The sequence below is a fragment of the Salvelinus alpinus genome, chromosome 14 (genome assembly GCF_045679555.1).
Source record: "Salvelinus alpinus chromosome 14, SLU_Salpinus.1, whole genome shotgun sequence".
In the NCBI taxonomy this organism is placed as follows: Eukaryota; Metazoa; Chordata; class Actinopteri; order Salmoniformes; family Salmonidae; genus Salvelinus; species Salvelinus alpinus.
The window spans coordinates 20,326,544-20,449,522 of NC_092099.1; the positions used below are offsets into that span (position 1 = coordinate 20,326,544).

Below are 122,979 nucleotides of genomic sequence, written 5' to 3' on the forward strand. Positions count from 1 at the left end.
ACTGACATATTTTGATGGGGATTTTTTTATTATGTTACTTTTGTTGACGCACAGGTGCTTCAATAGACTCTTAAGGATTAAACTTCCATGGGCTTTGTGTCCTGCTATCAATCCCTATTTATTACCCTGCTACCCTTATTACAAACCCTGAATAATATTTCACCAATTGCTTTAGCAGTTATCTTTCCTCAAGGTAAAACATACAGTTATGACTATAACTACTGTTCCCAGAAGGAGGGAAACGAGGTACAACACAGCTATGGGAAGTTTGCGTGTTAGTGCCCTCTGAATCCCTGCCTTCCACAGGTGATAAACCAGAGGCACGGATTCATTCCTTCTTCTCAGTACCGCTCTTCACCGAGCCCAGAACTGGGCTGCCCCTGAACAGGTGTTGTACTTAGTTTCCTTCTTTCAGGGAGCTATAGTTATAGTCAACTGTAAGTTCCCTTTCAATCGGTCATCTCTGTACAACACAGCTATGGGGATAGGACATCACGACCCAAGCAGACCCCAGCGGACACCAAATGAAATGGCCCAAGGCAGACCACCCAGAGTTCCAACCCAACAGGAAAACTTGTGGTATCTGGGTATTGTGCAATCTGCACATTGCCTAACGACCCTCTCCTAATGATCCTCATCGAACCCACAATCCTGGTGCCATGCTCTACCAACTGAGCTACACGGGACATAAAACAGAATCCAGTGTGAGAGACGCTCCTTAGAAAGTTCTCTCCCACAAGCCAGATTAGCAACAACAAAAAAATTAGTTTTTCACACAAACTGAGACCCCTGGTGCATAATGCTCTTACCTGCTCTTACCAGACACAGGGCATGTAACGGTTACTCCTCAGAAGAAGACAGAGGAGGTGAAAAGGGAAAAAACTCTAATCTAGAGGCCTGTAGGACATCGTCGTGACCTTAGGGGTGAAGGCTGCATTAGTACGCAACGTCACCTTAGATTCGCCAAGGGTGAACTGCATGCCGGAGCAGTGAACGGATAACGCGCTGAGATCTCCAAAGTGTTTAGCTGAGGCCAAAGCCAAAAGCAGAGCGGTCTTGTAGGAGAGGATCTTTAGATTCACAGACTCCATCGGTTCAAAGGGGGCATCACACAGCATATCCAAAACAAAAGCCAAAGCCCAAAAGGGCGCAATAGGTTTAGAAACTGGCCTGAGATGGCGCACACCTTTTAAAAACCGCACTGCCAGGGGATGGAGCCCCTAGAGTGGCACCGTACAATTCCCACATAACAGGCTGAAATAGCTTCAGGGTGGAGAATGAATGGCCCTGCTCGAAAAGTGCCTGTAGGAACATTAAAATGTCCACCAAAGAAATCTGAAAAGGAACAGTGTCTTTATTTTTTGCAACATAGCTCAAACACTCGCCACTTATATCCATACAACCCTCTCATGGAGGGTGCCCTTGTGGACTGTATAGTAACAATAACATTCAGAGGTAAACCCTTGCCATCAGATTAGTCCTTTCAGGGGCCAATCCTGTTTCCGTGTTTTTGTCAAGCAAAACTTTTTGTGGAAGGTACAGTACTACGCAGCACACAGACCCTTTCACTCAATCATCTTTGTCGAGTTTCCTTGTAGGCCTATTTGGCAGGGAAAATGTTAATCCAGCACTATAGCCAATTGCCTCTTTCTGTTTATGAGTCTTTTATTAAAGAATGTGAAACAAAAGGTTCTAACTAGCACCAAAAAGGGATCCCATATAGCGACAAACCTGAAGAACCCTATATGGTTCTACTGTACAGAGCACCTTTATTTCTATGAGTGTAGGCTTTAGTATACCGAATTTGATGAAAATAAAACGTTTCAATCAAAAAAATATTATCTGGTACAAGGCCGACATTTGGATGTTTTAGTTCAAATAGACTTTTTGTCACATGACTAAAGAAATGGAAACATTGTGATTTTAGAGACAAATTAATAATAGCCTATGATTAAATGTTTAGGCTATACTGGGCTCTCACCACCATCATCATTATCATTATTCACATCATTCCAAATCATTCAAATCACAATAATCAGCTTTGGTAATGACATCAGTGAGAAGGCTTTCCAAGTGAGGAGAGACACATGGGTAGGCCGACCAACAGAAAACGAAAATTATTATGAAATTCGGACCACAAAAATCAAATGTTTCTATAAAATGTCTGCCTTTTCCTCTACATTTTAACAATCTAATCAGTCAATTTAATATAAAACAACATCACAAAATCTATTTGGCCTATATCGTTGCATTTAGTTTCATTATGATACAGAAAATGTAGGCTATTTCAATAGAACAGAATACATTATTTTTTATAGATTTAGCCGAGGTTCAATTTTAAGGCAAAGGCCTTCTCGCTAATTAGCAACTTTTCAACTACTTTGCAACTACTTAGCATATTACTGTACCTAACCTTAACTCTGTTAGCTAACCCTTTCCCTAACCATTAACCCTTTAACCTAACTCCTAACCGTAACCCTAACCTTAACCCGAACCCGAACCCCTGACCCTAACCAATAGCCTAGCTAACATTAGCCACCTAGCTAACATTAGCCACAACAAATTGGAATTCATAACATATCATACGTTTTGCAATTTCTTAACATATCATACGAATTGGATGATGGACATCCACAAATGAATACATATCATACAAAACGTAACATATCATACTAAATGAAGTGTCTCAAATTTACAGTACATACAGAATAATACGAAATGATGATTGTTGAAACAGGGTTGAACTTCAATGTCTAATTTCACACTTACAAGCTTATTATATTGATAGGCAAAAGACACTGCTATTAATACAAGGAAGTGTATTATGTCACACGATTTTGGACAAGTAAAATGTTATTAGAATGTATTAAAATGTTACATTCCCATGACGCCCAAAAGACGGTTCTAGTTTTAGGAGGTTTTACTTAAATATAAAATAATAATCAGAAAACAACTAAAGTATGCTGCTAACAAACAATAACTAGGCCCAATTGTTTAACTTTTAAACTATCCTCTTTGAACTGCTGGATCTGAATAAATGGGTTGGATGGATGTCTTCGATAGTGCAGCAATCGAATTGCAAGTTGTTCATATGCTAACAATCCAAAAATTCTGCTTAAAAAGATATTGCACTGCTACCCTCAGTTTTCATCATTCTTAGAGGGGGTCAGAACAAGCAATGGAATCTGTATTTATCCTCTCTGTGGGTGGAAAAAATATCCTGCCGCAAATAACGACAGACCTCAAATAAGTCCTTCTGTAAGTTCACCAAGTATGACGTTTTCGAATGCTGTGGTCGCATAATCCTCACTGATGGTAAATCTCCAAGTTATTTAGAGAATACAACCATATCCCAGATCCAAAAGATGATGAATGGCCTGAAGGGGAGAAGACTGAAGATCCAGGAAGAAACCGACCAAGTTGTGGACCGTGGTACACATTGTCTGCCTGCATGTATTTGGGGAGAAATGCCCTCTCTGAAGAACATGAAGAAGTTGGTGCAGAGGCACCGACAGAAGAACAACATGGCACCCCCTGTACCTACATCCCTCTCCAAACTCGTCATCCCTGACAGCTATAAGGCCTACAACAGAGAGCTGTTCCTCTAGCATGACAGTGGACCCAGGCCAGACAGAATTCTGATCTTCACAACCACAAGCAACTTGGAATACCTGTGTGACTTAAAGGACTGGTTTGCAGATGGACCATTCAAGACACACCCTTGTCTGTTCAGCCAGGTGTACACCACTCATGGGTTGCGGGAGGAGGGCATAGCTCCAACAGTGTTCATGTTGCTGCCCAATAAGTTAGGTATGTATCAACAATTACTATTAACTTTGCTTTATTGAAGTGTTCATAACAACAACAACAAAGAACGACAAAATGTAGGCATAAACATGCAGTTTAACAATATATATTTTATATTTTTAGGGAACATACGTTCTTGCATTTGTGGCGCTGAAGAACATGAGGCCTGACCTGAAACCAGACTGACTTTGAGCCGGCGTGTTTGAGCCGGCGGTTCCACAGCCGGTGATGCCTCTTTCACATAAAACAGGCCATTAGTGACCCGTTACAGAAAGCTGGGCGTATGTCGCATGTCACTACTTCACAGGAGAGGCATTTAAACATTAAAAAACAAACATATTTTCATCTAAATGCGTTTTTTTTGCAGAAATGCCTTCTTGAGCATGTGAACTTTGAGGTGCATTAATAACAAACTCATATGTAATCTGTAAATATAAATAGAATGTGAAATCACAAAGCTGTTAAACCATGATTGGTTGGGATAATGAGGGAGCTGGGACATTCACGAGAAAGAGAGTCCATTCTGTCACTTAAGCCTGCTCAGTCAAATGGCACATCCTGTTCAATGTTACCGCGAATATTTGAAAGATCCATTGTATTAACTAATATTTTCATCATGGACTACATGTAAAGTGTAGATACTGCTTTCAATACCAGTGTTGTCCTGGATACAGCTGCTAGTATCGACACAGCTCTGTCTTCTGTGCCTGGAGCAGTCTGGACTGGTTGAAGCCGAGTTGGACAGATTATTTTCAAAGCGTTTCAGACAAGTCTGCTGTGAATCATCATAATCAATATACTATACCGGTAAGAGTCTACAGTTAAAATGCCAAGATGGCTACATGTACATACGTTGTCTTAACTGAATCAAAAAGTTATTGTTAGCTGTTGTTAGTTATTGTTAGCTATATAGGTAGATAGCTAGCTAGACAGTTGCGTACAGGTACCGTTCCCACATGCTTCGCCCTGCAACGAGCCATTGTTTACAGATGGCTCATTGCGAGACAAAGTAATGTTAAGCCAGCTAGTTGAGCTGTCCATTTGCATTCTGCTTTTAATGTGATTGCTGATGTGTTAAGGCTTGCATGACATGATGATAAACTTTTTCGTGCTTGCAAGTTTGTCATATTTAACTAGCTAGCTGTCGAAGATAGTCGCTAGGGTGCGAATGCTAATCGGTTAGCAAGCTAATCAAACCTCATGTTATGTTACAGTAACACATGCTAAATTGGCTAGCTAGCCACAATGAAAATGAAACTAAGTAGCTAGCTAGCTATTGGATTATAGATTTCGAGGTCGGTTTTGTTGCTTGTTCAACTAGCTGGCTAGCTAGATAAATACTATTTACATTTAGCCAGCCGGTAACTTTGAAGCTCAATGTTTGCTTAATCTTGCTTATTTATTGTGTCTGCATTGCCATTGTTGGTCTTGAAGCAGGTTAAGTGTGTATAGGTCATTTCAGTACAGCTGTAGCAGTAAACAGGCAAAAATAAGCAATAGGACATTAATTAATTCATGTTTTAACTAATTTTTCTGGAATTTGTCTTTCAGCATAAACCTGCTCTCCGCCACCAGTACAAGGAGATGATCGAAGGTGTACTTTGAGCTTATTGCTTGGACTTGGGTGTCAATTAATGTATTGCTGGTATGCAAGGTTTTAATGTCTTGTCTATTTCTGCTTTTTGTCTGCTTTCCTTCTTCACAGCCTGGTGTTGTTGTAGGCAAGGAGCTTTCACTCAGATGGAACCAGATTTCAGCTGCTGTGCAATGTTGAAGTCCTTCCTCCCAGAGATGTAAAAGCATCCCCCGGACGAGACACAACCCGGCAAACATAGATTTTTGAGAAGATCAGAATATTTGCAATGAAAAGGCCATGGACATTACATGCCCTGCTCTAAAGGCTAGATTCCTTTCTTCATATCATAACATGACCTGAACCACAGTTACTCAAAGAATCTTATGATATAGGTCTAGATATTGTTTTTACCTTTATTATACAACAATAGGCAATTTCATACAGTAAATGGTTTGGTTAATGGGGTAACTTGGTTACATAATGTTCAGAGAATCCATTTAGGCAATTTGGTGAAAGTATTCATTTTCTAAATATACTGTATGTTCTCCAAGGATTAATGTAGATCAGGTGTGAAAATCACAGCAATATGTTTGAATGCCTTTTTCTCCTAAATTGGATATTAGATTTTTCAACTTTTAAAGCAGCATTAATTCCACATGTTTCCTCCAACTAAAGTGTATGATATGCCCTTTTGAAGCTCTGTACAAAACACAATTTGAAATGTTTTAACATTTAGTAATCAACAAATACAAAAAATTATGGGGCAAAAAATACGAAAAAATAAGAGAAAGCTACATGACAATGCAGTGCCATAAAAACAAGTTCACAAACTTTCCGCCATGTTGAGGCGGATCCGCACCCGTGTTGAGACTGCCGGGGAGATGCGTCACCCAGAGTGAGGGAAAGTGCTCACTGCTCCACAGCGAGCCAAGAAAAAGATGGGGTGAGACCACACCATCCCTGTCTGTTGATGTATGCCACCTTTTGGGATATAACTTGACCCATGGGGGTCCCCAGTGACAACAGCCGCGAGTCCTTCCACTGTGCTAGAGCACGTAGACAGGACGGGGACACCTGTAGTGACCGGTTTAGGTGGCACGATGTGTACAAGCGAGTGTCTATTCCCCACCGCCTTTAAAGGTCGCATCAGCAACAGCCCGAAAGGAACCACAGCTATCATAGAAGCCATCATCCCCAATATGCGCAGGCAGCTGAAATTGAGCGAAGCCGGAAACCGGTCTCCCTCTGCAAGGATAAGAACGCACAAGTTGCCGTGCTTCTACACCTGCATTACTAGCTGTTTGGGGTTTTAGGCTGGGTGTCTGTACAGCACTTCGAGATATTAGCTGATGTACGAAGGGCTATATAAAATAAATAAAATAAAATTGAATTCTCGACCGGGTCTAACTCAAGACCCAGAAACGGAATCCGTTGTAGACTCAAACATCTCTTCTATTGATTGACTATGAAACCCAGAAACTGAACATGGGAAACCAGCATGGATGTGTGTAACACCCCCTACTCACTTGGCTCTGCCACCACCAGCCAATTGTCCAGGTAGTCCAATATCCTGAGCCCCAGACACTGCATCAGTACCAAACTCAGCTCCACAACCTTTGTGAAAGTGCGAGGCGAGAGGGAAAGCCCGAAAGGGAGCCTCAGGACCTTTCTGTGAGGGGAATATATGGCCATGAATGTACGCCTCCTTCAGGTCGATGGAGGTGTACCAATTGCCCCGGCGCACTGACTAACTGTAACAACTGGCTGTTCGTGAGCATTCTGAATTTGTAGATGCAGGTGTGCTTGTTTAGGATACACAGGTCTAAAAAGGGATGCAAAGTCCAAACCAGGAAATACCGGCTATACCAGCCGTCCTGGGCCTCTGACATAGGAACCATTCGGTTTGCCTACTTCTGGAGAAGGGAAGAAATCTCCCTCAAAATGGGCATTGAGGCTTCAGGAACAGTTGACATAATGATGCCTTTAAATCCTTGAAGACGCACAATGAATTGTAGCCTGTACCCCATGTCACTGTTTGCATAATCCAGGGCAACACTGCGCATGCAAGCGATTGGTCTACACAGAGAGTCTCCCATAAAGTGCCATCTAAACGGGTTCAACGACACCTTGTGGGCTCTGAGAATTTGGTTATTTTTCCATGCCTTTTTTAATTTACACAACTCTCGACAAGAGAGTGTCTGACTGTGTGGGAAACAAACAATTTTTATTAAGCTCACATATGGAGGACACAACCCTCTTGACACCCGTGAACACCGTGGAACTTGAAATAATACTTAATGTGTTTAAGTGAAGATGTTTGCCTGAAGCCCGGTCCACTCTGGGTTCGGGGGCTTCGGCTACCAGTGACGTACCCGATATACCTTGCCACTTAGGGGTACTGTTGTCACAGCGAACATCTGAAGAGGGGACCATGCCCCCTCCCCTCTCACCAGGTGCACGGGGACTGCTGCCTACCCGCCCCAGCCCCTCCATCCTCTCCACATCCACGAAGTGGGAATACCCTTGCAACATCAGCTTGGCTGAATGTGGCTGGGCTCAGGTTGTCTTAAGCTCACTTCACAAAACTAGTTACCAATTAACACACAACGTGCAGAAGAATGAGCACGCCCTCCTTAAGTGGGACAGTTAAGTTGGAGTAAAGACGTTCCAATGTTTGTTTTTTAAAGAAAGGCATGAATTGTTCTGCTCAGCTCAAGGTGAAGAGCAGAAGAATTTAAGGAACTAATCCGTGACTTGGGTTTATCACCTGTGGAAGGTGGTGCTTGTAATGAGGCACGGTGTTCATTGGCCTTGTCAGACGTGATTCAAATGTTCTTCCGTAGAGGGCGCTGGTGCCTTGTACCGAGTTGACAGACTGAAAGTTGAACTATCATTGAGGACTATGACCCTCCGATGAGCTCCACAACTAGTCATTCATATACCCTGGTGGCTTGTTGTTTGATTTGAAATCCCCACAGCTGTTAAGGTTTTTCCTCCAGAGAAAATAAAAATATTTACCAGAGGCTCCCATAGTGCCCGGGAGCTGAGACTCGAGCACACCGTGTAGTCTGTGCCTGGCAGAGGGTTCATAATGCAGCCTGAGTTGTCTCACCGGAGCCCGCTGCTTCGCGCCTGCAAGGCTTCTGGGGCTGCTAAATGTGGGAGTTATTTCCTTCAATGATTTATTAGGTTATCTCTACACCATTGCCCTGGGATTTCAAGTGGGCTGCAGAGTGAAAAAATGAGAGGAGGCCTAAGCTTTATCATCCCAACACTCCTGTTCTGACTCGCTCACTTTGCAAGAATGCATATTCACATCACTAGCCTAAAACACACATCAAAGCATTACATTCTTTTTTGATGTGTAGGTTATTCATTTAACGAATGATTGCCTTTTGTATTTCCATAACGCTGTTAGACTGTAGCAAACAAATTACACATACCGAAGGTGTTGCTTGGTCGGTTTCAAAGTGCAATTCCCTCATTAGTCACATGTCTGTGCTGTTGTTTGGTCTAGACGGGCAGTGGATGCCATCAGAACGGCAATGAAATCATTCATGAGGAGAGACAAATGTTATCAAGAGACACAATGATGCAATCATATTCCAAAGCACTTCTTTATCATTGTGGTAAAATAGTCTCCCATGACTACATTTGCAGCCTATGCCAGGACACAGATGACTGTGTACTGATGCAAGATGTTCAGAAGCAATGGGCTACATAGAAAATGGAGTAATAACAGAGCTCTTCAATAAATTCAAGTAAACCAAAAAAGCATGTGTTCCGACCAATCCAATTCACTGATCAGCTAAAGGGGTCGGCATAAACTGAACTCATGTGGAAAATGGCCCTACTTTCTTCCACATGAATTAAGGCTAAATAGGGGAAGCATCTGAAATGCTCTTTTTGTCTGTCAAGGTAGGCTACGGTGTTTATTGTCCATTGAAAAACATAGGGCGACTATAAAAGGTATCCTTACAGAATACAGGGAGTAATGTTACTATCATGCAAAATATTAAAGACTTTGACCCATGAGCAAAACAAATCAACAGAAATGTGGGAACAAGTTGACACAGACATTGTAAATGTTCTGATTGCCTGGGTGTGGGCCATTGTTTTATTTACAGATGCCAAAATGCAAAACGTGTCACTGCTTGACACCACAGGAAGTGATGGATTTTTCATGCCACTTCACCCATGTACTTAAACTGAGTCATCAGCCAATTATATGATAGTACTGAATCATCTCTCTAAGTAGAGGACTTTGAAACACTGACCTGCAATTACTTTAATAGGTTAATATTTACTTTTGACCTGCAATTACTTGAATAGGTTAATATAATTCTCTCGTGAAATATACTATCTTTTACGGTCATTCAGATGGTTTCAGCCATATTGTGTATGGGAAATCAATACCCACAGTATCATTGGATAAGATAATAAGAACGTCCAAAGTACATCGATATGCTGCACGCTATTTTGGATTACTCTGGAGCTTTTTGACTACACAGTGTCCAGGTGCCCGACTCACTGCTGAAAAATATGTTACTATTGAAATACAACTGCTATCAACATGATCACCTTTGTTGTAATTATATAGTAGCCAAAAGGCTTAGTATCTGTTACATGTTTTTCAAGTATGCGATCTTTGCTAAACCTATGAGAGACATTTGAATGTCTTTACAGGGCTGTGAATGTGAGGAAGCTATCAGGTCTGAGTGCTCTGATTATCAGTCCTCACACTTGATAGCCCATCTCCTCTACAATGAAAGGGGAAATGGCAGTAATGGTGAGAGAAAAATGCAATTTAGATGTGAGACAAACTCTTGATAAACCACTTCCACTTGATAAACTACTTACAAAAGCCATGCAGTTTCACATTTCCACTTAGACTGAACATTGAAACATAACTGGCCCCCATCTATTGATTTTCCTCATTCTTCTCAATATCATCAGGCTGTTGATAGGATTTACACCAGAAGACAGTCAAGGAAGACAGTCAGAGAAGGCTGGAAGAGAAGCCCTCCTCCAGGATAGAGGGGGCATATGGTAGATCGCAGGTTTTCTTTCTATTTGTCCCATTAGTTAGAGCCTACCTTGGAGGGAGAACATGGAGATAGAACACAGTGGTGTATCTGCAGTAGAGCAAGTCTGTGATGCCAGTTTTGCCATGGACGAGTACCAATTAGATCAACAGAAGTGAGTTTTGTTTTTTTTAACTTTATTTTATATTAATCTACTCCAGCGTGCTGATATGACTGAAGATACTGTAGAGTACAATGATTTGGATACTGCAATACTTTGTATGTAGTGCTACACATGAAATATGCATGTGTTATTACTGTGTTATTGCGCTGTCTGCAGGTTATTTTTTAAGCACATTTCTAGTGTTAGTATTTTCACAATCTTTTTAATGTGCTAAGTTATCACAGTTAACAGGTGGATGTATTTTAGTTAAGTGTCTTCACAGCTGTAGCAATATTCAAGTAGGGTAATGCAAAACATTGTGTGTGTAAGCCAAGAGCACATGACTGTTTAGGTCTGCCTTAGAATATATTTGTTAGGTAGACAAAACAAGGACATTTGAAAAAAGCAGAGCCGCACACTCGGAGCTCAGATGCAATCATTTTAGAACCAACGTTTTGACAGCCAAGCTGTCTTCATCAGGGTACAGTGATGAACTGCGGGTCACTAGTTTATATAGTTTGAAAGGAGACACACAGGTGTCTGTAATCATGGCCGGCTGCGGCTTGATTTCATTGGTCGATTTACAGATATAAATAGAACATATAAAAAAGAGGAATGGATTACATAATATCATAGATACAATTTGGCCACATACTGCAGACCTACAAATATTATTTACAACGGATAGCAAAAACACAATAATCACAAAAACCATATGATTTCTAGCTTTGACAATTGAGCCAGTCATGCTTTAAAAAGGTTCCAGCAGCCAGTCTGTGCTAATTTCTAAGTGACACCCTGGGCTTTGACCTTACTGGCTTTCCATGGCCACATTGATTTTCCTCCCACATTACAGATAATTGCTGGGTACTGTGAATCCTATCCTCCCAGAGCTGTAACAGGGAGGTGCTGTAGTGTGTAGAGAGCTGCTATCTGATATTGGGAAGATGATAGACCTTCATCTCATTGACTGTTGGGTTTCACTGGAAAACCTCCATTCTCTGCTAGGAGTAGAGAAACAGTTATAGACACTATAGAGTGGAGTTGATGTAGTTATTATAGAGTTTGTTATGAACTTAAATTGTATTTAATTAATTATGAACCTTGTTTTCAAATAATTATGAACCTTGTTTTCAAAAAGATTACTGTATCATGAAAATGAGATACCAAGAAATGGGCTACATAAAAGTTTTAAGTTTAGATTCAGAACCAAGAGGGAGTATTTTACACACTCATAATGATGTAACCTTTCTCTGACTTCCATGGAATATAGTATTTCCATATAGCTAATATCATTCATGAGAATAATGTTCAATTTTATGAAGATTTCATTCTAATTGGTCAACATATAATAATACACTTTTCAAATTGTGAAACAAATCACACTATTGGTCCAATAAATTGAGTCAGTGGGTTTTGTGAATACATTAGTCACCTTTAGTACAGTGTTTGGTGTCTCCCGGAGCTGTAGTTAATATATTAATAATTCTGCTGTTTTGCATGGTGTAACTGTCATCGTTTTATTCAAATCACTGCATATCACTGCTCTATAAACTCGAACAAAGACACTTTCCCCCCCTCTTAATGCCACACACACAACTATTTTGATAAACTAGCTCACTGCGAGTGAATCACTTATTTGATGGTTTGTAGACATTTTCAAGTCCGTCATGTACAGAGTAGTCATTTATGTGTAGTTGGTGACTATTGTATGGTTATTTTGTGGCTATTAGTGTACCATCCTTGTTATTTGTTTTATTATGTTATATATGCCCTGACCATAGATTGCTTTGTATGTTTCTATGTTTTGTTTGGTCAGGGTATGATGTGGGTGGGCATTCTATGTTGTATGTCTAGGTTGTCTATTTCTGTGTTTGGCCTGGTGTGGTTCCCAATCAGAGGCAGCTGTCTATCGTTGTCTCTGATTGGGAGCTATACTTAGGTAGCCTGTTTTCCATTATGTGTTGTGGGTGATTGTTTTCTGTTTGTGCGTATTGCTTGCAGAACTGTTTCGTTTTCGTTCTCTCTCTTTATTATTTTTTGTCAATTCAGTGTTCAGTTTATTTTGTTTATTAAAATTAACACGTACCACGCTGCACCTTGGTCCTCCTCTCCTTCCACCAACGAGAATCGTTACACTAAGAGTATGGTTGATGAATCTGAATTTTAGAACTTGGTGTGATAACCATGCCGGTTGGTATAGTATTTTGTAAGGAGAAAGGCAGCTCACATCTAGAATTAGATGATTTAGGCTACTTCCCACACACACTGGCATTTTATCAAACCTAAAACATGCATCATCATTACTGTGGTGATGACCGTTGTGCATATTTACCAGAATCTTAACATTTAGGCTAGTGATGAATTAGATCAACAACAAAAAAAGATCAGCAGCGTTGCCTCACTTGGAGCGGCCCCCATCATTGCGCTAAATGGTGCGGTCTGGTCTGGTTTGTGTGTCATGGAAAAACAGGCCACTGATGCATTGCACTGTGGCCCAGGGGCCAGTGGCAGTCCACATGACTGGATTGGTTCATGTCAAGTATTTATGTCACAGGGGGAAATACTTTTTCGACCTCGACCTATTCCATATGGTTATCCTCAACTTTATGGTAATGAGAAAAGGGGAGGGTGTGTGTGGAAGTGCTATACAAGGTGTATCTGACGTGTAGAATTTCCCAAAAATAATTGTATTGGGGATTACTAGCCTGTACTTAATCATTCATACAGTAACTGTTCAGTTCTCATGGACCACTGTCCAAAACCTACAAGACAGCATATCTGTTATGTCATTGAATTTAATTCAGTTGCAGCAAGGCAACACACATGTGCTTCGCTTCATAACTAATGGAAGACTGCGTATGCCATTCACGCATGAGAGAATCTGCTCAGGGTAATCCAGCATGAACTATCATAATGCTGTAATGCTGCAGCTTTAAGGGAGAATTCTGCCCTAACAATCCCATCATCAGAACACGAGATAATACAACAGAAATTACTCATTAATTGAATAGCCTGGGGCTAGAATTTACTGTAAACTACAGTACATGATTAATGCATATTATTGGCAAAGCCTTGTTTTGGACAGGTGCTTGAGTGATGGCTAGTAGGCCATTTGATTTCATAGTGTGACGTTCAAAGTTGGTGCTAGTATTTATAGGCCTGAAAATGTATTTTTGTCTCATCTGCTGCTCAAATGGTTGGGGAAAGTTACATGTGTTGTACAGTAGTGTTCCACAAACAGCTCATTGCTTCGATGTCCTGCATCATTGTTGTTACCATTGTGCACCTAGGTGAAGGAGCAGGAGAAATGCTGACTTCCAATAGGTTTTCAAATTTTTTTGTGCCCATTTTCTTAGCGAAGCATCAGTAGTGCACCAGCACAGCCACTTATCGGTTCCTAGCTGTTCACGATTGATCCCTCTTTGCTTTCTGATGCAGTGGCCCGGAATGTGATGTTATTTCATTACTGAGGCAGAAGAGACGAGCTGGGTCCCAGCCCTGGGGGCATCTCTCTCTCCCTGACTTGGACAGGACCACAGTACGTGATAACAGCTGAATGGTTCAGGCAGGCTAGCTCAGTTAGTTGCCTATGGTAACTCTTGCTGGAGCGTGGAACAGACAGAGACTCTGGACTCTGGAGAAAGGAGTGAAGGAGTAAATATCCAGTAGAGCTGGTGAAAGGGTCGGTTCGGAGAGAGAGGAGGAGAGGAGAGAGAGGAGGAGAGGAGAGAGAGGAGGAGAGGAGAGAGAGGAGGAGAGGAGAGAGAGGAGGAGAGGAGAGAGAGGAGGAGAGGAGAGAGAGGAGGAGAGGAGAGAGAGGAGGAGAGGAGAGAGAGGAGGAGAGGAGAGAGAGGAGGAGAGGAGAGAGAGGAGGAGAGGAGAGAGAGGAGGAGAGGAGAGAGAGGAGGAGAGGAGAGAGAGGAGGAGAGGAGAGAGAGGAGGAGAGGAGAGAGAGGAGGAGAGGAGAGAGAGGAGGAGAGGAGAGAGAGGAGGAGAGGAGAGAGAGGAGGAGAGGAGAGGAAAACGAGGGCTGTTTCAAGGCCTGTCATTAGCTATGGACCCAGATGACAATGAACTTGGAGTGTTCACCGTCATTCAGTGAGTAGATAATTCAAGTCCTAGTACGCAGTTCTGTATTGTACTTTTGTAATGAACTAACTGAATATTGGTTTGATTACATAACATTTTTATAATTTGGAATTTTAAAACATCAGTGTTAGTAATCAATGAATGCTGTATAGGATTAATTTCAGGATTGGGGATTGTGGATTTAGGATTGTGGATTAACCATAAATCCACTTCTGGTTGAAGTTATTTGCATAAAACATGTCACATCAAAGTTGTATGTCTTTTTAGTCTACAAATGCCAATGTAGGATAAGATGTATATTGTATACATGTAATTTCTCTCTAAATGTGATTAGACTATATGTGGATGCTGGGTATTGGTTGGCGATGACACAGTAATTGGCCATGTGATGATTGTACTTTCCACTGATGTTATGTAAATAGCTTGTATTGACAGATGGAACCTCCAAAACCCAAACACGCTTTACCCAGCATAGGATGGAATAATATTGGTCAGTGCCTCAAAGTTTTTTGGGAATTTTGGTTTATCCCTCTTTGAATAATTCCACTGTACTGTACATAATGTAATTGCCATGCGTACTGTACTATGTGACCTTATCTTGGATTAGCAGGGTGTTAACCTCTTTAATGTGAGCTTTGAACTTCTTAAGGTGTTTTACTAAAACTGATCAACTGAATCAAAATCAATTTTGACTTATTCTGTGATCTCAGCCAGGTTTCACTCCCCTTCTAATTCCAATTAGTCACACTGGTGAATATTCATGGTACATGCCATTAAAATGTGGAGCTTCCTGCTTACACTGTTTAATTCAGTGAATAAATCACCAGTGGCATGGGGATAATGAGGATGGCACAACTAGATCACAGACACACAAACAGATTGGCTAGGTTAAAGCACTGATGTGGCACACATATATGCATGCAGACAGGCAGCCAGCCAGGAAGGCAGACGAAAGCGCACACACACACGCAGAATGAGATGGACTGGGGGGCAGGGTGGTGTTAGTGGTCCATGTCAGAGTGCAGCTTGCTGTGACGGTTGCTGACACATACATCTGGTTGAGGGCCAGGGGCCAGCTGAGCCAGGTGAGGGCGAGAGGGCAGTCCAGCACCACTGACAGATTAACCTTGTACTGTATCTCTGCTGTGGGCTCCAACAAACTAACATACTCAACAGCACTGAGAAAATGCACCATGTACAAACAACCTATACTGTATATTTTCCTTCACAGTGATGCAGTATCGGTCTGAAATGTATATTTTGATATCTTGAATGGGAGGATATAAGGATATAAGAGTATGTGCTGCTGTCCTTAAATCATCACTCCGTACACTAAACTCCCGAAAGTGATTACTCCATAGCCTTCTGCTTATAAGTCTTTTAGCTTTCTTTCCGAGCAACTTGAGTTAAAGGTACAATACAGCCGTTTTTATCTCAATATCAAGTCATTTCTGGGTAACAATTAAGTACCTTTATTGTGATTGTTTTCAATTAAAATGAAACAAAATAAACAACAATAGCTTCTTAGCAGAGAGCAATTCCTCAAGCAAGAATTGTGCTAGGACTATCTGGGAGTGGTTTGAGTTGGGAGGGGAAAACTGAAAGTTAGCTGTTATTGGCAGAGAGGTTTGGAACTCTCTTTCTTATTGGTCTATTAACTAATTTACCGCATGAATGCCAAACCTCCCTCCCACCAAAACAGGCTGAAATTTCAGGCGGTCTTTTCAAACAGCTCTTACACTAAAAGGGCATTATCATAATTTTAACAATTTCACAGTATTATTTCAACCTCATAGTGTGGAGATACATATAAAAACACAGGGAAATCACGTTTTTGACTGCACTGGGCCTTTAAACTCTGGACTTGCAGAATTTAGCTAACCAAGGTTTGAATTCAGCTGTTTTTCAAACGAGCTCGGGGATAGAGGCAGCTATGTTAGGAATCAGAGGGTGAGCTTTGATTGGTTCAAGGCCTGGGCCACAGTCTCCTTAGATGTCCCTCCTGTCTGACCTTAATATCCTCTGCCACTCCCGCTGGCCTCTAGGCAAGGCAGCAGCCCAAATAGACAAACAGCCCAGAATACGCTGAGTCTCTCTTTCTCCACAACAGCCATGGGACAAGCAGACTGTCAGATATTTTCCACTCACTGATCTGATCTGGGTGTACTAGATGCCTTGGCTGTTTGGCAGTTAGGAGCATTGGGCCACTAACTGAAAGGTTGCTGGATCGAAATCCTTAGCCGACAAGGTAAAATCTGTCGTTCTGCCCTTGAGCAAGGCAATTAACCCTAATTGCTTCATGGTCACCGTCAATAATGGCTAATCCCCTGGCTGTGACCCCACTCTCGACGATGTCTCAGGGTGAATGAAATACAGGTTACCCACTTGTACATACAGTGAAACAGGACTATATAATTACACCCTAATTAAATAATAATACAATTATTACTATACATGATCTGCACCATATATGTCTATATTTTGTAAGATGGTTATACTGTACCTCCTATATTTCAGGCTGTTGTGCCTGTGAGCCTCTTATGTGTGTGATGCTGAGCTTTACAGATTGCTAAATTCTATTGACCAACCGTATGCAGGAGACAATATTTCCCCGTTTCCTTATTGGTTACTGATGAAGTTACAAAGTTGCAGAGAGTCAGCATTCCTGAGGCTCAAGGTCTCTACATGGTCAGTGGGGCATCAGGGATGTCTGAGTCTGACTGATCAACCACGCTTCTGCCTCACTGCCTTAAAGAGAGCAGCCAAATCATGAATCTGAATAGAGAGGGAGTGACAAGTTGCTTTATTGCACGGCTCACCAACAAAGGCACTCTAAGTCACTCTCTAGACGCTAACAAGCTGTGGCATTTTAATATAGAATGGTTGCTGTGTGTCTGCAGGGAAATGGCTACAAATCATTGTTTTAAATGCCTTAGCCTGAGTATCCTAATATTATACTAAGAAATGTAAAACGCATTGTGTGTGTGATGATCACAGGAGAGAGAGAGATCTGAATAGATTGCCTTTATTACCGAGGAGAGAAGACCATTTTATCAGGATGTCGGAGACAAGATGAGGCAGTATCAAACCCCATATATCACAGACGCCTTAATGATCTAAATTGCCTCTTGGTGCTTTTTGACAGAGGGACCTGGTCTGTAGACTCTGATTAATGAGGGGCGATTCTTCCTCAATTGGATAATAGACATTTGCTAATCTATCATTTGCATGTGAGACTGTAGAGTGGGCTGGCACTGGGGTCATTTGAGTGGGTTTGCAGGTGGCATTAGTTATGAAATAGGCTACATTCCTTTATATGTTTCCTTTGCTAATATCCTCACATCCATCAATATGATTCCACAGACCATATTGAAAATGGCTTTGAAAAGCAATGCCTTTACGTGATGTAAAATATGTCTTTCAGTCTAGCAATATGAAACATAGGAAACATTCAAACTCAAAATGTGAAATAACAGCTTCCTTGCTTGAAGAATGCAGTTGACATGCGTCTGAATAATTCAATGGCTATGAATCATAGGAGCGCCTCAGCCCTCCTCCCATCCCCGATCTTATCTGATCTTAAAAAAACAAACAATTGTACATAATGTTTCTTATTACTTAAAAAAGCTTCTGGACATCAGAACAGCAATCACTAACCTCAATTTAGACGAAGACTTCTACTTTAATGAGTCTTCGAAGCAGGGCATATTGCTCACTCCCGACCAGGCTCTATTCCCTCACACTCGGAAGAGAAAAAAGCCGTAATATACTATGCTTCTCGGAGTCATGGCTGACCAAGGACATGGATAATATACAGTTAGCTGTATACAGAGCCACAGGTGACACAATCTCTATTGCACTGTGCACTGCCCTTTCCCACCTGGACAAAAGGAACATCTAAATGAGAATGCTGTTCATTGACAACAGCTCAGCGTTCAACTCCATAGTGCCCTCTAAGCTCATCACCAAGCTAAGGACCCTAGGATTGAACGCCTCCCTCTGTAACTGGATCCTGGACTTCCTGACGGGCCGCCTCCAGGTGGTGAGGGAAGGCAACAACACATCTGACAACACTGGGTACTCCTCAGGGGTGTGTGCTTAGTCCCCTCCAGTACTCCCTGTTCACCCACAACTGCGTGGCAGCACACGACTCCAACACCATCATTAAATTTGCCGACGACACAACGGTGGAACAGCTTGTAGGGAGGAGGTCAAAGATCTGGCACTGTGGTGCCAGGACAACAACCTCTCCCTCAATGTGGGCAATACAAAGGTTCTTATCGTGGACTACAGGAAACGGAGGACCGAACACGCCCCCATTCACATCGGCGGGGCTATAGTGGAGTGGGTCAAGAGCTTCAAGTTACTCAGTGTTCACATCACTAAGAACCTACAGTGGCTTGCAAAAGTATTCACCCCCCTTGGCATTTTTCCTATTTTGTTGCCTGGAATTACAACCTGGAATTAAAATAGATTTTTTTGTGGTTTGTATCACTTGTTTCAAAACATGCCTACCACTTTGAAGATGCTAAATATTTTTTATTGTGAAACAAACAAGAAATAACACCAAAAAAAAGAGGACATAAGCGTGCATAAATAGACAGCTAACTATTAATCTCCTTCAAGTTGGATGGGTTCCGCTGGTGTACAGCAATATTTAAGTCATACTACAGATTCTCAATTGGATTGAGGTCTGGGATTTGACTGCCATTCCAAGACATTTAAATGTTTCCCCTTAAACCACCCGAGTGTTGTTTTATCAGTATGCGTCGGGTCATTGTCCTGCTGGAAGGTGAACCTCCATCCCAGTCTCAAATCTCTGGAAAACAAACAGGTTTCCCTCAAGAATTTCCATGTATTTAGCGCCATCTATCATTCCTTCAATTCTGACCTGTTTCCCAGTCCCTGCCAATGAAAAACATCCCCACAGCATGATACTGCCACCACCATGCTTCACTGTGAGGATGGTGTTCTCGGGGTGTTGAGAGGTGTTTGGTTTGCGCCAGACATAGTGTTTTCCTTGATGGCCAAAAAGCTAAATTTTAGTCTCATCTGAGCAGAATACCTCCCATGTTTGGGGAGTCTACCACATGCCTTTTGGTGAACACCAAACGTTTTTGCTTATTTTTTTCTTGAAGCAATGGCTTTTTTCCCCTGGCCTCTCTTCCGTAAAGCCCAGCTCTGTGGAGTGTACGGCTTAAAGTGGTCCTATGGACAGATACTCCAATCTCCGCTGTGGAGCTTTGCAGCTCCTTCAGGGTTATCTTTGGTCTCTTTGTTGCCTCTCTGATTAATGCCTTCCTTGCCTGGTCCGTGAGTTTGTGGGCAGCCCTCTCTTGGCAGGTTTGTTGTGGTGCCATCTTCTTTCCATTTTTTAATTAATGGATTTAATGGTGCTCCGTGGGATGTTGAAATTTTCGGATATTTTTTATAACCCAACCCTGATCTGTACTTCTCCACAACTTTGTCCCTGACCTGTTTGGAGAGCTCCTTGGTCTTCATGGTGCATCTTGCTTGGTGGTGCCCCTTGCTTAGTGGTGTTGCAGACTCTGGGGCCTTTCAGATCAGGTGTATATATTGAGATCATGTGACACTTAGATTGCACACAGGTGGACTTTATTTAACTAATTATGTAACTTCTGAAGGTCATTGGTTGCACCAGATCTTATTTAGGGTCTTCATAGCAAAGGGGGTGAATACACATGTGCGTACCACTTTTCAATTTGTATTTTTAAAAAATGTAAAGAAAATTAACAGGTAAAAAAAAATTTCACTTCATCAATTTTGACTATTTTGTGTATGTCCATTACATGAAATCCAAATAAAAATACATTTAAATTACAGGTTGTATGAATATTTTTGCTAGGCATCATGGTCCGAACACCAATACAGTAAAGAAGAGGGCATGACAATGCCTCTTCCCCCTCAGGAGGCTCAAAATATTCAGCATGGGCCCTCAGATCCTCAAAAAGTTATACCACTGCACCATTGGGAGCATCTTAATTGACTGCATCACCACTTGGTAAGGCAACTGCTTGGCATCAGACTGCCAAGCACTATAATAAAGGAATAATAGTAGTGCATACGGCCCAGTACATTAATGGGGCCGAACTCCCTGCCATCCAGGACCTCTATAGCAGGTGGTGTCAGAGGAAGGCCCTAAAACTTGTCAAAGACTCCAGCCACCAAAGTCATAGACTGTTCTCTCTGCTACCGCAATGCAAGTGGTGCCGGATTGCCATGTCTGGGACCAAAAGGTTACTGAACAGCTTCTACCCCAAGCCATAATACTGGCCACACTGACTGTTTACAATGACCCCTTAATTTTAATTATTTGTATAATTTTTATTGCACTGGCTCTATTTACACTCACACATACCACACTGACACACACACACACACACACACACTATAACACTCACACACACAACACACATACACACGCACACAGAAAAACTTTATCACTCTTTACACACACTGCTGTTATTCTGTTTATTATCTATCCTGATTACCTCAACTACCTCGTACCCCTCGGTACTGGTATTCATTGTATTTAGCCTCGTTACTGTTATTTTATTGATACTATTTCAAGGTTCTTTTTAAAATATATATTGTTATATTTAAGCATTTCACAGTTAAGTCTACACCTTTTGTATTCGGCGCATGTGACCAATAAAAATTTGATTTGATTTGAATAGGTTAGCTGCCCTGCATACCGCCGTTTAACATAGCATTACAGCTCTGCGGTCTGTACACAAAAAAAACGATTTCAGTGGGATTTACAATAAAGGAATAATGTCCTAGGTGTTTTGACTGAAATAATGAAATCAATGTGTGTCCTCTCAAATGGCCATGTCAAGTTGTTTGGAGATGTGGTTATGTGAGCTGGTGTCAAGGGTGGATGGTGGAGACCTTAGCTATACAACCACTGAAGAGAATGACAGGGTCCTTTTCCCTTCTCTGCCTGCAGCTAGTCCTTCTGCTCCTCTATGGCCTTGGTGTTCATGTATTGTACAGATCATTCCCCCTCTCTCTCTCTCTCTCTCTCTCTCTCTCTCTCTCTCTCTCTCTCTCTCTCTCTCTCTCTCTCTCTCTCTCTCTCTCTCTCTCTCTCTCTCTCTCTCTCTCTCTCTCTCTCTCTCTCTCTCTCTCTCTCTCTCTCTCCCCTTCCCCCCTTCACCTCATCACCCTGCCACACCACCTCTTTCCCTGCTGAGCAACACCCACGCTGCTGCTGTGATCTCTCCTCCTTCCTCCATACTTTCATTCTCAAAACACAACACATGATGGTGGGAATTGATGAGACTGCCCTTTGCAGAGGAGAGGAGGAATTCAAGGAACAGGCTCCATCCATCAGCAGTGATTTGTGTGCCCTACAACCCCAGCGTCCCCCTACATCCTACCCTCTCTTTCTCGCTCGCTCTCTCCCTCTCTCTTGCACTCTCTCTCTCCCCCCTCTCACTCAGCCCCTCGCTCTATGCCTCTCTCTCTCTCTCTCTCTCTGTGTCTCCCATCGCTTTCCCTCTCGCTGTGTCTCTTCAAAGCTGTTTTTACTGCACGGCCCCTGCACATCATTCCACTGCGATGGAAATGAAATGAAGGTGGCTTAACGCAGCTGAATGGAGGCATGCTTTGAAGGATGTAGCCGGGTGAAGCGCCACTGCCAGATTCTTTTCCAGGGGCGGTGGATTTGTGCTGCTGAGGCGAGGACACAGCAATCACTCAGGCATGCAGAAGCCCTGACAAGAGAACTAATCTCTCCACCTGACTTGTGGAAGCTCCAGCTTTTTTCTCCCTGCATTATTTATCCCCAGTGCTAAAGACAGTGGCACAATGGAGCCAGCAACGTGAAGTAGATGGTCGATTTGTAGTCTTGGAAGGACTGACCATAGTCTGCTGCGCACATGGATGTGTTTAGCTTTGTGAAGATGCCAAAGCTGTCAGGGTGAGTCGGATGGATGCTGTTGAATTTGCTTGTCTGCTTCGATGCCACTTGTGTAATAGGTGGTGGTGCATACTTTACCCACAGGTATGATTTACAGAGAAACGTGGGATTTAACAAGCACCATTTAGAATGGAATCTGGTGTAATGATTGTAGAAACGGCACATACTGTTAAAGGATTATTGTAATGACAGTCTGAGTGCTGTCGCATGCAATTCACATGAGAGAGAGAGAGAGAGAGAGAGACAGTGAGAGAGTGAGAGATAAGGGGGAGTGTTGTGGTTGAAGTGATGTGGTCCATGTGTCTAAACTTAATGAGGTGCTTTGCTCAGAATGTGAATATATGGTCAGGTTTTAATCTTGCATTACACTGACTCTGTTGCATATGTACTGGAGTGTTTTATGGTGGGGTTTATAGCATACGCACACACCCATGAATAAGTGGGTGTCAGCGACACTGAACTGAAAATCATATTTTGGTTGATGTTTAATTGGATGAATCAGATAGTTGTCTTTTTTCAATGGAATATTAGATATTTATACAGGAGTGTTTATAAAGTTGTATTTTGTAATGGATAAAACGTAAAATAATGACAAAGATATGATGATAGTAATTAGACATGAGTGAATACTGAATAAGTGTATATTTAGCTCGAGGTTCTTGTAGATTGAACTGAGGAAACATTTGTTAATGATTGCAATTACTTTTCAGTTGTGTGCTATGAGGCAGAAATCTTGCCATGTTGTGTTATTTTAAGCCTACTATTTACATATACTGTTGTCAGCATCTAGCAGACAACAATTCAATATGATATGAAGTGTGTTCAGCCCCCAGGGTGAGTTGCCAATCTATATTGTCAATGCTGTTGCATCTGATTAGGTTGCAGCTTGATCATGTCACCACATTACTTGCACATATGTAATTTACAAAACTCAACTACAGTGCCATGCAGTTATAACTAGGCTATGCAGGATAAAATGAGAGGAAAGGTGACTGGAATCTGTATGTCTGTCTGTATATTGTAAAAATTCTGAGTAAGATGAAAGGTTTCCCAGACCCTTTGCCTCTGTTGAATCTGGTTCAATCTGCAACACTGCATGTCTATGGCTGTGACATCTGTTTATCATCTAACCTCATATCACATTAAATGTCACATTTTCCTGATAAACAAACACGTGTGATGTCAAGTGTCTCAATGAAAGACTTATAAACTCAGCAAAAAAAGAAACGTCCTCTCACTGTCAACTGCGTTTATTTTCAGCAAACTTAACATGTGTAAATATTTGTATGAACATAACAAGATTCAACAACTGAGACATAAACTGAACAAGTTCCACAGACATGTGACTAACATAAATGGAATAATGTGTCCCTGAAGAAAGGGGGGGTCAAAATCAAATTTAACAGTCAGTATCTGGTGTGGCCACCAGATGCATTAAGTACTGCAGTGCATCTCCTCCTCACGGACTGCACCAGATATGCCAGTTCTTGCTGTGAGATGTTACCCCACTCTTCCACCAAGGCACCTGCAAGTTCCTGGACATTTCTGAGGGGAATGGCCCTAGCCCTCACCCTCCGATCCAACAGGTCCCAGACGTGCTCAATGGGATTGAGATCAGGGCTCTTCGCTGGCCATGGCAAAACACTGACATTCCTGTCTTGCAGGAAATCATGCACAGAATGAGCAGTAGGGCTGGTGGCATTGTCATGCTGAAGGGACATGTCAGGATGAGCCTGCAGGAAGGGTACCACATGAGGGAGGAGGATGTATTCCCTGTAACGCACAGCGTTGAGATTGCCTGCAATGACAACAAGCTCAGCCCGATGATGCTGTGACACACCGCCCCAGACCATGACGGACCCTCCACCTCCAAATCGATCCCGCTCCAGAGTACAGGCCTCGGTGTAAAGCTCATTCCTTCAACGATAAACGTGAATCCGACCATCACCCCTGGTGAGACAAAACCGCGACTCGTCAGTGAAGAGCACTTTTTGCCAGCCCTGTCTGGTCCAGCGACGGTGGTTTTGTGCCCATAGGCGACGTTGTGGCCAGTGATGTCTGGTGAGGACCTACCTTACAACAGGCCTACAAGCCCTCAGTCCAGCCTCTCTCAGCCTATTGCGGACAGTCTGAGCACTGATGGAGGGATTGTGCGTTCCTGGTTTAACTCAGGCAGCTGTTGTTGCCATCCTGCACCTGTCCCACAGTAGAAAGGCCTCTTTAGTGTCCTAAGTTTTCATAACTGTGACCTTAATTGCCTACCATCTGTAAGCTGTTAGTGTCTTAATGACTGTTCCACAGGTGCATGTTCATTAATTGTTAATGGTTCATTGAACAAACATGGGAAACAGTGTTTAAACCCTTACCAATGAAGATCTGTGAAGTTATTTGTATTTTTACGAATATTCTTTGAAAGACAGGGTCCTGAAAAAGGGATATATTTTTTTTTTGTTGCTGAGTTTAGGATGATTCCCAGAAATATGTCCATACCTGTTGAATGACAAATGAAAAGCAAGTTATTAAATAAATGGCAATGACTTCTACAAAGGATGACTAAAGATTATCTCAAGTCATTTTTGTGCAAGTTAGTTGATTTACCAAATCACTGAATATCTAGATCTGTATCTATTTTATTCTGAATATAACCATAAACAAAACATTGCTGTGTGTTTTGGGGAACACCATGTAAATGTCTTATTTGGAACGAAGGAGGACAGGCCTGTTACTTTAAATGATGTCACTGTTTCTCCACACTGTTGTCTTTCCATGGCAGTGAATGTTTATGATGTTGCTGCTGTTGGGGCATTAACGTCAGTGCACCGCTGTCACTGTTAATAATGAAGCCTATGATTGTGTTCTTACTGTAGTGCTACACAGGCTTCCTCTACTGCCAGCCTGCATTGCAGGCTAGCTGTCCACCCTGTAGTTATCTTATGATGGCAAATGGAATGTTTTGAATGTAATAAATAGACTGTATGTGTTTCAGAGATCCAGGAGAATACAGATCTCTTTTATATTTGGCTCTGCCTCATGCCTACCGACACCCTGTCGTCTCAGCTGTCACACAGAAGAGCTTGTTCCAGCCTTGTTTTTCTCTCACCGCAGCAATGGCACCTTTCTTGTGCAAATGTCTCTAAAACACATGGCTAACATGTAATCATCTTTTGTGTGAGGGAAAGCTTTGTTTACATTTTTTTAATCATTATGTGAAGGATACTGAAACACATAGTATCCCTTTTGATCGTTTTTTTATTCGATAACTACAGATGTAGGATCTTGTTGGTGCAATAATCTTGCACCAACAGGAAATGTGGATTATAATTAATGGACATTTTTGTACGGGTTGACACCCTTTTCTTAAGTGAAAATCAAGTCTGAAAGTGGAAATGACAAAATTCAAAATACTTTTTAAATGTCAAATACATTACAGGCTTTGAATGTCCTTCATTGCAGGAAAGTTCTCCTACAACAGGGGCTAATCAAATGAATAACCTACATCTGTACATTATGGGTGTAAGTCTTGTTTTACCACAGTATGAGGGTTAAGTAGGAAGGCCAATCTGTAAGAACAGGACCAGCAATTATTACTCTTCTGGGGGGTTCACAAGCCCAGCTATGTAAACCAGGTAAGGAGGATATAAAAAGTGAGCGCTACGGTGTGTCTGTCCATTGCTGTACTATGAAGGTGGTAAAATACACTTTTTTGCAGTCAAAGTTTCACCAGGTTTCTACAGCCTCAGATATTTATCACTTACAAATAAACACTCCTCAAAGCTTAAAAACTCTGTTCAACATAAAAATATACATTTTTACAAAATGCCCCAAACAGATTTTAACTTATTGACAGGTATATGCAAAACTAGTTGGATCCAGCCAGCATGTCTTTATGGTAAAAGCTCCTTTCATTTGGTTTATGAAAAGTCATATAAAAAGAAGCACTTGGGCGGAAGTATGTAATGGCATGTTTAACGCATGATTCCCCCATGTCTGTGAGTTAAAAAAATAAAAATGAAGCGCTCTGTCTAAAATAGAAGTTGTGAGTATACTGTAATGAGATTATAATTCAGAACCAGTGGTTGTTTGGCTTAAAGCATATTTACTCTCTAGAAGCATGAAGCCAAAGCCTACTTAAAAACAAAGCTACTGTATGTTGAATATTTAGACAACTAGACATGAACGCTTACAGCACTTGAGTACTTTCTGTTGTTTTACTCAATTTTCTTCTAGGCCTTCACCATTAAAGCTTTAGATAATGACATTCATCAAATCAGTTTGCCTAGGTCAAGCCCATTTTACCTATCCAGTTTCCACATACATAACTCACTGGACTGGACAACATTTGATTACCCTGAATATTTATTAGAGTACAAGGGAGGAGGTCTGTTTTAGAAATGGGCGGCCTCTTGGGGACAAGTATGGTGGAGATGGCATGGTAGAGGATCCAGCTGGCTTGTGAAAAGAGAGAGAGAGAAAGAAAGAGAGTGAGAGAGAAAAAAGGAACGTTGAGAAAGAGAACTGGAAAAAGAGAGGTTTCAGGCAATCATTTGTTTTCTTCTCTTGCTTTAAAGCTTGTGCATGAATGCAGCACTGCAATAATGTACAGTAGAATTCAAAGGCAACCCTGTGGCCAAGGGGAATTGGGTTTGTTTAAGACTTAACATGAGCATTGGGGGGTGAAAGGGTCTGGACAGTGTTTATACTGTACAGAACGAAAGGGTCTGGGGAGAGGTTATACTGTACAGTATGAAAGGGTCTGGGGAGGGTTTATACTGTACAGAACGAACGAGTCTGGGGAGAGGTTATACTGTACAGTATGAAAGGGTCTGGGGAGGGTTTATACTGTACAGAATGAAAGGGTCTGGGGAGAGGTTATACTGTACAGTATGAAAGGGTCAGGACAGGGTTTTAACTGTACAGTATGAAAGGGTCTGGGGAGGGTTTATACTGTACAGTATGAAAGGGTCTGGACCAGGTTTACACTGTACAGTATGAAAGGGTCTGGGGAGGGTTTATACTGTACAGTATGAAAGGGTCTGGGGAGGGTTTATACTGTACAGTATGAAAGGGTCTGGGGAGGGTTTATACTGTACAGTATGAAAGGGTCTGGGGAGGGTTTATACTGTACAGTATGAAAGGGTCTTGGGAGGGTTTATACTGTCGAGTATGAAAGGGTCTGGGGAGGGTTTATACTGTACAGTATGAAAGGGTCTGGGGAGGGTTTATACTGTACAGTATGAAAGGAAGTGAACTATGGAAATATACACAGTGTCGTAATAGTATCTTTGTAGAGTATTTCAATATTTTCTTTATTATAGCATACGACTTGTGATTTGTTTATAACATGCTGTTACATACGTTGATACAGTTTATACTGTAAGTACAGCAAAGTACTGCCATGGTGGTTTGAGTGGTGTGTGTGTGCCTGGCAATAGTATAATACATTTCTGTGTGTGTGTGTATGTGCGTCTGTCTACAACTGATTTCCAATTACATTTACATTTTACATTTAAGTCATTTAGCAGACGCTCTTATCCAGAGCGACTTACAAATTGGAAAGTTCATACATATTCATCCTGGTCCCCCCGTGGGGAATGAACCCACAACCCTGGCGTTGCAAGCGCCATGCTCTACCAACTGAGCCACACGGGACCACAATTATATTCCACAGCATTTCTCAACAGGAAACATTCAGAAACTCCAAGCCTTCTGTGTAGCTTCCCACTGCCAGTTGCAATGGGATAGTGCATTTTATTAGTTGTACAGTACCGATAATATTTATAAAGAATACACATACACTGCCTTTCAAAAGTTTGGGGTCACTTAGAAATGTCTTTGTTTTAGAAAGAAAGCAAATGTTTTGTCCATTAAAATAACATCAAATTGATCAGAAAAACAGTGTAGACATTGTTAATGTTGTAAATGACTATTGTAGCTGGAAACGGCAGATTTCTTTATGGAATATCTACATAGGAGTACAGAGGTCCATTATCAGCACACATCACTCATGTGTTCCAATGGCACGTTGTGTTAGCTAATCCAAGTTCGTCATTTTGAAAGGCTAATTGATCAAGGGAGAAAATCATTTTGCAATTATGATGGCACAGCTGAAAACTGTTGTCCTGATTAAAGAAGCAAAAAAACTGGCCTTCTTTAGACTAGTTGAGTATCTGGAGCATCAGCATTTGTGGGTTCGATTACAGGCTCAAAATGGATAGCAACAAAGAACTTTCTTCTGAAACTCGTCAGTCTTTTCCTGTTCTGAGAAATGAAGACTATTACATTTGAGAAATTGCCAAGAAACTGAAGATATCGTACAATGCTGTGTACTACTCCCTTCACACAACAGCGCAAACTGGCCCTAACCAGAATAGAAAGAGGAGTGGGAGGCCCCGGTGCACAACTGAGCAAGAGGACAAGTACATTACAGTGTCTAGTTTGAGAAACAGACGCCCTACAAGTCCTCAACTGGCAGCTTCATTAAATAGTACCTGCAAAACACCAGTCTCAACGTCAACAGTGAAGAGGCGACTCCGGGATGCTGGCCTTCTAGGCAGAGTTCCTCTGTCCAGTGTCTGTGTTCTTTTGCCATCTTAATATTTTATTTTATTGGTCAGTCTGAGATATGGATTTTTCTTTGCAACTCTGCCTAGAAGGCCAGCATCCCGAAGTCTGATCAATTTGATGTTATTTTAATGGACAAAAAAATGCTTTTCTTTCAAAAACAAGGAAATTTAGAAGTGACGCCAAACTTTTGAACGGTAGTATAAGTAGAAGCAGATCAGCCTATGGTTTATATAACATAGGACACACATTCGCACTGGAACTGGTGCAGACAGACACAGTTCCTCCCAGGCTAAATGAGGAAGAACATCTCTATTTGATTATGTTCTGGCTCTCCCTGAATAACATGTAGACAGTGTTCAGACAAAGAGCCAGCAGGATTTCAACCACACTCACAACAACAATACTCAGTAAGATCTTGGCGGGTGGTTTAATTCCCAGATGTCAATTCTTCTCAACACAGAGGAGATTAGCTACGACGTAAAATACCCTATAGAGAAATGGTAGAGAGAGAGAGAGAGACTGCCTGCCATAACGTAGTAGTTTCCCATGGCAACAACATCAGCACTTACAAATAGGGGAATGTAATATTCAGCTCTTTTTAAATAATGGTAAAATATGGATAGACGGTCTTGCCCAGCAGCAGAATCCAATGCACGGCGCTAGATACCGATACTCTCCCTCCTTACTGTATGGACAACAACTGTGAAATGTTCACACCACTCTGGGGTCTGGATTTGGCTCCATTTACTGTGTTAATTATTCTCTCCTCCTGCTGATCATTTTGCACGTGTGATGTAGGTGGTTTACACCATTTTGTTACCTTTACATATGCCAAATAAACAGTGAGAGATGCTACACAACATGGACCTGTTAAATGGCTCACTATGACAGTGGTTCTACATTTCTGCTGCATGACAAGTATTCAAGTGTAGCATTCATACTTTTGGCTTGAAATGATGCAATGTTTTCATGGGTTCTCCTTCAAAATCAAATTAAATTGTATTTGTCACATACACGTGTTTAGCAGATGTTATTGCTGGTAATCAGGCCTACTACTGCTGTGTCGTCTGCAAATGTGATGATGGGTGAACAGTCATGATGAACAGGGAGTACAGGTTGGGGCTGAGCACGCATTCCTTGTGGGTCCCCACTTTTAAGGATCAGCGAAGTGGAGATGTTTAATCATACCTTCACCATCTGTGGGCAGCCCGTTAGGAAGTCCAGGATCCAGTTGCACAGGGCACGGCCAAGAGCTTAATGATGAGCTTGGAGGGTACTATGGTGTTGAATGCTGAACTGTAGTCAATGAACAGCATTCTTACATACAGTTGAAGTCGGAAGTTTACATACACTTAGGTTGGAGTCATTAAAACTCATTTTTCAACCACTCCACACATTTCTTGTTAACAAACTATAGTTTGTCATTTTTCCAACAACTGTTTACAGACAGATTATTTCACTTATTATTCACTGTATCACAATTTCAGTGGGAAATTTCAGAACATACACTAAGTTGAGTGTGCCTTTAAACAGCTTGGAAAATTCCAGAAAATGATGTCATGGCTTTAGAAGCTTCTGATAGGCTAATTGACATAATTGGAGTAAATTAGAGGTGTACCTGTGGATGTATTTCAAGGCCTACCTTCAAACTCAGCGCCTCTTTGCTTGACATCACTGGAAAATCTAAAGAAATCAGCCAAGACCTCAGAAAAAGTATTGTAGACCTCCACAAGTCTGGTTCACCCTCGGAACAAATTTCCAAATGCCTGAAGGTACCACGTTCATCTGTACAAACAATAGTACGCAAGTATAAACACCATGGGACCACGCAGCCGTCATACCTCTCAGGAAGGAGACGCGTTCTGTCTCCTAGAGATGAACGTACTTTGGTGCAAAAAGTGCAAATCAATCCGAGAACAACAGCAAAAGGACCTTGTGAAGATGCTGGAGGAAGCAGGTACAAAAGTATCTATATCCACAGTAAAACGAGTCCTATATTGACATAACATGAAAGGCAACTCAGCAAGGATGAAGCCATTGCTCCAAAACCGTCATAAAAAAAGACAGACTACGGTTTGCAACTGCACATGGGGACAAAGATCATACTTTTTGGAGAAATGTCCTCTGGTTTGATAAAACAAAATTAGAACTGTTTGGCCATAATAACCATCGTTATGTTTGGAGGAAAAAGGGGGAGGCTTGCAAGCCGAAGAACACCATCCCAACCGTGAACCACAGGGGTGGCAGCATCATGTTGTGGGGGTGCTTTGCTGCAGAAGGACTGGTGCACTTCACAAAATAGATGGCATCATGAGAAAGGAAAATTATGTGGATATATTGAAGCAACATCTCAAGACATCAGTCAGGAAGTTAAACCTTGGTCGCAAATGGGTCTTCCAAATGGACAATGACCCCAAGCATACTTCCAAAGTTGTGGCAAAATGGCTTAAGGATAACAAAGTCAAGGTATTGGAGTGGCCATCACAAAGCCCTGACCTCAATTCTATAGAAAATTTGTGGACAGAACCGAAAAAGCGTGTGCGAGCAAGGAGGCCAACAATCCTGACTCAGTTACACCAGCTCTGTCAATTCACCCAACTTATTGTGGGAAGCTTGTGGAAGGCTACCCAAAATGTTTGACCCAAGTTAAACAATTTAAAGGCAATGCTACCAAATTATAATTGAGTGTATGTATACCTCTGACCCACTGGGAATTTGATGAAAAAAATGAAAGCTGAAATAAATCATTCTCTCTGCTATTATTCTGACATTTCACATTCTTAAAATAAAGTGGTGATCCTAACTGACCTAAGACAGAGAATTTTTACAAGGATTAAATGTCAGGAATTGTGAAAAACTGAGTTTAAATGTATTTGGCTAAGGTGTATGTAAACTTCTGACTTCAACTGTAGGTATTCCTCTTGTCCAGAATGGATATGGCAGTGTGCAGTGCGACGGCGATTGCATCGTCACTCTTGTGATTCAAGATGGCGTCGCAGTTGGACGTGTGTTTTTGTCTTGTCCCTTGTAAACATCGTTTTTCCTTGTTTTTTTCCCGTATATATATTTTACTATCACTTTCTATGTACGGACGGAATATACTCTCCTGCAACCCGCCTCACCCAATGTCGTACGGATCTGCTATCTTTATACTTAAGATCTCATCAAAAGCTACCAGCTAACTGGCTACGAGTTAGCCACGGCCCATTAGCTGTCTAAAGTACATCGGACTGTTAGCTTAAGAGTCCCATCGGACAAATTCTTTGGTCACTATACCCACCATACGGAGCCCCTCTGATCCATCGTCTGAACCGTCGCCTGAACCGGAACCCCAACAGAAGCTTGCCAGCTAACTAGCTACTAGCTAGTAGTCAGCTAGCCACTGCTAGCGGTCATCAGCCACCTCTAGCATGGACAACTCTCGCCAGTCTGCACAGCGTGACTTAAACCAGAGCAAATCTGACTTATTTTTCTCCATATCTCCAGATTCCTACTGCAAGCTCTGAACCTTTTTTTTCTTCACCTGGATCATCGCAGCTAGCTAGCTGCTATTCGAGTGGCCACTCCTAGCTAGCGTCACTGTCCCGAAGCAAGAACCAATTAGCCTGGAGCTAGCCTTGCTAGACCCATCTCCCGGTTAGCCAAAGAGGTCCATCAGCCACTACTTAGGCTACAATAACTATTTTGCCCACTGGCTTGGACCCCCGCCAACTCATCACGACTGGACCACCGACGTGATTCGCCCGATGGGGTTTTTCTCAACTGGCTCAGCCGTCGCTTCGTCCCCTGAAATCCCATCCGCTAGCATGCTAGCCCCGGCCTGCAAGCTGCCTGAAGCCACTCACTGGATTGCTATGATCACTCGGCTACGCATGCCTCTCGCTAACGCCAATATGCCTTGTCCATTGCTGTTTTGGTTAGTATTTCTTGCCTTATTTTGCTGTAGAGCCTCTAGCCCTGCTCAATATGACTTATTGAACACTTTAGTTCCACCTACCACACATGCGGTGATATCACCTGGTTTAAATGATATTTCTAGGGACAATATCTCTTTCATCGAGACTCTATGCACAGGTTTACCCTCACTGTATCCACATCCTACCATACCTTTGTCTGTACATTAAGCCTTGAATCTATTCTACCGTGCCCAGAAATCTGCTCCTTTTACTCTCTGTTCTGAACGTACTAGACAACCAGTTATTTTAGACTTTAGCTGTACCCTTATCTTACTCCTCCTCTGTTCCTCTGGTGATGTGGAGGTTAATCCAGGCCCTGCAGTGCCTAGCTCCACTCCCATTCCCCAGGCGCTATCATTTGTTGACTTCTGTAACCATAAAAGCCTTGGTTTCATTCATGTTAACATTAGAAGCCTCCTCCCTAAGTTTGTTTTACTCACTGCCCTAGCACACTCTGCCAACCCGGATGTACTAGCCGTGTCTGAATCCTGGCTCAGGAAGACCACCAAAAACCCTGAAATTTCCATCCCTAACTGTAACATTTTCAGACAAGATAGAACTGCCAAAGGGGGCGGTGTTTCAATCTACTGCAGAGATAGCCTGCAGAGTTCTGTCTTACTATCCAGGTCTGTACCCAAACAATTCGAGCTTCTACTTTTAAAAATCCACCTTTCCAGAAACAAGTCTCTCACCGTTGCCGCTTGCTATAGACCACCCTCTACACCATATGTGAACTGATTGCCCCCCATATATCTTCAGAGCTCGTGCTGCTAGGTGACCTAAACTGGGACATACTTAACACCCCGGGCATCCTACAATCTAAGCTTGATGCCCTCAATCTCTCACAAATTATCAATGAACCCACCAGGTACAACCCCAAATCCGTAAACACGGGCACCCTCATAGATATCATCCTAACCAACTTGCCCTCCAAATATATCTCTGCTGTTTTCAACCAAGATCTCAGTGATCACTGCTCATTGCCTGTATCCGTAATGGGTCTGCGGTCAAACAACCACCCCTCATCACTGTCAAACGCTCCCTAAAACACTTCAGCGAGCAGACCTACCTAATTGACCTGGCCCGGGTATCCTGGAAGGATATTGACCTCATCCCGCCAGTAGAGGATGCCTGGTCATTCTTTAAAAGTGCCATCCTTTCAAAAAATGTAGAACCAGGAACAGATATAGCCCTTGGTTCTCTCCAGACCTGACTGCCCTTGACCAGCACAAAAACATCCTGTGGCGTTCTGCAATAGCATCGAATAGCCCCCGTGATATGCAACATTTCAGGGAAGTTAGGAACAAATATACACAGGCAGTTAGGAAAGCTAAGGCTAGCTTTTCAAGCAAAAATTTGCATCCTGTTGCACAAACTCAAAAAGTTCTGGGACACTGTAAAGTCCATGGAGAATAAGAGCAACTCCTCCCAGCTGCCCACTGCACTGAGGCTAGGAAACACTGTCACCACCGATAAATCCACTATAATTGAGAATTTCAATAAGCATTTTTCTACGGCTGGCCATGCTTTCCACCTGGCTACCCCTACCCCGGTCAACAGCCCTGAAATCCCCACAGAAACTCACCCAAGCCTCCCCACTTCTCCTTCACCCAAATCCAGATAGCTGATGTTCTGAAAGACCTGTAAAACCTGGACCCCTACAAATCAGCCGGGCTAGACAATCTGGACCCTCTCTTTTTAAAATTATTTGCCGAAATTGTTGCAACCCCTATTACTAGCCTGTTCAACCTCTCTTTCGTATCGTCTGAGATTCCCAAAGATTGGAAAGATGTCGCGGTCATCGCCCTGTTCAAAGGGGAGACACTCTAGACCCAAATTGCTACAGACCTATATCTATCCTACCCTGCCTTTCTAAGGTCTTCGAAAGCCAAGTTAACAAACAGATTACCGACCATTTCGAATACCACTGTACCTTCACCGCTATGCAATCTGGTTTCAGAGCTGGTCATGGGTGCACCTCAGCCACGCACAAGGTCCTAAACGATATCATAACCTCCATCGATAAGAGACATTACTGTGCAGCCGTATTTATCGACCTGGCCAAGGCTTTTGACTCTTTCAAACACCACATTCTTATCGGCGTACTCAACAGCCTTGGTTTCTCAAATGACTGCCTCGCCTGGTTCACCAACTACTTCTCTGATAGAGTTCAGTGTGTCAAATCGGAGGGCCTGTTGTCCGGACCTCTTGCAGTCTCTATGGGGGTGCCACAGGGTTCAATTCTCGGGCCGACTCTTTTCTCTGTATACATCAATGATGTCGCTCTCGCTACTGGTGATTCCCTGATCCACCTCTACGCAGATAACACCATTCTGTATACTTCTGGCCCTTCTTTGGACACTGTGTTAAATAACCTCCAGACGAGCTTCAATGCCATACAACTCTCCTTCCGTGGCCTCCAACTGCTCTTAAATGCAAGTAAAACTAAATGCATGCTCTTCAACCGATCGCTGCCCGCACCTGCCAGCCCGTCCAGCATCACTACTCTGGACGGTTCTGACTTAGAATATGTGGACAACTACAAATAGATAGGTGTCTGGCTAGACTGTAAACTCTCCTTCCAGACTCACATTAAGCATCTCCAATCCAAAATTAAATCTAGATTCGGCTTCCTATTTTGCAACAAAGCATCCTTCACTCATGCTGCCAAATATGCCCTTGTGGAACTGACCATCCTACCAATCCTCAACTTCGGCGATGTCATCTATAAAATAGGCTCTATTACTCTAATCAACAAACTGGATGCAGTCTATCACAGTGCCATCCGTTTTGTCACCAAAGCCCCATATACTACCCACCACTGCAACCTGTACGCTCTCGTTGGCTGGCCATCACTTCATACTCGTCGCCAATCCCACTGGCTCCAGGTATATCTCACTGGTCACCCCCAAAGCCAATTCCTCTTTTGGCCGCCTTTCCTTCCAGTTCTCTGCTGCCAATGACTGGAACGAACTGTAAAAATCACTGAAGTTGGAGACCCATATCTCCCTCACTAGCTTTAAGCATCAGCTGTCATAGCAGCTCACAGATCACTGCACCTGTACATAGCCTGTAAACAGCCCATCCAACTACCTCATCCCCATAATGTATTTATTTATTTATCTTGCTCCTTTGCACCCCAGTATCTCTACTTGCACATTAATCTTCTGCACATCTACCATTCCAGTGTCTAATTGCTATATTGTAATTATTTCGCACACCATGGCCTATTTCTTGCCTTACCTCACTTATCTTACCTCATTTGCACTCACTGTATATAGATTTTTCTTTTCTCTACTGTATTATTGACTGTATGTTTGTTTATTCCATGTGTAACTCTGTATTGTTGTATGTATCGAACTGCTGTGCTTTATCTTGGTCAGGTCGCAGTTGTAAATGACAACTAGCCTACCTGGTTAAATAAAGGTTAAATATATATATTTTTATTTTAAATAGTCTGTGGATCTATTGGGGAGGTAAGCAAATTGAAGTGGGTCTAGGGTGTCAGGTAAGGTAGATGATCCTTGGCTTGTCTCTCAAAGCACTTCATGATAGTTCATTTAGTTCAGTTACCTTTGCTATCTTGGGTACAGGAACAAAGGTGGATATTAAAAGCATGTGGGGACAGCAGACTGGGATATGGAGAGATTGAATATGTACGTAAACACACCAGCCAGCTGGTCTGTGCATGCTCTGAGGACGCTGCTAGGGATTCCATCTGGGAAGGTAGCCAAGCGAGGGTTAACACGCTTAAATGTTTTACTCACGTCGGCCACGGAGAAGGAGAGCCCAAAGTCCTTGGTAGCGGGCCACGTCAGTGGCACTGTTATCCTCAAAGCGGGCGAAGAAGGTGTTTAGCTTGTCTGGAAGCAAGACATTGGTGTCTGCGATGTGATTGGTTTTCCCTTTGTGGTCCGTGATTGTCTGTAGACCCTGCCACATACGTCTTGTGTCGGAGCCATTGAATTGTGACTCCACTTTGTCTCTATACTGACGTTTTGCCTGTTTGATTGACTTACGGAGGGAATAAATACACTGTTTGTATTCGGCCATATTCGAAGTCACTATTCCATGGTTAAATGCGATGGTTCGTGCTTTAGTTTTACGCTAATGCTGCCATCTATCCACGGTTTCTGGTTAGGGTAGGTTTTAATAGTCACAGTGGGTACAACATCTCCTATACACTTCCTGATAAACTCAGTCACCATGTTCGTGTATTCGTCAATATTATTCTCGGAGGCTACCCGGAACATATCCCAGTCCGAGCGATCAAAACTATCTTGAAGCATGGATTCCGATTGGTCAGACCAGCGTTGAATAGTCCTTAGCATGGATACTTCCTGTTTGAGTTTCTGCCTTTAGGAAGGAAGGTGAAAAATTAAGAACAGATTTGCCGGAGGGAGAGAAAGGGCCTTGTAGGCATCCCAGAGTTGGAGTTGGAGTAGCAGTGGTTGAGTGTTTTAGCAGCGAGAGTACTACAGTCGATGTGTTGATAGAACTTCGGTAGCGTTTTATAAGGTGCCACTCGTCTGTCCTACGGTCATTCTCACCTCTTTTCCCTGCAGAAGATCACTACGGCACCTAAAGCCTTTCTCAGCATGACTAGATCCCTGTCTTCCTACTTAACTGTTTTCAGGCGAACCGTGAGGTTAATGCTGCCGAACGTAGAACCTCAGCTTCTGTCAATAGTGTTGTGTATCGGTATTGGTATTTATTGGTATTTATTCAGATCCCCATCCTCCCAGCGGTCCCAGCTTGCGTGGCCAAAGCCATCATCCAGAAGGTCTACTTGTCTGTGGCACATTCAGTACGGGCGTTCAACATAATGTCCCTACTGTTGGCTTACCAGGCCCATTTGTTACTGGAGATAGGCAATCTCTTAGACATCGACACAGCCATCCAGAACCTATTGAAGGAGATCTGCATCATTACAGATGCAGGCCAGAACCTCTGGCCTCCAGCGGCGCCATTCAAGGCTGTGGGTGCTCCATGAGCCTTGCTGTGCTAGGGGAGAGAGCCCTGTGGCTCAACTTGTCAAGCCTCTTGGACAGGCAGATTTCCTTGACGGTCCGATTGAGCCGAAGGAACTGTTTGGGCCAGTACTGCAGCATCCCAGTCTACCCCTTGACAAGCCAAGGCTTCGCGGCAGGGAAAGGGCAACACACTGGCACCAGGGTTTTCCACACTGCAAAGCCCCCAGCGACGAAGCAGGCAGCGAACCCACAGTACGAGTCTCATAACAGAGGCTGGCAGTGGGGAAAGCCACCCTTTGCTGCAGCCGCATCTAAGTTCCGCCCAATTGATTCCCTGGGGAAAGAAGGGGCACTCGACTTAGTGGTACTTTCCGAGCGGCAGAAGGGGCAGCCAACAGTTCACATTGTGTCTTGGCCTGTCCCCACTTGGGTGGAGCACAGACTTCCCACCCAATCTAAAACCCTAACCCTTGTGCAGTGGCTCATTCAGATGTATCTGCTCAAATGGAAGACGGAGGGGGCTCACTCTACCCCCAAGTGCACAGTTTACCCCTCCGTGCTACAGCTTTCCCCTCGGCTCTCGTTCAAGTAGCCGGGGCAGGTCGCCACCAAGCACCATTGTTTTGATACTATGCCTTTAAATCATATAAGTCTCTGTCCCATTCAAGAGTCTTGTCAATGACACAGAGCAGAAATATAACAAAAGGGCAACTCGCTATAACGCCACCAGGGGGCACTCCAGGACCACTGGCGAGAAAGTGTCATCCAACATGTGGGTGACTCGCCACAAGAGCAGGGAACTGGCCCGCATTCGCAGTCCAACCCTGGGACTTGTCCACAGTTATAAAGGGGTACTGACTGCAGTTCGCTATGAAGTACAGGAGGTTGGTAGCACCTTAATTGGGGAGAGCGGGCTGGTGGTAATGACTGGAGCGGAATCAGTGGAATGGTATCAAATACATCAAACACATAGTTTCCAGGTGTTTGATGCCATTCCATTTGCTCCATTCCGGCCATTATTATGAGCTGTGATCCCTCAGCAGCCTTCGTTGCCATGAAGCCACCTGTTTTCAAAGGGATTTTAGCTTCAATAGCTAGAATCCCGTGGTGACTCAGCTTGAATACCAGAGCAGGAAATCTCCTCTCTATTGAGCAACAGAGCAATCAGAGCAATACCAGCGAAAGAGAGCCATAACGGCATCTACTCCCGGTTCTTCCTGGTTCCCAAAAAAAGGAGCGGATACGCCCCATTCTGGACCTACGGGTCCTTAACAGCTATCTGAGAAAGTTCAGGTTCCGTACTCTCTATTCCCTGGGTCGACTGGTTAACTTCAATTGACCTACAGGATGCTTATTTTCACATAAGTATTTTGCCAGCACACAGGAGATTTCTCAGTTTTGTCTTTCAGGACACAGCCTACGAATACCTCGCTGTCCCCTTGTTAGCACTACCTCCCTGGACGTTCAGCAAGGGTGTGGAGGTGGCTCTAGCATCCCTGAGAATCAGGGGGCTGAGAACCTCTGCCTACGTAGACGATTACCTGCTTTTCTCCCTGACACAGGAGCATGCAGTGTGAGATACGGCTTCCCTTGTAACCCACCTCACAACCATCTCAGTTGTACCGCTAGGTCTACTGAGAATGAGAGACTTACAATGTATGTGTACACAACGTCACCTCAATCAAAAGATAAACAATAACCTCAGAATGTCTCTCGGCTCTCTGTCACTAGACGAGCCCCTCGATCTTCGTTTCTGGTACTCCCCTAGCGGTAGTATCAATGAGGAAGGTGGTGATGACAGAGGCATCACTCACAGGGTGGGGCGCAGTCCACGAGGGAAGAGCAGTAAACGGAGCATGTCTGCGATATGGGAGTTGGCCATATCCACATTGTGAGATATTGAAACAAGTATTTGAGGGGCCTCTCGAGTGGTGCAGCAGTCTAAGGCAATGCGTCGCAGTGCTAGTGGCGTCATTACAGACCCAGGTTCGATCCCGGGCTGTATCACAACTGGCCGTGATCAGGAGTCCCATAGGGCGGCGCACAGTTGGCCCAGCGTTGTACGGGTTAGGGGAGAGTTTAGGGGAGAGAGGGGGGCTTTACTTAACTCATCGCCCTCTAGCGACTCCTTGTGGTGGGCCAGGCACCTGCAGGTTGACCTCGGTCGTCAGTTGAACAGTGTTTCCTCTGACACATTGGTTTGGCTGGCTTCTGGGTTAAGCAGGAGAAGCGCGGTTTGGCAGGTCATGTTTCAGAGGACGCATGACTCGACCTTCGCCTCTCGAGCCCGATGAGGAGTTGCACTGATGATACAAGATCAAAATTGTGGAAAAATGGAGGGTAAAATACAACAACAACAAAAATTTGAGAAACAAGTATTTGAAAGAGAACTCAAGTTTTCTTTTTTAACCCCGGTTCTGATAGTATGAGTGAAAGTAAGGGACCCTCAGTTGGTTTCTGATTCCTAATTATATGGTAGGAACTCCTTAGCTGGGTCAAACAGAGGGGAGACATTACTTTCACACTCCCCCAAAATTTCAGATGCCAAAGCAGGTGCCTCTCCACCCCAGGAGGAGGCATCTTGTCTGAGAGCTTTGGTATGTGTCTCAAATGTCACCCTACTCCCTATTTAGTGCACTACTTTCTACCAGGGAACATAGGGAACAGGTGTGTGTGTGTGTGTGGGGGGGGGGGGGGTCTCAACAGAGTGGCAGATGATAAACCAGTTACGCAACATTTTTACTACACAGCTGAAAATTACTTCCGACACACCTGAAAACACTAGCAATATTCTCCCACTTTGGGGAATTTATGCAGTGGTTATGTTGAAGAAAACTCTGTTGTACTGTACAGCAGCAGATACTGTCATGACATTATGGTGATATACAGTGGGGAGAACAAGTATTTGATACACTGCCGATTTTGCAGGTTTTCCTACTTACAAAGCATGTAGAGGTCTGTAATTTTTATCATAGGTACACTTCAACTATGAGAGACGGAATCTAAAACAAAAATCCAGAAAATCACATTGTATGATTTTTAAGTAATTAATTTGCATTTTATTGCATGACATAAGTATTTGATACATCAGAAAAGCAGAACTTAATATTTGGTACAGAAACCTTTGTTTGCAATTACAGAGATCATACGTTTCCTGTAGTTCTTGACTAGGTTTGCACACACTGCAGCAGGGATTTTGGCCCACTCCTCCCTACAGATCTTCTCCAGATCCTTCAGGTTTCGGGGCTGTCGCTGGGCAATACGGAGTTTCAGCTCCCTCCAAAGATTTTCTATTGGGTTCAGGTCTGGAGACTGGCTAGGCCACTCCAGGACCTTGAGATGCTTCTTACGGAGCCACTCCTTAGTTGCCATGGCTGTGTGCTTCGTGTCGTTGTCATGCTGGAAGACCCAGCCACGACCCATCTTCAATGCTCTTACTGAGGGAAGGAGGTTGTTGGCCAAGATCTCGCGATACATGGCCCCATCCATCCTCCCCTCAATACGGTGCAGTCGTCCTGTCCCCTTTGCAGAAAAGCATCCCCAAAGAATGATGTTTCCACCTCCATGCTTCACGGTTGGGATGGTGTTCTTGGGGTTGTACTCATACTTCTTCTTCCTCCAAACACGGCGAGTGGAGTTAGACCAAAAAGCTCTATTTTTGTCTCATCAGACCACATGACCTTCTCCCATTCCTCCTCTGGATCATCCAGATGGTCATTGGCAAACTTCAGACAGGCCTGGACATGCACTGGCTTAAGCAGGGGGACCTTGCGTGCGCTGCAGGATTTTAATCCATGACGGCGTAGTGTGTTACTAATGGTTTTCTTTGAGACTGTGGTCCCAGCTCTCTTCAGGTCATTGACCAGGTCCTGCCGTGTAGTTCTGGGCTGATCCCTCACCTTCCTCATGATCATTGATGCCCCACGAGGTGAAATCTTGCATGGAGCCCCAGACCGAGGGTGATTGACCGTCATCTTGAACTTCTTCCATTTTCTAATAATTGCGCCAACAGTTGTTTCCTTCTCACCAAGCTGCTTGCCTATTGTCCTGTAGCCCATCCCAGCCTTGTGCAGGTCTACAATTTTATCCCTGATGTCCTTACACAGCTCTCTGGTCTTGGCCATTGTGGAGAGGTTGGAATCTGTTTGATTGAGTGTGTGGACAGGTGTCTTTTATACAGGTAACGAGTTCAAACAGGTGCAGTTAATACAGGTAATGAGTGGAGAACAGGAGGGCTTCTTAAAGAAAAACTAACAGGTCTGTGAGAGCCGGAATTCTTACTGGTTGGTAGGTGATCAAATACTTATGTCATGCAATAAAATGCAAATTAATTATTTAAAAATCATACAATGTGATTTTCTGGATTTTTGTTTTAGATTCCGTCTCTCACAGTTGAAGTGTACCTATGATAAAAATTACAGACCTCTACATGCTTTGTAAGTAGGAAAACCTGCAAAATCGGCAGTGTATCAAATACTTGTTCTCCCCACTGTATATATATATTTTTTTTTACAATTTGATCTGCATGTAGCTAAGGTATTTTAATGTTAATAGTACAGTAGTGAGGGGCAAATATATTGGAATCTCCTACAGGGATGTTTACTGTAGATTAAAGGGTCAATCTGCAGTTGCTACATCCAATTTTAGACATACAATGTTAAATAATGATATGTACACATTGATTTTTTAAGAGTATAACTTATTAATGCCTCATGAGCTCAGTCGAACCCCATCAGAACCCACAATATAAGCTTATATATCTCCAATGTTTGTAAGGAAAGTAAATGTAAACAAGCACTGTATAGCCTCAAAATATGGTTAAAACTATAACTTTGAGCCCTGTCTATGAATTTGAGAGTAGTTACATTTTTCCAGCCCCATCACTCAGCTTTTTACCAAAACAGTGGTGGGTATTGTTATTGTTTAAACGGCAGATTGCCACTTTAAGGATAATAAAACATATTGCCCCACAAGCACAATAAACATCAGGAGTTATACCTATTTCCTGTTTATAATGATGTGTGTCTTGTTGTAGCCATAATGGCCGACAGCCACTTGAATCCTTAATGGTGAAACTGCCACGTCCGTTTGCGATATTACAACAACAAAGAAGTTACTGCAAACACTGAACACTGTTATCTTCAATCGGACATCATTGCAAGCGGGATAGAGCAGCAGCATATGTACTGCAATTAATTTTTTTACCATGATGTGCAACGCTCCCCCAGCCTTCCCCACATCTGTTTGTCAACAAAACAAAAACAATAACAACGGCTGTGGGGTGGACAGTGGCACTGTTTCCCCCTACTGTGGATTCCATCTTTAACCTTCAATATGGGTAATGAGAGTGATGTCGATGCCAGTGTCTGGCTTTAGTTTCACTCATGGAGATTATCCCTGTGAATTATTCAAGCAGAGTGGAGTGGTCTTGTGTTCCAATGGCCGTGCTTGGTGTAGCCTCTGCCACCTATCAAGCAAAGGAAGATAATTCATTAACACCAAGTCTTCAGGGGATATACTATGACATGTTCTCACCAATATCTGGTTGATAAAGACAAAGAGAGAGAAAGAAAGAGAGGGAGAGGAGAGAGAAAGTGCAAGGTAGTAAGTGGAGTGATAAAGAAAGGATGAGATTAGTTTAGTTATGCTATGTTTATTATCGACTGAAAAGGGATAGCTCCCCTGACTACATACAGGCTCAAAACCATTGGATTCTTATGGTCGATTGTTGGTTTGATGTTGGTTTCAACTTAATAAACTATGCACAGAAATCCGACACCTTTTGAGGCAAAGATATTACTTCCTCCTCCCCCACACATATAGATGTTGACATTTAGCCGGTGTAAAATTAAGTCCCTTTAATAAATGCGTCGAGGTTGTGATCTTTGTGTTTAAACTTGGAGTATAGAGTAGAGCCTGAACTATACCTGACCTTCATTGTCATGGCAACAGAGGCTATGAGACTCCCAGGAGTGCAATACTTCTATTGGTTATTATTCACCATCCGTAATGTTTCCAGAAGGTTGACTGCTGGTGGAAAATTATAGCCTACCTACCTGTACTCTGAGGAAGGTAATTTAAAGTTGTTGATCTTATTATTGTCTGTGGTTTATGGACTTAGGTTGCTCTGTTTCAGTTGTATACAACATTGTAGAAGGTAATGTTGGTATTTAGATTAGATTGAAAATGTATTAGAATTGAATAGTTCATCATTAAACATCCAGTACCATACTTAAAAACAAAATACACACAGTATCCTCTTGTCTATCCACTTTCTGTGGTGTTCTTTATTCCAAGGGAAGTCTCAAGGAACCCCTTATTCTCAGAACACAACATTGAACAGGGACTCCCAGTCCATCTATTAACAGCAATTTTGAGCATCAGAGACAAACAACGTCCAGAGGCCCGGTTTCTCTGACTCCTAGCTAACCTGGTAATGAATTGCGCAGCGTGGATTACCCACCTGGGCCCGGCCTGGCGCACTACTAATGCCAGATAGAGTAGTCATCATTTATTAAAGCCTACCTAGGCTTAGTTTCACTGTCCACCACTGCAGCGAACTTCTTCAACTCCTCGACTGGCTATTATTCTTCCTCGAGAACACACAGCCTCAATGGCATAATGTATTCCGGGACTACAGATAAAAGAAAGCAAAGATCAAAATATCAATGACTGTGCCATTAGGGGAGAGAAAGATAGGGGAGTGTGGCTGAAAAGAAAGAGAATGGATATTATACAGCTTCTGGTCGATTCAGAATGGCATTTTGAAGGCACATCTTCGGAATCTGTGAGTAGAACCATGCTCTATTTGTATAGCAAAGACTTCCGGAGAATTGTCATAGTCACCATAGCTGCATGGTGCCCTGTTTGCTGTTCTGAATGTGGAGTATTGAAGATTGTGGGTGTCATTAGAGTTCAAGGACTTCTCTCAATTGAGAGGACAGGCTCAACTCTCCACAGTCACATTTCAGTGATGGTGCCATGCTATTCAGTACACCACTTAGAGAGTTCAAATTTGGCATTGAACTTTATTACCAATGCCTTATTGTAGGATACCACAAAATCCCCACTGCTGTGAAAGAATGTACAGTGTTCCCCAAATAAATACAACATGGTATTTGGTGATGTAAAATGTATATATTTTTTAAATTGTAAGAAAGAGACAATACAATGCTAACTCATTTCCCAAATGTGGAAAAAGAGAATGAAATTATGTGGGCAGAATCAATGTGATGAGGACCTCTGGCCAGGGGAACCTGCTGCTTTCTGTTAATGCACTGTGGCACCCATAAATTCATAGCATGTGGAAACGCTAATACCTCTCAAACACACGATTGTATTGGAGGAAATCAGATAGCACCCGTTTGGAGCCCAGCCTATCCCAGTGCTCTGCTGTTCTATGGGTTTCAGAGTAGGCTACAGACGCTATTTCCAACAGACAATTTTTGCTGCTATGATTTAATATGAACACATGCAGAATCAATGCATCCAGTAGCACTTAAGTGCTTTTTTAACGAGGTTAAGTATTCTCAGAACTACCGTAGACCTATTGGCTGTTGCTTTATTTAATTTTTGCTGGATGAAAGTAACATAAGCCTTGTTATCAAGGTCATGCAGGTCACGTTCACGGCAGAAGTATACAATATAGCTGCTCGGTTGTCTATTGTTTTCTCTGGCTTTTGAATCTGCTTTACATGTTGTGTTTTCATGCATAGAGCCTGCTATGTAATATGACACACACACACCACACACACACAGACAGACATAGACATTAAGTAAGTTGGTTGGTAACCGGGGAGAAATAAAGAGGGGAAGAAAGAGAGGCTTTGAATAATGAATCCGAAGAGGCCTGTTACACAGCAGACAAGCCTTTGAAGTGACATAACTTACTGCCACAGCTTTCATATCTTCACCCATTGCTCACATAGAGAGAGAGAGAGAGAGAGAGAGAGAGAGAGCGATAAAGAGACCAAAAGCTAGTAAGAGAGGGGGAGGGACGGGGCAGGGGTGAGAAAGAAAGAAAGAAAGAAAGAGGGAAAGAAAGAGAAGTATGGGGGCATCCATCATGCTCTTAGGCTCATCATGGACCTATTCTGAGTGTCCATCACTCTGTTAGGTGACAACTGTGACATGTTATATTGTGTGGTACAAGAGGAGATAGTGTTACTTGAACATTGAAGACACAGGAAGGGATCTGTTTAATGACTTGATTTAAGTGTTGTGGCAAAGTAAGGATTAGAGCCTTTGGTGATTTCGCTCTTAGACTATTTGATTTAGATCGTTTCCAGCTAGAAGACAAATTACAGCACAGATTTCATAGTAAAGATGGGTTCTTCTTTGCTCTTTCAGTACTATCCATTATTTCCTGAAAAGGGACAAAACACATGGGTTTCCGTTTTCTCACTTATAAACTCTGAACTCTTCCTGGCACTGCCCTTATCACAGATATCCTCCGGGTTCCCTGCTTTCGGAGGAATCTGGGAACATCTCGGAATAAAAACGATTTCATGCCTGTGATAGCACAAGAGTGAGGCATGACAATTACGCCTACGTGTCTCAATTACATTATTCATGTGATTTACATTAATTGACTGAACACTGGTTAAGGAACATTGTTCGTGAGCTTCAAATTAGACATCCACTTGTTCTGAGTTGGGATGCCTCAAACTGTGCCATGATGACTCACCTAGTGTCAAAAGTGGTGCACTATATGGGGAATAGGGTGGGATTTAAGATGCAGCCTATAGGACTTTTGTCATTACTGTAAGTATGTTATGCCTGACCTCCTCCCCCTGTCCTCCTCCCCAGCCACAGGACCAAGTCATCAGGCTGGCCACCTCCTTCTGGCACCTGGAGCGCCGCACATGGACCCCCCAATGGATGGGACATGGCCACCAATAGAGACGGACGAGACTGCTACATCAAGTAAGTCGAGTCGAGGAGAGGCACGAGGAGAGAAAAAAAGAAGACAGTGGTTCTCTCTCAGTCCCAGATGTTTGGGAGGCTTTGGCAACCTGTGATTATTTCAGCCACGTCATTGCCTAGTGCCTCCACACTCTCTCTCTCCCTCCATCTGTGCCTTCAGAATACTGATTCTCCTTTTCTTTCCATTGCTGCGCACAGACACAGACCCTGTCTGCACACAGACTCTCTCTCTCTCTCTCTCTCTCACACACACACACTCACAGACACGCTCCAACCACTTTACTGTAGCTAGCTCTGGAGCAGAGAACTAAACCCTAATTATGTTCTCTGCCGGCTCCTGATAAAGAATTCACCTGCGTAGCGACTTTCTTTGATCTCTATGAGACTGCATGTAGCTGCAGAGACGCTGGGGTGCAGTGTTATCAGCATAATCGATCCATAGCCATTCTGGATATCTGAGGAGGACTACAGGTAAAATAATCCTCTCTGTCTATCTGTCTCTCCTATGATCTGAATGTGGTTTGACTGTACTGTTCTGCTCTGTACTGTACTGTTCTGTACTGTATGCGGGCAAGAAAGCCCAGAGTAACAAGGGAGTGTTTGGCTGCTTCTTCATGTCTTATGTTTCTGTAGGAGTATGAGGCTTTGCAACAAACAAAAAAAGTCAAGATTCCCAGCCATACTGTGGCATTTGTACTTATCTCTTTATGCATAATATAGTGCTTTCTTATTTAGACACAGTGTGTACTCATGGAATATGCACCCTGCTGTAATACAGTATTACATACAGTATGTGCACGTTGTTTGCCTGGTGATTACATATAAACCTAGCTCTCATACAGAGATGTGCGATATGTTATATTGTGATATTGCGCTGCGTTGAGATAGGTACTGTCGGAAACAGGCTAGGGAACTTATCATACTTGGGTTAGAGCTTGAGCAGCGTGATGTCAGACAGGTTACATAAGAGCTCCAGAGGAGGACGGAGTGTATTGGATGTACATAGCCTGTCTGGATGAGGCACATCACTGAGGCTGAACCTTGCTAAATAGGAAGAAGACTCATAAATAATGTGGCATGTCTGTGTCAGTAGTGATCTCTCAGTTTTTCAAGGTTCTAATTGTTTGACATCAAGTTGTGGTGTTGCTTAATGAAACAGGTATAGTATGCATGACAGGAAGGCATGAATAAACCAGTGACAGTGACTAAGCATACTGTATCACACCATATACACTGAGTGTATAAAACATTATGAACACCCGCTCTTTCCATGACATAGACTGACCAGGTGAAAGCTGTTATCACTTGTTAAATCCACTTCAATCAGTGTAGACGAAGAGGAGGAGACAGGTTAAAGAAGGACTTTTAAGCCTTGAAACAATTGAGACATGGATTGTGTATGCGTGCCATTCAGAGGGTGAATGGACAAGACAAAATATTTAAGTGCCTTTGAACGGGTATGGTAGTAGGTGCCAGGCGCACCGGTTTGGGTCAAGAACTATAACAGTTTCCCGTGGGCATCCAGCCAACTTGACAGAACTGTGGGAGTATTGGAGTCAACATGGGCCAGCATTCCTGTGGAACTCTTTCCACACCTTGTAGAGGCCATGCCCTGACTAATTGAGGCTCTTCCAAGGGCAAAATTGGGGAGGGGGGTCGGTGCCACTCAATATTAGGAAGGTATTCCTAATGTTTGGTATACTCAGTGTATAACAGAGATATCTAGCTATATGACTTTGGAAAGAGGTGTATATTTACAGTCCATAGGAGTTAAAAGGTTGGATTACATCAGTAGCATTGTGGGGATATGGTCAAAAGCCCAGTTTCATGAAGACTGATCATAGAAGAGGATAATTTCATAAGATATCTTAGACTATAATGTACGGTCTCTCTCTCTCTCTCTGCCTCTCTCTCTCTCACTCTCTCTCTCTCTCTCTCTCTCTGCCTCTCTCTCTCTCGCTCACTCTCTCTCTCTCTCTCACTCTCTCTCTATCTCTTGCTCTCTTTCTCTGTCTCTCTCTCTCCATCCCACTCTCTACCTGTTTGTAATAGAGGAAACATATTTTAATCTAAGAGTACATTTAAGGTGAAAAGGTGGGGTAAGCAGAGCTGCGAGTCAGCATAATTTCCCGAAGTTGGCTTTATCAAAAGCTTTACGTCATACATTAGGCATTATATTGCTTGTCAATGGTAATTCAAAGTGCTTAGAACATTGCTACCCAGGCAGGGAGTACACGGCCAAAAAAACAACAAAATTACTTCAAGAGAAATGGTTTGTTGCAACCCTTCAGACGTTCTCCTCTTAAGAAGATTTGGTCCTGGTGTAGACTCAGTAAGGACAATAGTTTGTGTTGCTTATGTTTATATATCTTGTGTTGCTTATGGTCAGTCACTCAGCTGCTTAGTGATCAGTCACTATGGGTTATGAGGAATGTGTAGATCATAGAAATAAAAGTCCTAGAACGATTATATTTCTATGTTGTAGAATGGGGCAAGCTGCAGAACATTAGTAACTAATGGTGCTGATTTAATGTCCATTAGACACAGCCCAGCTAGCACATAGTGTTCTGAGAACCATATGTTTCTTAGAGCTTGGTGAGAGCGTGGTTGTCCTGGTTATTTTGGATACAACCTTCCCACAACTTTCTGGGAATGGTGCAGGATAGTTGCTTGGCTTTGGAACATTCTCAGCACATTTAAGGAGCTTGACAAAAAAAATATGTTTTCTTGGTATTTCATTACTTTACAAAACATTTCCTAAAAGTTCAAACATGATTAAATGTTATCTCAAATGTTCTCAAATAGTTCAGAGAACGTTAAGAAACAACGTTCCTCTGTGGGAACTTCAGTACTTCAGCATAACGTTTCCTACAGGTTTTATCATGGTTCTATTTAAAGTCATGTTCTCAAATTGTTCCAAGGAAGTTAAGAAACAACTTTCTTCTGTGGGAATTTCAGTACTTCAGCAAAACGTTTCCTACAGGTTTTAACATGGTTTTATTTAAAGTCATGTTCTCAAATTGTTCCGAGAACACTAAGACAACTTTCCATTAAAAAAATGTAAAAACTTACTAACTAACATTCAGAGAACATTCTAAGAATGTTATTTAAAAATGAATACATTCCCAATTGTCAAATTTTGGGGAATAAGACATTTGAAAGTCTAGGTTTGACAAAATATGTCACCAATTACTGTTCCAAAACTATAAAGAAAATATTTTTATAAAGTCAGACATTTTACGTAATGGTGTCGCTCTAAACATGTGCAAATTCCTATAGGAACTCAGCCCTTTTAAAAACACAGGGCTTATGCAACATCATTTGTTGTCTTACATAAAAAACAGGACTGATATACATATGAGGAGACAGCTGATTGATGTAAATATACGCCCTATCTGATTCCCAGTTTGTCCACTAAATAGCAGTAGGAGATCATATGTCTCTTGGCCACTTCATACAAGTTACCTCTGGTTTGGGTAGTGAGGCACTGAACTGATTTTCAAGCCTGACATCTTAAAATAACCCTAAAAATCAGGGTTTTCAAGTTATCCGGACGTGCTACCTGTCCCAGACCTGCTGTTTTCAACTCTCTAGAGACAGCAGGAGCGGTAGAGATACTCTCAATGATCAGCTATGAAAAGCCAACTGACATTTACTCCTGAGGTGCTGACCTGTTGCACCCTCGACAACTACTGTGATTATTATTATTTGACCATGCTGGTCATTTATGAACATTTGAACATCTTGGCCATGTTCTGTTATAATCTCCACCCGGCACAGCCAGAAGAGGACTGGCCACCCCTCATAGCCTGGTTCCTCTCTAGGTTTCTTCCTAGGTTTTGGCCTTTCTAGGGAGTTTTTCCTAGCCACCGTGCTTCTACACCTGCATTGCTTGCTGTTTGGGGTTTTAGGCTGGGTTTCTGTACAGCACTTTGAGATATCAGCTGATCTAAGAAGGGCTTAGATTTTATCAATTTTTGTTGTTGTTTAAATAAGAAGACACGAGAGAAAACGTCAAACTTCTGTTCCCATTCACTTTTCCTATTGTAAACAAGTGAGATAGATCATGGAGCATGTGGAGGACGCATAGAAGCTCATGTGGATGGAGAAGGAAATGCATTGCTTTACACTGACCATCAGGGTGTACCCTTTCCATGCATACTAAATGACCGACATTGCATAATCTATGAATATGACTATGGCCTTGGGAGAGGAGAGCAGAGGAAACGTATGGCTTCATTCCAACAACCAATGTGAAACCAAAAACATACGTTCACACAACTTCCAAGGAACTAAATGTGCTAGCTGAGAGGGCTGTCAGTACGTTGGGAGGCGGGCCATCTCTAGCAGGTGGCCGTGGTTGGAGATGAGACAGCACACTTCCTGGTTGCAGATGTCCATATGTTTTTCCACTGCACACAATCTGTTGTGGTTGTCATGTATAAGTGCTGAAACCAACATCACAAATCCAAAAGTGACTTTGTCTCAGTGGCACCTTAGCAATATGATATGTTTTATTGCAACCCAAAACCAAGGGAATCAACCATATAACATTACTCACAATGTGTTTCAAATGTCAGTAAGAAGACATCTGTGTGTCTGTTACCATAGGCCTCCGTGTAAATGTCAAGAAGCCCCTGCCTGCACCTTCCCTGCCCTCGCTCAGTGCCTTGAAAGATTAATTGTGGGTATTCAGTGACGAATGGAACATGTGTCAGGAATGACTGTGAATTACACACTGGCTCCCCAGTCAGCCCACAGGCCTAATTACCCAACACAGTGGCAACCATGGGAAGAGTTGCTACTGCTGCCTCTGATGCTACAGTTCTGCTGCTGGAGAAGGGAGAGATACTAGATAAGGAAAAACTGGAGGAACATACAAAGGAGATGCAAAGCTACAAATTGGCACATAAACAGTTTTGTTGGCAGTTTATGTGGTGTAAAGGATATTATAGTTTGATTAATTGATGTACAGTATATGATCAACAAATACACTTATTAACACAGTTAACATGATAGTCTAATTGAATTGCAGTATATTTACATAGATCCATCTAGAGGGAATATCCCAAATTAAAGTCAATGTTGACTGGTTCAAATGAGAAGGGTGATCGGGGTTCAGACTGAGGAGTGTCGGGCAACAGACTAACAGGTATCAGTGACAGGTTGGCCAGCCACAGTGGTTCCACAGGTCCAACATGAAGCCAGTCTGTTTCTGTTTGAACCTCAGGACTTGGCCCTTCCCTAATCACCAGCATACTGCACCACCTCACACAGGTCAAAGGCTCATTGGCCAATGGCCACACGTTCTATTTCTGGTTTCCCATATGGCTGAAGAATCACATGCAAGTAAGATGCTGCCATATACTTTTTTTAGTGCTAAATCTGGAAAAAGCAGTGTTTCCCACTGGGCACACATTCCCACTGGGCACACCACATCATTTCAACGTGGATAATTGGGTAATATTTGGTTGAGAAGTTGATCAATGATATTACAACCTATATTCATCCACTCAAAATACCCAAAGTTTGTTGAATTTCCAATGCTTTAAAACATCTAAAAGCACAACCAAATTCCAATGAAAAAACAATGTCTTATTTTTGGTTTAGTTGTCATCCAAATGCTTATTACTGTGCTTTCAACCATTTAAAGGCACAGCAAAGATCAAATGGAAATACAATGTCAGATCTTTTTTTAAATGTATACAACAAATTCATGTGTTATTACTGTGCTTCATCTAATAGCAGAACCAAATGACCTGGATTGCAGTTGAGATTACATTAAAAGTACATGGCGCAAGCGATCAATGCCCTTCGAGATTCTGCACAGATTATTACAGCAATTACTCTATAGCACTCTATAATACTCCGTAAACTGGTCATCTATGTATACCCTGTCACAAAGATGACGCTGGAGAGACGAAGCAGGTACGGGGAGTAACATTTAATAAATAACGGACATGGAACGAGACATAAACAGCGTTAGCAAACAGAAAACAATCAATGCAGAAGCAGGGAACAGAGCTGGGGAACTGACACATATAGGGGAGGAAATGAACAGGTGATAAGAGAGTCCAGGTGAGTCCAATAACGCTGATGCGCGTGACGAGGAAAGGCAGGTGTACGTGATGGATGGCAGGAGTGAGTGATGCAAGGCATTCTGGCGCCCTCAAGCGCCAGGGGGAGGGGAAGAGCGGGAGCAGACGTGACAGTACCCCCCCCTCTAGGGGAACCACTCGGCGTCCCACCTGGGCGAACCGGCCGAGACATGGGCGCTGGGCAAGCCGGTTGAGGCGTGGAAGCCCGACGAACCGGCAGGAGCGTGAGAGCCTGGCGAGCCGGCTGAGGCATGGGAGCCTGACGATCCGGCTGAGTAAAGACGCCTGTCGATCCCGCTGAGGAAACCCGATGATCCGGTGGAGTGTGACGTGGGATGGGAAGCCACCGAGCCAACCGAGGCAATGAAACCTCTCGAGCCAGCCAGGGCATGAAAGTTCGACGGGCTGGCTTAGGCACCCCCGGTTCCATCGGCGGCAGAATCCACCCCCGACGTCACCGACAAAACAAAAAACAAACAAACAAAAAACTCCTGGACCGGCTGGGCAGACAAGAACTGACGATCCAGCTGAGGCCCGACGTGGGATGGGCGCCATCCGAGCCAACCGGGGCAAGGAAACCTCTCGAGCCTGCTAGGGCGTGGAAGCCCGACGAGCAGGCTAGGCACCCCCGGTTCCATCGGTGGTGACCCAGAGCCGATGCCACTATACCAACCAGAACGCCAGTACTCCCCGATGCTTCGTGTGATGGCTTCTGCATTCTGTCACAAAGATGACGCTGGAGAGACGAAGCAGGTACGGGGAGTAACATTTAATAAATAACGGACATGGAACGAGACATAAACAGCGTTAGCAAACAGAAAACAATCAATGCAGAAGCAGGGAACAGAGCTGGGGAACTGACACATATAGGGGAGGAAATGAACAGGTGATAAGAGAGTCCAGGTGAGTCCAATAACGCTGATGCGCGTGACGAGGAAAGGCAGGTGTACGTGATGGATGGCAGGAGTGAGTGATGCAAGGCATTCTGGCGCCCTCAAGCGCCAGGGGGAGGGGAAGAGCGGGAGCAGACGTGACATACCCGTCGCAAGACCCACTGGTTGATGCTTATTTATAAAACCCTCTAGGCCTCCCTCCCCCTATCTGAGCTACCTACTGCAGCCCTCATCCTCCACATACAATACCCATCCTGCCAGTCACATTATGTTAAAGGTCCCCAAAGCACACACATCCCTGGGTCGCTTCTCTTCAGTTCCCTGCAGCTGGAACGAGCCTCAAAAAGCACTCAAACTTGACCGTTTTATCTCCATCTCCCAGGCTCCTGAGTGGTGCTGCTGTCTAAAGCACTGCATCTCCGTGCTAGAGATGTCACTAAAGACACCCTGGTTCAAATCCAGGCTGTATCATAACCGGCCGTGATTGGGAGTCCCATAGGGTGGCGCACAATTGGCCCAGCGTCATCTGGGTTTGGCCGGCGTAGGCCGTCATTGTAAATAAGAATTTGTTCTTAACTGGCTTGCCTAGTTAAATAAAAAGTGTAATTCATTCAAAGACTCAATCATGGACACTCTTACTGACAGTTGTGGCTGCTTTGTGTGATGTATTGTTGTCTCTACATTCTTGCCCTTTGTGTGCTGTTGTCTATGCCCAATAATGTTTGTACCATGTTTTGTGCTGCTGCCATGTTGTGTTGCTACCATGTTATTGTCATGTTGTGTTGTTACCATGATGTGTTTTCATGTGTTGCTGCCATGCTGTTGTTGTCTTAGGTCTCTCTTTATGTAGTGTTGTGGTGTCCCTCTTGTCATGATGTGTGTTTTGTCCTATATTTTAATTGTATTTTTAATCCCAGCCCTCGCCCCCACAGGAGGCCTTTTGCCCTTTGGTAGGCCGTCATTGTAAATAAGAATTTGTTCTTAACTGACTTGCCTAGTTAAATAAACTTTTAAACAAATATTATTATTTTTTTTTAAATATGAAGATCTTCACAGACCTGCAACCTATGCATGCTATTTTGAACATGCAGGCTTTGATTAAGAAGAAATGTATAGTTACAGTAACTTTGAAATGTTGTCATGGATTTGTTACTCATTTTAAGGTTGAATGTTACATTAGTTTGTAAGATAGGCTTAACTTTAGGTTATTTACTGTATTACAAAAGTAATATTGAATTGTGTTTGGTTGACAACACAACCAACTATCAACATTCAAAGGAGCTTGGATAGATCCATCTGTGCCACTGGCTTAATCCCATTCTTTAACTTTTCTTTTTGGTTTTATTTGTGGTTGAGTTTTCTTTTTGGTTGAGGAGATGTGAATCCAACATATAATTTGTTACCTTGTCCACTAAATCAGTTGCACAGTTGAAACTGTCCAAGCAGAAGATAAAATTTGAATTTTTTCCAATCCTATGTATTTTCAACATAGACTCTTTGATTCAACCAGTTTTTGCCCAGTGGGTTATCTGCATTAGTATGTGCGCATGTTTAGTTTGAGATTTTCTTGATAAGAGTGAAAGTGAGGCTGCACGAAGATATAATCACAGCTAGATTGTCATCGCCCACGTGTTCTATTTTGAGGCATGGCAGTAGTTTGTAATTTCAGACTAAATGCTACTTTTCAGCTTTGAACGTTTAAGGAACTTCATAGACTGGGAAACATCCAGTTGGTTCATATCTAAGAGCATGACATTTACTGCTGTACTCCTACTGTATGTTTCAGATTTATGGAAGAAACTAGCCAAAGTTACAGTAGTATTTCATATATATTCATTTGTAATGCTTTATGATTTTTTTTTAAACATATTTTGTTAAATGGATTTTTAACACATTTTGGCCCATTTTTTTGGATATACTGAATCACATCTCCATTTTAAAGAAGAAAGGTCAAATCAAATCTAAGGGTATATGTCACGTACACAGGATACAGCAGTTATAAACAGTACAGTGAAATGCCTGCTTGTAAGCTCTTAGTCAACAATGCAATACTACTAAGTCAAATAAAAAAATGACACACAAGAAATCAAATACAATAAAACAAGTACACATGAAAATATACACTACATACAAGGTTGATACCAGTACCAATGGTAAAAATAGAGTTGTTGGTGTTCAGTCTTGTAGTGACACTATCAGTGACCTGTTGGTGACCTGTTAGTGACCTGTTGGACTTATGGTTGTCCCCTTCCCTCTTCCTTCTCCCAGCCACGTGTCCCAAAGCAGCTCCCTGGAGGAGGTTCGTCTGGACGGGGACAAGTTTGTACCTCCAGCCCCCCGCAAGGTGGAGATGAGACGAGATCCAGTCCTGGGCTTTGGCTTTGTGGCAGGCAGTGAGAAACCTGTGGTGGTCCGGTCAGTCACACCAGGTACACATACCAGCCCACCTGTAAACCAATCATGTCACCATTAATAACCACAGCTTCACACATAGCCATTAATCAACAGGAAGTAAGATGTGTTACTGTATATCCAATGGTGACCAGATGACAAAAGATGGCGACCAATCGGTGATGATAACCAAGGCCACATTTGATTTATAAACCATGCATTTCAGGGTACTTTATAAATTAGCCAACCTTACGCCTAAAGAGTACAATGAATCCAGAAAACCAAGAATAATTACTAGCTAGAAACTTTGTAATTGGTACCACTGCCCTGTGGTTCCCTGTGTCTTGGTAGGAGGTCCCTCTGAGGGCAGACTGACCCCAGGAGACGAGATCGTCATGATTAACGATGAGCCGGTTAGCTCCGCCCCCAGAGAGAGGGTCATCGACCTCGTCAGGTACAGGAACTCAATGTCTCTAACATACATACAGTATCCCTGCTGAGTTTACATGGGATTCATGGATGCACAGGAAGTCATTTGGACATTTCTTTCCTGAAACATTGTAATGTCAAGCTGTGTGTGCCTTGCTGAGTAATTTCCATGGCTCGTGAGTCATGACAATAGACAGTAAATGTCTATATGAATGAGACCCCGGGTTTTAATTGGTTAACTAACAAAAACAAAAACCTGCAGTGAAAGATAATGCTCTATGTATAGATTCAATATCAATGCCAGAAATACCCAGATAGTGTGGGGTAATGGGGTAGAGTATTTTGCCCACATCTGCACCATGCGCGTGCAACTATATACCAGTGTGAATTATTTCTATGTGTCTTATTATATGCTTGACTCAGGTGAGTGAGTGAGTGGCTGAATGGCCATATGACCTACATGCTGTGGACTGTGGAGTGAGTCTGTACAGTAGATTAGTGCAGTGAAATATGTTCATAAGGAGTCCAGTCCATCACTGCTCCCCCTGGCCTTGAGTCAGTGTGCTGGGCTCCATCTCAGCAGTAAACTACTGTTTCATTACAGGAGTAACAGCCAGGCTTGAGGCATGGCTAGAATAGATTGCTCATGTTGTTAGACCTTCTTCATGGGCTTACTTCAGCAGTCAGAATCTGCTCACTGTATAGGAGAAACAATGCCTGACTCAGGCCTGATTAATCGTCTTCCGCTGACATGAATATGACATATTTTCCTTTTTAATCTACAGTTTAATGATGTTTTCTTTGACTTGTTTGTGTTTTGTTCCTTCTCTGTAGGAGCTGCAAGGAATCCATTGTTTTGACAGTGGTTCAACCGTACCCAGTAAGTATCAATTATCCCATCTTTAAAGGTTTCCATTGATAAAATTCAGAGCGAACTTCTGGGATATGAAGTCCAATGGACTGTGTGTCTGTTGACTCGGTGGATCCAAGACAATCCGAGACTTAAAAAGGTGGCCATATGTCTCTGCTGGCGTCAAAACAGGGAGGTACCTGCTTAGTGTTCGCCTGGCTAACTCACAGGGATTTCAGTCCAAACACTGAATACTGAAAGTTGTCCAAGTCCTCTCATGGTAGCAACAACCCCTAGCATGAGACCCCAGATGAACCTCAACCTGCCACACTGACAGCTGTTAGCACCTGGGAGGATGGATAGAATGCCACAATAACAGCTACTGTGAATGTCGGTGATATTAGGATTCATAAAATAGGTCAATGAGATGGATTTGTGCCATCACCACCAAAATAGACAATGACTTGAATATCAAATAATCGGAAATATCACCATGTAAGTTCGAACTCTGGCAGAAATCATTATGTGTTGTATCCTGGCTTTGGGTAGCATATTTCAGACTTCAACTCAACAACAATGGTTTATATATGACAAAAGTAGCAATTACATCCAGAAAGACCGCACAGAACTTGTAAAACATATTACATTTCATATTTTCACACACAGCTCTGAAAATTATATTATTTGAGCATTAATTTCTTCTAATTATATTTTCCTGTATGAAGACTGTCTCAAGGGAAATAGCCTGACATGTTATTCTACTGGAAAGGGCCTCAACTTGAGAAGAAGCTCATCTTGAAAATGTCTTCGGTTTGCAGAAAAAACAGATAGAGAGCTCCAGAATCCCATAAGATGCATGCAGAACCGGCTCTTCTAATTCAAACTTGAATTGTTCTCACTTATCAGACATAGCTGTGCTGTGACTCAACGACACAGACACCAGTGGGGGTGTCCTTCCACTACACGCCCTTATAGCATCTCTAATCATATTAATGTATTACAATATGGGGAATTGAATGAAAACACTAGTGTTAATGGTAGTGGGATGAGGATGGGATAGTGTAAATGGAACATTCTTCTCCAGCCACGGGGGAAATGGCTGTTGCCAACTGTGTTTTTTTATTCAACCCCCCCAGTCTCCCAAATCTGCGTTCATCAGTGCAGCCAAGAAGGCCAAGTTAAAGTCTAATCCAGTGAAAGTCCGCTTTGCAGAGGAGGTCATCATTAATGGACAGGTCCCAGTAAGTACAACAGTAGTGTTCTACAACACTACATCACACTCTGTCTCATATTATTGTATACCAATGTTTTCCAAAAGGTAAAAGTATGCACCTATGATATTGACCTTGAATCTTTTAATATTGCAAAATATGTTGGACTGTTAAACTGTATTGGATGCCAGTCGTGTTCTTCTTTCCATTGCCATTACTTGCCATTACACATATTTTTCTCATTATATAAAACAAAATATGTTTAGGTGCAGTGAAATGTGTTGTTTTACAGGGTCAGCCATAGTAGTGCAACACCCCTGGAGCAAATTGGGGCTAAGTACTTTGCTCAAAGGCACATTGACAGATTTTTTACCTTTATCAGCTTGGGTATTTGAACCATCAACCATTGGGTTGCTGGCCCAACCCGCTAATTGCTAGGCTACCTGCCAATATGTACCCCTCTAAACGCTTAATGTGACCATTTAACAGTGTAGCGTAGCCTACTGATCAATTAAAAGGCTGTAATTATCACAATTTTCTTCTAATTTACAGGAATCTGTGAAGGACAACTCTCTACTCTTCATGCCAAATGTTCTGAAGGTGTACCTGGAGAACGGACAGACCAAATCCTTCAAGTTTGACAGTAACACATCCATTAAGGTACACCCTGCCCTTCACTAAGACATCTTAATGGGGACATTGATAAAAAATAATTTTTCAATTTAACCTTGCATCATTCATAGGCCACTTACAGAATAGTTAATTTCTTTGATCACTGTAGCATACTGTATTATCCTTACTTATGATTCAGCAAGTGTCCAAATGTGCATTACACACAGCACTCCCACAAAGGCAAGTGAGCTGTAACTTAATTTAAGTGTTATGCATGAAGAAATAGGCCAGCACTTTTTTCTCATGGTGTTCCTACACAAAACATCTCCAAAGTGTGCTGTTTAATCTGTGTCATTTTATGTAATGCAGCTGACATTTAATGTCAAGTTACGCACCCTATATTTGTGATTATGAATGTGAAAAATCCTACATTTTGAATAGGTTTTATTGAGAGAAAAAAACATTTATTTTCCATAATCTTTCTAGGATATGCAGTATTCAATAATCAAATTGTTTGCTTAAGAATTTTTACATTTTTAGCTACACCTACAGTATCTGTAATGCAAATGAGTGCTTTATACAGCTTTTCTCCTCTCCTCTCTTCACACCTCAGTCCCTCACACGGTGGTCCCCTATGCTGCAGCCTTGCTGTGCACGTTCCTGGCACAAGCCATATTAATAATGAATGTCTCTTCTGTCTGTGTGAAAGGATGTCATCTTGACCCTGCAAGAGAAGCTCTCCGTTAAGAGTATTGAACACTTCTCGCTGATGCTGGAGCACAGAAACGAGGGCTCGGCCAGCAAACTCATGATTCTCCACGAGCAGGAGATGTTAACTCAGGTGAGACGTTGTGGGGTTAATACAGTGGGGTGAGCAGCCTCACACCCGGGTAGACGACAGATAGACAATATTAGGCCCTCATTCAGTTACAGTTACAGTGCAATCAAATATGACCCACGTTCGTTCATAGCAAGTGGAAATTGGGTGGTGGTGGGCATGTGATTAAATTATTGTATGTGAACAGAATGAGTGTAGGGTAATGTAGAGCACAATGCAGACCCTCCATAAGACAGACTGTAGATTGAAATGATCATAATGGGTCTGGAATATTGTTTTACACCTTTTTCCCATTGTTGTTTTACGTATTTTATTATTATCATTATGGTTTATACATTTTTGTAACATTGATGTTGTTTCTGTATGCATACAAATGAGGATATATATTTTACGACTATTTAGTGATTTGTTTTTTTGTTTTTTTTGCAGTTCTTTTTAATCCATTATTCATTATTCATGACATCTCATCACTAAATGTTAATTCCGTGTCCTCGCCTGTTGTCCTAGGTGACACAGAGACCAGGGGCACACAAGATGAAATGCTTCTTCCGCATCAGCTTTGTCCCAAAGGACCCCGTTGACCTGCTCAGGAGAGATGCAGTCGCGTTTGAATACCTCTATGTTCAGGTGATTCACAGCACATGGAAGACAACACTGCCTGATTAACAAATTATTATGTTGATTGTGTAATCAACAATTTTGTATGATATTCATTGATAAGCATTTGGTAAGATTTCATATAGAAACGTTAGCTCAGAAAAATTTAAATTACCTAGTGTTGACTTGGAGCCCAACACAATAACTGCATTATGGTCAGTAACAATAGACCAACCAGTTTAACCTTCTCTCCTCCTCTCTTCCTCTCCTCTCCTTTCCTCCTCTCTTCGTTCAGAGCTGTAATGACGTGGTGCTGGAGCGATTTGGGTCAGAGCTGAAATACGACACGGCCCTGCGTCTGGCTGCCCTGCAGATGTACATCCTCACCATCAACACCAAGCAGTCACAGAAAGTCTCGCTCAAATACATTGAGTGAGTGGCTTGTGTTTTCTCTGTAGCTCAGTAAGTAGAGCATGGTGCTTGCAACGCTAGAATAGTAGGATCGATTCCCGGAACCACCAATAGGCTACATAACATGTATGCATGCGTGCAAGTTGCTTTGGATAAACGCGTCTGCTAAATGGCATATAATATAACACTGCTGCACCACCACCAAGTCAGTATGGACCAGGTCCAATGTCTAGTCTTGTCCCCTAAAGTTCACACATGGACCTGCATCTTCTCACATGTTCAATCTGGCAGCACAGTGTTTTGGGCTTTTTACGCCCTTACACCATCAGACTCTCAACACTTCCTCAGTTACTTGAGAATAATCTGAAAAGAACAAATCACATCCACGTCAGATTAACTAATGACATCCATTTCAGATACAGAAACGATTTCCCCCCTGATTGTTATGTCGTAAATACCACAGGTAATTCATATGGATGTTGATTATAATCGATTACCTGTTGGTTAATCAACGGATCCTCTCTTTATAAAGTGATTGATGTTCGCTGAAGGAATGTATTCTGCTGTTCTATTATGTTGTACATAAAGCTTATGTTACCAGTGTTTCTTGTTCTACAGGAAGGAGTGGGGTTTGGCACTGTTTCTCCCTCCTGCAGTACTGTCCAGCATGAAAGAGAAGAACATCAAGAAAGCCCTAACACACATTCTCAAAACCAACCAGAATCTGGTACCTCCTGGAAAAAAGGTACTTTTATTCTCCCTCCCTCTACCTCTCCTGTATCATAAATTGTCATGCTCTCGTAAATTTCCCACTGTTAGATAATGTAACGTGTCAATGTGACTAATCACAGCGCCAGTTTCATTGTAGAAGAAATCCCCTGTGCACATTCATATTGTCAATAGCCTAAATTGCTCATGTTCTTTTTCAGCTGTCAGCATTACAGGCCAAAGTCCACTATCTGAAGTATCTCAGTGACCTGCGACTGTACGGAGGACGGGTTTTTAAATCTATACTGCTGGTAAATAACTACCTCTTTTTTTTCAGAGCTCAAACTATTTGAATAACAAGACACAAAATATCAGAATATCATATCTCATTAACGAGTTCATGTGTATTGTGTTTCAATTGTTTCCCCTCTGCTCAATGCCCACAGCAAGGAGAGAAGCACACAGAGGTAACCCTGCTAGTTGGTCCAAGGTATGGCATCAGTCATGTGATCAACACCAAGACTAACCTGGTGGCGCTGCTGGCGGACTTCAGCCACGTCAACCGCATCGAGATGTACACAGAGGACGAAAAGAACGTCAGGGTAGAGCTACATGTTCTGGATGTGAAGGTGAAATCAAACATATCTTCAAAAGGGACTGGATGTGATATGATCATGACGATCAATGCAATGAGTTGACATCTAACATGATTTAATAAGCTATATAATAGCATTTTCTGCAATAACATTATACAAGGAAATGAATGCTCAATGAGAACATTGTGTTCATTTGTTAATGTGTTCGTTGTCGTCCTCTTATCTCCCTATTCTCCAGCCCATCACTCTGCTAATGGAGTCCACTGATGCGATGAATCTGGCCTGTTTGACTGCTGGATACTACAGACTACTAGTGGACTCTCGCCGTTCCATCTTCAACATGGCAAAAACAGGGAATGCAGACACCGGTGAGTCTAGACTCTAAACAGTTCCGTAGTTTTCAAAAGCCAACTATACTGTAAGTTGATACATTAGCATCACTGATATTACAGAAACGGGATTATCAACCGCTCTTTGGTTCCTTCTCAGGCCATGACTGCAGAGTAAAGCAGAACTATCAAGCTATAGAGTGGGCGTACAGCACCTCCTTTAGAGGGTGTGAGGAGCACCACAACAACCAGCGCTGTACGTCCAGGGAGCCCTCCTCCAACAGAGACTCAGACTGCATGGACCATGGGAGGAGTGAGAGTGACATGTCCCCTGTCTATATCACTGAGATCCAGCAGCCGCCCCAGAACAACATGCACATGGCAGAGAGGGTAGATACCAGAGGGGGGACCAGAGGCCCAACACACCCCCAGCCCTACCTCTGTGCCCCCAGACCCAAAGCCCAGGAATCCCCCCGCAGTGCCAAGGTCTCCTTCATCTTCGGGGATCCACCGTTAGACAGTGTGAACCCCCAGAACCTTGGCTACCAGAGGCTGATGGACGAAGTCCCAGAGGTTCTACACGACCACAGCCCCATGTATGAGCGACTAGAGGAGGACTACAAGAGCAAGGATCCCATGGGGATGGACGGGGAGGGCTATCCGTACGGCGCCAAAATCTTCGGCAACACCGAGTGCATTGAGGAGCCGCTGCTGCACGACATCTGCTACGCCGACACCACGGACGCCGACGAGGACGAGGATGACATCAGCTGCGAGGAGGACATGGGGCTGATGGGGGATCTGGACAAGGCCACCTTCCTCTCGTTCTCTGGGTCCAGCGATGACATCATCGACCTGACCTCCCTGCCCCCGCCGCCAGAGGGTAAAGACGAGGAGGATAACGAGGATGTATTGCTTCACTCCCTCAACCTGGCCATCGCAGCCCCGCCCCCAGGCTTTAGGGACAGCTTTGATGAGGATGAGCAGCACGGAGGGGCCCAGGGGCATGTCAGAAAGGGCCAGGGGACCCGTGACGATATCCCTGTATCCCTCATAGACTCAGTCCCCACACAGGGGGAGGAGGGCCCAGAGATGGAGGGAGCCCTGGACGATGCTGTGGTGTCCACCTTACAGGCACTGGAGGCCCTTGCGGCTTCTGAGGAGCAGAGCCCACACCCACAGTCAGAAAATAGCACAGGTTCTTCTTCTTACACTATTGTAACGTTTATTCATTAACACCACGCGGATGTTCCAGCCATTAACTTTTAGATTTGTTGTTGTTGATTTTTCAATAAAAAAAACATTTTGTTCTATGTTTCCATTTAGTGTGCGCATTGTTTCATTCCTTTTGAACATAAAACATTTCCTGTATTTCACTCATTTTTGGTTCCAGTCCTTTTTTGGTTGTTTTGTTGTTTTGTGGATTATTTCTTTCTTTTTTTATCATTTATGATCAGTCGCACCAATGCGTTTCAACTCACAGCTTTCATACTCTTTGTATCAATGAATTGTGTGCTTTTTTTAATAATATCTCTAAGATGCCTCAGGTAAAATGTGTTAATAAAATGTCTGTCTCTCTGTGGCACACAGGTGTAGAAATATCAAGGGCCTTTAGCCCCGAGTCCTCATCGGACTCTGGCAATGAGACTAACTCCTCAGAGATGACGGAGAGTTCAGAGCTGGTCGCTGCCCAGAAACTCTCTGAAACCCATTTGAGACTGTATGTGGCCACTGCTGAGGGCTACCACACTCTGACTGAGGAGAAAACAGAGTTTCCCAAAACACCTTGTGAAGGAAAGGTAGCCCTGGCCATACAGCAGAACCCTCAGGAGACCTGGGAGGGGGGGGAGGAGGAGGAGGGGGCCAAGTCCTCAGCTGTGTCCTCCACCCAGATCCTCCACTCAGATGGGGGAGAGATGGAGCCAGAGACCATGGAGACCAAGTCCCTCACCAACTATTTCAACAAACTGCACATGGGCTCTGTGATGAGAAAGCAGCCGGGGAAGCTGAGTGACACGGAATGCAGGATTCAGGGAGATAACGATGACTCAACAGAAAAACGCCACAGCAACATCCAGAACTCAAATAGAGGGGATCCACCCAAATATAATTCAGACCCACCCAAATATAATGCTATTCTAAGGGAACCTCCATACATGAACCAATTTGAATTGGGGCGAACACCCTATCCGTATCGAGAGAAGCCCCCAAGATATCACCGACCTCCTGAAAACAAAATGGCGGACAATCTTTCCCCAGACTGTGTGAGTGATTCACAAGCCTCGCACTCTGATAGGGGAACAATTAAGGGAGACAAGCAGGACTCAAATGAGAGAAGCCTGAAATTAGACTCTCATTCCCGCTCCCCCGCCAAAGTCCCCCACAGTACTGAGGAAGCCAATTTACCCAACAGCGACCCACAGCAGCAGCAGACGAGGGTTCCCTCGGCCGAGCAGGATGTCACACGGTTACACGAGTATCACCTGAGTAAGCGCATGTCATTGTTACAGGGCAGCGAGGGAGTCCACTCCCTCCAGAGCTCCCAGTGCTCCTCTATAGATGCTGGCTGCAGTTCAGGAAGCAGTAGCTGTGTCACTCCCATGGACTCTCCTCTCTGCACTGGAGAAAACATGCACCTGCTCTCAGAGTCTTCCCTCAAGGGGCTGGGCTATATTAGTGGGGAGGAGAAGGCCTATGGCACCCAAGGCCAGGGGACACAGCAGGGCAAGGCTAGACATCAGACCATAGACCCCACCCTGCTGAGGAAGATCCACGCAGCCACCAGTGCCGAGCCTGGATTCGGTACCATACGAGGAGATGGCTGCCACCGGATGCCTAAGATAAAAGAAACCACAGGTACAACTAAATAGAGCGGTCTTTTCCTTTGACGTCTGTGCGCTTATATGGTAAACACAATTCCAGGAGCATATTGAGGCTGTTGATAAATTATTCACTAGCTGGGGATTAGGATATGCATCATGGTGTCAGAGTAGCATTATCCATTCAGACAGAAGACAATAACAAGCATGTCACTAGCTAAGGACATGCAACAGTCCATACATGTGTAGAGGATGCGATTGGTATAAGAAATACAGCTGTGTACTGGTTCATTATGTAACACTTGCTGCACGGAGATCTGATAAAAGTGCTGAAATGCACCTTTATTCTATTTTACCCCACTCTCTGTTATGAAAGGACAATTAGAGCAACATTTTACTAAAAAGTCCTCTGATGAAAACAGGAAAGGGTTAGAGATCAAAGCAACGCACCATGTTGTCAGGGAGATGCTTAACGATTCTATTTGATTTTCTGCTCCCCCTAGTGTAGCTTGCACCCAGCTCGAGACGGCTGCAGGGGAAGACTACTCCTCTGCTCTCTCCAACGAGGTCAACGCAGCCGCCACCACCACCTCGCCACCATCATTAACCAGTAGCAGCAGCACAGAGTCCAGTGTGCCCAGTGCCACAAAGCAGCAGGGATGCCCCTGCACTGAGCCCATCCCATGCCGCGCCCAGGCTTTCCCTTCAAGCTTACACCCATGTGACCCTATCACAGGCAGCCTCAGGAAGCCACTGCAGCAAAGGGGTCGGATGCTGAGAAGGAGCTGGAGCAGCATCACGCCGGGCTCCAGGAGCCTCGAAGCGCTGTTGGAGAAAACCAAAGCCACGCTGAGTGGGAGGAGTGCCCAGAGAGTCCAGTCACCCGACGACCCCTCCAAGCCACAGAGGAGATTTGCTTTTTCCAAGACACTTTCCAAGAGCTTGTCCTTGTCCCAGGGATCAGTATCGTCTGTTAGATCAGTTAGCTCTCAGTCCTCTGGCAGGAGGCTCTTCAGAGGCGCCTCTATCATGCTGCCAGCGTCATTGGATGCCAAGCAGCTCCAAGCCGTGCCACTACCCAGACTGGACAGAAGCACCTGGATGAGGTGCCATGGGCCCTTCACACACTGCTTCCCCAAGAGGAAGACCAACACTGATGATGATGATGACGATGACGATGAAGTTGGAGGTGGAGCAGGAGAAAGCCCCACCTCCCAGCCATTCTCTGGGGGTCAGAAGGGACAGTCACTCCCTACCAGCCCCAGTGTTGATGCAGAGAACACAGTCTCTTTGTACGCCTCTGGATCTGAACCCTCCGCTGTGGCTGAACAGCTCAACATGGCCAGTGGTGTGACTGTGAGTGGCATGAGCCTGGGAGCGAAGCTGAGCCGTGTGAACTTACTGAAGGGAAAGACCTACACCCTCCCCCAGGGGTTCTCAGATGCACAGAGAGAGCCCTGGATATGATGGGCCTGGTGCGCTCCGGTGTATGCCAGGGAGGTGGCCAGAGGTCAGAGGTCAGTGAGTCCGACCTGTGGAGGTTCAGTCAGCTGCTCTCCATGGAGGCCCTAGAGCTGGGCAGCGCCTGCAATCACATGGCCCTGGTGCAAGGCAGCCCCCAGGACACCCTGCTCACCCTGACTCACAGTTTCCACACGGTCTGTTGCTTAACACAGGCCTGCATGTCACTGGTGGAGTGCTTGAGCCCTGAGAGCCGGCAGCGAGAGGTGGTAGCCAAGGTGGACGAGGTCGTCATGAACTATGTGTGTCTGCTCCAGGCAACTGAAACGGCTTTGGATAGTTCCCCCGATGACCAAAGTGTGAATGCATTGACACGTCACTCCACCACCATGTGTGCTATCGTCAACAGACTGAGTCACTCACTCACAACACTCTACAAGTAAACATAACACGGTTATGATTAGCGATTTCAAAGCCATACATAAGAGACATGGGTTTATTCGACCCAAACCAATGGGAACTGCTGTGACAAAACCTTGCCTTGTGTATATTTTGTTTGATATGTAAAGTCAAATAAACTCTATTAATCATGATGACACTTTTAAAAGTGGTTATATTCAGGCCTCTGAGAAGACGAATATGAACCTAAGGGTATATAAACTGATATTACTTGATAAGTATACTTTTACAAATTGATTATCACCTTTTGGGGTGTAATGTGTAGATGAACCACTATTAGGTCTGTATTTATTTGTATGAATTATTATGTTACACATGATACATATTATGTGACAAAGAGCTCTAGACAAATCACTGCGCAAGACAAGAAATTACATTATATGATACAGTCCATTATGACGTCGATATTTTTCATTTGCTGAATCCGACATTATGAACCTTTGCACATGTTCACTGAGTACTTTCCTCTTATTTTTGTCAGCACTACCATAACATATTAAAAGTAAAAAATGTTGCAACCTGAAGTTGATTATTGTCTCCTTTATTATTCTCATAACGATTGTTATACAAAGTAAAGGTCCATTTCAATTATCAATTAAAAAACATTGTTCTCTAAAGCCAAGTAATGTTCTTCTTACAGTGAGCGAGGGCTTTCTCCTGCTTTCTCTACAACCTATTTGTCACAAGAATTGCATAATTTATACCAAAAACTCTCCTGGACCATGTTTGGTTGTATTAAATAATGTTTGATTATTTACTGTTTTACCATTTACTCAGTCCAGGATGATGATCATGCATTTTGCATTAATGATGATGGACTGTCTAAGTTTGAGGGCCGGAGAGTGTGTCTGCATAATGTATAATCTGCAGAGTAACCTTGCTTGAAGGCACAGGCTGTATAGTTTATCGCCACAGCTACTAGCTAATGTCCCAGCTGTCCTGTGTTTCTCTGAACTGAGGTTTCACTTTTATTTACAGAAAAGAAGTGGCATGTATTTATGTATGCCAAGGAAAGCCAAGCTTCCCCCCCAAAAATTTGCAACAAAAAAATACACTAAATAATTGTTCTTTCATGTCTCTGTGTTTTCATAAATGTCCTTCAATTCGCAAGAGGCTGAATGTATCTCACCGGAGAAAGCATCCGAGCGAAGGAAACAGCGCCCCTCTATCTCAGTATGTGTTGCCCATCTATCTGATGCTGTCTGATCAAAAAGAGTGTGATCTTGTTGCTGCCCGTAGCATTGAATGCAAGGGAAGCCAGCGAGCATTTGGCCTCCCTTGTTAATAATGATAAAACATAATAGCCAAACTGAGTGAGTTCAAATGTGAAGGGTCCTGGCGCACCCCAAAAAAAGTGTCAAAGGAAGCCAGATTGGATATGGCTACACACCTATCACATCACATCAGAAGCCAAACGTCATTGACAGAAAAATTGTTGCATCTCGATGTGTTGTTGTCCTCCGGTGGCTAGCTAACGATTTCCTAAATTAGCCATGGATAGAAATAGGGATTTGGACTTACATAATTCTCCATACTGGTCAATGATTACAACAGCGATTCTATACCAACCATAAATACATACATAGTGCTCCTGGCCTGAGAGGATGTAAGTTCAACATATAGCTAGATGTAGTAGGCTAATGTTAATTAACTGGCCTGGCTTTTCGTTGCCCATGAAAGGAAATTAGGCTAGCGAGCAAACATTTTACTGTTAGCCAGGTAGCCTAAAAGTGTGTACTGTACGACAGAGTCATAGACCATTTAAATCAAATCAAATCAAATTGTATTAGTCACATGCGCCGAATACAACAGGTGTAGATCTTACAGTGAAATGCTTACTTACGAGCCCCTAACCAACAATGCAGTTTTAAAAAATATGGATAAGAATAAGAAATAAAAGTAACAAGTAACTAAAGAGCAGCAGTAAAAAAACAATAGCGAGACTATATACAGGGGGGTACCGGTAGAGAGGCAATGTGCGGGGGTACAGGTTAGTTGAGGTAATATGTACATGTAGGTAGAGTTATTAAAGTGATTATGCATAGATGATAACAACAGAGAGTAGCAGTGGTGTAAAAGAGTGGGGGGGGGGCAATGCAAATAGTCTGGGTAGCCATTTGATTAGGTGTTCAGGAGTCTTATGGCTTGGGGGTAGAAGCTGTTTAGAAGCCTCTTAGACCTAGACTTGGCGCTCCGGTTCCGCTTGCCGTGCGGTAGCAGAGAGAACAGTCTATGACTAGGGTGGCCTTCCTCTGACACCACCTGGTATAGAGGTCCTGAATGGCAGGAAGCTTGGCCCAAGTGATGTCCTACGTCTATCTCCTCATTGTGGTTTTACAGAAGTGTTTAATACGTCTTATTTACACACTTTATTCGAATATTTATGAAATGCATATTGTTATATTTGGTAGCACTTATTTGTTTTTCCTTCGCCTCCAACCCCTTTCGATGCGTGGAACAGATGTGGGTGGGGCTAGGTCTACATAATCCAACCAAAAAAATGTGATGAAAGGTTATACTCTATGGCTGGATTTATGTATTTCTTTTTCCAATGCTACATTAATTTGACAGACCTATCTTGATTGACCCTCTTTCTACAAGGCCTAGTCTATGAGAGGCCTAATCGTATTTGAATTAATATTTTGTTAACGCGTAGGCTACAGAGATGCATTCAGGTAATGAACTCATTATTATGCATCATCATTAGTTGTCCTTGCAGTTGGAGAGCTCTGGAGGAACTGATGATAGTCTATTACTACTGAGATCTGAGACCTGTCAGGACTGAAGTATGATCAGCTTCTCCCAAATAAAAACCTTCAGTATGTTGTTGTTGACGTAGAGCTCAGTACATTTGTCTGGCAGTTGTCTAAAGACTTGCTGAGGAAGGAAGTCGAGGTTGTTGTGAGAGATGTCTAGGACCCTCAGATTAACCAGTTTCCGAAAGTAGTTGATATACTGTATATATTATCTTTTCCCTCCACAGCATATCTAAACGGTTACCTTTGAATTCTAACTTCTTCAGAGAAGGGCTTTCCAGCTCTGTGTTGGTGGAGGTAGAAATATTATTGTAGTTCATGAGTAATATCTTCAGATTGGTCAAATTGTTGGTGAAATTCAGCATATGAGTCAAACCCTCAGACTCAAAGTAATGGTTGTTGTGGCTTATGTCTCACATAACTAAACTTCTCAGTTCCTGAAACGCTGAGGAATAGAAAAGGTCTAGACAGTTAGATGAGAAGTCAAGATACTTCAAGTTAGTGAGATAAGTGAACTCGGAACCATTTAGACTTCGGCTCATCGAATTTCCATAGAGATTTAGGCATCTAATGTTAGCAAGGTTCAAGAATCTGGAGTGAAGGAAGAATATGTTATTTCTGCTGATATCCAGTTTTTTCCAAACTGGCTGCACAGTTATTAACGAATTAATTCAGTGTCCCAGCCTCCTTGTCCTACTATTTGCAGCTGCATGCATACTCATCATATCTAAAACAATGAATCTCTCTCACTTCTCCTTTGTGGTAGTGCTCAGCATCTGACATTGGGGAGCCATTTAAGGCTTCTCCTCCAGAAAAATCAACAGAATTACCACTTTGAGAAGGGGATGATTTGTTATTGTCTAATAAATTGATTATTTGGAAGCTTTTGAGCTCCATTAGTGTGCTGAGGTTGGTCATTTTGATGAAGTTGGTGCCCAGGTCAATGACTTTGAGGTTCTTTAGAGGAATCAGTGGCCTGATGTCTGCATGGGTCAGTTGTTGGAAGACAAAGCTCCTGAGGGTGAATACTTTCAGGGATTTCAGGAAGGAGAATGTGGGATTCGGGTTCAGAGTAGCTGGGTACATCTGCAACTCGCAGTTAAAAGACAGGTCCACTTATTTGAGGTTGGTTAGAGCTCGTGGGAAGTTAGCATTTGCTATCTATCTAGCTAAAACGTTGGTTGAGAGATCAAGTACTCGCAACTCTGTACAGTTCTGAAACCATGCCATAAGTACAGTCGTGGCCAAAAGTTTTGAAAATGAAACAAATATTAATTTCCACCAAGTTTGCTGCATCAGTGTCTTTAGATATTTTTGTCAGATGTTACTATGGAATACTGTAGTATAATTATAAGCATTTCATAAGTGTCAAAGGCTTTTATTGACAATTACATCAAGTTGATGCAAAGAGTCAATATTTCCAGTGTTGACCCTTCTTTTTCAAGACCTCTGCAATCCGCCCTAGCATGCTGTCAATTAACTTCTGGGCCACATCCTGACTGATGGCAACCCATTCTTGCATAATCAATGATTGGAGTTTGTCAGAATTTGTGGGTTTTTGTATGTCAACCTGCCTCTTGAGGATTGAAGTTGTCAATGGGATTAAGGTCTGGGGAGTTTCCTGGCTATGGACCCAAAATATTGATGTTTTGTTCCCAGAGCCACTTAGTTATCACTTTTGCCTTATGGCAAGGTGCTCCATCATGCTGGAAAAGGCTTTGTTCGTCACCAAACTGTTCCTGGATGGTTGGAAGAAGTTGCTCTCGGAGGATGTGTTGGTACCATTCTTTATTCATGGCTGTGTTCTTAGGCAACATTTTGAGTGAGCTCAATCCCTTGGCTGAGAAGCAACCCCACATATGAATGGTCTCAGGATTCTTTACTGTTGGCATGACACAGGACTGATGGTAGCGCTCACCTTGTCTTCTCCAGACAAGCTTTTTTCCGGATGCCCCAAACAATCGGAAAGGGGATTCATCAGAGAAAATGACTTTACCCCAGTCCTCGGCAGTCCAATCCCTGTACCTTTTGCAGAATATCAGTCTGTCCCTGATGTTTTTCCTGGAGAGAAGTGGCTTCTTTGCTGCCCTTCTTGACACCAGGCCATCCTCCAAAAGTCTTTGCCTCACTGTGCGTGCAGATGTACTCACACCTGCCTGCTGCCATTCCTGAGCAAGCTCTGTACTGGTGGTGCCCCGATCCCGCAGCTGAATCAACTTTGGGAGACGGTCCTGGCACTTGCTGGACTTTCTTGGGCGCCCTGAAGCCTTCTTCACAACAAATGAACCGCTCTCCTTGAAGTTCTTGAGGATCCGATAAATGGTTGATTTAGGTGCAATCTTTGCCTGTGAAGCCCTTTTTGTGCAAAGCAATGATGTCGGCAAGTGTTTCCTTGCAGGTAACCATGGTTGATAGAGGAAGAACAATGATTCCAAGCACCACCCTCCTTTTGAAGCTTCCAGTTTGTTATTCGAACTCAATCAGCATGACAGAGTGATCTCCAGCCGTGTCCTCATCAACACTCACACCTGTGTTAATGAGAGAATCACTGACATGATGTCAGCTGGTCCTTTTGTGGCAGGGCTGAAAGGCAGTGGAAATGTTTTTGGGGGATTCAGTTCATTTGCATGGCAAAGAGGGACTTTGCAATTAATTGCATTTCATCTGATCAATCTTCATAACATTCTGGAGTATATGCAAATTGCCATCATACAATCTGAGGCAGCAGACTTTGTGAAAATTTATATTTGTGTCATTCTCAAAACTTTTGGCCACGACTGTACATATGTGAGGGAGTTACTACTGCAAACATGGTATCCTCAGTTTGGTCAACGTTTTAAAAGCATTTTAATTAATCTGAAGTTGTGAATCGTCAGGGCATGGAACACAAGGAAATGGTGCATTGTAACAGCGTGGGCAGTTTCCACTTATATCAAGAATCTCAAATTGGGTAAAATTATTAAAATCTTGTTAGTATAGAGATACAACTCTCTGAGACTTGTTGGTAATTTTGGGGGAATGTAGGATAGGTTATTTGACTTGAGGGATAGCAAAGTAATGTTACCAAGCTGTAGAAATGCACCCTCCTTAATTTGATAGGAAACATTACATGGGTTACGACAGTACGTGTGGCTCAGTTGGTAGAGCATGGCGCTTGCAACGCCAGGGTTGTGGGTTCATTCCCCACGGGGGGACCAGGATGAATATGTATGAACTTTCCAATTTGTAAGTCGCTCTGGATAAGAGCGTCTGCTAAATGACTTAAATGTAAAATGTAAATTTTGGACCCAAATAAAGAATCTGTACATTAGTGATGTCAGAGAGGTTATTTTTCAGAATGGTATATATTGGATTCACCTCTAGACTGAGCAGAATGAGGTTCGGAGGGAGACCCTTTGGGATGCTGGAGAGCTGATTCCCATCCAGATACATAGCCTTCAGATTCCTCAGGTCTTTGAAGGTGTTGTTCTTGATGGTCACATTCTCCGTGCACATGTGGTTCTTGTGGCCGATCTTGCAGTGCATGTCGATCTCCATGATGTTCTCCAGGCCCTTTAAGGAAGTGGAGTTGATGTAAGGGATGTGGTTGATGGTGAGGATTAGATTGGTGGTATTTTGGGAAAAGTCCTTTTGGACCTCCAGGAGTCCTCTCTCAGTGCAGTCCACATTGACCCTGCCCCCGTTGCTGGCCAGGAGTTTTTGGGTACCAGCCTCCAGCTGCCAGCACGAAGAAGCACCACAGGCCCAGCAGCATCACCACACACACCTGGAGGGATATACACTCTGTCCTCTGACAGGGGAAATAAGGACAGTGTCATTACTAGAGGGGTAATGATAATGAGTTTTATTGCCTCTTAAACCAAAGGACACAACAAGTCTCAGATTAAAATTCACTGCTCAATAAAATATAAAAGTATAGGAACCAATCACTTCTATTTGCTGGGATTCAAATAAATTGTACATGACAGTGGCACACCCTCAACTAAGCAATTGTAGATGTTGGTTACCATATTAAAAGGTTATGAGGGCATTTCCCCCCAAAAAAATATTCTGATTCTATTGACCTTTCCTATGTTGTTCTACATAGACATAAAACTTACAGATCTATGCTTAAATATTTCCTTTTATTGTGAACTTTGTATTAATGTTTTCGGGTATCACCAGTTTCGTCTTTTTTTTTATAAATATTTTGTTTCTCTCCATCCACCAGAAACACAATAGATGTACATACTCAAGTACTTTATATTCATGAAATGTACAGTGCCTTGCAAAAGTATTCATCCCCCTTGGCATTTTTCCTATTTTGTTGCATTACAACCTGTAGTTTAATAAATAGATTTTTATTTGGATTCCATGTACTGAACATACACAAAATAGTAAAAAATAAATAACTGAAAAGTGGTGCAGGCATATGTATTCACCCCCTTTGCTATGAAGCCCCTAAATAAGATCTGGTGCAACCAATTACCTTCAGAAGTCACATAATTAGTTAAATAAAGTCCACCTGTGTGCAATGTAAGTGTCACATGATCTCAGTATATATACACCTGTTCTGAAAGGCCCCAGAGTCTGCAACACTGCTAAGCAAGGGGCACCACCAAGTAAGCGACACCATGAAGACCAAGGAGCTCTCCAAACAGGTCAGGGACAAAGTTGTGAAGAAGTACAGATATATCAGAAACTTAGAAAATCCCACGAAGCATGGACTGGGAAACTGGTCTGAATTTAAGGAATGATGGATGGCACTAAATACAGGGAAATTCTTGAGGGAAACCTGTTTCAGTCTTCCAGAGATTTGAGGCTGAGATGGAGGTTCACCTTCCAGCAGGACAATGACCCTAAGAATACTGCTAAAGCAACCCTAGTGGTTTAAGTGGAATGGCCTAGTCAAAGGCCAGACCTCAATACAATTGAGAATCTGTGGTATGACTTAAAGATTGCTGTACACCAGCAGAACCCATCCAACTTGAAGGAGCTGGAGCAGTTTTACTTTGAAGAATGGGCAAAAATCCCAGTGGCTAGATGTGCCAGGCTTATAGACATACCCCAAGAGACTTGCAGCTGTAATTGCAGTAAAAGGTGGCTCTAACAAAGTATTGACTTTGTCCTATTTCTTGTTTGTTTCACAATAAAAAATATTTTGCATCTTCAAAGTGGTAGGCATGTTGTGTAAATCAAATGATACAAACCCCCCAAAAATGTAATTTAATTCCAGGTTGTAAGGCAACAAATTAGGAAAAATGCCAAGGGGGTGAATAGTTTTGCAAGCCACTGTATTATCATATGAAAGTTATTCTTACAATCATGTGAGACAACATTGATCAGATTGTAACGGCTGTCTTCCTCCTCCTCTGACGAGGAAGAGTAGTAAGGATCGGAGGACCAATGCGCAGCGTGTTCATGCTCTTTATTAAAACAATCGAACACTGAAACAAAACAATAAACAACACGTAAAATAACCAACCAAAACAGTTCCGTGTGGAACACACAGACACAGAAAATAAGCACCCACGAAACACAGGTGGGAAAAGGCTACCTAAGTATGATTCTCAATCAGAGACAACTAACGACACCTGCCTCTGATTGAGAATCATACCAGGCCAAATGCAAAAACCAACATAGAAAAACGAACATAGATAACCCACCCAACTCATGCCCTGACCATACTAAAACAAAGAAATAACAAAAGAACTAAGGTCAGAACGTGACACAGATGTTTGTTTCGATAAGAATTCTCACGGTTCATTTCAATGTTATCTATTGTGGTGCAGGTTTAATTAAATCATGCATGAGCAGCATTTTAAGTATGTAGGCTTTCTTGGTTAATCAAATCTAATACTGTACAGCTTCATTTTATAGTGCACTGAATTATTTTACATTTTGTCACGCCCTGATCTGTTTCACCTGTCTTTGTGCTTGTCTCCACCCCCCCTCCAGGTGTTGCCCATCTTCCCCATTATCCCCTGTGTACTTATACCTGTGTTTTCTGTTTGTCTGTTGCCAGTTGGTCTTGTTTGTCAAGCATACCAGCGTTTGTCCTGTCAGCGCCTGTCTGTTCCCAGCCTCTCTTTTTCTCGCCCTCCTGGTTTTTGACCCTTGCCCGTCCTGAACCCGCCTGACCCTGAGCCTGCCTGCCATCCTGTACCTTTGCCCCTATCTGGATTTCCGACCTCTGCCTGACCTGACCCTGAGCCTGCCTGCCGTCCTGTACCTTTTCCTCAGTTGCTGCAATAAACATTGTTACTTCGACATGGTCTGCATCTGGGTCTTACTTTATCCTGATACATTTATGCAGTTTGCAGCAGTACTAAATTGTGGGTGAATGCAGCTTTTCTTCAGCATTTGCTCATCCTTTCTTTGTAACATTTATTGATAAAGTATGGATACAGTTCATCTTAATTATAATAGCATAAATAAACAAGGAGGAAACTTACTGTAGACATGAGGGGACAGATTTCTCATGTCATAATGTTTACATATCTTACATTACTCATGTATATACTGTATTTTATACCATCTATTAGACCTTACTTATGCCGCTCGGCCATCGCTCATTCATATATTTATATGTACAATTTCTCATTCACCCCTTTAGATTTGTGTGTATTAGGTAGTGTTGGGGAATTGTTAGATTACTTGTTAGATATTACTGCGCTGTCGGAACTAGAAGCACAAGCATTTCGCTACACTCGTATTAACATCTGCTAACCATGTGTATGTGACCAATACAATTTGATTTGAGCTTGCACTGCGTCTTTGCTGATGAATGTGTAACGGATGTGAAATGGCTAGCTAGTTAGCGGGTACGCGCTAATAGCATTTCAATCGGTTACGTCACTTGCTCTGAGACCTGAAGTAGGGTTTCCCCTTGCTCTGCAAGGGCCGTGGCCTTTGTGGAGCGATGGGTAACGATGCTTCGTGGGCGACCGTTGTTGATGTGTGCAGAGGGTCCCTGGTTCGCGCCCGTGTCGGGGCGAGGGGACGACGTAAAGTTATACTGTTACATTGATGCTGTTGACCCGGATCACTGGTTGCTGCGGAAAAGGAGGAGGTTGAAAGGGGGGTGAGTGTAACGGATGTGAAATGGCTAGCTAGTTAGCGGGTACGCGCTAATAGCATTTCAATCGGTTACGTCACTTGCTCTGAGACCTGAAGTAGGGTTTCCCCTTGCTCTGCAAGGGCCGCGGCTTTTGTGGAGCGATGGGTAACGACGCTTCGTGGGTGTCAGTTGTTGATGTGTGCAGAGGGTCCCTGGTTCGCGCCCGTGTAGGGGCGAGGGGACGGTTTAAAGTTATACTGTTACAAATGCAATGATCTCTGGCCAGTGAATTGGTTAAATTACATTGTTTTGTCTATTAATCGCTTCTAATATATCTGAAAATGATGCAATAACCATACATTTTACCAACTGTTTGTTTATAATGAGGGACATCCCACGTTAAACCTGGACACATAAATAGTAGGAATTTGCACTGGTTTCAGCCATGATGGCATGAGAGAGAAATGAAACATCTGCACATCGTCTGCAGGTGCGAGCGTGTGTGTTTCACTGGGCATCAAATTGGGAAGGGAGAGAGGACAGTGAATTATTAACAAAGAGGCGCATATATTGACCAAAATATAACACATCTTATTTTATTTGTATTTTTTTGTGTTGTGGAGAAAAGTGATGCGGGGAATCCATTAAACAGTAATTCAACTTTGTCCGGCCTAAATAAACTAAAGTAAAAAATTAAAAAGTAACACAATAAAATATCAATAATGAGGCTATATACAGGGGGTACCGGTACCGAGTCAATGTGCGGGGCTACACGTTAGTCAAGGTCATTTGTACATGTAGGTAGGGGTAATGTGACTATACGTAGATAATAAACAGCAAGTTGCAGCAGTGTAAAAACAAAGGGGGTGGGGGGGTGTAAATGCAAATAGTTCGGGTGGCCAATTGATGAGTTGTTCAGCAGTCTTATGGCTTGGTGGTAGAAGCTGTTAAGGAGCCTTTTGGATCTAGACTTGGCGCTCCAGTACCGCTTGCCGTGCGGTAGCAGAGTGGGTGACTTGAGTCTTTGACAATTTTTTGGGTCTTCCTCTGAAACCGCCTACTATATAGGTCTTGGATGGAAGGAAGCATGGCCACAGTGATGTACTGGGCTGTACTCACTACCTTCTGTAGCGCCTTATGGTCGGATGCCAAGCTGTTGCCATACCAGGCGGTGATGCAACCGGTCAGGATGCTCTCGATGGTGCAGCTGTACAACTTTTTGAGGATCTGGGGTCCCATGCCAAATATTTTCTGTCTCCTGATGGGGATAAGGCGTTGTCGTGCCCTCTTCACGGCTTTCTTGGCGTGTTTGGACCATGATAGTTTGTTGGTGATGTGGACACCAAGGAACTTGAAACTCTCGAGCCGCTCGACTACAACCTCTTCGATGTGAATGGGGGCGTGTTCGGCATTCCTTTTCCTGTAGTCCACAATCATCTCCTTTGTCTTGCTCACGTTGGTGGAGAGGTGGTTGTCCGGGCACCAAACTGCCAGGTCCCTGACCTCCTCCCTATAGGCTCTCTCATCGTTGTCGGTGATTAGGCCTGCCACCGTTGTGTCGTCAGCAAACTTAATGATGTTGTTGGAGTCGTGCTTGGCCACACAGGGAGTACAGGAGGGGACTGAGGGCCCTGAGGGGCCCCGTGTTGAGGATCAGCGTGGAAGATGAGTTGTTGCCCACTCTTACCACCTGGGGGTGGCCCGTCAGGAAGTTCAGGATCCAGTTGCAGAGGGAGGTGTTTAGTCCAGGGGTGCTTAGCTTAGTGATGATCTTTGTGGGCACTATGTTGTTGAATGCTTAGCTGTAGTCAATGAACAGCATTCTCACATAGGTGTTCCTTTTGTCCAGGTGGGGAAGGGCAGTGTGGAATGCGATTAAGATTGCATCATCTATGGAACTGTTGGGGCCGTATGCAAATTGGAATTGGTCTAGGGTTTCCAGGATGATAGTGATGATGTGAGCCATGACCAGCCTTTGAAAGCACTTCATGGCTACCGACGTGAGTGCAATGGGGCGGTAGTCATTTAGGCAGGTTACCTTCGCTTTCTTGGGCACAGCGACTACGATGGTCTGCTTGAAACATGTAGGTATTACAGACTCGGTCAGGGAGAGGTTAAAAATGTCAGTGAAGACACTTGCCAGTTGTACACGTCCTGGTAATTTGTCTGGCCCGTGGCCTTGGGAATGTTGACCTGTTTAAAGATCTTGCTTATATCGGCTATGCAGAGCGTGATCACACAGTCGTCCGGAACAGCTGGTGCTCTCATGTATGGTTCAGTGTTGCTTGCCTAGAAGTGAGCATAAATGGCATTTAGTCCATCTGGATTGGCTCACGTCACTTGGCAGCTCGTGGCTGGATTTCCCTTTGCAAGCCCTGCCACATCCGACGAGCGTCAGAGCCGGTGTAGTAGGATTCAATCTTAGTCCTGTATTGACGCTCTACCTATAGATTTTGCGGTGACATAATGTCCCCATGAGTGACAGAACACTGACCAACCCCTACACTCCAAATGTTAAGCTTGCTGCCCCAACACCACAGAAAGCACTGAGCTAGGCTGAAACAAATGCATTTTGGAGCTGCCTTACTCAAGAAAGCAAAAAAGAGACCATATTTGCATGCAGCTTTATTATTATTATTATTTTTACATTGATTTTAAACGGATATGTGACACGTATTAATGCCAAAATAACATGCTAAACAGGTGGGGCTCAAAAGAGGTGGGGCTCTACCCCGCTCTAAAACAGCATAAAAAGAAATGCCTTCAGAAAGAGGGAAGCAAATCAGGTGAGAACTTATAATAACCCAAATAATATGTGCCACTGCACCCAGAGTACACCTGGTTGGGGGAACCAATCAGCTTGCTGAACACATTTGACTTACTGTAGCTGCAAGGGGAATTTGAGTTGCTCTTCACTTGTGATTGAGGAGAGAAGAGTTGAGTCATTACATACGGAAACAAAGCGATGCATAAAAACATCCTAATAATAGACAGGCATTTGCAGTTTCATTAAACTTCCTTTTTTTGCCTGCTGGAAGCTAGATACGGACAACGACCAGGCACTACTTATTTGATAAGATTTTCAAAGCTCACAAGGAATCAACAGTAAATAATATGGTAAGTTTGATTTATTTCAATTTTAGCATTGAAGATGGTTAGGATGTACTTTCTCAAGTGGCAATTTTTTTCAATTAAAGTGATATGATTATCTGATTTTGCTCACAATGTTATGTGCCTTCATTTAAATTGACTACCACCAATTGACACTTTGGATTTAGATACACCAAATTGTTAATTTGGTAGAAATGCACATGTTTATATGGCCTTAAATCTGCAGATTTAATCTGCAGCCATGTCCTAAGCCTCCAACATTGTCTCCCACTACCGCAAGTGAACATTTGCACAAGATCTCCTTGAAGGGGAGAATCGTCTGCAACCAGCCACTCTCACAAGATGGAACTCTCAACTGATGATTAGAACATTTTTCAACACGGATGTAGAACAGCTTGGCACCAAGCTTTCCATGCACATGAAGTATGTCCTCACTGGTGCTGTGGACATTCTAACCCCGTTAGATATTTGTACCTTTATTTAACTAGGCAAGTCGGTTAAGAACAAATTCTTATTTTACAATGACGGCCTACCCCGGCCAAACCCTCCCTTAACCTGGATGACCCCGGGCCAATTGTGCGCCGCCCTATGGGACTCCTGATCACAGCCAATTGTGATAAAGGCCGGGATTCAACCAGGGTCTGTAGTGGTGCCTCTAGCACTGAGATGCAGTGCCTTAGACCACTGCGCCACTACTTAAAAAGGTTGCCACAGATTGTGTGCAAGGATCACCGTCACACTCAGCTACATCCTTCCATGCATCAGAGGAATGCTTAAACATCTAGTCCACTGGTTCTCAATCCTGGTCCTGGGGACCCAAAGGGGTGACACATTTTTGTTTTGCCCTAGCACTACACAGCTGATTCAAATGATCAACTCATCAAAACTCTTTGATGATTTGAACCAGCTGTGTAATGCTAGGACAAAAAACAAAAATGTGCACCCCTTTAGGTCCCCAGGACCAGGATTGAGAACCACTGACTAACCAACTGCTCCACAATGGAAATATTGTCAAAGACCTGAAACAAGCAGTTGACAAGCGCCTGACTGTTTATGAGCAGAAGAAACCATACCAGATTGCCTTAGTCTTAGATACACACTTTAACTGGCATTGTGCAATGCCACTGAGAAGCCTACCTTTACTTCAGACATAAAGAGTCTTACCACAAAGTTCACCAGCACTACACAAGATGTCCCACACGGTGAGCCACCACCTCCAGCGAAGAAAAGTCGATTGGACACGCTGTTTGGTTTCATGGAACAACCAAGCACGGCAGCATGTACTCCAAATCTCATCACCCCATATCTTCCACCAACTACTGATCCTCTGAAATTCTAGAATACACAAAGTCAAACATACCCAACACTGAGCAGAATTGCTGTTGAGTACCTACATATCCCAGCATCCTCTGCAGCTGTGGAGTTGCTTTTCAGCATTGGAGGGCATATCTTCAGACCAGATCACTGCTCAATGTCCAACTCGCTTTCTGAAACCCTGATGTTTTTTTAAATGTAACATGGCATCTTGTCCTCTTTCATAAAACACCAATGTAATTTATGGGCTGCATATTGTGATTAAAAAATGAAATACGACTTATACATATTAAGTTGTTTGTTATTTCAAATGTAACTAATAAGTACAATACATTCACAACTATTTTCAAATGTATTGTGTTCAAATGTATTTTGTTCAAATACGTCTAATGATATTTATTTTTATAAATTATATATACATACCAATACTTTCCAAATTGTATTTTCAAATACATTTCAAAATTCAAGTACTTTTTTTTAAGTAGAGGTTATCTAAATAGTTTTTTTGAAATGTATTGAAAAGTTATTGAAATACCTGAAATAGTTTTTTTAACCCATTTCTGCATCATAATCATAAAAAAGTATTTTAATAGCTTTCTTGGTTTTATTGATCTATACAATATATGAAATACTTTTGTCCACCGTCTAGCATTAAAAAACAATAGATAGATATATCTAAATCCCTAAAACATGTCACTACACCTCTACACATCACCAGTGGGACAAGCCAATTTGCTAGCCCCCAGTAGTTTCTACAATGCATTCACATATATCTGTTGCAATAGAAAGGACTTACAATAGAATGACCCTATTGCAATAGAGTGGCCAGAAAATGTGTGAGTGTAGGTCTACTCCACACAAATGGTTAAAGTCAATAAGTAAGTAATCATTATATTTCCATACTCACACGTTTGTACTGTTTGCTTACAGGATGCTACCACCTGCTGGTTACAGTTGGCTCCCTTGTTCCTATGTCACTTCCTGGTACCTACCTCATGTCATTGGATGTCACGGCAGTTTCCATGTGACGTTACGGTCAATACTACCAATACCACGGATGACATCATCTTTAATTGTGAGGAGCGTCGACTGAAAAAGGTACCTGTTGGCATCACCAGGAATGTGACCGTGCTGGACCTATCAGAAAACAACATCAGAAATGTATCTCTTGATGCATTTTCTAATCTGGAGAACCTGACCCTTCTCAATCTCAACTCTGTCAACAAAAAAGGTGACACACACATCGCTGAAGGTGCCTTCAAAAATCTGACAAACCTGCAGGACCTAAGGCTTAATGGCAATGGCCTCATCAAAATTCCTCAAAATCTCCCACTCATTCTGGATAAACTCATGCTGGACAATAACAAGATCAATTTCTCGAATATGAGCAACCTTGTCGGTATACAACATGTGAAGGAGCTGTACTTATCCAAAAATTGCTATTACTGGAATCCCTGTGAGACTGACTTTACTATTGGAAATGGCACCTTCTCAGTATTGACTAACTTGAAGGTTTTGATGTTGGCCTATAATAATTTAACTCATGTTCCAAAAGGACTGCCAAGCTCTATACAAGAATTACACCTCGATTCGAACAAGATACAGCAAATTGCTGAGGATGATTTCCTTGGACTAACCCATCTAACAATCCTGGAATTACAGGGAAACTGTCCACGATGTTCCAATGCTCCATATCCTTGTGTTCCCTGTCCTAATGATTCTCTGGATATTCATCCTCATGCATTTCATGGTCTTACACAGTTACAGACACTGCACCTAGCAGGCAACTCACTTCGTTTCATCAATAACTCCTGGTTTGAGAGCTTGAACAATCTTACACATCTGTTCCTGTCTTATAATTACTTAACAAATACTATCACCAATGGAACCTTTTTTAGCTATCTACCAAAGCTAGAAAAGATTGATTTGTCATTTAATTATGATTTGCTTGCCTACCCTGAAACCCTACAGCTTTCAAAAAACTTTTCACAATTGGTGTCTCTTACAACATTACATATAATGGGTTTTGTTTTCAGGGAAATTCATTTAGAAACACTCAGACCGCTTTATGAACTCAAGCATCTTTCAGTGTTGAACATCGGAACTAACTTTATTGTTCGATCTGATTCCCACATATTCAACAAATTCTCAAACTCAAGTCTCAAAGTCATATATCTTGCGGAAAACAGGCTTTATCCAATTTCAGTGAATGAGTCCCCAGGTTGTGGCACAGGCAGCAACTTAAAGTCGGTGTTGTACACGTCGCCACTGACTGGATATTATTCCAATTCAAGGGACTTTTCTTATGGAATAAATCACAACCTTGTGAAGCCAGAATGCTTTATCTCTGGTCGAGTGCTGGTCCTTAGTTCAAATAATCTATTTTTCATTTCTCCAAAGCAATTTGAGGGCTATGGTGACATTGCATGTCTAAACTTATCAAGAAATGGATTTTCAGCAGCATTGAACGGGACAGAGTTCACCTCATTACCAGACCTAACATATCTCGACCTGTCCTTTAACAAGATTGACCTGGCCTATGACAACGCCTTCAAGGAATTAAAGAAACTCGAAATATTAGACCTAAGCTACAACAGCCACTATTTTGAAGTGTCTGGTGTGACACATAATTTACATTTTTTGAAAAATCTACCAACTTTGAAAGTATTGAATATGTCACACAATAACATTTTTACATTAACCACTAAGCAGATGACAAGCACATCTTTAAAAGAACTTCAATTTCAACACAATTTGTTGGCTACATTATGGAAAGAGGGGGATGACTCATACAACAGCCTTTTTAAAAAGCTGACGAATTTGACCTATCTGGATATTTCATTTAACAGCATTGAGAAGATCCCATCAAAAGTCTATGAAAACATACCATATACCCTTCAAAAACTATGTATTAGTCATAATTCACTCGGCCATTTTGATTGGGATAAACTGGCAGGTTTTCAACAACTGAATTTCCTGGATCTAAGCTACAATTCTTTATTTCATGTGTCAGCAAATCTCTCAAACTTCACAGACACACTTCAAATTCTTGACTTAAGCCACAATCAGATTTTTCATCTCTCTCTGGGATTTCTTAGGGGTGCTCAAAGCCTTCAGATACTTGACCTCAGCTACAACCAACTGACTATCATCAACGAGACCACCTTCCTATCGGGCCCTGAAAACTACATGAAAACCTTGTCCTTGCAAGGTAATCCATTCCAGTGTACCTGTGATTTACTAGAGTTCATCCTGTGGATAGAAGAGAACAAAAACGTGGAGATCCCCAAACTGGCCAGTGAGGTGACCTGCAACATGCCAGCCAAAATGAGAGGCCAACCAATGATACTGTTTGACATTAAAGAATGCATCAAGGACAACATAGCCTTCCTGATTTACTCCCTCTCCACTTCCTTGATCATGTTCACTGTGGTCATCACTATGGCAGCCCATGTGTTTTATTGGGATGCCTCCTATATTCTATACTATCTGAGGGCAAAGCTGAAGGGCTACCATTCGTTGAGGTCAACAACAACAGACAATCTCTATGATGCCTTTGTTACCTACGACACCAGAGACCCGTTGGTGTCAGACTGGGTACTGAACCAACTGCGGGTGCAGCTGGAAGAGAGGGGGGAGAGACACCTGCCTCTCTGTCTGGAGGAACGAGACTGGGCCCCTGGGGTCCCCCTGATAGACAACCTCTTCCAGAGCATTCAACAGAGCCGCAAGACTGTCTTTGTGCTGACCAAGGCTTACATCAAGACTGGGAACTTCAGGATGGCTGTGTACCTGGCCCACCAGAGGTTGCTGGATGAGAACATAGATGTGATTGTGTTGGTTCTCCTGGAACCCGTGCTGCAGCACTCTCACTTCCTCCTTCTGCGGCGGCGTCTGTGTGGGAGGAGTGTTCTAGAGTGGCCCCAGACTGCAGCCGCTGAGACCTGGTTCTGGCAGCACCTAAGGAACGCTGTCAGGTTAGACAACCAGGTGATGTACAACACGATCTACTCCAGGTACTTCACCAGCAAGTAGAGCACAGTCCAGACCAGAGACTCAAGAGGAAAGAGTCTTTCTCACCCAAATAGACTGAGCAGTTACACACACAAACTGCGATACCTTTTACAAGCTCTGACTCTGACTATATCAGTTTTTCTAACTATGCAGTGAATAATATGGATGATACTGTATATCTGAAATCAACAATATGTATATTAATGTGCTATTCATTGTTCTAACACTATGGCCACCAGTAACTGTGCATTATAGTTGTGGTTCAGTTTTTCAGTCTTATGCTGTCTATGGGTAGTAGATAGTTCTATTCCTATTTGTTTTTGTCAATACATTCAAACTGCATGCCATTTGTAAGTAGATATCTGATTTTAAAAAGGATGACTTGGTGCAGTCAGTCTATGGGCATCCGTCTTTATATGACAACAGGAAGTGAACTAGTCTTAAGTTCCTGTTTCTTTAGGATCAGATGAGGATGTGAATCTGAAGCCATGGTGCTAGCCTGTCAGTGGCACTTCTTTCTTTATTTCTTTTTACTTAGAAAACTATAGGCTACAGTGATTAAACTGAACCGGTATTGTTACAACACACTATTTTATTATATTAATCAAAACATTGTTTAGGGAATTTCTTGTAAATGTGGACGATACATTGAACTACAGGGTCACAGCATCAAGGTCCCTTGTGATAATTGAAAATGCATTATCTAAATGTAATCAATGACATAGGGATCTGTAGCATATTACAGTTGCATAGCCTCCAGACAAGTAGGCTTATGTTTCTAACGCAAACCAATAAACGCCAGTGTTACCACCTGGTGTAATACAATGTAAATCCACAGGATGTCATCATTGAGACAATCAGGAAGAGTTACTTATGCGGTGACAGTGGACTGTTTTGTGTTGGCAGCGCAATGCTCTAATATCAAATCAGATAAAATTCAAGGTCTAATACGTTAAACGAATAAAACCATAACTATTATGTATGCTCTCTCGCTTGTAAATATTGATGTAATATTCCAACCAAGATTAACTCAAGAGTGAAGGAACGTGACGTCATGTTCAACATTTGCATATTGCGGACTATAATAGACCTTGCTTGATTTACTCGCCTTCACTTGTTCTCTGCGCAATCAGGATTGAGACACATCAGTAGCCAGTACAACTCCGGTGAGTGCACAAACACATTATCTGTTGTCATAAGCTCTGCATAGACGGTTTTTCTAAACGACTTTACAGCACTACAATACGTTGGTTAAACTAGGCTACAAATGGTCGAATCGCAGCAAAAAGGTGTAAAACCTAATGCATTAGAGGATACTCACTTAAAATGTATATGTTGAAAGCCCTATTCAATGGCATGTAATTGTATTTTGTATACATTTTAAATGGCTAACCCAGTCTCAGGCGAGATGCTGAACCGACTCTGAGTGTATCACATCCGGCGGTGATTGGGAGTCCCATAGGGCGGCGCACAATTGGCCCAGCGTCGTATGGGTTTGGCTGGGGAAGGCCTTCATTGTAATTACAAAATGTTCATAACTGACTTGCCAAGTTAAATTAAATGTAGTTGGAATTTAGGCTTATGTCGATTTTTGTAGCGTTCATGGACTGTAGCCTTGGTTAATGTTGCATAAAATATTATTTTGGTGTTTTGCCAATATGACAAAGCAAAGTTCCAAATGTTTGTCTTAAAGGTCGACGCCACTTGCTTCATATTGTCTTTTGAGATTCTGCGAAGTAGGGCGGTGGTTCTTCCGCCTGCCTGCAGACGGCTTGCACAGAATGTCAGTTACTTTCTCTAGTCATGGCGCTGATAACGAGCACGTGCTCGGAGTAAACGCCCTAATGAAATTTGCCTTGTTTTTATATAAAAGCAATAATGGATTTGTTGTAATTGTCGGATGCATGTCCTGACAATTCATCGCCCATGTGCTGTAGATCAATGAGAAAGAAACTGTCTGCCTTAGGAGGTTGTTTAGATTATATGGGCAATATAAGAGTAGCATTTGAGGGAAGCAATGCAAAAAAAACATTTAAAGGCCTGGTATCATATTTGCAAATGTATCTAATATCTAGAGTAACTTATCTTGCTGCCTATTCATTCAAATTGAAAACAAATTGTTTCATATATTTTACCAGATCCTTTGCAAACATGTCTGACAAGCCAGATCTCGCTGAAGTCTCTAACTTCGACAAGACCAAGTTGAAGAAGACCGAGACGCAAGAGAAAAACCCCTTGCCCACCAAAGAAAGTAAGATTGGTGCTAGGTTTATTCTACTTAATAGCACATCACTTGTAGAATTGGTGTTTACCTTACTAACAAAATGACCAGTTAAACACTTCAGCGTACAAACGGACACTAAAACAAATGTTCCCTTCATTGCAGCCATCGAACAGGAGAAGAAAGCAACAGCATGAAGCCCAAGCCTCTGCTATGCACTGTACATTCCACAAGCATTGTATTTTCACCTCTTAGCTGTGTAACCCAAAACCTAAGTTGCATTGTGATTGGACAAAAGCAATGACTGTACAGCCCCTCCCTAGAACTTATTTTTTTATTTTTATTTTTACATAGTCTGAAAACAACTACTGACTGGCACTCTTTGACTAGGAGGATGTGTTGCGTGTCTCTACTCACTTCCAGCACTGTCACCTGTCCCTGCTGTGTCCCCTGCTTCCAGCCACTTGTGGTTGTGAAGGGAAGAGCATGGGTGTGATATCTGCCCAACCCGGGGACCCACAATTCTGACGTGTAATTCAGCTTCTGGCAACCTGAAATGCTTTCAAATAAAGCAGTGTTTTGTTTTTCTTGTTCAAATTGTTTTGTATAAATTCAATTCTTGGAATGCAGAAGTTTGTTTTGATATGCAAATAAAGATATATAACGCTTTCTTTGGGTGAACGGTTATTTTCATACATTTTGAATATGCTTAAACTAGTTTCAGTGATCACCTTGCCTCTTGTAAATGTATTTTGTGCATCTGTAAAGTAAAACTCTGCACATTAGGCAAGGTTGTATATACCAACTTATTTGGTATATATTTTGGCGTCCTGGAATCTGCATCAAAAGCCTGAGCAATCACAACCGCCAGAATCCAAGCAATGTTTTACTGAGCTGCTGTGGACTTTAGAGCACTACTAAGTGGATGAGCAGACATTGCCTCTGTCTACAGCCTGTGCTGGCACAGTGCACCCGCCAACTGACCTAGAAAAACACCTGTGGCAATATTTACTGCAGACGGCTTAACGGTCTACCTGCCCGAGCAAAACGATGCACCCTTTGGCGTTGGTCTGGGCTGGTGTACTCCATCCTTTACTGTTGGGCTGGAATTAACTTTTGTCGTTGTACTTGGTCTTTGAGGGACAGGTCCCTGTATGAATACTAGTCCCTTGGAGTTATCAGCGTTTATTATTCTCGCTATTGAGATTACCACATGTTTGCCACCAATTGCTTGGATACTAAGATACAGGGGTTACTGGTTATTTAAATCATCCACAATCCTAATTATTTTAAGTTTTATGGTCTGGATTGCTGTTACTGATTTGTCTCCATGACATTCATTCCATTGAACGGGTCTTGAGCTGCAACCTGGTGTCCCCATTCCTCCAGGACACAATGACCTCATGTATCAGATCAATGAGGTCAAATCACATTTAATATAGGGTACTTTCTGATATTACTCCCCATGGGGGATTAAATGTACTGTACAAAAGTGTAAAAATGCACAGCAAACTGTAGACCCATATCTGCATTTATGACTTCTGACATCAACTCAGGCAGATTACAAGCTGTTGTAATGTCCTTTATTAAGACACTAACCTCAAGCTCTTATCTCATTAAACCACCCCCACCATGACTCAGGCCAGACGTGCACGTCCTGCTCTGACCCAGGCGTATGGTGGAGTCCATATCCTCTTTGGATAAGTCAGGAGCATCCTGAGCCCCACCCCCCCACAGCGCTATGGCACAGCATAATACATCACAGTAAAACCCAACACAGATTGGCCCAGCCTAGGGAAACTATAGCCTCTAGCCCAGCCCATCTTAGTCAACTTCAGTCCAGTGTAGAGTCCATCCCAGATCAGCCTGGTACAGCCCTGCACAGGACATCTTCCTCTCAGCTGCACCAGGCCATTGTTCACTCAGTCCATAATAGCAGGAACCCCCTCTCCCCGCTGTGATGCAGCTATTTCAGAGCAGAGAGCCAGCTGACGTAGACACATTGAAAGACTCCCCCTCCGCTGTCATAGCGTCCTCCTACTCAACTAAAAAAGAAACGTTCTCTCACTGTCAACTGCATTTATTTTCAGCAAACTTAACGTGTAAATATTTGTATGACCATAAGATTCAACAACTGAACAAACAGAACAAGTTCCACAGTCATGTGACTAACAGAAAGGGAATAATGTGTCCCTGAACAAAGGGGGGGTCAAAATCAAAAGTAACAATCAGTATCTGGTGTGGCCACCAGCTGCATTAAGTACTGCAGTGCATCTCCTCATGGACTGCACCAGATTTGCCAGTTCTTGCTGTGAGATGTTATCCCACTCTTCCACCTAGGCACCTGCAAGTTCCCGGACATTTCTGTGGGGAATGCTCAGTGGGATTGAGATCCGGGCTCTTTGCTGTCCATGGCAGAACACTGACATTCCTCTCTTGCAGGAAATCACACACAGAACGAGTAGTATGGCTGGGGGCATTGTCATGCTGGAGGGTCATGTCAGGATGAGCCTGCAGGAAGGGTACCACATGAGGGAGGAGAATGTCTTCCCTGTAACGCACAGTGTTGAGATTACCTACAATGACAACAAGCTCAGTCCGATGATGCTGTGACACACCGCCCCAGACATTGACGGACCCTCCACCTCCAAATCGATCCCGTTCCAGAGTACAGGCCTCGGTGTAACGCTCATTCCTTCGACAATAAACACGAATCCAACCATCACTCCTGGTGAGACAAAACCGTGACTCGTCAGTGAAGAGCACTTTTTGCCAGTCCTGTCTGGTCCAGCGATGGTGGGTTTGTGCCCATAGGTGGTGATGTTGCCGGTGATGTCTGGTGAGAACCTGCCTTACAACAGGCCTACAAGCCCTCAGTCCAGCCTCTCTCAGCCTATTGCGGACAGTCTGAGCACTGATGGAGGGATTGTGCATTCCTGGTGTAACTTGGGCAGATGTTGTTGCCATCCTGTACCTGTCCCGCAGGTGTGATGTTCGGATGTACCGATCCTGTGCAGGTGTTGTTACACGTGGTCTGCCACTGCGAGGACGATCAGCTGTCCGTTCTGTCTCCCTGTAGCGCTGTCTTAGGCGTCTCACAGTACGGACATGGCAATTTTTTGCCCTGGCCACATCTGCAGTCCTCATGCCTCCTTGCAGCATGCATAAGGCACGTTCATGCAGATGAGCAGGGACCCTGGGCATTTTTCTCTTGGTGTTTTTTAGAGTCAGTAGAAAGGCCTCTTTAGTGTCCTAAGTTTTCATAATTGTGACCTTAATTGCCTACCGTCTGTAAGCTGTTAGTGTTTTAACGACCATTCCACAGGTGCATGTTCATTAATTGTTTATGGTTCATTGAACAAGCATGGGAAACAGTGTTTAAACCCTTTACAGTGTAGATCTGTGAAGTAATTTGGATTTTTACAAATTATCTTTGAAAGACAGGGTCCTGAAAAAGGTACGTTTCATTTTTGCTGAGTTTACTACCTTGGGCAAGACTACTGTTTCAATGTGGTGGAGGGAGTGCAGTCTTCCCATGCAAGCTATCACACACATACTCACACACCCACCCACCACACACAGAGATTCTGGTGTGAGCTAAGAGAGATATGAGTAGCTTGATAAAATACAGCTCCAGAAAGATGGGTGCTGCTGACTTAGTGTTGTCAAATTTACTGTACAAAAACACGTAAAGTGTTGCTTCTGTGTTTCATGAGCTGAAATTAAACATCACAGAAATGTTCCATACGCACAAAAAGCTTTTCTCACAAATTTGTTTACATCCATATTAGCGAGCAAGATAAGATAATACATTCATCCACCTGACAGGTGTGGCATATCAAGAAGCTGATTGAACAGCCTGATCATTACACAGGTGCACCTTGTGCTGGGGACAATATAACACCACTCTAAAAGATCCACTTTTGTCACACAACGCCAAGGATGTCTCAAGTTGATGGCATGCTGACTGCAGGAATGTCCACCACAGCTGTTGCCATGGAATTGAATGTTAATCTCTCTACCTAGAATTTGGCAGTACGTCCAACTGGCCTCACAACCGCAGAACATGTGTAACCACACTAGCCCAGGACCTCCACATCCGACTTCTTCACCTGCGAAATCATCTGAGATCAGCCACCCGGACAGCTGATGAAACTGTGGGTTTGCACAACTGAAGAATTTCAGCACAAACTGTCAGAAATAGTCTCAGGGAACCTCATCTGCATGCCCGTCGTCCGCATCGTAACCGACTTCAGTGGGAAAATGCTCGACTTCGATGGCCTTTGGCACGGTGGAGAAGTCTGCTCTTCATGGATAAATCCCGGTTTCAACTGTACCGGGCAGATAGTAGACGTTTGGGCGAAAAGTTTACTGATGTCAACGTTGTGAACAGCGTGCCCCATGGTGGCAGTAAGGTTATGGTATGGGCAGGCATAAACTATGGACAACGAACACAATTACATTTTATCAATGGCAATTTGAATGCACCGTGATGCGATCCTGAGGCTAATTGTCGTGCCATTCATCCGCCACCATCACCTCATGTTTCAGCATGATAATGCACGGCCCCATGTCACAAGGATCTGTACACAATTCCTGGAAGCTAAAAATGTACCAGTTATTCCATGGCGTGCATACTCACCAGACATTTCACCCATTGAGCATATCTGGAATGCTCTGGGTTGATGTGTACGACAGCGTGTTCCAGTTCCTGCCAATATCCAGCAACTTCGCACAGCCATTAAAGAGGAGTGGGATAACATTCCACAGGCCACAATTAACAGCCTGATGAACTCTGCGAAGGAGATCTGTCGCGCGGCATGAGGTAAATAGTGGTCACACCAGATATGGACTGGTTTTCTGATACAAGCCCCTACCTTTTTTTAAGGTATCTGTGACCCAGTCATGTGAAATCCATAGATTAGGGCCTAATGAATAATTTCAGTTGACTGATTTCCTTATATGAACTGTACCTCAGTAAAATCTTTGAGATTGCTACGTTGCATTTTTATATTTTCGTTCAGTATGGTAGCGACAATGTTGGTGGAGTAGTGAACTACATGTAGTTTAACTACCTTTTTCAGTAGCTTGTTGGTAGTTGAACCAAATTCAAATCTAGGCAGTGTTTTCCATAGTTAATTACTTTTTTGTGATGTAGTGGTGTAGCTAACTACTTGAACTACACAATACTTTTTTTGCCAAAATGAAATACGGGTGAAGTGGGCAAGGATTTCCATTCTTTTTTGGCATCAGACCTGCATTTCTCAATTGAAAAATTGTTTCGGTGTTTAATAGGATGATTTGCATATTCCATATGATCCCAAAGTGAACTGTTCCTACAATTTGTAGTCTGTGACATTTCAGATTGACATATGATAATTCTTCAAGTAGTTTGGATGTAGTGAACTACTTTTTCAAAGTAACTTTAGTTTAGATTTTCTTAAGGGTAGATTAAGGGTAGCTTAACTTCTTCCAGTTTGAAGTAATTAGTTGCTTGGTAAACTATGTTTTCAGAGTAGCTTCCCCAGCACTGGGTAGCGATGATGAATTTGCCAGTCTGGTGTATTTGTTATTTAAGACCTGGAGCAGTTACACACTCCATTACACACTCCATTGAGCAGGCTTTTTCAATGGAAATGTAGTATATACACAATGCAGAGGCGGCAGAGAGTGTGGTTTCCTGTGTCTACTGTGGCCTTGGGACGAACTGCTCAGTAATGAGGGGTGACAGGTACACAGTTGTTCTGCCTGAACCTAATCCAAGGTGACAGGCAGCGTCTAGGTCATGTGCTCTAATATACAGTACAGGAGAGACAGCGACACTGGCAACACAGGTGCCACTGCGCTGTAGGGAAATAGCAGGGGCAAACAAGTTTGAACCCTCCACTTTGTGTTTGAATTGGTTCAGGGTCTAACAGCAGGCTACACTGTAGAGGAAGATGCCCTTGCCATGCTGCCAGGTCATGTCAAATCCAGTTGTAGAATCTGAATAATTATCTTCTTCTAGCTTGTTGATTTTGTCAACAGTAACTACACCTTGGGATACTGTTGTTGTTAGGGGATGTCGTCATCCACCATGGATCATCATCTGACCTATAATCTAAGCATTTATCTCATATAGGGATAATGTGATTCCTGATTCCTGCTTACAAGCTAAAATTAAAGCAGGAAGCACCAGTGACTCGGTCTATAAAAAAAGTGGTCAGATGAAGCAGATGCTAAACTACAGGACGGTTTTGCTATCACAGACTGGAACATGTTCCGGGATTCTTCTGATGGCATTGAGGAGTACACCACATCAGTAACTGGCTTTATTAATAAGTCCATCGAGGACGTCATCCCCACAGTGATTGTACGTACATACCCCAACCAGAAGCCATGGAATAGAGGCAACATTCGCACTGAGCTAAAGGGTGGAGCTGCTGCTTTCAAGGTGCAGGACTCTAACCCGGAAGCTTACAAGAAATCCTGCTATGCCCTGCGACGAACCATCAAACAGGCAAAGCGTCAATACAGGGCTAAGATTGACTCATACTACACCGGCTCCGTCGCACGTCTTATGTGGCAGGGCTTGCAACCTATTACAGACTACAAAGGGAAGCACAGCGCAAGCTGCTCAGTGACACGAGCCTACCAGACGAGCTAAATCACTTCTATGCTCGCTTCGAGGCAACCAACACAGAGGCATGCATGAGAGCATCAGCTGTTCTGGACGACTGTGTGATCATGCTCTCCGTAGCCGACATGAGTAAGACCTTTAAACAGGTCAACATACACAAGGCTGCGGGGCCAGACGAATTACCAGGACGTGTGCTCCGGGCATGTGCTGACCAACTGGCAGGTGTCTTTGCTGACATTTTCAACATGTCCCTGATTGAGTCTGTAATACCAACATGTTTCAAGCAGACCACCATAGTCCCTGTGCCCAAGAACACAAAGGCAACCTGCCTAAATGACTACAGACCCGTAGCACTCACATCCGTAGCCATGAAGTGCTTTGAAAGGTTGGTAATGGCTCACATCAACACCATTATCCCAGAAACCCCAGACCCACTCCAATTTGCATACCGCCCAAACAGATCCACAGATGATGCAATCTTTATTGCACTCCACACTGCCCTTTCCCACCTGAACAAAAGGAACACTTATGTGAGAATGCTATTCATTGATTACAGCTCAGCGTTCAACACCATAGTACCCTCAAAGCTTATCACTAAGCTAAGGATCCTGGGACTTAACACCTCCCTCTGCAACTAGATCCTGGACTTCCTGACGGGCCACCCCCAGGTGGTTTGGGTAGGTAGCAACACATCTGCCACGCTGATCCTCAACACTGGCGCTCCCCAGGGGTGCCTGCTCAGTCCCCTCCTGTACTCTCTGTTCACCCACGACTGCATGGCCAGGCACGACTCCAACACCATCATTAAGTTTGCAGACGACACAACAGTGGTAGGCCTGATCACCGACAACGACGAGACAGTCTATAGGGAGGAGGTTTCACGCCCTGACCATAGAGAGCTGTTTATTCTATATGTTGGTTGGGGCGTGATAGTGACTAGGGTGGGTCATCTAGGTGATTAGTGATTTATGTTGGCCTGGTATGATTCCCAATCAGAGACAGCTGTTTATCGTTGTCTCTGATTGGGAATCATATTTAGGCAGCCAATTCCCCATCGTTCTTTGTGGGATCTTGTCTATGTCTAGTTGCCTGCGAGCACTACATAGCTTCACGTTTCGTTGCTCTTTGTTATTTTTGTTTGTGAGTTTCATCGGAATAAAACATGTGGAACTCTATGCATGCTGCGCCTTGGTCTACTCATTTCGACGAACGTAACAGGAGGTCAGAGACCTGGCCAGGTGGTGCAAGAATAACAACCTATCCCTCAACGTAACCAAGACTAAGGAGATGATTGTAGACTACAGGAAAAGGAGGACCGAGCACGCCCCCATTCTCATTGACGGGGCTGTAGTGGAGCAGGTTGTGAGCTTCAAGTTCCTTGGTGTCCACATCAACAACAAACTAGAATGGTCCAAACACACCAGACAGTCATGAAGAGGGCACGACAAAGCCTATTCCCCCTCAAACTAAAAAGATTTGGCATGGGTCCTGAGATCCTCAAAAGGTTCTACAGCTGCAACATCGAGAGCATCCTGACTGGTTGCATCACTGCCTGGTATGGCAATTGCTCTGCCTCTGACCGCAAGGCACTCTCAACAGTTTTTACCCCCAAGCCATAAGACTCCTGAACAGGTAATCAAATGGCTACCCGGACTATTTGCATTGTGTGCCCCCCCCAACCCCTCTTTTTACGCTGTTGCTTCTCTCTTTTTATCATATATGCATAGTCACTTTAACTATACATTCATGTACATACTACCTCAATTGGGCCGACCAACCAGTGCTACCGCACATTGGCTAACCAGGCTATCTGCATTGTGTCCCACCCGCTAACCCCTCCTTTACGCTACTGCTACTCTCTGTTCATCATATATGCATAGTCACTTTAACCATATCTACATGTACATACTACCTCAATCAGCCTGTGTCTGTATGTAGCCTCGCTACTTTTATAGCCTAGCTACTATATATAGCCTGTCTTTTTACTGTTTTATTTCTTTACCTACCTATTGTTCACCTAATACCTTTTTTGCACTATTGGTTAGAGCCCGTAAGTAAGCATTTCACTGTAAGGTCTACACCTGTTGTATTCTGTGCACGTGACAAATAAACTTTGATTTTATTTGTATACATTGGGGGACTGTGACACAAATACACAGAAACATCACTGTTCGTGTATTTTTTTCAACAGATTATAGTCCGACATCAGCTTATGACTGATCATTACATAATGGAAAGCCCAGTGTTTTTGCTGGGTTTAAGGATTTAACTGTTGGTCTTGGTGCCCTCATTTTCCATGTCCATGTAGTTTTTGAGGAGGAGTGGGTGGATGTGCCCTCATTCTGTGGACACAAGACAAATGATCATTGCCCCCATGGCATTGCCCCTATGACACACATATACTGTGGCACACCTAGGCTCTGCAGATGGGGGGTTCTGCCAGTGGCTTGCCCCTGGCTATCTGCCTGCTGAAGGTGTGAGTGTGGAGCAGCATTAGAGGACTTGTTTAGTGGCTGTCAGTAGAAATGAGGTCCTGAGTGTCTGATGGGACTGTTTTGTGTTCTACTCCCTCTGTGAAGGGGCTGCAGCTGCGTCTTTTCACTGTGTGTGTGTCCGTGTCTCGCAAATGACTTCCAGGCCTGCATCGAGCATGCACAGAACATAACAGCTGTGCTGAAATGACAACAATGGTTTGTGCTCAGGGCAGGGCACAAGTTCACATGGCTCGTTTTGATTCCCAGGCCTCATTTAATCCAAAGTCCTTTTCTAGTGAACATGGTGCTGTTTATTTTCTATTTGCCGTTTTGAGGAAAAACAATGGCTGTCACAATGAAAATGCCTCCTATAAGGCGACATACTAATCAGCAAACCATACAGACAGACAGAATAAAATGTGACATAAAGCAATAGAAGATTAGGGTGAGGTTATCTAGATCAAGATATGTTATTTTTAGAATAATAATCATAATAGAGAGGAATACTCAGAGCAAACCTTTAGGATCCAATGAACCCTCAAAACACTATACAATACTAGGGGTTCTGTTATTTAGCTGTGCTGCAGAACCGTTACACATCTGCAGTGCCAACCTCTCCTCCCCCTCCCTCTCTATGTAGGCTCCAGTCACAACAGGCCTTCAGTGTCCAAACACAATGTGGACAGACACAACGGCCGAACTCCGGCGGAACACAGCAGCCCATGCCACACACCCTGGGGGTGAGGCGCTACCACGCCAGCCAGGGACGCTACCACCCTTCTGTGCCCTCACTGACACTAATTAATTGAGTAACTGTTCGTTATATCAAAACACTTTCCAAAGACGGGCTATTTCAAAATACCATATGTCAATGTTGGGATCCTACTCATATTATTTCCCATTGTCATTTGCCACAGAAATTACATATTTTATAACTACAATGTTTGGTGATTCTGACTAATGTGTAGTATTTATGTAAAGCTGTTTAGGACCAAAGAGCAAGGGTTTTATCTTGGTATCTTGGTGGAATAGATGAGCATATGTTAGTGAACAATTGCTGCTTTTCAGTGTGAAACCTGCCCCAAAGTGCCCCTTCAGCCAACCCAAACAGTAAATAAACTGTTTGAATGTATGGCTAATCCATTGCAGTCTCTGACTAATAGGACTTCAAACTAACAGGGTAACTTCAACTCCTCCTCTGCCCAATCTGGGGCTCCCTTCCTCCATCCACTGATGTTTTCATGGGCTTCTCTGGACCGTGATGCCATTGCTATTATCTACACAGTGAAGGAGAGACAGTTGTCCAGAGAAAGGGATGCGAAATGGTGACTCCACACAGTCACACTGAGAGGTCATTGTGATGATTTTGGCCCAGAGCGAGGACCAGGAGGCCATCTGCCAGTGTTGTGACGGGACGGCACTCGCCTCTCTGACTGACTGGACCGGGTGTGGGCTGCAGTTTAGCTGTCTCTCTCTCTCTGGGAGAAACACAGATGTCTTTGAGCCCCTGGCTGCCACAGCCTCAGCCTCATGATGGCCGGAGTGTCAATCTAATCAAGAGCTTGGAGTATCATGCCACATTGATGCTGTGGCTACTGTACTATGGTCTGTCTATACTATCCAGTAATGAAGACATACTATCTTGTCAATGCTCATCTCTACAGAATTATAATTATTTGATGCTTCATAACAGAGCCATATATTTAAATACTTGACAACATTCTCATTGTGAAAAAGTTCAGAAAATAAATAGTACAGTATGATACAAATCCACAACAAACTCTCTAAGCCATCAAATACTGTACCCCCCCTCAAGCCATAAATAAACGAGAAAAACTGTACTGAAATTCATTAACGGAATGTCATACAGATACTTCACTGCATCAGCAAGTAATTTTCTGAACAGGAAACACTGCAGGGTGAAAGAGACTGGTTCCTACACGTTAGTATTACTCGTTATACAAGAGGAAGTTGCAAGCGGTGCCAGAATAACTGCAGCTAGCAGCCTCTGTTGTGGCGAAAAATTGTATCTCTGTTTCTGTGTTCAGTCTCAGAGCTTAATGGCCAGGTCCTTCTTTCTCTCTCTGTTTCCATGGTAGCAGACAGGTGCTTTTACTGAGACGGGTGTGGTTCACAATTCGAAATCAATGAGCATTGGTTGATGTATATGGTTTTGAGGATACATAGAATGAAATATTTCCACATTTCCAAGAGGAACAAATGGAAAGTAGTTCATAATTGTTTTGCTGTCGAATATTGCTGATTCACCCATAGATAAGTGTCGTATAAATTCAGTACTGAGAGACTTGGTCATTTCTTGAAACAATCACCCTTATTTAATATCGATTAATTATTGAAATAATGAAACGGTCGACCCTACACTCTGAAGTGTGTTGCCGAGTGCTTAACTTAAAATGCTTAGTCAGACTGGTTCCAACTCCCATAAGCCACTTTGGTTATCTACACAGGATGGTGTTTAACCCCCAACCCGGCTTAGTTTCCCAGATGCCAGGAAGATGAGACAATGAAGCATTGTTCTAATCTCTTCCAGGCTATCACACACACCACATCTTGTCTATGAAATGCCAACTTTAGGTTTTTATCACCAAGCCATTGTCAGCTCAAGCTATCTCTAGCAAAACCCATTTTCCTTCACCATACGCCCAGACTATCTGCAGGAAGCTAGAGTGGAAACCATCTTTTTAACAGTTGCCAGCCCAAGCTTCAAAAGACTCCTCTCAGTTAACTCAGAAAGGTAGAGAGAGAGTCCTAAGAACCTTACTCTATTTCATAAAACAACCATTTGGTGCATAAACATAACATAATCTTGTAATTATTGTACCACATAAGTTAATAATAATTTTCAGTCCACATTTTCATGTCACTTCTCACCAATCTAACAAAAACCAGCGTTATACACAGTCATATACTGTATATCTTGAACATGTAAGATACATCTACACAGTCAGCTATCATATATACTGTAATCTTAATAGTTGTACTATCACTGGGGGGCTTGAGACACTGCTATTCTATTTCTGGTAGGTCTTGTACACTGTTGCAACTTGCAAGTTGGAAACAATGCGAGTGGATTTAGCTCTATGGACCATTTTCAGTAGTTCAGTTGTCAGAAAGTTAGTTCCTCAGTGCTGATTATAGTTCCTGTTTATAACTATTGCAGTCAGTCAACAGCCTGGAACTATGCTATTGGTCTTCTCACCACAGCCCTTTACAGAAATGCCCAAAATAAACTAAAAAGATTATCAAGAGTGATCATACAGTGTTATACTTCAGTGAGACAATATGGTTATATTAAAGGCCGAGTACAAGCAAAAACATGATTTCCCTATATTTTATATATACACTGAGCATACAAAACATTAAGATCACCTGCTCTTTCCATGACATAGACTGACCAGCTGAATCGAGGTGAAAGCTATGATCCCTTATGTCACTTAAATCGGTGTATATTAAGTGGGGGAGATGGGTTAAAGAATAATTTTTAAGCATTGAGAATACTGAGACATGGATTGTGTATGTGTGCCAATCATGGGCAAAAAATATATATTTAAGTGCCTTTGAACGGGGTATGGTAGTAGGTGCCAGGCGCACCGGTTTGAGTGTGTCAAGAACTGCAACGCTACAGGGTTTTTCACACTCAACAGTGTCCCGTGTGTATCAAGAATGGTCCACCACCCAAAGGACATCCAGAAAACGTGACACAACTGTGTGAAGCATTGGAGTCAACATGGGCCAGCATCCTTGTGGAATGGTTTCGACACCTTATAGACTCCATGCCCTGAAGAATTGAGCCTGTTCTGAGGGCAAAAAGGGGATGCAACTCAATATTAGGAAGGTGTTCCTGTTTGGTATACGTCAACACTATGAGGTTGAAATAATACTGACATAGTGAAAATGATGATAATGCCTTTTTAGTGTAAGAGCTGTTTGAAAAGACTGTCTGAAATGTTTGCCTGTTTATGTGGGATGGAGTTTTGGCCTGCCTGGTGACAACACCAGGTAGTAAATTTGTTATTAGACAAATAAGAAAGAAAGTTACAAACCTCTCTGCCAAACAAAGCACATTTTCAGTTTACCCCTCCCTACTCAGACCACTCCCAGACAGTCCTAGCTAAATTCTTGCTTGAGAAATTGCTCCTTGCTAAGAAGCTATTTCTGTTTGAAAACAATCACAGTAAGGTACCTGTTACCCAGAAATGATTTGATACTGAGATAAAAAGGGTTGCATTGAACCTTTAATCTATAACAACTAACAACATTATGAAATCCGGTCCACTTAACTCATCATATTGGGTTGTGAAAAACATTTGTCTCATTATGAATCATTCAAAAGCATATAAAGTAAGTGATTCAATAATAATTCACTATCAGGTAATTAGTGAATTATGATGCCACATAAACATGCAATTTGTCTCTCAACTGGGCTGACTGGATACTTGCCCAGTTAGGAAAAGCCTCCTTTTAATTTGCAAACAAGCAGGTGACAAATCTTGGCATATGGTCAACCTTCATACAAGCCCTCAACTGTTCCACAGCACAAGTTAGCTTACCTTCCAAGAATGGTCGGAACTGGAGAATTAGAACAAGGGGAGGAGGGGAAACTCCCTCTTTTTTTAAACACGGTGGTGGACTATTTTCTGCCTGAGAGGTTGACAGTGTATTGAGCGGGTGAGGACTCGAAACCTCCTCCCTGGGGAATGTTAGGGTGAAAGTGGCAATTTACCTGTCCAAGCAGGCAGGCACACAGGTCACATCTCTGCAGGCACAACCCACATCTGGCACGGACAACATTTACACCCTGGAGGTTGTGTTTAACTGTTAATGAACAACAATTGCGCTGGAGTTGTGGTTTAGGGTGTTGTATTATATAACACAAAATTGTCTCTTCACTAAAGTGACTACAAATCATATAGATAACCTCTCGAATTCCAAAACTCAGCAGATAAACAATACATTGTCAGTATCAGTACTAGAATGTGCACAGCAGTGTGCTATGGAAATATCCCCTGACTAAGAAACAAATAAACATACCCACCTAACCTTTGAGGAAATGCCATTGTTGAAATGTCAATGCCTTGTTATACTCTGCTGAACAGATACCAGCAATTTACATGCCTAAAGACATTCATTCATCGATGAGTGAAAATAATGGTTATGAAATAAAACTGAGCAGAGAGGTTTAGTGTTGGCTTCAGTAGGCTTAGGCAGAGGCAGAGAACATATTCTTCATAGGAAATCCAGAGAGCCCATGTTTGTTTATGTTAGTGTGGGTTTCCATCTTGACTGTATTTAATGGGAAAAGCACAATTCTCTGGAACAGTGTCAACATCACAAAACTATTCTTGACTCCACTTAGTTAATTTGATAATGATCAACATTAGTCGCCCCAAAACAGAGGGCAGATACTCATTGAAATATGCATCACCCCGTATGGAAAAGATATTGAAGAATTTAACAAGATTTGTATATGCTCAACCTGGAACTTGTAAGTAATACATATGGCAGCAAATACATATACAAGATTAATATCGGACTTATACGAGTGGTTAACATTTAGACATAACAGAAATGTTGCGTGTATTATATAAAAAGCAGAGAAGAGATATGTAATCTAAGCCTTCTAAGGTCTCACATATATGGGACATGCAAATTTCAAAGCACTTGCATACCACTGTCTGACGTCATTGACACATGCAATGCGATACTTATTGAAAAATGAAGCAAAGTCTGCCGTGAGGAGGAGGACGAGTGACTTTGATAGTAGCAGTGAATATATTTAGTTATTAAGTGGACATCTCTCAACAATCATTCTCGCAATAGCACATTGGTAGTAGTCAGTAAATGAATATCAATGCTGGGCTTGGTTAAAACCCTGGATGGGAGACCAAAGGCATAGCTGTAGATAAAACAACTGTGCAGTAGGAGTGTGCAAAGCTGTCATCAAGGCAAAGGGTGGCTACTTTGAAGAATGTCGAATATAAAATATGTTTTGATATTTTTTTGGTTACTACATGATTCCATATGTGTTATTTCATAGTTTCGATGTCTTCACTATTATTCTACAGTGTAGAAAATAGTAAAACATTAAGAAAAACACTTGAATGAGTATGTGTGTCCAAACTTTTGACTGGTACTCTAAGTTAACACATATAGAAATACACCACTGACGTACACTACCGGTCAAAAGTTTTAGAACACCTACTCATTCAAGGGTTTTTATTTATTTTTACTATTTTCTAGATTGTAGAATAATAGTGAAGACATCAAAACTATGAAATAACACATATGGAATCATGTAGTAACCAAAAAAGTGTTCAACAAATCTAAATATATTTTAAATTTGAGATTCTTTAAAGTAGTCACCCTTTGCCTTGATGACAGCTTTGCTCACTCTGTGAAGCATTTTTTTTTTATGCTTCAGAGAGTGTCCAAAAATAAATAAAACCCTTGAATGAGTAGGTGTTCTAAAACTTTTGACCGGTAGTGTATAAGGAAAAACATACAAAATATTACCAGATCCTTATTAGAGCAGGGACACACACATATGATTGTCTACCGTTTGCCAGCCAAGAGTAATAGCAGCTCTGAACAGTTGAATTCACTAACCAAAAAACCCCTACTGCCAGTGCCAGCCCATAATCAAATGTTTAGCTAGCTAGCTAACGTTAACATATTCACTAGCTAGCTAAGGACACCTAACTAACTCGGCAGCTAAACAGGCAGCTGTTGCATGGAAACTAATCCAGTGTGATTGAATTATAATGGAAATATTAGCTACAGTGGTTAGCTAGTTTGGATGAAGTATTTAGTGTTGTGTGCATTGCGTCTGTGCACTTAGCTAGCTGAGATCACTTAGCCTACATTGCATAAGTGTGACTGGCTCATGACATTTAACCGTGGCTGTACAGAGAAAATTACCTATTTTTTTACTTTTTGTTGTCACTCCTGTTGGCTCTCCCAACTGGGGGTTCATGTTCTCTGATTGGCTCAAAGTCAAGTTATTGGCCACTGACGATCATTGCGATTTTAAATGGCAAGTTTGTCGCTACCGGGTCGGCACGCAGCAGGTACCGCTTTTGTTCTAGCAAGAGAAGGAACGGCCTCCCACTGTGATGAGTACCTATCCGCAGTGAGATTTCCGTTGTGTTTAATGCTTTAGATTACTTATTAGATTTCTTCTTACAAATAATCTTCTTCTGCCATACAAGATTCTTATTTGACTATCATGATTATTTTCCATATGGGACTGATATTCACAGCACAGTCACTGTTATAGTTACTCATGGTGGAGTTGGTGGAGTTGTAGTCAACAACTCATGGTGGAGTTGTAGTCATAGTGGGGACATTAGGAGAATTTGTGCAGCATACTCTATTTCTAGTTGTACTACAGTTGTACTACAAATGTAGTATATTCATTTCATCACACTGTTGCAGGAGAATGTTCCTGCAATCCAGGGCACTTTTCACTTGAAGTGTATTTGACGTATAGACTCAAATTAAGATCCTACATCTGTAGCCTCACCACTGATTAACCCAATCAATGGGATAAGCAGTCCCTGAGGCTGTGGCCCTGGCCAGACCGGTCTTACTCGTTCTGGCCCTGGGACCATCACTAATTCATTTTGTTTATCAAGGAGCATAGGCCACTCCTCTATGTCCTGCAGAACCCCAGTCATAGAAATAGAAATTACAAGAATGGACCTCCACATACAAATCAGTGTTCTGTAATTATATTTCTATGCTCCCAGAGAGACACGTTTGGCTCTAATGGAGGTTCTGCTGGAAACATAAAGTGACATGGGATGAATAATTAAACTGTTTAACATCAATCTAAATCTGGATGCAAATCTAATGCTAGGGGCACAAAGTGGAGAATAGCAGAGTGTTTTCTTGAACAGTAGGCATCTCATATAATTAATTATTGGTTAATTGGAATCGCAATCTCATGTATACATTATTCATGGTGTGTGAAGAGGTAGGATTCGCAAAGAATGAGCTCCATCTTTTGTGACACCAGTCGAGCAAGGAAAATGTACTGTAGGTGTGTGGGAACTGGAGAGTTCCTTGTTAGAAACCATTAGCCCCAGAGCTTTCTTAAAGCCTCCCTTTACTGACTGCTGCTCTCCCTGTCTGACTGGTGATGATGACATGTCACGCCCCTCCCTCACACCTCCCCCACGCCCAATGGGCTTTCTCCTACGACTCAAGACCAGTCTGAGCAAGACTACCATGACACATCTTAAGGTCACAGATCCGCAGCATTCCAATGGAGAATTCTACATTTTCACAAACAAATTACAAAATGACCACAGTAACCCCTGATCTTTAAAACTTTCTTGAATTTTTTTTTGGGGGGGGTGGGAGCTAGCCTAGTGGTTAGAGCGTTGGACTAGTAACCGAAAGGTTGCAAGATTGAATCCCCGAGCTGACAAGGTAAAAAACAGTCGTTCTGCCCCTGAACAAGGCAGTTAACCCACTGTTCCTAGGCCGTCATTGAAAATAAGAATTTGTTCTTAACTGACTTGCCTAGTTAAATAAAGGTAAAATAAAAAAAACATAATCACATGGAATCTCGCTTTATTCCAAATCAAATCAAATGACATGTTTCGTATACAGAATGATCAATCAATAAATCTCACTATTCCTATCTAGACAGACAGTCATAAACAAAACACAAATGCAATCTACCAGTGAAATTTCTTAGCCAGGTGAAGTGGATAACTGGCTGCATGAGAGCCCTCAGCATGGGAGGGTGCTTATGAATCCGTACCAGCAGCCCATCTGATACAACGCTGACTCATAGTACTGCTGTGAAACCATCGCTTAACATGGTGATCTCACTCCTTTAGCAGTGTGTCAAGGGTCCTACAACACAAAAGGGCCAGGACAATCCACGTATTCATTGACTTTGGCTGTCACATAGAGGATGTTTCAGAGACTATTATACAATGATAGTGCTATTTATTCAGATTTCTGTTCTACCTTCAAATATATTCAAGAGTAATGAATAGAGTAATTTATATGAGATTTGTCATCATTATGTAGTGCGATAGCACCTCTAAGGAAGAGCAGATGTTGTTGGCTAAGGAGGGTGTAAATAGTATTAATGGATCCAGGGAATGCTCAGCCTCTATTTTGTGCTCCCTTTTTGAAAATGCACCAAGGGAATGACTATTCTTTTCTGTCTTCATTATCATATCCTTGGTGGGAAAAAAACGCCCCTGCTATTGTGTGATTGGTAGGCACAATGGTGCAACACCCTGTAACCGTTGCCATGCATGACAAACTCATTTGCAGATTTTGCTCACCTACATTTGAGGAGAGAAGGAGTGAAAAATGAAGCAGTGAAAAATGAAGGAGTGAAAGAGGGAGGGATAGAAATGGTATAAAGCTGTACTGAAAGTGTCCATCTGGATCAATTTAATCCCTGAATCACATGATTCAGTCTAATGACACATTGATTATGACCAATATCTTTGTGTGTATAATTAAAACTCAGGTGTCTTAGCTAATGAATGCTTTAAACACAGTCGTTTGACATTGTATGTGACAATTTGATAGCCCGTTATTATGTTTTGTTTGGCTTGATAATAAGGCAATGGTAACATAAAAGCAGAGAGAGTTCCCGAACCTGTTTGTTAATTCCCTGTAGGGTGGAAGGTGAAAAAATGATAGACTAATACAGGCTAACAGAGCTTCCTCTCACAGGAAGCTACTTCCACATAGAATGGGAAGAGAAGTCAAACTGTTCCCAAGAACTGGGCCTCCAGCTGACCAAAGAATACTCTGCACATTGATATTCAGTAGGGGACTTGAGAGAGAAAACCAGTTTCATATCTTTCATAAAATATGCAACAGTGCACTTAGACATAATCTAATAAGGTTTACAAAAGCCTACAAAATCACTGGAGGCACTGGAATGACACGTATTTTGAATACTATTTTATAATGTCAAGTGAAGTCATTATGTAAAAGGCTCCATGTATTCCATACTAAGGTCCAAAAATGTGTATTTCCAAGTGATTTCTTTTCAGTGTCAAATAAAGCCTTTTTCCAGAGTATGGGGTGTTATAGGACACAGAGAGTGATGTGACCACATAGCTATCTCACTGAGGACTGAGCCCATGCCCATATTAGGAAGTGGGAAAAAACAGGCCTTTTTCTGCTGAGGGATTTGTCTTTTTCTCTGTGGTGTCTGCACACATGCAAAGGTAACCTGTTTTTTAATGTTTTGGTGACAAACACTTATCCTGTGCACCCAACCAGAAGGAGGAGGAGTGAAAACACAGGGCATGGACTTTTTAAGGATCGAAGAGCTAAATATATACAGTTTAGAATTCCATGTAGTTATTATTTTATCAGCCTTAATCATGTCTGAAAAAGCTCCAGTGTTTCTTTTTCCGCATTGCTATACGTCAAGAAACTAAATTTGTCCAGCTTACAGTTTTTCATACTGTTCACTTCTAGGACCTATTGCAGAAATCAAACCCAATTACTCACAAAGGCAAAATGCTACGTATCAGACTACAATGGCATCACAATGGCAAAATGCTACGTATCAGACTACAATGGCATCACAATGGCAAAATGCTATGTATCAGACTACAATGGCAAAATGCTATGTATCAGACTACAATGGCAACATCTTCTTCTGTGTTTATAACAGAGGACTTTCGGACTGTGTAAGACGTCTGTGTCAGACCTGTTTCCTTAGAGCTACTGACCATACCTAGGAAGTGGACTAATCTTTAGTTTGTAACTTGCTAGAAGTCTTGAAAAGTGGGAAGGGAGGGGATAAATTGCTTCTCTATAACGTACAGAAGAATGCTTTCAAACAGTCTCAAAGTCTGCTGTAGATTTCAAGTCCACAGTAAAGGCTCCTGAAGTATGGCACTGTGGAATTTCTATGGGAGAAAAAATCCTTGGAAATAAGCTATTGCCAGTGGAGTCTTAATCAAATTAGCCAATCAGGCTGGGTGCACAGAAAGAGATGCAGCCTTTGCAATGTGACATATGCATGCGACCTTTCATCTGAAAGAGAGTCGCCCTGCAGTGAGGAGTAGCACTCCAGCTGTGAACCTGGCACAGGCCCATACAGGCTCAGGCACACACAGACACTCACATTGTTTTTTGTGTGAATTTACTCATGCACAGTCACACCCCTCCCCCAGCCCCTCTGCACATGGCAGGACATGCACACTAAAGACAAACGCAAACATGCATAGATTTCTCAAGACATGAAAACCCCTGCCTGACAGGACAGCCCCAACACAGTGTCTCTGCAACACTAGAGGCTTGAGGACACGGCTATTAAGAAGACAGATTGGCAAACAGGCTATGACACTGCGATGGCAATCTCCCTCTGTAGCTTTGTAAGAGAGGACAGAGTGAGGTTACGGTCAAGAAATCATCAGCATCTATATAATGACAAAGTCCCAACAACCATGCACAACACCAAAACATAAACACGCTTTCACTGTTGTGACTAAGCCAGTGTCACAGCCTGTATCATATCAAGTTTAGATCCAGTGCATAGTACATGTAAAGGAAAAATAGGGAGATGTGATATGCCACTTTATGCATGACAGAAGTGATCAAGTGTGACAGAGAGAGGGGATGGAGAGTGGGGGGAGACAGACAGAGAAAAGTGTGTGTGTGTCTAAACTGGTGATCACATGACTGAAAAGGAGGATCCTGGGACCATGGTCTCTGTGACACCAGCCTCTCTCAGGGCACATTATCTTAGACCATATCTCCAACGTTTGTATTTTTATTTAACTAGGCAAATCAGTTAAGAACAAATTCTTATTTACAATGACGGCCTACACCGGCCAAACCCAGACAACGCTGGGCCAATTGTGCGCCACCCTATGGGACTCCCAATCACGGCCGGTTGTGATACAGCCTGGATTCAAACCAGGGTGTCTGTAGTGACGGCTCTAGCACTGACATGCAGTGCCTTAGACCGCTGCGCCACTCGGGTGCCCATCTGCAATGGAGGTGGGGGGGTGTGTGGGGGAGGTTCTATACAGGAAACAGTGGGTTGACTTGACCTATATCTCAGCACAGTGACAAAGCCAAGGGTGAAATGCAGTGATATAAAGCACAACCTTGTTCTTACATAATTGTATAATTTTCCCTCAATTATAGTAAATGAGTTGAATCGAAAGAAAAATGCGAACTTAGGACAGGAAAAACATACCTGAAATTCTTGCCTTGTCGCTAAAGTTGACATTGTTGAGCATATTGAGTTAACAGTAATCTCAGTGGTTGACAATGATGACTCCTGAATGAATGAATGCATCAGATAACATGACCTCTGTCTATAGGGACACTGTCTGTGCAATGGTTACCATGCCGACAGTGAATTAGAAAGAGGAGGGGACAAAAGCCTCTATCTCTGCAGATCTATCTAGGAGGACTCTCAGTTGGTCTTACTTGTGTTTGTTTTGGGCTATGTTTATGTGATTATCCTTGAGTTAGAGTCACATGTTCAGAGAGTGAAATGCTAATGTCTTCTGTATTTTCAAAGTCATATCAGGAAATGAAAGAGCTAGCTTCCCGTTGAGACAAAGTGCTCAGTAGTCTATCTCCCCCATGGTTCAAACAGCAGCAGAGCTGCTCCACAACATCGGCCAGCGTAATCTAAATTTCGGCAGCTCTGTCTGCCTCTCTGAGCACACAACAGGAAGCCTTGACAACTGTGACACAGAATCTATTGGAACAATTTTGAACAATAGTTCGTAACAACAAAACAAAATGACCACTGTTTTTTTTTTTCATGAAACGGTGTGTTATGTGTGCCCAGTAGTTATATTTGTGAACTATTTTCGTGACTGATTTAGGGTCAGCTAAGGCTGTTTTAAGTTGGGTAGGATCTATTGATTCTTTCTAGTGCTTAGAAGGATATTTGGGGATTTTGGCAATTTGGCCCTTTATCTACTTCCCCAGAGTCAGATGAACTTGTGGATGCCCTTTTTATGTCACTGTGTCCAGTATGAAGGACATTAGAGGTAGTTGCGCTAACTAGCAGCAGACACCCATAGACTTCCAGCCATTGCGCTAATCCTGAATTAGCATTGACTCGCGAAACTACCTCTTCCTTCATGCTGGACACGGAGACATAGAAATGGTATCCACAAGTTAATCGGACTCTGAGGAAGTAGATAAAGGGCCTCATTGCCAAAATCCCAAAGTATCCCTTTAACATTACAGTCTGAGTTTCAACTTGTCATTGAGCCAGAACAGCACAGGAAGTGCTGTTAACAAACCCTCCGAGGTCCCTTAAGTGCCATAACATCCACTCCCTCCCACTTCAGCAGTCATGCACACTTCCGATGTTCCTATTTCATGCTCTAATCCATCACGTCAGTTATCTTTTACAGTCTACAATGTTAGTCGTCCCACCAAGAGAAGATTCCATTGGCTTAAATGATTTGTATCTCCCATAGCCTTGTGTCTTTACAGCAATCACGTTACTGCTTGTTCAGGTTATGGCTGGATTTTTAGATACTATAGTCTAAACATAAAATGTGCACAGTCAGTCCTCCAAAAGACAACCAACAATAACAATAATGACTACACAGCTAGATTCTTTATCCAATCTTTTGCCAAAAGTTAAGATTTATCTACACATTCTATATTGACCTGACAATGTTGAGTCCTGTGATCTTACTACACTGCCCATTGATCAGACAAAGGAGTGTAAACATTCGCTTGGTGCAAAGAGTAGTTTGACTACTTTAGCTCTACAATACAATTTGAGTGTGCTTGTTGTGTTCACTAATAGCTTGTGAGTAAGAACACCGCCAGGTGAAGTAGACAGGAAGTGGTTAACAGCAGGAGCAGCATGTTGACAGCAAGCCTCCTGCTATAGTAACATCTGGGCCTTGTTCTCTACAAATACATATCCTGTACTGTATGTACCCTGACCTTCTCTGACCTACCCAAGCATCATACATAAGATTACAATGCGTTTACAGGACTACAGGCTATTTATGGCAGTCATGATACTCAATGTAAATTTACTCCCTTGTTCATAAGTAGCTCAGTGCAGAGACTTGAGGATCGACACTCAACAAGCCTCCACTATGTCCTGGGTACTGTACTCTTGGCCCTGAGAGTAATGAAAGAAAACAAACAAGAATTCTGTGCTCATAAGACAAAAAGCCCCAATAGTGATGAGATGTTTATCTTCTCAGGGCATCCACAGTAGAGATTTCATCTTGACTTTACAGATGTAGGATCTTCATTTGAGCCAGTTTGCTGCAGCAGGAAAATAATCCTGCAGCAACAGGAAATGTGAATTATTATGTGGATTATAATTTATGGACATTTTTCTAGTGGTTGATACATTTCTCGTAAGAGGGAATTAAGTCTGAAATTTCAAAGGGGAAATTACAAACTTCAGAAGCCTTTTTAAATCTCAAATAAACTACATTTTTTTTTATTTCCTGTATTGCAGGAAAGTTATCCTGCAACAGGGTGATCAAATTTAGATCCTACATCTGTACTGTCAGAGACGTATTATAAACCCTGTGGTGGATTGAGCTGGCTTGATGAGAACCATCTGAGGAATGTGCTTATCTGTCACTCCTCTCAGCATCTAGGCCAGTTACAGCTTGCCTGGTAGTATTGGCCCTAACACAGGGATTCTAATAATTGTAGGTATGTTTGTGTTTGGGTTGTGAGGTACTCATACTATCATGTCACCTTTGAGCATGCTGCAGACCAGCGCCAATGGGTATGTTATTAGTGTGAAAGCCTGCCTGTTGTGAAATAAGGTAACTAGTGGACAATGGTGTAAGAAGTAGGCCACTTGGTCCTTCAGCACAGTCTGAGAATGTCTTCATCTTACTACAATTCAACTTCCAATGCAGTGCGTGTGTGTGCGCGTGCGTGCGTGTGTGTGTGTGTTTTATGTTTGGGTATGTAGGTGTCTGTTCTTTCTAAGCTATTAACTAAGACAAATGCCTAGTTAGACTCTTTTGCACTTTAACTTCCGTCTTCCACTTTTTGAGACTTTTTCCTTTTCCATTAGTAGCTGGCTGCTTCCTTTCTTCATTGTGCTCCAGTTTAGAGGAACCTGTGGGTGTTTCACACAAGCTCTGTGAAGCAGTCGTCAAATGGAAACTCTCTTTACTGACTTTCAACACAAAATGTTGACAAAGATACTTCTTTGGTTTCTCAAAAGTTTTAGATTAATAATATCCTTTAATGCAGTTAAAGCTATCAACAGTCTGTATCTCCTCTATTGTTCAGTTGGCTCTGAGTCCTGTCACATTGTCCAATAGGACATGACCTGGTCAAGGGGTCAAAATGGCCGCAGTCATTTGAGCCATGCGCTCCTGTTGACATGAAAGGGAAAGAAAAGTGAGCTACTGTTAATCTACTCCAATCTGTCTCGTTTTCTGTCTCAGTTTCTTAAGACTTCTGAGAAGTGTTTTCTCTCAATAGAGTGGCATGGTTAGCTAATGCGGCCTACCTTTGATGGTACTGACATGACCCAAAACAAGACGAGACATGACCCAAAAAACCATGAAGAATTTCATGCTCCAGATGTGAGTGGCTAGTTAAAACACATTACTGTATTTCTTGAAACCTTCCCTGATGCATAGGCCTAAGTGCAAAATAGTTCATGTAAGGGGAGTTACCTCTTGTGAAAGCCGTGAGGGAATACAGCTAAAAGAGCTACTTAGCATTCATTCATCCTCACCAGAGGGACTAAGCAGTATGTACTGTGGGATATCTGGAATGTACACTATATCTCCAGAAAATAACAAATCAAAGGATACACTGAAAGGTATTGTCAGTTGTGTGTGTTCTATTTCCTGATTAGCTTGAGAACATCTGCTAAGAGGAAAGACACACCTTAATTCAAAGGACACAGCTTTCATTTGAGCCTACGTTGGTTATTTGAGAGGAAAGGGAAATTGCTTGGCAGAGGCCTGCCGTAAGATCCAGGCTCGTGTCACTCTCTTATCATAATGGATGGTGCGGTGGTGAGGTTTGATGATGAAATGTAGAAAACAAATGACACATTCCTCAAATATCTAACTCTGAAACTCATCGCAAATAACTGGATAGCTGCAGGAGAGTAAATAAAACACATTCTAGCTTTGCGGGGGTTACAGAGTAGTCATGTTGGCCTTTGTTGTTGCTTTGCACTCTTGTGGGGCTAGTGAGAGTACATGTCCCTCAGAGAGAAGATTCAATCGGGATCATGGGAAAAGAATGCTGTGAATCACCAGTGAGATTAATTATAAACTCAGTGTTGGCACAGCCAAGGAGAGCTTGACATCCTCACAAAACATTGGCTGGGAAAATGGAGTCTAGTGGATCAAACTGAAGAAGCAGTGAAGAACACATTCAGAAGCAGACATGAGATACCATTGTCTGGTAACTGCAGTCTTGATTTTATTTCAGTTCAGTTCACAGATTATTTCACAATGTGAAACACTGAAACACCCTATGACTTGGTAAAGTATCCAGTCATAAGATTGAAAACTAGAAGACCTCTTTTGCTTCAGTGGACCAGGCTCGTAGGACAAGAGCCTTATAAGCGACTAGTATCAGTTGGCTTGTCTGTGACTATGACAGAGCAAATGTGCCACAATAAACAAATCTCTTTCCAGCCAACCAGATGAATAAGTAAGTAATGGCCAGCCATACTGCAAACCTCCAGGGAGAGCCTGTCTGAGCATCTTCATCAAGCACCCGCTAATAACATGGCACAACAGTGTATCCTGCATAATTAATGAGCAGACAATGGTAGGTGTCCAGCAGACGAGACAGGCTGTGTTTAGCCCACCACACCAGACATGTAGAGGAGTGAATGTAGCTGTCTGATCTCAAGGACAGGATGGCTGCTAGCCAATCCCTGGGGTCTGACTCCCTGCTTGACTGAGTTCCAGTGCCTGTTGGAACCATGCATAGGTCTAAAGCCATTATGATGTGAGGATAACCAATGTTAATAAACGACAAACTGGATTAACTTGGTCAATGGCCTTGAAATAACAGGTGTGTTTGGTTGAGGTTCATTACCCTTTGGCTTGATTACCTGACTGAAAATGCCAAGAAAGACAAATGTAAAAGACAGTGAAAGCTGATGCAAGACAAATGCAATGGTGACTGAGCTCAACTGACCGGGGACAACCTGAAACCGTAGCCTACAGTATTTATCACCTGGGGCAGAGGTCAGCAAAGAACAGAAGATAACATGTTGTTGGATAATGTTCTTCGAAACCAAACAGCTCTGTTTGCAGAGAAACCAAGTGAGTCTATTTTTAGAAACCACTGTATTTTCAGTACGGTCAGAAACCTTTGTTTTCCTGTGTTAACTACTCAAGACTGTCCCTCTTTACTGTCAAAGCTGTACAGTGCCTTGCAAAAGTATTCATCCCCCTTGGCGTTTTTCCTATTTTGTTGCATTACAACCTGTCATTTTAATGGATTTTTATTTGGATTTCATATAATGGACATACACAAAATAGTCAAAATTGGTAAAGTGTAATGAAAAAAATAATTTATTTCAAAAAATTAAAAACGGAAAATTGGTGCGTGCATACGAATTCACCCACTTTGCTATGAAGCCCCTAAATAAGATCTGGTGCAACCAATTACCTTCAGACGTAACATAATTAGTTAGATTGCACACTGGTGGACTTTATTTAAGAGTCACATGATCTCAGTATATATACACCTGTTCTGAAAGGCCCCAGAGTCTGCAACACCACTAAGCAAGGGGCACCACCAAGCAAGCGGTACGATGAAGACCAAGGAGCTCTCCAAACAGGTTAGGGACAAAGTTGTGGAGAAGTACAGATCATGGTTTGGTTACAAAAAAATATCAGAAACTTTGAACATCCCACGGAGAACCACAGGGGAGATTGGAGCATCTGTCCATAGGACCACTTTAATTAAGCCATACATTCCACAGAGCTGGGCTTTACAGAAGAGTGTCCAGAAAAAAGCCATTGCTTAAAGAAAAAAATAAGCAAACACATTTGGTGTTCGCCAAAAGGCATGTGGGAGACTCCCCAAACATACGGAAGAAGGTACTCTGATCAGATGAGACTAAAATTTAGCTTTTTGGCCATCAAGGAAAAAGATATGTCTGGTGCAAACCCAACACCTCTCATCACCTCGAGAACACCATCCCCACAGTGAAGCATGGTGGTGGCAGTATCATGCTGTGGGGATGTTTTTCATTGTCGGGGACTGGGAACCTGGTCAGAATTGAAGGAATGATGGATGGCTCTAAATTCAGAGAAATTCTTGAGGGAACCTGTTTCAGTCTTCCAGAGATTTGAGACTGGGATGGAGGTTCACCTTCCAGCAGGACAATGACCCTAAGCATACTGCTAAAGCAACACTCGAGTGGTTTAAGGGGAGACATTGAAATGTCTTGAAATGGCCTAGTCAAAGCCCAATCCTCAATCCAATTGATAATCTGTGGTATGACTTAAATATTGCTGTACACCAGCGGAACCCATCCAACTTGAAGGAGCTGGAGCAGTTTTGCCTTGAAGAATGGGCAAAAATCCTAGTGGCTAGACGTGCCAAGCTTATAGAGACATACCCCAAGAAACTTGCAGCTGTAATTGCTGCAAAAGGTGGCCCTATAAAGTATTGAATTTGGGGTGAGTTAATAGTTATGCACACTCGAGTTTTCTGTTTTTTTGTCTTATTTCTTGTTTGTTTCACAATAAAACATATTTTGCATCTTCAAAGTGGTAGGCATGTTGTGTAAATCAAATTATACAACCCCCCCCAAAAATCTATTTTATTTCCAGGTTGTAAGGCAACAAAATAGAGAAAATGCCAAGGGGGTGAATACTTCTGCAAGCCACTGTATGTCCACCTCCCATAGAAGTGGGTGAAATGTCCTTCCCAAAGTGTGAAAATGCTATTAAAAATGTGTACATGAAAATGTAATGTCATTAAAATATTTTTCATGACACACTGCAGTGAGGTGGACCTACTCACTGCTCAGACAGAATTATTTCAGGATGATTCCAAGGTTACAGCTGTTACCTGCAGAGTTCAGCCTCTCCCTCCCTATCCCTGCAGCAGCACTACCCTCAGATCAGACCAGCTCACATACCCATCATATGACACTATGATGAAAGACACATTTAAAAGACATTAGGCCCAGCTTACAGGATGTCTAATTTGGTAGAGGCTCTTAAAGCAGTATAGCCATTTATCATTGTGAGAGAAAACAGCTTCTTATTTAGGTCTAAGTGTGTCTTTGTTTGGAGGCCCATATTCAGTGGAAATTGCCAGGAAATTGTTGATGGCACACATAATGGTAATTGTGACACCATACTAATTATACTGCACCAGACGGTGATCCTCATACATAACAGAACCAAAAACCTATGCAAATTGTGAAGCTGGATGGAAAAAAGTTACTTAGCACTGTTTCATATTGTGTTTGACCCCATCACTTGAGCCATAGCTACCCACTGTCCAACAGTCTCTTTGATGGTATATGGCCTTCAGTCTAACAGCAGTCACTGTCATCGCTACACATGCACAAACACACGCGCACAAACTCACACTACTCATCTTGTCTCCACACAGGGCAGGATGTGGTCGTGTCGACGCCACTTTCAAAATAACTCTTCAACAGTCTTCTTTCTCCTTTTATAGTCAAAGCCATGTTGTTCACCATGCATTGTGTCACAGGCCATGTCACAGTGTGAGACACCTGAGAGAGTGGGTGTCTCCATCCTGATGTCACAGGTAATGAACCCTCCATTCAGTGTGCCAGCAGAGGTTTAAGCTACTGTCTATGTACAGGAACACCCACACTGATACATGTGACTTACAGCAGTGTTCTTATTCTAGTTCTATAGGAACACCAACCTCTGTATTGTCCTTGCATTATCAAACTCTGCATTATTACCATGTTCCCTGATATATATGTGCTTTAGTCACATAGCTTAACAGAGGCTACTGCATTATCCCTTGATTATCAGACTTGACTTCTTGATATTGATCTATAGGCCTGGGGTTAATTGATGTGAATTCCAGGCCTGCATGTGAATTCCAGGAAGTAGTCTGAAAGACTTCCTGAAAGATGTTGTCAATGACTCCACAGTATTGTAAAGCACCTTAATCGAGTAAAAAGCATCATGCAATATGATACTACTTTAGGCCCCGTAACAGCTCTCATTTCAGAAACTGATATGATCAAAAATGTACTTGCTTAAACAAACAATTACATGAATTTGTTTGTGGGAGCAAGGAGGAGAAAGTAAGGATTGTGAAATGGGTTCACTTTCATCATACTGTACGATCTGACAAATGATCCTCTTACTATGTAAAGCCTGCCAGTATTTGCATCACATAGACATCAAAATGGACGAATGGCCAGCACTTCTCTTTGTGATGTTTCATGTTGTATTCTCATTCAGGATGTGAAAATATGGAACTTCCCCTAGGCAGACTGAAACATAAGCAGACAGAGACCTCTGGTGACAGAAATGTTCAGATGGTTGAATAAGTTAGCTGCTCCTGGTAAAATTCCACTCACAAAGAACTGAGATGTCTGCTCAGGCCAGACACTAGAATAAGACATCAGAGACCATAATATGGCATGGAAATAGAGAAATAGAACTAAACTTAGTGAATGATGAGCATAGACAATTCATTACATAATGTACATACTGTACTTGTGATTACCTCAGAGACATGTGGGCCCACCTCTGTTTGTGTAATTGAAATGCCGTTAGAAAAATACATGTTTTGGTGGAATATCTTCAGCCAAATAAGATTTGAGGTTGTCTTTTTTATTAGGTTATCATCAATGGAATTTCAGCCTGTGAGGATAAATCTGTCAATAAACAAACATATTTAGTCTATGTGGTGAGTCTAAGTTTATGTTTCAGCCTGTACAGTCCTATCATGTGGGAGCAGTGTAACGAGAGGCTCTGAGTTTAAGAAACGCAGGACTCCCCCATGTGGAGAAAACTGTCATTGAAAACAAGAGGAAGCAAGTTTGCACATCCAATTGTTTTGGCCCATACTTTCATCGCATAGCAAAAATATCTGCACATCTTCCCGAAAACATCCGGAAACGTTAAAATTGTTTAAGAGTATCCCACAGCGCCCCCCCCTTTTGTGACCTCACACTTGACTATTTTCCTCCTTCCTAGCTCTGACTTTGCTGATAGTTACTTTATAGAAGAACATTTTACTTACTATGACTGTGATATGTGGTTGTCCCTCCTAGCTTTCTTAAGATGAATAAACTAACTGTAAATCGCTCTGGATAAGAACATCTGCTAAATGGCTAAAATGTAAACGCAAATAGAAACAAAACATACTTATTGTTGGTTTGACTCATGTATATATTATATCATATAGACTATAGGGTTATTTAACTCTCTTGTACATCATCTTAATTTGGTATTTCCCGGGTTACATAAAGGATGAGGGGGAAAAACAAAACTAATTTAATGTCAATAGCTAATTTCAATATTTCACTTTTCTGATTCCTACTGCAGCAACACTTCATATAGTCACATAACCTTCAAAATCAAGAACACAGTCCAGCCTACACCATCTGCCTGATGTACGACATACAACAAAGGTCTATAGCACATTCCCTTACCAACCCAAATGACCTTGTACTCCTGTACTTCAACTCGGTACTGTTATCCCGTGTATATAGCCAAGTTATCGTTACTCATTGTGTATTTATTCCTTGTGTTATTACCTGTCTATTATTTTTCTCTCTGTGTTGTTGGGCCCGTAAGTAAGCATTTCGCTGTGAGTCTACACGTTGTTTTACGAAGCAGGTGACAAATACAATTTTATTTAAACAGCAGAATGAACCAATAGAGAGGCACCATCTGTCCCAAAGGCTTAAAGCCAATCAGGGGAAACAGGATCCTCTCTGGATCAAAGTCATGGGGCCACTGGTGTTTCCTCAGACTTAACCACAGATTGACTTTAAGGACAGAAGAGGGTGCTGTTGTTGAAGTGGAAATAATCCCTTCATCATAGCCAGCTGGGAGCCAGTTAGCCGTGCAGATAGATCAGTCTCCATCACCTCTCAGCTTGGACTGCCCAGAGCCTTGTGAGTAGGAGCCTGGACATCAGGAAACAGCTCCAGTTTCGACTGCTTGCATGACTGACATGCCTGAGATGAATACCATAAGGTTTCACTGATCAGAAGAAGTAGGGCATACGTGGTGTCGGTAGCAGAGTGTGAATGATTGAGATATTCATACATTCGTGTCATGTGTGAATTTCTGATATATATTTATCATGAGGTGAAGTAATCCATTATAATTCCTTGTCTTATTTATCGGCAAAGTGCAATATGTACTGTTGCTGAACTTGAAACAGTGCAGGTTGAGGGCAAATATTTCAATTGAGTTCAGTTGAATTACTGTAATTATATATCATATCTTCTGGGGCAAAAACTTTTAAAATAATAATTTCTAACAGTTCCAGGATATAACAGGGGGATTCCAATATTCTCAAACTGTACTTTTTACTGATAAAATCAACTGTACATCTATGTACTGTTTAACTAACAGTTAGCATGGTGTTCTATCACTTCACTGATAAAAGCTGAAAAAAGTAATTATCTATCACTTCACTGAATAAAGCAGCATACATGGTATTTTGTAATGTGTGGAGTCCCCTTCAAGTATCCCAATTTGATCTATCCATTAGAATATTATTATGTCATATACCAAATAGATATCATCAGCCAAACATTCCAGAAATAGAGGCAGACTTGTGAAAGATGGGAGTATTTGTAAGACAGGCTAGGAAGAAAGACCTTGGTCAAACAAGGCAGTATCTGCTGAAAGGTGTCAGATTTGCGATCTCACTTTCATCCCATCTCAGCGATGACAGGAATAAGAGGACGTGTCATAGGAAAATGTAAAAACAAAAGACGTTTGCTAAAATTTCTACTCCCAACAAAGAAACTTCCAATCTTCACATGTACAGAGCATTCGGAAAGTATTCAGTCACCTTGACTTTTTCCACACGTTTACGTTACTGCCTTATTCTAAAATTGATTAAATCGTTTTTTTCCATCATCAATCTACACACAATACCCCATAATGAAGACAAAGGAGATGATAGTGGACTACAGGAAAAGGAGGACCGAGCACGCCCCAATTCTCATCTACGGGGCTGTAGTGGAGCAGGTTGAGAGCATCCATATCACCAACAAACTATGGTCCAAGCACAACAAGACAGTTGTGAAGAGGGCACAACAAAACCTATTCCCACTCAGGAGACTGAAAATATGTGGCATGGGTCCTCAGATCCAGGACCTCTGTACCAGGCAGTGTCAGAGGAAGGCCCTAAAAATTGTCAAAGACTCCAGCCACCCTAGTCATAGACTGTTCTTTCTGCTCCCACACGGCAAGCACTACCGGAACGCCAAGTCTAGGTCCAAGTGGCTTCTAAACAGCTTCTACCCACAAGCCATAAGACTCCTGAACATCTAATCAAATGGCTACCCATACTATTTGCACTTCTATGTTGCTGCTACTCTGTTATTATCTATGCATAGTCACTTTATTAACTCTACCTACATGTACATATTACCTCAATAACCTCGACACCGGTGCCCCCGCACATTGACTCTGTACCAGTACCCCCTGTATATAGCCTCGCTATTGTTATTTACTGCTGATATTTAATTATTTGTTATTCTTATCTCTTACTTTTTTTAGGTATTTTCTTAAAACTTCTTATGGCTGGGGGCAGTATTGAGTAGCTTGGATGAATATGGTGCCCAGAGTAAACGGCCTGCTACTCAGTCCCAGTTGCTAATATATGCATATTATTAGTATATTTGGATAGGAAACACTCTGAAGTTTCTAAAACTGTTTGAATGCTGTCTGTGAGTATAACAGAACTCATATGACAGGCAAAAACCTGAGAAAAAATCCAACCAGGAAGTGGGAAATCTGAGGTTGGTCGTTTTTCAACTCATTCCCGATTGAAGATACAGTGGGATATTGGTCATGTTGCACTTCCTAAGGCTTCCACTAGATGTCAACAGCCTTTAGAAACTTGTTTGAGGCTTCTACTGTAAAGGAGGGGCTCATAAGGGCTCTTTGAGTCAGTGGTCTGGCAGAGTGCCACAGGCTCGTGACGCTCGTTCACGTGAGAGGTAGCTCGCATTGTATTGCTTTTCTACAGACAAAGGAATTCTCCGGTTGGAACATTATTGTAGATTTATGTTAAAAACATCCTAAGGATTGATTCTATACATCGTTTGACATGTTTCTACGGACTGTAACAGAACTTTTTGACATTTTGTCTGCTCCTACAGAACGCGCTTCGTGACTTTGGATTTGTTTACAAAACGCGCTAACAAAAGTAGCTATTTGGACATAAATGATGGACATTATCGAACAAAACATTTATTGTGGAACTGGGATTCCTGGGAGTGCATTCTGATGAAGATCATCAAAGGTAAGTGAATATTTATCATGTTATTTCTGACTTCTGTTGACTGCACAATATGGCGGATATCTTTTTGGCTGGTTTGGGCTCTGAGTGCAGTACTCAGATTATTGCATGGTTTGCTTTTTCTGTAAAGCTTTTTTGAAATCTGACACAGCGGTTGCATTAAGGAGAAGTGGATCTAAAATTCCATGTATAAATCTTGTATCTTTGATCAACGTTTATTATGAGTATTTCTGGAAATTGATGTGGCTCTCTGCAAGATCACTGGATGTTTTTGGAACTACTGAAAATGCGGCAATGTATACTGAGATTTTTTTATATAAATATGAACTTTCCCGAACAAAACATACATGTATTGTGTAACATGAAGTCCTATGAGTGTCATCTGATGAAGATCATCAAAGGTTAGTGAATCATTTTATCTCTATTTCTGCTTTTTGTGACTCCTGTCTTTGGCTGGAAAATTGGCTGTGTTTTTCTGTGACTTGGCGGTGACCTAACATAATCGTTTGTGGTGCTTTCGCTGTAAAGCCTTTTTGAAATGGGACACTGTGGTGGCATTAACAACAAGATTACCTTTAAAATTGTATAAAATACTTGTATGTTTGAGGAAGTTTAATTAAGAGATTTCTGTTTGAATTTGGCGCCCTGCACTTTCACTGGCTGTTGTCATATCGATCCCGTTAGCGGGATCTCAGCCATAAGAAGTTTTAAAACTGCATTGATGGTTAAGGGCTTGTAGGTAAGCATTTCACTGTAAGGTCTACACCTGTTGTATTTGAATTGATTTGATTTCAATGACAAAGCAAAAATATATTTTTTAATTTTGAAAAAAAAAAATAGAAAATTAAACTAAAATATCACATTTCCATAAGGACTCAACCTTTACTCAGTACTTTGTTGAAGCACCTTTGGCAGCGATTACAGTCTCGAGTCTTCTTGGGTATGACGCTATAAGCTTGGCACACCTGTATTTAGGGAGTTTCTCCCATTCTTCTCTGCAGAGCCTCTCAAGCTCTGTCAAGTTGGATGGGGAGTGGCGCTACACAACTGTTTTCAGATCTCTCCAAAGATGTTCGATCAGGTTCAAGTCCGGGCTCTGGCTGGGCAACTCAAGGACATTCAAAGAATTGTCCCGAAGCCACTCCTGCGTTGCCTTGGCTGTGTGCTTAGGGTTGTTGTCCTGTTGAAAGGTGAACCTTCACTCCAGTCTGAGGACCTGAGTGC

At 42.6% G+C, this 122,979-nt stretch overlaps 3 protein-coding genes, 1 long non-coding RNA gene and 2 pseudogenes across 5 annotated transcripts; 4 read left to right on the forward strand and 2 right to left on the reverse strand.

Moving 5' to 3' along the window:
- The first annotated feature begins 3,516 nt into the window (after positions 1-3,516).
- Positions 3,517-12,666, forward strand: LOC139538573 (uncharacterized). Of its 2 annotated transcripts, XR_011667761.1 has the most exons (4): positions 3,517-3,810; positions 3,931-4,614; positions 5,359-5,401; positions 5,513-12,666. It is a non-coding gene; the product is annotated as an uncharacterized lncRNA (long non-coding RNA). The 2 variants fall into 2 exon arrangements; XR_011667760.1 differs by having other exon boundaries at positions 5,359-12,666.
- Positions 12,667-21,916: 9,250 nt separating this feature from the next.
- On the forward strand, positions 21,917-68,251 carry LOC139538574 (FERM and PDZ domain-containing protein 4-like). Its single transcript, XM_071340756.1, is given in 18 exon segments — positions 21,917-22,607; positions 46,909-47,025; positions 56,285-56,445; positions 56,759-56,861; positions 57,671-57,716; positions 58,823-58,927; positions 59,450-59,557; positions 60,219-60,350; positions 60,855-60,974; positions 61,240-61,376; positions 61,974-62,100; positions 62,285-62,374; positions 62,510-62,692; positions 62,898-63,027; positions 63,149-64,186; positions 64,579-65,844; positions 66,316-67,257; positions 67,260-68,251. Coding segments are annotated over 18 exon segments (5,298 nt in total). The 5' UTR covers positions 21,917-22,566; the 3' UTR covers positions 67,712-68,251.
- Positions 56,327-74,268, reverse strand: LOC139538578 (toll-like receptor 7; annotated as a pseudogene).
- LOC139538577 (toll-like receptor 7) lies at positions 69,494-73,212 on the reverse strand (annotated as a pseudogene).
- A 6,057-nt stretch (positions 74,269-80,325) lies between the features above and the next one.
- On the forward strand, positions 80,326-86,786 carry LOC139538575 (toll-like receptor 8). The gene is made up of 2 exons (XM_071340757.1): positions 80,326-80,639; positions 82,878-86,786. Exons 1-2 carry the CDS (start codon positions 80,637-80,639, stop codon positions 85,980-85,982), a joined length of 3,108 nt encoding a protein of 1,035 aa, XP_071196858.1. The 5' UTR covers positions 80,326-80,636; the 3' UTR covers positions 85,983-86,786.
- A 188-nt stretch (positions 86,787-86,974) lies between these two features.
- Positions 86,975-88,851, forward strand: LOC139538579 (thymosin beta-12). Its single transcript, XM_071340762.1, has 3 exons — positions 86,975-87,127; positions 88,100-88,212; positions 88,348-88,851. The coding sequence occupies exons 2-3, from the start codon at positions 88,113-88,115 to the stop codon at positions 88,377-88,379; spliced, it is 132 nt and encodes a 43-aa protein (XP_071196863.1). The 5' UTR covers positions 86,975-87,127; positions 88,100-88,112; the 3' UTR covers positions 88,380-88,851.
- Positions 88,852-122,979: the final 34,128 nt, after the last annotated feature.

Bases quoted from the DNA above. Each gene is read 5' to 3' on its own strand.
- LOC139538579 (XM_071340762.1), top strand. From the start codon at position 88,113: ATGTCTGACAAGCCAGATCTCGCTGAAGTCTCTAACTTCGACAAGACC. The intron at 88,213-88,347 runs GTAAGATTGGTG...CCTTCATTGCAG, and splicing joins CCCCTTGCCCACCAAAGAAA to CCATCGAACAGGAGAAGAAA.